The sequence below is a fragment of the Oncorhynchus mykiss genome, chromosome 5, assembly GCF_057628025.1.
Source record: "Oncorhynchus mykiss isolate SJ-2025 chromosome 5, ASM5762802v1, whole genome shotgun sequence".
Lineage (NCBI taxonomy): Eukaryota > Metazoa > Chordata > Actinopteri > Salmoniformes > Salmonidae > Oncorhynchus > Oncorhynchus mykiss.
Genome location: NC_143026.1, coordinates 53,755,852 through 53,858,952, shown reverse-complemented (window position 1 = coordinate 53,858,952; position 103,101 = coordinate 53,755,852). Strand labels below are relative to the sequence as shown.

The following is a 103,101-nucleotide window of genomic DNA, read 5'->3' as shown; positions in this document are numbered from 1 at the left end:
CTGTTTATTTTAGCAATATGAGATGGAACGGCATTGGGGACTGTGAAACACCCCTGGTGGCATGTCTGGTGGGGTACGTGTGTGTGTCAGATCTGTGTGTAAGTTGACTATGCAAACAATTTGGGATTTTCAACGCCTTAACGTTTCTTATAAAATGAAGAAGTGATGCAGTCAGTCTCTCCTCAACTCTTAGCCAAGAGAGACTGGCATGCATAGTATTTATATCAGCCCTCTGATTACAACGAAGAGCAAGATGTGTCGCTCTGTTCTGGGCCAGCTGCAGCTTAACTAGGTCTTTCCTTGCAGCACTGGACCACACAACTGGACAATAATCAAGATTAAACCAAACTAGAGCAGAACTTGCTTTTTGGAGTGTGGTGTCAAAAACCAGAGCATCTCTTTATTACAGACAGACCTTTGTCCATCTTTACAGCTATTGAATCTATATGTTTTGACCAATGAAGTTTACAATCTAAGGTAACGCCAACGCCATTCATTACCAGATCCAGCTGAGGACTAGAACTTAGGGAATGATTTGTACCAAATAGAATGCTCTTAGTTTTAGAGATGTTAAGGACCAGTTTATTACTGGCCACCCTTTCCAAAACAGACTACAATCCTTTGTTAAAGGTTTCAGTGCCTTCATTAGCTGTGGTTGCTGATGTGTATATGGTTGAGTCATCAGCATACATGGACACACATGCTTTGTTTAATGCCAGTGGCAGGTCATTGGTAAAATAGAAAAGAGGGCCTAGAGAGCTGCCCTGCGGTACACCACACTTTACATGTTTGACATTAGAGAAGCTTCCATTAAAGAAAACCCGTTGAGTTCTATTAGTTAGTTAACTCAGAATCCACAATATGGCAGAGGTTAAAAAGCCATAACACACACAGTACATTTTTTCAACAAATGGTTATGGTCAATAATATAAAAGGCTGCACTGAAATCTAACAGTCCAGCTCCCACCAATCATCAAACATTTGTGTCAGTGTTGAGTGCCCTTCTCTATAAGCATGCGGAAAGTCTGTTGTTAATTTGTTTACAGAGAAATAGCATTGCATTTGGTCAAACACCATTTTTTCCAATATTTTCCTAAGAGCTGGCAGCAAGCTTGTAGGTCTGCTGTTAGAACCAGTAAAGGCTGCTTTACCACTCTTGGGAAGCGGAATTACTTTGGCTTCCCTAAAGGCCTGAGGACAAAGACTTTCCTCTAGGCTCAGATTAAAGATATGACAGATATGATTAGCGTCAGCTACCATCCTCAGTAGCTTCTATATAAGTTGTCAATGCCAGGAGGTTTGTCATTATTGATCGATAACAATAATTTTCCACCCACACTAACTTTACAGAATTCAAACTTGCAATGCTGTTCTTTCATTATTCGTTTTTTTATGCATGAATACAGATGGCTCACTGTTTGTTGTTGGCATTTTCTACATTTTCTAAGTTTGGCCACTTTGCCAATGAAGTAATCTTATGGTTTTGTGATGAACAAGCCATCTGATTCGATGAAAATTGGAGTTGAATTTGTCTTTCTGCCCATGATTTCATTTGAAGTACTCCAAACTTTTTTCCACCATTCTTTATATCATCGATCTTGGCTTCATAACATAGTTTCTTCTTCTTTTTGTTGAGTTTAGTCACATAATTTCTCAATTTGCAGTACGTCAGTCAGTCAGATGTGCAGCCAGACTTATTAGCCACTCCTTTTGCCCCATCTCTTTCAACCATATAGTTTCTCAGTTCCTCATCAATCCATGGAGCCTGAACAGTACTAACAGTCAGTATCTTAACAGGTGCATGTTTATCAATAATTGGAAGAAGTAAATTCATAAATTAATCAAGTGCAGAGTCTAGATGCTCCTCATTAATCACGTCAGACCAACAGGGTATATGAAGCGGTTTGGGCCGCCTGGCTCGTTGTGAACTGTGTGAAGACCATTTCTTCCTAACAAAGACCATAATTAATTTGCCAGAATTTTACATAATTGTGACATAACATTGAAGGTTGTGCAATGGGTTGCCACCCGTTCAATAACATACGGAACGGTTCCGTATTTAACTGAAAGAATAAATGTTTTGTTTTCGAAATGACAGTTTCCGGATTTGACCATATTAATGACCTAAGGCTCATATTTCTGTGTGTTTATTATATTATAATTAAGTCTATGATTTGATATTTGATAGAGTAGTCTGACTGAGCGGTAGTAGGCAGCAGCAGGCTCGTAAGCATTCATTCAAACAGTAGTTGTCACGGGCGTCTTCCTGGAAAGAATAAGTGGTGAGTGTACATTTTCCCTATATTTATGTACAGTGGGGAAAAAAGTATTTAGTCAGCCACCAATTGTGCAAGTTCTCCCACTTAAAAAGATGAGACAGGCCTGTAATTTCCATCATACTGTATGTACACTTCAACTATGACAGACAAAATGAGAGATAAAAAATCCAGAAAATCACATTGTAGGATTTTTAATTAATTTATTTGCAAATCATGGTGGAAAATAAGTGTCACCTACAAACAAGCAAGATTTCTGGCTCTCACAGACCTCTTTAAGAGGCTCCTCTGTCCTCCACACGTTACCTGTATAAATGGCACCTGTTTGAACTTGTTATCAGTATAAAAGACACCTGTCCACAACCTCAAACAGTCACACTCCAAACTCCACTATGGCCAAGACCAAAGAGCTGTCAAAGGACACCAGAAACAAAATTGTAGACCTGCACCAGGCTGGGAAGACTGAATCTGCAATAGGTAAGCAGCTTGGTTTGAAGAAATCAACTGTGGGAGCAATTGTTAGGAAATGGAAGACATACAAGATCACTGATAATCTCCCTCGATCTGGGGCTCCACGCAAGATCTCACCCCGTGGGGTCAAAATGATCACAAGAACGGTGAGCAAAAATCCCAGAACCAGACGGGGGGACCTAGTGAATGACCTGCAGAGAGCTGGGACCAAAGTAACAAAGCCTACCATCAGTAACACATTACGCCGCCAGGGACTCAAATCCTACAGTGCCAGACGTGTCCCCCTGCTTAAGCCAGTACATGTCCAGGCCCGTCTGAAGTTTGATAGAGAGCATTTGGATGATCCAGAAGAAGATTGGGAGAATGTCATATGGTCAGATGAAACCAAAATTGAACTTTTTGGTAAAAACTCAACTCGTCGTGTTTGGAGGACAAAGAATGCTGAGTTGCATCCAAAGAACACCATACCTACTGTGAAGCATGGGGGTGGAAACATCATGCTTTGGGGCTGTTTTTCTGCAAAGGGACCAGGACGACTGATCCGTGTAAAGGAAAGAATGAATGGGGCCATGTATCGTGAGATTTTGAGTGAAAACCTCCTTCCATCAGCAAGGGCATTGAGGATGAAACGTGACTGGGTCTTTCAGCATGACAATGATCCCAAACACACCGCCCGGGCAACGAAGGAGTGGCTTCGTAAGAAGCATTTCAAGGGCCTGGAGTAGCCTAGCCAGTCTCCAGATCTCAACCCCATAGAAAATCATTGGAGGGAGTTGAAAGTCCATGTTGCCCAGCAACAGCCCCAAAACATCACTGCTCTAAAGGAGATCTGCATGGAGGAATGTGCCAAAATACCAGCAACAGTGTGTGAAAACCTTGTGAAGACTTACAGGAAACATTTGACCTCTGTCATTGCCAACAAAGGGTATATAACAAAGTATTGAGATAAACTTTTGTTATTGACCAAATACTTATTTTCCACCTTAGTTTGCAAATAAATTCATTTAAAATCCTACAATGTGATTTTCTGGATTTTTTTTCTCATTTTGTCTGTCATAGTTGAAGTGTACCTATGTTGAAAATTACAGGCCTCTCATCTTTTTAAGTGGGAGAACTTGCACAATTGGTGGCTGACTAAATACCTTTTTGCCCCACTGTAAATGTCACCAAGACCCAAAGCACCACCGTGACGCTTACTAGGGCTATAGTGCCATTAACAAAGTCAACTACCCACAACAAAGGTGGAAAAACAGGCTGCCTAAGTATGATCCCCAATCAGAGACAACGATAGACAGCTGTCCCTGATTGAGAACCATACCCGGCCAAAACATAGAAATAAATAAACCAGAATGCCCACCCTAGTCACACCCTGGCCTACCCAAATTAGAGAATAAAAGCCTCTCTATGGCCAGGGCGTGACAGTACTTTCCTGCATTTGTCAGCAGCTCATAGCAATGCTTGAAGCACAGCGCTGTTTATGACTTCAAGCCTATCAACTCCCGAGATTAGGCTGGAAATACTATAGTGCCTATAAGAACATTCAATAGTCAAAGGACTATGAAATACAAATGGTATAAAGATAAATATTCCTATAATTGCTATAATAACTACATCCTAACACTTCTTAACTGGGAATATTGAAGACTCATGTTAAAATGAACCATCAGCTTTCATATGTTCTCATGTTCTGAGCAAGGAACTTAAACGTTAGCTTTTTTACATGGCACATATTGCACTTTTACTTTCTTTTCCAACACTGTGTTTTTTGTTATTTAAACCAAATTGAACATGTTTCATTATTTATTTGAGACTAAATTGATGTTATTTATGTATTATTTTAAGTTAAAATAAAAGTGTTAATTCAGTATTGTTGTAATTGTCATTATTACAAATATATATATAAAAATTGACCAATTAATCGGTATCAGCTTTTTTTTGGTCCTCCAATAATCGGTATTGGTATTGGCATTGAAAAATCATAATCGGTCAAACTTTACTTGAAACATGTTGGTATTACAGACTCGGTCAGGGAAAGGTTGAAAATGTCAGTGAAGACACTTGCCGTTTGGTCAGCGCATGCTCGGAGTACACGTCCTGGTAATCCATCTGGCCCTGCGGCCTTGTGAATGTTGACCTGTTTAAAGGTCTTACTCACATCGGCTACCTAGAGCGTGATCACACAGTCATCCGGAACAGCTGGTACTCTCATGCATGCTTCAGTGTTGCTTGCCTCGAAGCGAGCATAGAAGTCATTTAGCTCGTCAGATAGGAATTTGTCACTGGCAGCTCGCGTCTGTGTTTCTCTTTGTAGTCCGTAATAGTTTGCAACCCCTGCCACATCCAACGAGCGTCAGAGCTGGTGTAGTATGATTCAATCTTAGTCCTGTATTGACACTTTGTCTGTTTGATTGTTCATCGGCGGGCATAGTGGGATTTCTTATAAGCGTCCGGGTTAGAGTCCCGCTCCATGGCTTCTGGTTGGGGTATGTACGTATGGTCACTGTGGGGACGATGTCATCAATGCACTTTTTGATGAAGCCAGTGACTGATGTGGTGTACTCCTCAATGCCATCTGAAGAATCCCGGAACATATTCCAGACTGTGCTAGCAAAACAGTCCTGTAGCTTAGCATCTGCGTCATCTGACCACTTCCATATTGAGCGAGTCACTGGTGCTTCCTGCTTTAGTTTTTATTTGTAAGCAGGAATCATGAGGATAGAGTTATTGTCAGATTTTCCAAATGGAGGGCAAGGGGAGCTTTGTTTTTTTCCTCTGGTTGCACGTGTAAGAAATGAGGCCACTAGGAGCGCCGCCTCTAGATGAGCATTTTATATATATATCAGACCACATACCACGGTGATGGGTTCTGACTCCTAAACTTGGAATGTTGATAATTATGAGGTATCCTATTGAAATATTGAGTGCTATAGTCTAGGGTCAACACCAGAAGTTAATGGTTATCTGTAGGAGGAATGTATGTGGTATATGAGGCAATTAAGCTTGGAATGTATTGAGTAATGGATGGGCAATCAAATGTGGCAGGCACTGATAAGAGTGGAGAGAAGTGGTTTAGTGAGGAAGGGGGTTGAGGTCAGGTCACATTAAGTAAGAAGGAACAGTTTATTGCCTGTATCACTTCACTTCCTGCCTAGCAATAGCGATATCATGTTTAGAGAGGAGTTTCCACCGAAATTGGGGTATATATACTACCACTGGGGGAAATATGTCTTTGTCTGTTCAGCTGTCGATCCTTTGAATGAATAAACTTGGTTGGAGCTTTTACAGTGTCTGTCAAGTTCTTACTCTGTTATGTAGACCCTAACAAGGGCATGACCAAAAAATAAGTTTTACTGTTCTAATTATGTTGGTAACCAGTTTATTTAAGTGATAATGCACGGGAAGCTGGTGTTTGGAGGATATATTGGCACAGGTGTTGTTATTGTCTCAGACCTGCAAACCGTGACAATATAGCCTCCAAACACCGGCAGGAAGTTTCTAGGCAGGGTTACCAACATATTCCAATAATGATTGCCATATTTTCCTTAAAAACGTTATATTGACTCATTTATTCAAACTATTTCATCCTTCCACAATATATAGCCCTGAAACATATCTACGGTTGCTACCCAAGCCGGCTGGTCGTTCGTTATATTGGTTCCGTAGCCAGAGATGCGACACAGTCGTTCAGTCTTTTTGCTGTCTGCCTCTCTTTCTCGTCCCGACACCTACACGTTCATTACTATGGGACAGTTGGAGAACGAATTTGAATATTGAAAAAATGTTGCAAATGTCGGAGAGGCAGACAGTGAGGTTTATGCAAATCTCCGCTGTTGAAAACTTAATGTTAGCCTAAAAGAAATGTGAGCTAATGTCTAGATCATGGGTGTCAAACTCTGGCCCGTGGGCCAAATTTGGCCCGCGGGGTAATTATATTTGGCCCGCGAGACAATACCAAATTACTACTAGAGCTGGCCCGCCGGTATTATACAGCGCATTCACCACTAATACTACGAATCCCATAATGCTCTGCTGTTTTCGCGCGCCAATCAGGACAGGACCCAGAAACGCTCTCTCCTCTGTGACAGTAGTCATAGCAACATAGACGCTACAACTGTCAGCGAGCTAACCCTTCCCAAAAATGGCGAAAAGAAAGGCAGAAAACAGGAGCTTTCTGGACAAGTGGGAGGCAGAATATCTGTTTACATATGTAAAAGACAAACCTGTTTGTCTTGTTTGTGGAGTCAACGTGGCTGTAAGTAAGGAGTACAACATTAGACGACACTATGAAACGAAACACCATGACAAATACAAGGACCTGGACATGACTCAAAGGAGTCAGAAAGTAGAGGAGATGAAAATAAGTTTGGTTTCACAACAGAATATGTTTAAAAAAGCCACATCACAAAGCGAGGCTGCTGTAAAGGCTAGTTATATAGTGGCAGCAGAGATCGCAAAATCAGCCCGGCCCTTTAATGAGGGAGAGTTCATGAAAAACTGCATGATGAAGGTTTGTGACCTCGTATGCCCAGAGAAAAAACAAGCATTTTCAAACGTGAGCCTGAGCAGGAACACAGTAGCTGATCGCACATGTGATCTTGCCACCAATCTGTATGACCAGCTGATGGAAAAGGGAAAAGATTTTGTTGCGTTCTCCCTCGCTGTGGATGAGAGCTGCGACGCATCTGATACTGCTCAGCTGTCAGTCTTCATCCGTGGAGTGGACTCAAATCTGTGTGTTACTGAGGAGCTATTAGGATTCAAATCAATGCATGGCACAACCACAGGAAAGGAAATCTTTGAGGAGGTTTCCAAATGTGTAACTGAAATAAAGCTGCCGTGGGATAAACTCGTTGGATTAACGACAGATGGTGCGCCAGCGATGTGCGGTAAAAAGAGTGGACTGGTGGGCATGGTTCGGGAGAAGATGCGGGAAGAGAACTGTGCAGGTGAGCTAACTGTTTACCACTGCATCATACATCAGGAAGCACTGTGTGCCAAAGCCCTAAATATGGAACATGTTATGACCACAGTAACACAGGTAGTTAACTTTATAAGAGCCAAAGGTCTAAATCACCGCCAGTTTAAATCTTTTCTGGAGGAGTGTGGTTCGGAATACGCAGACGTGCCGTATCACACAGAGGTGAGATGGCTAAGCAGAGGAAAAGTACTGAACAGATGTTTCGAGCTGCGTGAGGAAATATGTCAATTCCTGGAAACCAAAGGGAAGGATACAGCAGAGCTCCGGGAGCAAAAGTTCCTGTGTGAGCTGGCCTTTCTCTGTGACATCTCGAGCCATCTCGATGCGCTGAACCTGCAGCTTCAGGGGCGGGGGCGCATCATCACAGACATGTACGCTGCAGTGAGGGCCTTCAAAACTAAACTGTGCCTGTGGGAGAATCAGATGCTGCAAGGAAACCCTTGCCATTTTCCCTGCTGCCAATCCATAAAAGCACAGATCTCTACCGCCGTGTTCCCATGCGCACAGTTTGTTGAAAAACTCAGTGTTCTCGCCGCTGAGTTTAGCCGGCGATTTGCCGACTTCGATGCCCAGAAATGCAAGTTTGAACTGCTTAGTAATCCCTTCGCAGTTGATGTGGAAAATGCACCAACCAACATCCAAATGGAGCTGATTGAACTCCAGTGCAACGACACGCTGAAGTCAAAGTATGATGCTGTGGTCGCCACACAGTTTCCACGGTTCATCCCTGACACAATGCCTCAGCTCCGCACCCAAGCTGCTCAGATGCTCTCCATGTTCGGCAGCACTTATCTATGCGAGCAACTTTTCTCCTCGATGAAAATGACCAAAACAACTCACAGGAGACGTCTGACTGATGAACATCTTCGCTCGATACTGAGGATTTCTTCAGCTCAGAGCTTGAGCCCAGACATTGATGAACTAGCATCCAAGAAGAGATGCCAGGTATCTGGCTTGGGCACATCAGATTAGACCAGTGTGCAATAATTAACGTTTTCTTTATGCACTTTTTCTTGCTACAAGGCATGGGCTTGAATGGTTGATTGATTTATTATCATTTTATTTGTAAAATTATTAGCCAGTGGAAAAAGTTTATTTTGGTATTTAAATCAGAAGGCTGCAAATAGAAAAGAGGCATACAATTTTTATTTCAATTTTATTTATTTAATAAATGAATGCCATTGATGTGTTTTTTCATTTGAAATTCGATTTTGCATGTCTCCACTATTAAATTATATATTGTATGGTAATAAGCGATGCTTGTTCCATATTCAATGTTAAAGCAAAACTTGTTCGGGTCCATATTAAAAGGTTAATTTGTTCAATGTTGGCCCGTGACTTTGTTCAGGTTTTACATTTTGGCCCACTGGGTATTTGAGTTTGACATGGTCTAGATGATTTTTATAGTGGAGATCAAGTTTATAACTTCCCTGCCTGGGCTGATGAGACACAGCCAGATGGAACAAAGTAAATAGGCATTTTAAAGTCATAGATTTAGCCGGTGGTAACTTGTGGAATAGACACTGGCCGGTTGTATAAAATAGCAAACCCCAGGGGTTTGACGTTTTTGGCTAATATACCACGGATAACGACTGTATCCAGTCACGGTGTCGTGATGCTTAAGCAGTGATATATTGGCCATATACCATACCCCCTTGTGTCTTAGTGCCTAATTTTATTTATTTATTTATTTATTTTACCTTTATTTAACCAGGTAGGCAAGTTGAGAACAAGTTCTCATTTACAATTGCGACCTGGCCAAGATAAAGCAAAGCAGTTCGACAGATACAACAACACAGAGTTACACATGGAGTAAAACAAACATACAGTCAATAATAAAGTATAAACAAGTCTATATACAATGTGAGCAAATGAGGTGAGAAGGGAGGTAAAGGCAAAAAAAGGCCTTGGTGGCAAGGTAAATACAATATAGCAAGTAAAACACTGGAATGGTAGTTTTGCAATGGAAGAATGTGCAAAGTAGAAATAAAAATAATGGGGTGCAAAGGAGCAAAATAAATAAATAAATTAAATACAGTTGGGAAAGAGGTAGTTGATAGGGCTAAAATTATATGTGGGCTATGTACAGGTGCAGTAATCTGTGAGCTGCTCTGACAGTTGGTGCTTAAAGCTAGTGAGGGAGATAAGTGTTTCCAGTTTCAGAGATTTTTGTAGTTCGTTCCAGTCATTGGCAGCAGAGAACTGGAAAGAGAGGCGGCCAAAGAAAGAATTGGTTTTGGGGGTGACTAGAGAGATATACCTGCTGGAGCGTGTGCTACAGGTGGGAGATGCTATGGTGACCAGCGAGCTGAGATAAGGGGGGACTTTACCTAGCAGGGTCTTGTAGATGACATGGAGCCAGTGGGTTTGGCGACGAGTATGAAGCGAGGGCCAGCCAACGAGAGCGTACAGGTCGCAATGGTGGGTAGTGTATGGGGCTTTGGTGACAAAACGGATTGCACTGTGATAGACTGCATCCAGTTTGTTGAGTAGGGTATTGGAGGCTATTTTGTAAATTACATCGCCAAAGTCGAGGATTGGTAGGATGGTCAGTTTTACAAGGGTATGTTTGGCAGCATGAGTGAAGGATGCTTTGTTGCGAAATAGGAAGCCAATTCTAGATTTAACTTTGGATTGGAGATGTTTGATATGGGTCTGGAAGGAGAGTTTACAGTCTAACCAGACACCTAAGTATTTGTAGTTGTCCACGTATTCTAAGTCAGAGCCGTCCAGAGTAGTGATGTTGGACAGGCGGGTAGGTGCAGGTAGTGATCGGTTGAAGAGCATGCATTTAGTTTTACTTGTATTTAAGAGCAGTTGGAGGCCACGGAAGGAGAGTTGTATGGCATTGAAGCTTGCCTGGAGGGTTGTTAACACAGTGTCCAAAGAAGGGCCGGAAGTATACAGAATGGTGTCGTCTGCGTAGAGGTGGATCAGAGACTCACCAGCAGCAAGAGCGACCTCATTGATGTATACAGAGAAGAGAGTCGGTCCAAGAATTGAACCCTGTGGCACCCCCATAGAGACTGCCAGAGGTCCGGACAACAGACCCTCAGATTTGACACACTGAACTCTATCAGAGAAGTAGTTGGTGAACCAGGCGAGGCAATCATTTGAGAAACCAAGGCTGTTGAGTCTGCCGATGAGGATGTGGTGATTGACAGAGTCGAAAGCCTTGGCCAGATCAATGAATACGGCTGCACAGCAATGTTTCTTATCGATGGCGGTTAAGATATCGTTTAGGACCTTGAGCGTGGCTGAGGTGCACCCATGACCAGCTCTGAAACCAGATTGCATAGCAGAGAAGGTATGGTGAGATTCAAAATGGTCGGTAATCTGTTTGTTGACTTGGCTTTCGAAGACCTTAGAAAGGCATGGTAGGATAGATATAGGTCTGTAGCAGTTTGGGTCAAGAGTGTCCCCCCCTTTGAAGAGGGGGATGACCGCAGCTGCTTTCCAATCTTTGGGAATCTCAGACGACACGAAAGAGAGGTTGAACAGGCTAGTAATAGGGGTGGCAACAATTTCGGCAGATAATTTTAGAAAGAAAGGGTCCAGATTGTCTAGCCCGGCTGATTTGTAGGGGTCCAGATTTTGCAGCTCTTTCAGAACATCAGCTGAATGGATTTGGGAGAAGGAGAAATGGGGAAGGCTTGGGCGAGTTGCTGTTGGGGGTGCAGTGCTGTTGACAGGGGTAGGAGTAGCCAGGTGGAAAGCATGGCCAGCAGTAGAAAAATGCTTATTGAAATTTTCAATTATGGTGGATTTATCAGTGGTGACAGTGTTTCCTATCTTCAGTGCAGTGGGCAGCTGGGAGGAGGTGTTCTTATTCTCCATGGACTTTACAGTGTCCCAGAACTTTTTTGAGTTAGTGTTGCAAGAAGCAAATTTCTGCTTGAAAAAGCTAGCCTTGGCTTTTCTAACTGCCTGTGTATAATGGTTTCTAGCTTCCCTGAACAGCTGCATATCACGGGGGCTGTTCGATGCTAATGCAGAACGCCATAGGACGTTTTTGTGTTGATTAAGGGCAGTCAGGTCTGGGGAGAACCAAGGGCTATATCTGTTCCTGGTTCTAAATTTCTTGAATGGGGCATGTTTATTTAAGATGGTTAGGAAGGCATTTTTAAAAAATATCCAGGCATCCTCTACTGACGGGATGAGGTCAATATCCTTCCAGGATACCCCGGCCAGGTCGATTAGAAAGGCCTGCTCGCTGAAGTGTTTCAGGGAGCGTTTTACAGTGATGAGAGGAGGTCGTTTGACCGCTGACCCATTACGGATGCAGGCAATGAGGCAGTGATCGCTGAGATCTTGGTTGAAGACAGCAGAGGTGTATTTAGAGGGGAAGTTGGTTAGGATGATATCTATGAGGGTGCCCGTGTTTAAGGCTTTGGGGAGGTACCTGGTAGGTTCATTGATAATTTGTGTGAGATTGAGGGCATCAAGTTTAGATTGTAGGATGGCTGGGGTGTTAAGCATGTTCCAGTTTAGGTCGCCTAGCAGCACGAGCTCTGAAGATAGATGGGGGGCAATCAGTTCACATATGGTGTCAAGAGCACAGCTGGGGGCAGAGGGTGGTCTATAGCAGGCGGCAACGGTGAGAGACTTGTTTTTAGAAAGGTGGATTTTTAAAAGTAGAAGTTCAAATTGTTTGGGTACAGACCTGGATAGTAGGACAGAACTCTGCAGGCTATCTTTGCAGTAAATTGCAACACCGCCCCCTTTGGCAGTTCTATCTTGTCTGAAAATGTTGTAGTTTGGAATTAAAATGTCTGAATTTTTGGTGGTCTTCCTAAGCCAGGATTCAGACACAGCTAGAACATCCGGGTTGGCAGAGTGTGCTAAAGCAGTGAATAGAACAAACTTAGGGAGGAGGCTTCTAATGTTAACATGCATGAAACCAAGGCTATTACGGTTACAGAAGTCGTCAAAAGAGAGCGCCTGGGGAATAGGAGTGGAGCTAGGCACTGCAGGGCCTGGATTCACCTCTACATCGCCAGAGGAACATAGGAGGAGTAGAATAAGGGTGCGACTAAAAGCAATAAGAATTGGTCGTCTAGAACGTCTGGAACAGAGAGTAAAAGGAGGTTTCTGGGGGCGATAAAATAGCATCAAGGTATAATGTACAGACAAAGGTAAGGTAGGATGTGAATACAGTGGAGGTAAACCTAGGTATTGAGTGATGAAGAGAGAGATATTGTCTCTAGAAACATCATTGAAACCAGGAGATGTCATTGCATGTGTGGGTGGTGGAACTAATAGGTTGGATAAGGTATAGTGAGCAGGACTAGAGGCTCTACAGTGAAATAAGCCAATAAACACTAACCAGAACAGCAATGGACAAGACATATTGACATTAAGGAGAGGCATGCTTAGTCGAGTGATCAAAAGGGTCCAGTGAGTGGAGAGGTTGGTTTAGGGTCACGGCGATTTAGACAGCTAGCCAAGCCAACCGGTAGCAAGCTAGCATAGGATGGAGTCTGTTGTTAGCCACCTCTTGCGTTCGGTCAGTAGATTAGTGGGGTTCCGTGTGGTAGAGGGGATTAATCCAAATCACACAACAACAAAAATAAGAACAATAGATATAGTTATAGAGGCCCGAGAAGAAAACATAATAATTCAAATAAATAAATTGTCCGATTGTCTATTCAGATAGCAGCCGGAAAGACAGCTAACGGTTAGCGGGCCGCAGATGGGCGTTCCGGTAACGTCGCGACAGAGGAGCCAGCCGGATCTCCTTCAGGTAGATAACGTCGGCAGTCCGGTTGTGAAGGCCCGGTGGGGCTCCGCGTAGGCAGTGAAACGGGTCCGGATAGGTGACTGCAGCCCAGGAGTGAATGATGGAACTCAGGCGTGATTGACGGAGCTGGCTAGCACCGGAACAATCGATGTTTGCTCCGGAATCGACGAAAGCCGACTGTCACACGGATAGCAGCTAGCTAGCTGTGAGATCCGGGTATGAATGTCCAGAGAGCAGTTGAAATCCAGGGACATGGAGAGAAAAATTGGTCCGGTATGTTCCGTTCCGAGCCGCGCTGCGCCGTACAAAACTGGCGATAGATTTTCGAACTAAAGGACAGCCGATGACCACAAACCGTGGTTAGCTTCTGATTAGCTGATTAGCTTCTGGGCTAGCTCCTGGCTAGCTTCTGGCTAGTTTCTGGCCAGCCTCCTGGAGTTTATAGCAGACATCCATGGATGGAAAATTATTTGAGGAGTTTAATAAGGGCGAATTATCTTTTGTCTTTCTACATATTCAAATTCCTTTATTATGTCATGTCATAGCTTGCAATAATTATTACTTTGAGGAAAACCGAATTTAGCTTTTAACGTCGTTACAAGTTACAACGATATTCCTTAATCGGCTCAAATGAAAATGTTTTATTGTACCACTATGGGAACTCCCCAGTTTCTGTAAAAAAACATTTTGGGGGGCTCGTTGTCAGTCCTCTTGGACAGGTTTTTTTTGGTCATTGGGCTAGAAATGTTATTCTGACCTGGCAACCCTGGAAGAGGGTACACTAAGGGGTTGTCAACATTTTATTTGCCATTGATTGGTCACACATCAACGCGTTGATCTATAGCCCCGCCCCTTTGCCCTGGCTGCGAGGAGCTACTGCTGACTGAGACACGAATAACAGATGAAAGGTTAGCTGGCGACCTTAGTAACTTTACCAAATATTGACCATTCATTTTCGGCAAAAGGATTTACCCCTGTCTGTGGTATGAAAAGGTAACTTTGGTCATCTCGCCTGAAGTTGTGGTAAGGGAAAATGGACTAACATCATTAAACATGAAAGTTGCTAACTATAGCTACGTTACAGTAGATACCTGACAGGAGAGCATGCCACGACACGCGTTACAAAACCGATGCATTTCAATAATACACGAAGTTGCTAGTTAGCTAGTAATGTGATATAACAAATAACAGTTTATGTAAAGAAATGTCACTCTTGTGTAGTTTGTTTCCGCTAATTACTTGCTAGCTAGTTAGCTAACGGTGCAACTAGCTAGTATACAGTAGCTAACTAACGTTAGCTAGCCAGTTTCAGCTAAATATGTTTGTTGACATGTGTCATACAATATCTGTCTTGCCGGTGTACGATTAACTTACTCGTGCTTTAACTAGCTGGTAATGTTGTCTACTGATGAGATGTTTTGTAGCCAACCGCAGTGTTTAAAATATATATATATATATATTTGCTAGCCAGACAAGTACAGTAGCTAGCCAACAGTTTCATACTTCGGTCTATTAGCTTTCATAACACAACACTAGTTGCACATTTTTTGGGGGACGCAAGCAAGTTTTCTCCACGTACATGCAATGAATAGTCACATGTATACGACTCATGAAGGTTGACATTTTAATTATTGTAGCTATTTTGAAGTTGTTGTCGTGGTCTTACATTTCACTTAGCAAGCTGTGTGTTCCTGTATGAAAGTAATGACAATATGCTCTTTCTAGCATTTGTCCTGGTTAAGGCACACACTAGGGCTATTGAATATGTCAAGTAACAGACATGTCCGTATTGTATAGCTCGATATGTGGTGCCACTTGATAGTGCACAAAGTATGACACACATTCCACCTTTTGTAATTTGCATGCTTTCTCCAAGGTCAGAAAGCTGAAGCATGGATTCAGCTCAGGGGAATTTCTCTCCACTAAAACGCTTTGTAGTGGCCAAAAAGAAGATCGGTGATGTGTTTGAGCAACTGCTGGAGTATGTGAAGGAAGGCTCAGCATTTGTAGAAGGTGAGTGAGTGTGTATAGTAAATCAGGTATGTTGGCAACATTTTGAATTCCAAAGTAGGCTAATTAATACACTGTTCTCTTCTCACTTTTCCTTGTGTGATTGTCAGAAACGTGTCAGAATGAAGCCTTGGAGAACATTGCAAGTCGTGACCAACAGGAGGAGATTCAGGCGTATGCTGGCAAACTGCAAACTATCAAAGATGTGCTTGCACGCAGACACATGAAGGTGGCCTTCTTTGGCAGGTAAATAAGTGTAGTCGGATGCATTTTGATTTCTCCACTGTTTTGCATGTGCTTAGTTTGAGTTTAGTGTACACAGTAGGGGTGTGAACATTTTAAGCGAAGTTGGGATCCTTAACTTTAAGTAAAAAACCATAACCAAGTTTTTGTTTTATTCCCCAGATAATTAAAATCACAATTCAGTTATCACAAAACATATTATTTTTTTGTGTTATAGCCGATAGGATATAAAGGCCTGGGGAAGTTGTGTAATTCAAGTAAAACCAGAGAGGAAGAGGCGAACTTTAGGCTACTTGGTGAATTTGCAAGGCGTGCAAGACGAGCCATTGTGAGATGCAGATGACCAAAATATGAGTACGTTTCTGCCTTCTTCTGCCTCTCTCTCTCTCTTGCTGGCCTGCCTGCTAAGGATGCAAGTGTGTGTTCAATCTTTTGGTCTGTTGTGTGTAGAATATCCTAGCCTATTCATGGCACCGATGTCTTCGGGCCAGTCTTGTGAGCACAGGGTAGCCTACTTCGTTTTTGCCTCATAAAATAGAGTAGGCTACTGGTAGCCTGTATCAATTACGCTTTTCAGACATAATGGAATGTGGCCGCTTGAAAGGGCCTCGGAAACGGTGTGTTTGTCTGTCTGTTAAGGTAGGCTACACTACAGTTTGTTAAATGTGGACACGAAACCTCTGGTGATATTAACAGACATTTTACTTATCTGTAAAGGAATGCCGCTTCTGAAGCAGGACTAAAGTCCATCAATAGGCAACCAGAACTGTCAATCAAATAATTGTAAGCTGCTGCTCGCAGACCTCTACCTCCCAAAAAAGTTAAATACTGTGATTTACCAAAACATTTAGTAGAAATAAAACACATCTAGCTACCATGCCATTAAAAAAACTGCATAAAAAAACAACACAGCAGCACATCAGTCAGCAACGTTTATTCTTGTCATGAAAAAGATTACTTTACGCTGGAGCAGAATTCTACTGTCTAAAAATGTACAGACCTGATGCAGCACTTTTTTAAAAATTGTCTGAAAAGTTATCAATTGTCGCAATCAACATTTTACTGTAGCTGCGTTCTATGTCTGTAAAGAGTTGTGGTAGATATAACTTAATTGCCCTGCCTTAGTGGTCATACATATGTAATCGGACCATTATTCCGCATTGTAATTTGACACAGATTTTTTTCTGGACAATTTAAACTTGAAGCAAAATGATCCATTTGTCAAATCCATAGTACACAGCTTAGAGACTAAAAAATATGGGTAGATAACAGACAGCCGCAGTTAAGAGATCAATGCATCATGATATTGAGTTTTGCTTTTATTAATCAGTTTAGATTATTCTCATTACACCATGGATACAAAGCACTGTATTGTACTGTAGTAGATGCTTATTTCCCACGCTTTCAGCATTGCTAATTGAGGATAATGAAGAAAATGTGACGTGCGACTCAGTGTCCTTTTTATTGCTGGTTTATTGAAGCATACTTTGGGCACGGCCGGTCCGCTCATTAGGCAGGATTTGGAGGCAGATTGACGAGGGCGGCATTTTCTGAGCTAAACTGACTAAGACGTACCTCCAACAACACATAAAACCTCACAATTCTGAACAAAAACCATGACAATTTCTTTCATCTAGTGGCATAAGGGCTTTTTAGGTGAGCGCTCTGATAAGCAGTGCCCACTCTGTCAAAGGCAGGGGCACAAAATATTTTGCTTGTCCATTCCCAGCATGCCTCTCCAGGGTGCTGTTGGAGAGACTCATCTCTACAGCACTCCACCAACGTTCAGTCAAAAATGACATAAATCATGTAGCAGATATAGGAAATGGTAGAAAGAGTATGTGGCCTTTTCTGTAGCATACAGGCTAGAGATAAAATGTATGACAATGTAATGACACGGACACTTTTTACATCATGCTGGTTTCTCCGATCAAGTAGTCTAACCTAAATGGCGCTCAATCCCCCCCAAAAGATGAGCTGTCATGTTAACAAAGCAACATATCCTAAAAACAGGACAGGTCAAAGTAAAATGGACAATATGGAATGGACAATCACAACTGTTGTCCAGGAGTTTCACCTCATTGTCATGATCAGGTGTTTCAAATTTGTAAAAAATGAAATACTTGTGCATTTCCTGCTGTTTAAATAGGCTTGCGATAACTCCTGATAAAGTTGGGTAGCTGATATTCAGTGCTTAAATAGCCAACTTGATTAGTCACAAGAATCAGGACTAATAAAGCCAATGCAATGGCCTGTTTTACAAATTATGGGTTTACCACAAAATTCTATTGCATGTCGACATGGTAGGCTACACCTCAGTAAGCACGGACAGATGCCTTTTGGACGTCTTTTTTTTTGGTGCAGTTCCGCACCGGCCTTGATTCCGCATCCATGGACATTGTTTTTTGGTCGGGTCTGGGCCAAATCTGAACCGACCATAGGTCTATGTTTAGTTCAGATTTGGTGCAGTGTAGACCAGCCTTGATTTCAATGTCCACGGACATAGATTTGTGGTCCGGTCCATCATAGATGTCTATGTTTGGTTCCGATTTTTTTCCGGTCTGGACCAGCCTTAATTTGGCCCAAACATAGACGTCTATAAATTACTTATTTTCAACTTTCTTTCAGTACTGAAAGTGACCCTGAATTCAACTTCTGGAAAATATGTATTTTTCAACTTCTTGAAAATAAGTAATTTTCAAATTCAGGAAAATATGCCTTTTCAACATTCTAGAAAATATGTATTTTTTAACACATGGAAAATACCTTTTCACCTTTCATTCAGAGCCTAAATTGAACCTCTTCAACGTCTGGAAAATAAGTATTTTAGACGACTTTTCAACGTCATTTTGCTTACTGGGACTATTCTAATTTTGCGAGGGGTTTCATTTTTTGGTCTTGCCTATGGAGGCAGAATGGCAAGAACCGGCACTGACTTTAAGGATGGGCGGTATCCAGATTTTCATACCGGGGTATACGGTATTACCGGAAGTGCACGCAAGGTGCGCTATTTTTTTTGCGGGATGCACAAAATGTTTTATTCGGGGCTCTTGATCCAGGAGGGTATTGAATGTCTCTGCTCTAACCAAGAAGCTTTCTCTTGACATCTAACCACTTAGCTATTTGACACGTCTTAGAGTTCTTATAGATATACTTAACTTATTGTTATAAGCAGTGGCATAGTACGCACCTCCACAGCCCAAGCATGGCGGGGGTGCCCCCAACTCCCCAAAAAGTACTTTCTTTTTCACGGTATTGAAAATCATACGGTCTGTATTTTGTGATTACTTTGTGGTAATCTATCACTCTGTATACATACAAACTAGCTATTTGACAAGATTCATCATGACATGATTGCCTATTCATAATCCAGTAAATCACATCTGGCCAACATTTCTGTAATAATGATTTCAAATCAAATCTTATTTGTCACATGCGCCGAATACAACAGGTGTGGTAATCTTAACCTTACAGTGAAATGCTTACTTACAAGCCCTTAACCAACAAAGCAGTTTTAAGAAAAATACCTAATAAAATAATAATAAAAGTAACCAATCATTTGATTTAAAAATTCTTTGAGATTGTATGTATGAGGTAAAAGCAAGGTAGTTAGACTTCCTCTTACATGATCGTCTGTGCCTAGGACGAGTAATGGGAAGAGTACAGTGGTCAATGCCATGCTGAGGGACCGGGTGCTGCCCAGTGGCATGGGTCACACCACCAACTGCTTCCTGAGTGTGGAGGGCACGGACGCGGACCACGCCTACCTCAAGACCGAGGGCTCCGAGGAGGAGAAGAGCATCAAGGTAAGTTCACCGGAGATGTGGATATATTGGCTTAGGCCTAGATGCATGGAAGATTAGGCTAGCTCTTATTACCACTCATATACTAGGCAATACATCCTCAGTGAGGTTGGAATTGGGCTACCTGATTGAGTTACTTGAAGGTGATTAACTCGTTTTACCACTCATAAAGTGTACCCTCACTGTCACGTTTTGATTTCTGACTAAGCAATTAATCATTAAACAACTTTAGTCTAGATAAGGTTATTGCAATCAGGACAATCACAGGTAAACATTAAATAAAGGATATTTTTTTTAAATATCGAGTGGTAGTGCACACTTGAAGTCGTAACTTTCTACTCCACTGGAAAAATATAAAAAACTATGGATTTCAACACCCTAACAAAAGCCTGTGTTTACACAGGACAAATATAGGTAGAAGGAATGCATTAAAGAATGGACATGCTTGAACCCTGTATGGAAGATATCCATAATACAGAGATCTAAGCTAGAGCTACCCTCAGCCTCAACCTATTATCCATGATATAACACACTGTCTATTGGAAAATGCTGTAGAGACCATTAGAACCTTTGTAAGAAGAAAAAAATAAAAAAATCAGCAGATACTTTTCCTCCAGTTGATTGTAACACTCAAACACATTAATTGTTTTCACATCTGCATCCGGGGGACCAGAGCATTAGCGTTATCAAACAGTATTTTTTTTTTTAGGGAAAGAGATGCCTCACCTTCACGTGCAGTATGTTTCATTTTTTTTTTTTTTTTTTAAATATGTAATAGCACCTCTACTCTGGTTGTTTTGAGGAATAAAAAAATCTATATTTGATTCTGCCATTATACATTACATACAAATTGTAAGGCAAGCAAAGTTTGAGATTGATTGAAATCCAGTAAATGATACTGTGACGACTTCTCTCGTTCTAGACTGTGAACCAGCTGGGTCACGCTCTGCACATGGACGAGAGTCTGGACGCAGGCTGCCTGGTCCGAGTATTTTGGCCCAAGACCAAGTGTGCCCTGCTCAGAGACGATCTGGTTCTCGTAGACAGGTACGGCAACGGAATGCTGCCAATGACCTCACTTGACCTCCATTTACACCGCTGGTCCTAAGAGTAGGGCCCTATAAAATCCGCGATGTGGAGAACACGGACGGAATCACAGAAACCAGACATTAAAATGGAATTCAACAATGTTTAAAAATGTATTGAACTTAGTAGGGAATAAACTAAATGTATTGGAAATTCATTAATTTTCCCAAGTTTATGTTAAGACATGAACAGAATGCATAAGTGATTGGCATTTCCTGCAACTTTATGAAGAGGTAACAAGAATTCCCCCTGTCTGTGTATGTGCGGTGCGCGTATCTACCACATTAGTGATGATGCTAATGAAAAATCTTCTGATGGATGGCAAGGCTTTCCCAAAAACCTTCTCAATGAAATGTTAACTACAAAGTAGGCTGTGCTTACCTGGCAAAAGGATATCATGATTATTTGCATCTATCCAGTAGTTATTTGTTTTGCAAACTACCATCACCGTTGCTACAAAAACACAGCTAAATGTAATTTGTATTGGTGCCACTTGTTAAAGCCACTTCAATCAGTGTAGACCGGTTAAAGGAGGACTTTTAAGCCTTGAGACAATTGTGACGGATTGTCTAAGTGTGCCTTTTAGAGGGTGAGTGGGCAAGACAAAATATTTAAGTGTCTTTGAACAGGGTATGATAGTGGGTTTGTGTCAACTGCAGTGCTTCTGGGTTCTTCACGCTCAACAGTTTCCTGTTGGTCCACCACCAAAATGACATCCAGCCTACTTGACACAACTGTGGGAAGCATTGGAGTCAACATGGGCCAGTATTCCTGTGGAACGCTTTCGACACCTTGTAGTGTCCATACCCCGATGAATTGAGGTTGTTTTGAGGGCAAAAATGGGGCTGTGCAACTCAATATTAAGGTGTTCCTAATTTTTGGTATATTCAGTGTATACAGGGTCAGTGCCAATGGCACTGGATGGCAGGGAGCTCGGCCCCAGTGATGTACTAGGCAGTCTGCATCCCCCACTGTAGTGCCATATGATTGAGGGCTGTTGCCATACCAAGCAGTGATGCAGTCAGTCAAAATGCTTTCAATGGTGCAACTGAAGATTTTTTTGGGAGGATTTGAGGGCCCATGCCAAATCTTTTAAACCTGAGGGGGAATGGCTGCTGTCGTGGCTTCTTCACGACTGTTTCCGTATGTGTGGACCATTTTAAGTAATTAGTAATTTGGAAACCAAAGAACTTGAATCTCAAGACCCATTCCACTGTAGCCCCCATCGATGTGGATGGGGGCGTGCTCACCCCCCCATTTCCTGTAGTCCACGATCAGAGCAAATCAAAGTTTATTTGTCACGTGCGCCGAATACAACAGGTGTAGACATTACCGTGAAATGCTTACTTACAGGAAATGCTTTCAGTGCAAAAGGGGTATTAGGTGAACAATATGTAAGTAAAGAAATAAAACTACAGTAAAAAGACAGACTATAAAAGTAGCGAGGCTACGTACAGACACCGGTTAGTCAGGCTGATTGAGGTAGTATGTACATGTAGATATGGTTAAAGTGACTGTGCATATATGATGAACGGAGAGTAGCAGTGGCGTAAAAGGGGGGTTGGCGGGTGGCGGGACACGATGCAGATAGCCCGGTTAGACAATGTGCGGGAGCACTGGTTGGTCGGCACAATTGAGGTAGTATGTACATGAATGTATAGTTAAAGTGACTGATCCTTGGTCTTACTGACGTTGAGAGGCTATATAGCTAGATATGGCTTTATAGCTACATATACACTATTGTATATATTTTTTTATTCAAATAAACACTGTGTATGGGGATCACCTATCAACTGAACAGCGATAAAAGCCTGAAGAAGTGAACCTGCGTGAATCTGTTTTGCTTTCCTGTGTCCCTGTATATGACTATTGCAATTGTAGCTATGCCATAAGTATTGTTAAATAGCCTAACTAGACTAGCCGTCATCCACCGGTGTCCCAAGTCCCATGGGAAGGATTGACCATCAATAAGCAGAGGTTGACTAAAATTACTAGGAGACGTTATGACCTTGACCTTCTAACCCTATCCGCCATCTTCTTTAGCCCTGGGACAGATGTCACGACACAGCTGGACAGCTGGATCGACAATTTCTGCCTGGACGCCGATGTCTTCGTGCTGGTGGCAAACTCAGAATCAACCCTCATGAACACGGTAAGAGTGCTCGCAAGCTGATCCTCCAGGTGGTACCTAGACAGATCTGACCAATCCCGATGGGATCTTGACAGAGCTGTATTTGTTTCTTGTGCCGAATACAACAGGTGTAGAATTTACAGTGAAATGCTTACTTACAAGCCCTTAACCAACAATGCAGTTATAAGAGTGTTAAAAGTATTTACTAAATAAACTGAAGTAAACAATAAATACAATTATAAATAAGGAAATAGAGAATAACAAATAATGATAGAGCAACAATAAAATAACAATAGCGAGACTATATACAGGGGGTACAGTGTTGATGTGCGGGGGCACAGGTTAGTCGAGGTAATTGAGGTAATAAGTACATGTAGGTAGAGGTAAAGTGATTATGCTTGGCTTTGTGCTTAGGGTCTTTGTCCTGTTGGAAGGTGAACCTATGCCCCAGTCTGAGGTCCTGAGCGTTCTGGAGCAGGTTTTCATCAAGGATCTCTCTACTTTGCTCCGTTCATCTTTCTCTCGATCCTGACTAGTCTCCCAGGCCCTGCCCCTGAAAAACATCCCCACAACATGATGCTGCCACCACCATGCTTCACCATCAGTGGTGGAAAAAGTACCCAATTGTCATATTTGAGGAAAAGTAAAGATACCTTATGACTCAAATAAAAGTGAGTCGCCCAGTAAAATACTACTTGAGAAAAAGTCTAAAAGTATTTAAGTATATATACTTAAGTATCAAAAGTAATTGTAATTTCAAAAATATACTTAAGTATCAAAGTAAAAGTATATAAATAATTTCACATTTCTTATATTAAGCAAACCAGACAGCAGAATTTTCTTCTTTTTGTAATATACTGATATCCATGGGCACACTCCAACACTCGGACATAATTTACAAACAAAGTATTTGTGTTTAATGAGTCCACCAGATCAGAGGCACTAGGGATGACCAGGGATGTTCTCTTGATAAATGTGTGAATTTGAAACATTTCCTGTTCTGCTAAGCATTCAAAATGTAATGAGTACTTCTGGGTGTAAGGGATGTGTATGGAATAAAAAGTATATTATTTATTTTAGGAATGTAGTGGAGTAAAAGTAAATTGTCAAAAATATAAATAGTAAACCCCAACAAACTACTTATGTGGTACTTTAAAGTATTTTTACTTAAGTACTTTACACATTTGTTCACTGTAGAGATGGTGCCAGGTTTCCTCCAGATGTGAAGCTTGTCATTCAGGCCAAAGTGTTCAATCTTGGTTTCATCAGACCAGAGAATCTTGTTTCTCATGGTCTGAGTCCTTAAGGTGCCTTTTGCCAAACTCCAAGCGGGCTGTCATGTGCCTTTTTACTGAGGAGTGACTTCTGTTTGGACACTCTACCATAAAGGCCTGATTGGTGAAGTGCTGCAAAGACGGTTGTCCTTCTGGAAGGTTCTCCCATCTCCACAGAGGAACTCTGGAGCTCTGTCAGAGTAATTATCGGTTTTTGGTCACCTCCCTGACCAAGGCCCTTCTCCCCCGATTGCTCAGTTTTGCCGGGCGGCCAGCTCGAGGAAGGATCTAGGTGTTTACAAACTTCTTCTATTTAAGAATGATGGAGGCCACTGTGTTCTTGGGGACATTCAATGCTGCAAAACTGTTTTGATGTTCTTTCCCAGATCTGTGCCTCGACATAATCCTGTCTCGAAGCTCTTCAGACTATTCCTTCGACCTCATGACTTGGTTTTCTGCTCTGACATGTACTGTCAACTGTGGGACCTTATATTGACAGATGTGTTCCTTCCCAAATCATGACCAATCAATTGAATTTACCACAAATGCACTCCAATCAAGTTGTAGAAACATCTCAAAGATGTTCAATGGAAACAGGAAGCACCTGGGCTTAATTTCGAGTCTCATTGCAAAAGGTCTGAATACTTATGTAAATATGGTATTTAAAAAATAATAATAATAATTTAATACATTTGCAAGAATTTCTAAAACCCTGTTTTCTCTTTGCCATTATGGGGTATTGTGTGTAGATTAATGAGTAAAACATTTAATTTAAAACATTTTAGAATAAGGCTGTAACGTAACAATGTGGAAAAAATCGAGGGGTCTTAATACTTTCCTAATGCACTCTGTTCTATGAAGCAACAAATTAGCAAAATTGTTCTTCGAACAACTAGAAGGAATTGTCAACATATTTCAACAATGTTTTCAAGAAAATCTGTGCATATTAAGCAGCTTGTACCCAATTGTCATATTGGAATGATGCCTCTTTAATCTAAGGGTATTTCATTTGAACTAAGTGTGAGAATTGGTATGTGAACTGACACACTAAAGGAAGTGTTTTCTTGTGAGGAAGGAGAGGTTGTTTTCTTTCCAAGGCTTGTTATAGTCTAGGATAGGGCCGTCTCCATTTTGTCCAGCACTCAGGACCAGCTCTGTTTGTCTGCCGAGGCATTCACAGAATGTCAGGGCACATAGTCAATCACCGAGCTCGCTCGTTATCTGTGCCAAATCACTCTTTGACTAAGCACCCTAGGATACCCAGCCTCTGTTTAATTAAATCATAGAACCCTATATATTTGAAGTACTCTATATAGTAGAAAAGCATTATTTGACTGATAATACCTTGCTCTTGGACAAACACAATGTCTTATTCAAGTGAATGTTGTTCTAGCTAAGTTTAGTTTTTGAATGAAACTGTTTGATAAACAACAGACAATAACAGTCTTTCAATGAATGGAGCCCTTCTCTATCGAATTAGCCAATGACCTATCTTTGTGACACTTGACAAAAGCCCTTGGCACATCTCCTTCCCGTATAGTCTGACTGAGTCAGTGTGTGTGTGTGTATACTACACGTTCCCTATTGTATTGGAGTGTTTATGTATGTGGGTCACCTACACACACAGACTGTATGTACACAGTACATTGGGACACCTTATCTCTGAATTGTGGCTAAAGGTTAAACACGTGCCACAGTCTGGTGTAGTCGGTAAAGTTTTAGACTCCGGACCACTCATACGTCCTTGGCAACCGGGTTTTCGAGCCCCACCTCGACCAACTGTCTGTGCCCTTCCTGTCTGTGCCTCCTCCTCCAATATCTATCCACCGATTTCTTTTCCAACTGTCCTGTCAAATGAAATCAATAAAATTCTCCTTATGATATATATATATTTTTTAAGTAAAGGTTAACACAGCACTTTGATATTAGTAACGGTGTTTCTTTGTTGGTGCGCTAACTATTTCTGACCATGTATTTTTTTGTGTGTCCTCCAGGAGAAGCATTTCTTCCACAAGGTGAACGAGAAACTCTCCAAACCTAACATCTTCATCCTCAACAACCGCTGGGATGCCTCGGCCAGCGAGCCAGAGTACATGGAGGATGTGAGTGTCTTACAAACAATAACGGTGCAGTAATACATTTTTTGAAAGTTCAGAATAGAAGAATTAGCCACTGGTGCTGAAATAGGGTTGAGCAGTGTCAAGATTTTCATACCTTTTTATTCTGTTCCTGTACCGTACCTGGGCATATGGTATTACCGGCAGTACAGACAAGGGGATGCTATTAAAAAAAATATGTGCAGTTGAAAGTCAGAAGTTTACATACACTTAGGTTGGAGTCATTAAAACATATTTTTTCAACCACTCCACAAATGTATTGTTAATAACAAACTATAGTTCTGACAAGTCGGTTAGGACATCTACTTTGTGCATGACACATGTAATTTTTCCAACAATTGTTTACAGACGGATTATTTCACTTATAATTCACTGTATCACAATTCCAGTGGGTTAGAAGTTTACATACACTAAGTTGACTGTGCCTTTAAACAGCTTTGAAAACTCCTGGCTTTATAAATTTCTGATGGGCTTATTGACGTCATTTGAGTCAATTGGAGGTGTACCTGTGGATGAATTTCAAGGCCTACCTTCAAACTCAGTGCCTTTTTGCTTGACATCATGGTAAAATGAAAAGAAATCATCAGACCTCAGAAAAACAATTGTAGACCTCCACAAGTCTGGTTCATCCTTGGGAGCAATTTCCAAATGCCTGAAGGTCCACGTTCATCTATACAAACAATAGTACACAAGTATAAACACCATGGGCCCACACAGTCATCATACCGCTCAAGAAGGAGACGTGTTCTGTCTCCTAGAGATGAACGCACTTTGGTGCAAAAAGTGCAAATCAATCCCAGAACAACAGCAAAGGACCTTGTGAAGATACTGGAGGAAACGGGTAAAAAAGTATCTATATCCACAGTAAAATGAGTCCTATATCGACATAACCTGAAAGGCCGCTCAGCAAGGAAGAAGCCACTGCTCCATAACCGCCATATCAAAGCCAGACTATGGTTTGCAACTGCACATGGGGACAAAGATCTTACTTTTTGGTGAAATGTCCTCTGGTCTGATGAAACAAAAATAGAACTGTTTGGCTCTAATGACCATCGTTATGTTTGGAGGAAAAAGCGGGAGGCTTGCAAGCCGAAGAACACCATCCCAACCGTGAAGCACGGGGGTGGCAGCATCATGTTGTTGGGGTGCTTTGCTGCAGGGGGGACTGGTGCACTTCACAAATGATGGTGGTCCTAACTGACCTAAGACAGGGAATTTTTACTATGATTAAATGTCAGGAATTGTGAAAAGCTGAGTTGAAGTGTATTTAGCTAAGGTGTATGTAAACTTCCGACTTCAACTGTATATTTAGTATTGTTTTATTTATAAAGGATAACTTTTTTTAATGTTTATTTATTTTTATGAAATTCACTGAGGAGAAGGTCCTCCCCTTCCTCCTCTGAGGAGCCTCCACTGCCATATATGGCATATACAGTATACCACTCAAGCCTCGAGCTGAAGTGCAAATTACGTTTATGACTCCATGAGAGTTTTTGTTAGTGCTATGTGGTAATGTTGTAGTAATGATGCAGTAACGTTTCCCCCTACAGGTGCGTAAGCAGCACACGGACCGCTGTGTCAACTTCCTGGTGGATGAGCTGAAGGTAATGGACCGGGAGCAGGCGCCCAACCGCATCTTTTTTGTGTCGGCCAAAGAGGTGCTCAACTCCCGCATGCAGCGAGCTCAGGGTATGCCAGAGTCCGGTAAGCCCCGCGGTGGTCAAACCAGGAGGCTGTGGGCGTGTCGATGGGTGGGTAGGCAAGCGGGTGTGGATGTGTGTGTGTGTGTGTGTGTGTGTTGATGGGTGGGTAGGCAGGTGTGTGTTTTGGTGTCCGCAGTGGTCAAACCAGGTGTGTATTGTTGTTGGTAGGTAGTAAGGATGTCACATAGTTTTCTTAATGTTTAAACGGCCATTTTTTGTGTTTTCTGGTAAAACAATCCGAAACAATCTTAAAATTCCATGTGAATTCACAACGCAGCTGTGCTGCTGCCAGCACCGGTCTCACGCTGCATCCCTTTTCGATGGTTAAGCATTGCACCTGTACTACCATTACTGTCCCTCAACTCCACCGCGCAAAGTTCGCATTTCCTTCTCATTTAACTTCTCAAAGTATTGCCATACAGGATTTTACTGCTGTCGCTCGCCTTTCTCTGCCATTTTTCCAACTGTTAACGACGATGACGTAGTGAGAGTCGACTCCAAAGTAATTGATTCCTCGATTCCTTACATGTCGATACCCATTTCTGAGTGTCAAGATACCGGAATCGACTCCTAAGATGATGTATTTTTATAACGGAGGAGACTGATTAGTAGCCATACTTCCGAAAACACAAACACTTGCATCTTTCAGTGTGCCAGTGAGGGATGGAGAGAGAGGGGAGGGGCACAGTATAGGCAGGTCGGCCACCAGGCAGAACTGTGCACTAGGCCTATCTATCGGCAATCAAAATCTTGCAGTGCTGTATCTCACAATTTGTTGGCTTGCGATGTCTCACAACTTCAGTAAAACAGGGCCTATCATCAACAAATAGGCAAGATGCAGCACTTCACGGTCACACAGTATCTGCTCATGTGTACGGGTTTGATTCACGCTGTTCACAGCGTGGTAGCCAGGTCTTAATTGTTGCGGAAATTGACCCACTCTGCCTTTTACAGTTAGTTAGGCTATAACACAGAAAATACGTTTTGTGATAACTGCGCTGTGATTCAAATTTTGTGGGGGAAAACACTTAAAAATTATTAATGTTAAGGATCCCAATTTCATTTAAATGTTTAAGCGTTCACACCTCTAGTAAGTAGTTCAGTGGGTAGTGTCGTGGAAATTCAGTACTGAGAAAGATTTGGTCATTTCTTCAAACAAGCATCTTTATTTAATATCGATTAATTATTGCAGTAATGAGTCTGGTCGCCCCCCCCCCCCCCTTGAGTGTTGGACCGAGTAACCTAACCTTTACACAAGTGCAGAGTACTATATGTAGCTGGCACTAACAATGCTCAGTCATGGTTGGTTTAACCCCCCTCATGCAGACCAAGGAGCATCATAAGCCACTCTGGGTTCATCCTGTTGTTATCTGCACGTGGGTTGTTGTCTTAACCCCACCTTTGCTTAGTTTCCCAGATGCAAGGATGATTTTGAGACAGCCAGGAGGAGTTAGAACAATTCCTCACTATCTCGGATAAACCCACCACATCTTGTCTATGTAATGCAGTCTTTAACTCATTTGTCAGCTCAAGCCATCTCCAGTGACCATACAGCCCATAAAATGCCTGACCCCACAACAAGGTTTTGGTGCAACCAAATCATAGGCTTGTGGCACCAACTGAAAATGTAGGAGAAAGTTAGTATGGCAGATGTGTGTGCTCTTATGTAAATTAGAGTATGCTTCCACACTAGTCCCCAAATTGGAAATAGTCATGTTACTAAATTAAATAATTAGTTGTTTCACATTTGTATGCCTGGCTGTTAGAAGTTAAAGTAATCCAAAAGTATGTTACTTATTTTTCAGAAATCCAAAGGATTATGTTACTGATTACTTTATTTTCATGTAACTGTTACTAGTAGCAGATTACATTTTTCAAGTAATCCATCCAACCCTGCTAATGGCGTATACTTTTTTGAGTGTAGCAATGCTTGTGGAAATGGATTGCATCAGTTAGTGATGTGTTCAAAAGCATGGGGAGAGTGCCACTCATCAGAGCTCTTTCCTCATACCTTTTGAATTAGGCTGATCACATGTCCCAGATTGTGCGACAATCCAGCGTTTTGGCCCTTTGTCATGCAATCAAACAATTGTTTCTTGCATTTTATCAACAAATTAAAACACCACTAATTTACAGAAAAGGTCGATTAGTCCCATATTTCAGTCAGTCTTCCCATTAATTTGATAAGAAAGGACATTCCAATCTCTCTTTTGCAGTAAAGTTGTGTTTATGACAAGATATAAGGATGTGGCGGTACTAAACACTCCTCCAATCGGTGTTGAAATCGGATATTCTGCGCAGCGCAAGACGAAATGTAGACCAATGTCATTGTCAACCAATCACATTTTTCAAATGCTTTCGGGCTAAATTCCAGCTAAACTTGGAGAGGACAGTTACCTACTTACAAAAAGTGGGCTTTAACGAAGAGCTATGAAAGTAAGTAAATAGACTGAAAGATATAAGGTATTTTAAATGTGGTCACCCTACTTTGAATTCAACGCTATCTGATACAACGAAAGTGAACTGTCCTTTTTAAATGGTTTCTTTTTGTAGGAGTTTGTAGCCAAAATGGCAGTGTGCTACACTCCGTTATGGAGAGATAATGCTCCTGTGATGTGGTGGTCTTTGTTTGACAGTGTGCCGCTTTCTTAGGTGGAGCTTTAGCAGAAGGCTTCCATGAGAGGCTCAAGGAGTTCCAGAGTTTCGAGAGGATATTTGAGGCAAGTTCTAGTGTGTGCGTGTCTGTTTGTGTGTGTGTGTGTGTGACGTCTAACACCACTCGTTCTCAGCCTCAAACATGGAGATTGTTTAATGATTAAATGCAACGTCTCCAACTCCTCTGAAATGTATATGAAAACCCCCGCAGTATGAAGTAATTCATTTAAAATTAAATGGCAGAACTACTTAGGATTTTGTTTTCTCTCGAAATGAAGTGAAATTGGTGTGTAGTCCAGTCAACCATGGCTCCTCAGTCAAACTCTCTCTCTCTGAATTCGCCTTCCTGACTTTTGCCAGTGTGACACTGGACTTAGTTTTGGAGCGATCTGGGAGGATGGCCAGAACTGGCACTTATCACATTTATCTTCTAGTGACTAGGGGAAATAAATTGATAGTTGCATGTCACAATAATATTAAATTGATACAGTGCCTTGCGAAAGTATTCGGCCCCCTTGAACTTTGCGACCTTTTGCCATATTTCAGGCTTCAAACATAAAGATATAAAACTGTATTTTTTGTGTAGAATCAACAACAAGTGGGACACAATCATGAAGTGGAACGACATTTATTGGATATTTCAAACTTTTTTAACAAATCAAAAACTGAAAAATTGGGCGTGCAAAATGATTCAGCCCCCTTAAGTTAATACTTTGTAGCGCCACCTTTTGCTGCGATTACAGCTGTAAGTCGCTTGGGGTATGTCTCTATCAGTTTTGCACTGTCCCTGTCCCTGCTGAAGAAAAGCAGGCCCAAACCATGATGCTGCCACCACCATGTTTGACAGTGAGGATGGTGCGTTCAGCTGTGTTGCTTTTACGCCAAACATAACGTTTTGCATTGTTGCCAAAAAGTTCCATTTTGGTTTCATCTGACCAGAGCACCTTCTTCCACATGTTTGGTGTGTCTCCCAGGTGGCTTGTGGCAAACTTTAAACAACACTTTTTATGGATATCTTTAAGAAATGGCTTTCTTCTTGCCACTCTTCCATAAAGGCCAGATTTGTGCAATATACGACTGATTGTTGTCCTATGGGCAGAGTCTCCCACCTCAGCTGTAGATCTCTGCAGTTCATCCAGAGTGATCATGGGCCTCTTGGCTGCATCTCTGATCAGTCTTCTCCTTGTATGAGCTGAAAGTTTAGAGGGACGGCCAGGTCTTGGTAGATTTGCAGTGGTCTGATACTCCTTCCATTTCAATATTATCGCTTGCACAGTGCTCCTTGGGATGTTTAAAGCTTGGGAAATCTTTTTGTATCCAAATCCGGCTTTAAACTTCTTCACAACAGTATCTCGGACCTGCCTGGTGTGTTCCTTGTTCTTCATGATGCTCTCTGCGCTTTTGACGGACCTCTGACACTATCACAGTGCAGGTGCATTTATACGGAGACTTGATTACACACAGGTGGATTGTATTTATCATCATTAGTCATTTAGGTCAACATTGGATCATTCAGAGATCCTCACTGAACTTCTGGAGAGAGTTTGCTGCACTGAAAGTAAAGGGGCTGAATAATTTTGCACGCCCAATTTTTCAGTTTTTGATTTGTTAAAAAAGTTTGAAATATCCAATAAATGTCGTTCCACTTCATGATTGTGTCCCACTTGTTGTTGATTCTTCACAAAAAAATACAGTTTTATATCTTTATGTTTGAAGCCTGAAATGTGACAAAAGGTCGCAAAGTTCAAGGGGGCCGAATACTTTCGCAAGGCACTGTATTTGACTCCACTTTTGCCTCTATTGGTAGTGCCAAAACGATTTTATTTTTCATCCAATAGTTTGTTCTCCATCTTCTATTTAAATAGTGAGCCAACATGTTTTCAGCACTTTTATTTCCCTGACTGATCAAAACTCATTTTCTCATGCTCTCCCGTCTCTCTGCAGCAGACCTATAGTGAGCAATGTTTGGACCATCAAATTGCAATAAAATCACAGTATCGAATGGAAATGCATATAGAATCGCAATACATATCATATCGGCACCTACGTATCGTAAGGTCCCTGGCTATTCCCAGCCCTGTTATCTTCCACCTAAAGTGACAGAGATTTTCCAGGGGCACCTGCTCAAGCACAATGGTAGCTGCTGCTGTTTGGGGATGTGTGCGTGTGTGTGGAGAAATGGTATAGAAAAGATTTGCAAGAGAGAATATTCTGTAGTTATGCTGCCTCATACCGTTTACCTCTTTATTGGGTCGGACACCTAAAGGAAAAACTGTTGAATAGGATGTTAACTAGATTCTGTCCCGTGCCACTTTTTATTTTTTTATTTTACCTTTATTTAACTAGGCAAGTCAGTTAAGAACAAATTCTTATTTTCAATGACGGCCTAGGAACAGTGGGTTAACTGCCTGTTTAGGGGCAGAACGACCGATTTGTACTTTGTACTCACTACAGATGTGAGCGGTGAACCATTCTAATCACTCTATCTCTATCATCCTGTGCTGCGAGAGAAACCTCTAGTCTCGACCTCCAGCTCATCTCCGAACTACTAGTCTCTCTCCACCAATCGCGAGTCGCCAAGCCGGCGCCTCAGAACCCCTGCTTAGGTCAATCAATGTGCACATTGCCATCAATCTGCGTCTTCATTGCTGAAGTCTAGATTTGCTTAGGCGAGGATCATCTGTTTCTTTCAGTTACATTTTCATTCTGTTCACCCTGTCTCATGTTTGATTCTGTTGCCTGCATTTAGTATTTTCTGAGTTTTATGTTTTAAATAGTAATCCTCTTTTCTTAGGATTGTTGTTTCTTGTGTTGACTTTTGTTCCTATGATTTTGCTATTGCTTCATTAACACGTTACTGTGAACCTAGAACCAACGGGGCTGTGGGACTCTTGATACAGAGCTGCTGACGGCAAATGACATTTTTATTTTTTTTCACATTCTTAAATTGCTTCAGCAGTTGTCTATCTTGTCCCCTTTCGTCCCACCACCACTGTGTGTGTCGCCACCCTGTGTGTGTGTTTCGCAGACCCCATTCACAGTGACGTGTGTGTGCTATTATATGGCCTCGCAGGAGTGTATCTCGCAGTCAGCAGTGAAAACAAAGTTTGAGCAGCACACTATAAGGGCCAAGCAGATCACTGAAACGGTCAAAGCCATCATGGATGCCATCAACATCGAGGCGGCAGAGAAGAGGTGTGTGTCCCCCGTTCCATCCCTGCTCACATCACTCTGTTCTTTCGGGTGGTCTTCTGTTTAATCGTTGCCAAATGTTCCTGTTGCACTTTTGCATTTTATTACAATTCAATATTTTTATCCAATGAATATTACGATACTTTGGTATCTGTTGTAATAGCAGTTTAGTCGTATGCTATGGACATTGGATCGCAATCCGTGTACTTCCTGGTGGAAGCACTGACTTCCTGTGTCTCACCTTACCTCTTCCTGTCTGCCGTATAGAGTGGCCTCATTGGAGGACCGTGAATACCAGATGGATCGTCTGGAGTTTGTGAAGAACCAGCTCAGCCTGCTCATAGAGGACATCAAGATGAAGATCAAGGCCATTACAGAAGAGGTGGAGAGCAAGGTAAATCATGCTATTCTGATAACATGAATTTTTTTCAATATTTTTGTGAAATATGCCCATCCTAAGCCTCTTAACAGTGCAGGGAAGCACAACTCTGTCCCTCCAGGGTCATACTGCCAACTACAATATCTGGATTTATTACAGCCGGAACTCTCAATCCATTCCAAGGGTTACCACAAGTGGTGCACATTTTTTTTATTTTTTTTATTTTTTTACATTTTCCCAGGCACTAATACAACCGTTTTCTCTAGGTGTCTAGCGCCATGGGCGAAGAGATCTGTCGTCTCAACGTGCTAATTGAGGAGTTCCACTCGGACTTCCAACCTTCGCCCCACGTCCTCAAGCTCTACAAATCAGTGAGTTTGATTTTTCGTTACACCATAGACTGCCACGGCGGACACAGGTCTGCTTTCTATGGCAGCTTCACCTTGAAATTGAAGCTTTGTCGCTAATGTAACAGACTGAGCATTTAGGTTAGGACCATCATGACTCTAACACGTAGTAGTGACCTATTTTTCTGTGACCGTTCCATGACCATTCCTTGACTGTTCCATCTCTGACCATGTGCTGCGGTTGCCCACCCTCACCCTGTGTACAGGATCTACTGAGCCATATTGAAGAGGGCATGGGCAAAAACCTGGCCTTCCGCTGCTCCAATGCCGTCAACGCCTCCCTGCAGTCCTCCCAGAAAGACATGATCGGTAGGTAGTTGGTGCAGCACGTAACACCACCCCATAAAACAGGCTGTGTTTAGGCTAGCCCTGGTCATGATTAGCCTGGTCCCACATCTGTTAATGCTGTCTTGCCAACTCTTATGGTCAAGAGTTGGCATGACAACACAAGCAGATCTGGGTTCAGGTTTGGTCATGACACAGGCTCATAGGGTCACGATCCCGTGTGTGTGACCAGGCAACCAGTCATAAAGCAGATTGACAAAGATCTAATGGATCTCTATGAAATTACTTTGAGGGAGTAAACCAATTGGTTGAGGAAAAGTACACCCAGCGCACTTCTCACCCATTTATTCCTCTCAGATCATTGTGTGTTTAGAGACGGTCATGGAAAGGAAGGCCCTGTTTTAAATCCTACCTTCTTTTATATAATCTAACACAATTGGGTAGGGGGCCTATTCAGAAGGTTCTACTACATTGCTTCCACTGATCCAGTTCTGTCAGATCTCTGAGGACTGCAAGGAACAAGGGAAGCAGGAAGTATTTGGATCAAAAGTCATCTAGACGATTTCAGTGACGTCACCTGACTTGTCTGTTTCCTTCCTTGTTTCTCCCCACCACCAGAGAGTCTGCAGCCTCTGCTGCCCCCTGCTGTTCAGAGCCAGATACAAACTCTTGTGCCAAGCCGCAAATTTGACCTGAGCTACAACCTGAACTGCGCCACGCTCTGCTCAGACTTCCAGGAGAACATTGAGTTCCAGTTCTCAATGGGCTGGACGGCACTGGTCAACCGCTTCCTGGGGCCTACCAATGCAAAGCGGGCCCTCATGCTGGTCGACAGGAACTTTCAAGTAACGCAGGTAAGACTGCTACAGGGTGAAGTTTCCCCAACTTACAGATCTAGGATCTGCTTTCCCTCCCACAGTCCTAACCTTAACCATTAGTGGGTGAAATGTAAAAATGTCCCAGGATCAGGGTCTTGGGGCAACTTCTCGTTATTCCAGTAAGATACAAAGGTGAGAAATTATGGGGATAGGTACTTTGGTTAAAGGTATGTATGTGGGCACCCCATGACGTTAGTGGATTTGGCTATTTCAGCCACACCCGTTTCTGACCGTTGTATAAAATCGAGCACACACCATACAATCTCCACAGACAAATATTGGCAGTAGAATGGCCTTACTGAAGAGCTCAGTAACTTTCAACGTATCACCGTCATAGGATGCCACCTTTCCAACAAGTTAGTTTATCAAATATCTATCCTGCTAGAGCTGCCCCGGTCAATTGTAAGTGCTGTTATTGTGAAATGGAAACATCTAGGAGCAACAATGGCTCAGCCACGAAGTGGTAGGCCATACAAGCTCACAGAACAAGACAGTCAAGTGCTGAAGTGGGTAGCAAATAAAAATACTCTGTCCTTGGTTGCAACACTTACTACCGAGTTCCAAACTGCCTCTGGAAGCAACGTCAGCACAAGAACTGTTTGTTGGGAGCTTCGTGAAATGGGTTTCCATGGCCGAGCATAACCCTAAGATAACCATGCGCAATGCCAAGCGTCAGCTGGTGTGGTGTAAAGCTTGTGGCCATTGGACTCTGGAGTAGTGGAAACGGGAGTGATGAATCACGCTTCACTATCTGGCAGTCGACAGACTAATCTGGGTTTGGCGGATCCCAGGAGAACTTTACTTGCCCCAATGCATAGTGCCAACTATAAAGTTTGGTGGAGGTGGAATAATGGTCTTGGGCTGTTTTTCATGGTTCGGGCTAGGCCCCTTAGTTCCAGCGAAGGGAAATCTTAATGATACAGCATCCAATGACATTCTAGATGATTCTGTGCCTCCAACTTTGTTGCAACAGTTTGGGGAAGGCCTTTCCTGTTTAAGCATGACAATGCTCCTGTGCACAAAGCAAAGTGCATACAGAAATGGTTTGTTGATCGATGTGGAAGAACTTGACTGGCCTGCACAGAGCCCTGACCTCAACCCCATCGAAAACCTTTGGGATGAATTGGAACGCCAGACTGCGAGCAAGGCCTAATCGCCCAACATGAGTGCTTGACCTCACTAGTGCTCTTGTGGCTGAATGGAAGCAAGTCCTCGCAGCAATGTTCCAACATTTAGTGGAAAGCCTTCCCAGAAGAGTGGAGGCTGTTAGCAGCAAACGGATGACCAACTCCATATTAATGGCCATGATTTTGGAATGAGATGTTCGACGAGCAGATGTCCACATACCTTTGGTCATGTCTATGTTGTAGCTGTAGTGTGATATGATATACGACTAATAGATCGTTAATAGTCTTGATGCTGGTCAACAAGAACTTTCAGGTAACCACAGTTGAAACACATGGGTTAGATATAATACACACTAATCAATATGTTTTAGTGTGTAATGGATAATGTAGAGTAGACAGGATGTCGATACCACTTTTAAAATACAGTTTCAACCAAACCTGTCATTCTCCAATATTAGGCCTGTGAACTTATTCTTCCCCTTCATATTCTGGCCTAACTGATATGCTGATATTTGTATATTTTGAATTCAAACATACATACATACACATGCGCGCACACACTGATAGTTCACCAGTGAAACAATGGAGAAATTCAAATGAGCTGGTAGCTCCTTTCCTACAGTACATTGTCCCAATAACATCCCTGGTATAGGATAAGGTGCATTCAGAAAGTATTCAGACCCCTTGACTTTTTCCACATTTTGTTACATTACAGCCTTATTCTAAAATTGATAAAATTATATTTTTCCCTCAACAATCTACACACAATACCCCATAAAGGAAAACAGTTAAACATTTTTTATTTGCAAATAGTTAAAAATGTAAAACAGAAATACCTTTATTTAAGTATTCAGACCCTTTGCTATGCGATTCGAAATAAATTGAGCTCAGGTGAATCCGGTTTCCATTGATCATCTTTGAGATGTTTCTACAACTTGATTGGAGGGCACCTGTGGTAAATTCAGTTGATTGGACATGATTTGGAAAGGCACACAACTGTCTATATAAGGTCCCACAGTTGACAGTGCATGTCAGAGCAAAAACCAAGCTATGAGGTCGAAGGAATTGTCCGTAGAGCCCAGAGACAGGATTGTGTCGAGGCACAGATCTGGGAAGGGTCCCAAAACATTTCTGCAGCGTTGATGGTCCCCAAGAACTTAGTGGCCCCCATAATTCTTAAATGGAATAAGTCTGGAACCACCATGAGTCTTCCTAGAGCTGGCCGCCCAGCCAAACTGAGCAATCGGTGGAGAAGGGCCTTGGTCAGGGAGGTGACTAATCAGGATCGAGAGATAAATGAATGGAGCAAAGTACAGAGATCCTTGATGAAAACCTGCTCGCTCAGGACCTCAGACTGGGGTGAAGGTTCACCTTCCAACAGAACAACGACCCTAAGCACACAGCCTAGACAATGCAGGAGTGGCTTCAGGACAAGTCTCTAAATGTCCTTGAGTGGCCCAACTAAAGCCTGGACTTGAACCTGATCGAACATCTCTGGAGAGACTTGAAATAGCTGCGCAGCGACGCTCCCCATCCAACCTGGCAGAGTTTGAGAGGATCTGCAGAGAAGAATGGGAGAAAGTCCCCAAATACAAGTGTGCCAAACTTGTAGTGTCATACCCAAGAAGACTCGGCTGTAATCGCTGCCAAAGGTGCTTAAACAAAGTACTGAGTAAAGGGTCTGAATACTTATGTAAATATGATATTCCCGTTTTTTAAATTTTTTTATTATTCATGCATTTTCAAAAATGTCTACTTTGTCATTACTCTGTCCCTCCTTCTTGTTCTGTTAAAGATGACACACTCCCTGTCCACCACGCCCTCCAGTGGCCCCTCCTGTGTGGCGGTAGCACATCCCCAGGACGCCGCGCTCTCCCATGAGGAGCTGATGATGTCCATGGCCACCAACCTGGCCTCCCTCACCTCCCGCACCTCCATGACTGTGGTCATCGTTGGAGGAGTGGTGCGTAATAGTACTCCCACCTAATCTGGCAACCCGTTTGTCATTATAATGGGCTATACAGTACGGACCAGGCTCTATACATGCATCCATACATCTCAATCCATCTTAAATGAAGTGGCAAAAATAAATCCCTTATCTAGACTATTTGATTTATAGTATATAAATATATAAGTATATTTAGCACACACTAAAATAAAATATTTTTCCACGAGAATCCTGGTATATTGTATATGTACGGCTCTATACAGATGTGTAACCAACACAACAGATATAGCTGATTTAATATGGGTGCTGCTTCCCATACAGAGTTCCACTACCAAAAAAGATGAAAACCACCTCTCTCTTACCCGTGTGTGTGCTAGGTGTGCCGGACAGTGGGCTGGCGGCTCATAGCCCTGTCGGCCTCCATGTACGGCCTGCTCTACCTGTGGGAGAAGCTCACATGGACTACCAAGGCCAAGGAGCATGCGCTCAAGCGCCAGTTTGTGGACTACGCCACAGAGAAACTACAACTCATTGTCCGCTTCACCAGTGCCAACTGCAGCCACCAGGTCCAGCAGTAAGTCCAGGCTGTATTCTGTATAAATGCCATTTCTGGGAATAAGGATCAGCTTAAAGGGGGAAGTTCACTCTAAAATCTAGGTTTGTTCCTATTTTAAACCAGTTTTGAGTTATCGAAAGTGGCTGACAATCAGTATTTCCATGTTATCAGATCCTTTTGTGTGCAATAGGACACAAGTTTTAAAACTGGGATCAGTTACTGCAGGTGTTCCATCAATTTATATTGTAAACAAAAACAATATACAGTACCAGTCCAAAGTTCGGACACACCTACTCATTCCAGGGTTTTTCTTTATTTTTTACTATTTTCTACATTGTAGAATAATAGTGAGACATCGTCACTATGAAATAACACATATGGAATCATGTAGTCACCAAAAAAAAGTGTTAAAATAAATCCAAATATATTTTATATTTGAGATTCTTCAAAGTAGCCACCCTTTGCCTTGATGACATTTTTGCACACTATTGGCATTTTATGTGATTTTTTTTTTTCATGACTTGCGTAACTGCAACAGAATACCATTGTGAATACTATTTTTATGTCTCTGCGTCCAGTATGAAGGAAGTTAGAAGTAGTTTCACTAGCCAATGCTAACTGGCGTTAGCACAATGACTGTTCATCCGACTCTGGGGAAGTAGACAAATGGCTTCATTGCCAAAATCTCAAACTCCATTTTAATATGGAAGAAATAAGTCATTGGAGATAATTACAGCTAAACTGTGTAGAATTGCTGTAAATTTGCTTCAAAGCTGCAAAATATTATCTCAGTTGAATGAAACAATTTGTAGAATTGCTGAAAAATGTGTTTACAACAGCAGCATTTTATCTATGGTGCCAAGATACATTTCTAAGTTTACACTTCCTCTTCCAATGAACTTTTGGGAGGTCAAAATAATGACAATTGTCTACCAAATCGATTCATTTTAAAATGTTGATTAGCCTCCTTAGACATGACGTTTTTGTTTATTTTGCTAACGTTTGATGGGTCGCCGGTTTGCCTGGGCCCCTGCTCCCTGCATTAGGACACATCTACAGGCCTCAATCCCAGTACAGTAACTAATGTTTGAGCCTCGTATGTAGATGTTTCTAAACACTCTGGCTTTATGAACCGATTCACTACTGATGTGTATTAAGTGCAAAAATCTGCTGAAAGCCAAATCTATGCATCTCTTGCTACCTTACTTCCCTCCCGCTCCCCTCTTTTCTGTGAAGTGGTGAATAAATAAGTGATAGGGTGCTTTGACCTTTGTTGCCCAGGGAGATGGCCACGACCTTTGCGAGGTTGTGTCAGCAGGTGGACCTGACACAGAGGGAGCTGGAGGGAGAGATCAGCCGACTGACCGCTAAGGTCCAGACTCTGGAGACCGTCCAGAGCCACTCCAAGACCCTCCGGTCAGTCTAGCTACCTCCAATGTCCAGTGTTAACCCATACCTTTTCCCCTTGCATAGCTCTATTGCCCCCCCCCCCCCCCCCCCCTAAAACATTTACATCCCCAATGCATTTGATTTAACATTTTGATGCTTATGGTGCTTTGGTAGTCTGTCTTGCTTTCCTAGAAAAATATATTGTCACATTTTGGCATTTATTCACCATTGGCATATTTTCAACCTAACTTCCATTTCCCCTGAAAAAGAGAAGTGGGAACTCTGCTTGGGTGTCTTTATAAGCCTGCTCCGATAGGTTACTTCACTGTTGGTTGTATTGAGGGTTCAAGGTCAGAGATATGCCATTTGAACTGAATGTGTGTAGTTTTTTTTTTTTTTTCACTTGAGGTGAACAGCATTCATTTGTCAGTAAACCTCAACACGGTTCATTTGGATAGGCATTTTCACCTCATTATAATTGGTTGTACATCATTAGTGTGCCAATAGATGTTGGTCTATGTGTAAACATCTTTTTCTATATATTTTCAGGCACAAAGCCACAGAGTTTGAGAGGCAATTGGAGGCTTTTACAGACCAGTATCTGAATCCCCATAAATGATGGACTGGGTTTCTCTCTCTGGCTCTACTGGCTCCCCTAGCGACTCAGTCTTAGCAAATGGAATTGACTCTCCCCCCCTGACCTCCCCTCTCCACTCAGAGAAAATAGGTCCACCCTCGACAATATTGCTCCTGGGATTCCCCCACCTCCGAACAGATGTTTCTCTAAGATATTTGTCGAAGTGTGTCCAGTCTTCCACACACTTTAGAAAAGCACTTTGCAGAGAACAAACTGCCCATTAGTTCAACAAACCAAACTGCCTGTAACACAAATACAAACTCTGTGTAAGTGTGTGAATCAGTCGTGTGAATACAGTTCCGAAGGTCAGGACATAAACTCGGTTGGCATGAGATTGAAGGTTGGGTGCTGTAGCCTGTACATTGATACTACTGTTCTTATAACTGTGAATATGCCTTTCACTAACTCCTGAAGTAATTATCTGTGTGTGTGTGTGTGTGTGTGTGTGTGTGGTAGAAAAATGTAGGCATGTGATTTTCATTCAGATCTGAATTTGTTCTGGTTTACACAAAAAAAATAGAATTGTGTGTGTTTTTTTGTGAAGGACCTACATAAATTCAGAGGAAATCCATTTGAATTCAGAAAAAAACAATCAAAATTACTAACGTCCGGCTGATAGTGTTTTGATAAATAGAAGTATTGTATAACTTCCTCTGCCGTTTCAACTAATTTGACATGTCATGAGAATACATTTGAACAATCTCCACTTTGTAAAAAAGTGTTTTCCTTTCATGATGAATTTGAATTGAAATGCATCCTGATTTACCTGAATCTATTAAAATAATATTCTATGTCATTGATTCTGTTTGTTATTTCACATGGGGTAGCTTTGCTGTAGAATCTCTAATGGAAACAACATTAAACTTCACAACAATCTTCAGACTGCACTTTTACTGAATGGTAGATGGTCAGCATTCAAGCAACTATGTTTGAAAAGTAATTTGTTAACCTCAAGTTTCTTTTTCTTTACATAACAGGCTTCAACACAATCCTTGGTTAAAGCTTTTTTTATTGGTTACAATATCAACTCATGGCAACATATCAGTATCACCAAGCCACTGTACAAATACACAAAAAGAATTGGTGTGAAAAAGACTATAAAAAATTATTCCATAACAAGTGATTATAATTTCACACAATAGCACTGTAAGAGAAATCATGGCACCATGTCCCTGGTTTTCACTAGCTTTAAAACACAAAAAATAAATAAGACTGTCAGAATAGATCAGAGCCAAAAGGCAGTGCATTCATTTGTGTTTGTGGTGATCGCAAAATGTAACGCTAATTATCAAAAGGACAGCTGGGGTACAACTTCAATGTTTGATTCTCGTGTGTTTGTTTCTCTCGATATGCGCTACTCCGTTTTACGATTTTTAAAAGAACCCCTCTAAAACACTGCTTCGATGCATGGATAATATTCCACCTCAGTCCACGAGTAAACAGTTCACATGTAAACGCAACACATGCTGATTTACTTACTTACTTTTCCCTTAGACCTGTAAATCCAGGCAAGTACAAGCTCAGGCTTTTCAATTACTTTGGCTATGTATGTCAAGGAGATTTGAAAACCAACACACGCTGCGTTCGTTGCAGACTGGGTCTCGGCATCCCATCCGGTAGAGCACATGCAGTCACGACTGCTCTTATGACATAGTTGTTTCATATGATGAATACAACTAAAGGAGACAAAGGAAATACAATGACATGGTCAAATACAGGGAGATTGAGCACCTTTGACTATTGATGCCTAGAAACCATTGGTCCCAGCAAACTAACCTGGTCATTGGGACTGCACAGGCACATGTTAATGCGGTCACTATTTTAGTAATAATACTGTTGCATCTTATTGAGCACTGTGGTCAAGCCTCTGGGGTGTTCTTTGTGTTACAGAATATACTTTTTTTTGGCTAGTAAGGGCTGTGGTGCTGTATTGTCACAGATGATGTCTGAGCTGAAGAATCAACACAACCAACTTCAAAGTTGCTTTCGGGAGTTTGGGTAAGGTTCCCTGGCAGCCATGTTGATGTAAAATGACCAAACTTCATCCTGCCTTTTTATCTGCCATCTGTATTTCCTGTCTTAAAAGGGCTACGTTCTCTCATTGGATCCTCATCATTCACAATGGGTAGATTAATTTCATATGGGGAAATGAAAGCAAAACAGAAAGTGATTCAATAACATTGAAGGAATATCCATAAGTTCTGGACACTTCTCTTTTATTGGGCACCTTATGAAGTCAACAGAGGACCTTGTTACAGGCCAAGTGTAAAGAAAATGACACAGATTAGATTTTGATTCAGGGGGAAAAAGCTGGCACTTTCTGTAAGCAAGCGAAGAAACACAATGAGTTGTCAATTATGACATGTTTTCAGTTCACAGCTCAGGGTCAGTGGGTAACATTGGCACAAATGCGAAAAGTAACACTTATTACCGGCATGTATGTTACCCACACAGATCAGTGAGAATTTCAACACTGATATGGAATACATTTTACATCCAAGTCAGCTCAAGGATGTGTTTTGTGTTTTTGGGGCTTAATAAACCGCCAGCCATTTCTTTTACATTTATTCTCAAATTAATTAATGCAAAGCCAGGTAAAACAGCTAAAAACGTACAACCAAATAAACGGCTACTATAAATCACTAAATGATCAAAGGGTTTTCTTTGTAATCAATAAATACAACAAATTGTACGACAGAAAGCAGAATTGTATAAAATAATGTACAGCACTTTCGAGAAGCTATTGGAAGATGCATGCTGTTTGCAGGTCTTCGGTTGTGGTCATCTGTAAGCTTGGCTTTTAGTGTTTACTCTAGTACTGACAAGTCTCTGTGCTTCACAATTGCTTGATTTCAGCAAATCATTTGACTTTGTTATAGCAGGTTATTGCTGCCTGCCTCATTCTTTACCCAGTGCCAATATTTGAAAAGGAGACAATTATCTTTTAAAGTAACTGTCCAGTGTTTCCAGATTTCTATGAAATATGACCTATAATCACTTATTTTATTGTATGTTAAAAAGCAGCTTTTCTGTGTTGGAATGGTGTGGGCATACCCCAACAACAGAACTGTGTGGGCATTGACCGATCATTAAAAAGATTAGCCCGCTGATTGGCCAGCTCATCCTCTATGAGGAAATTATTATTATTATTATTTTTAAAGTGTTTTGTCCCCAAGTTAAGCTTTGGCCACAAATACGAGTATAGGATGAGTCGACAGAAGTTGACAGAATATTAACTTTTAAAAATAAGATTTTCACTGGACAATTACTTTCACATTCTCTTGGGCCCACTTGAAATAGTGGAGCCTCATTAGGCGACTAAGGGATAAAGGTCAAGTGAACTGCCTACAGGTGGAGATAAAAAGCCAAAGTCTTGAACAAGCAGGCCCAACATTTGAGTTCCTGACCAGTTCCGGTCAATGTTGGCAATGGGATTGGCTTCGTAGCATGTACAGTAAGGCAGAATGGAGATTTAACTGATCTCAAGCCACAGACCATTCTGATCCATTCCACATGGATCCAATCCATGTACTGTTATCTAGATATTTTAGGATGTTATGGTGTATAACTCAAAAATAGGCACCCTTATTGAAGCGTTGCCTCCCAACCAAAGTTATCTTGCGAGGAAAACGGAAAATGACTGATGCACAAACTAACAAAGTATTGTGAGAGATACTCCCTTTCCTCTATTGATGAGTATGTTGCATGTGCTCTTTGCTTACATTTGGACTACAGTTTGTTGTGTATTATCTAGCTCTCTACCAAGTGTACTTTCTTTGCTAGCAGTTTTAAGTATTTAAAACTGTTCATAACATTTGTTTTGGTGAGAAGAAACGTTACGTGTTAAATACAGACAATTTTTTTTTCAAGCATTTCTTTTTTTACAGGCTCGTGGTGGCACTAGTGTGATTTTGAGTGGCTGACGAGATTTCTGAACCAAGAGCGTTACATTCCACACTCAACTAAACCACCCTATTGATGGTCATCAAGAAATTTTTTTAAATCCCTAGAATTGAAGAGGACATAGCAAAAAGCTATTACAGGCATCTTCCCTCATGTCCACTCATAGGGAAGGAATTACGAGAGTCACTCACTGCTCATATAGTGAGCAGTCTTTCCTTTTCACATCTTTTCACAATGCTTCTACTGACCAGCCTATGGTAGAGATTGTATAGACTGCCAGCATTTCTGGTTCTCAGTACTTATTTAGTCTTACGATACAGGCTTGAGCTAGCTCCAGGATCACATTCCTAGTAACCCCCCCCCCCCCCCCCCCCCCCCCCCCCCCCTGTCAGTTTGGGGCCCTACGTTTCAGACCTTTTGGTCCTAGGTTTCAGACCGGCCCCCGTCTCCATCCGCAGTGGAGACGTAAAGGCTTTGGGGTATATGCAGTAAAGTCTCTATTAGTGAATGATCGCAACATATTTATTCCATATCACACTGTTGTTGATTTGCAAGGCGTGGGAGTGATGTTATACTATTCGCCATACAACAGCGGTTTTGAACACAGCCCGAGACCCCTGCGAGTCTCTCTAGGCTGTCGTTTCACGCTGTTTGAGTTTGTTAGAGGGGCTTAGCGAGACTGCGCCTCCAAACAACTACGGGAGCTGTGTATCAATACCTAGTTAAACCAGTTTCTAGAAAAGGGATTGGGCTAAAACGCCGCCAAGACTAAAACCTAACCTTTGTAGTCTAGAAGCTGTCTCTACAAACGACCACAACGGCTCTGTTTAGAAAAGAAAGCCATGTTTGTTTAGAGGAATGCCAACAGATCACAACTCCTATCGTTACCGCAATCATCAACATATGAATATACAGTATTATAGTTATAGAACGTGTGTATACCTTTGCCGGTAGACCATCACACGCACATACACACACTCACACACACATGCATACTGACATGTACATTATGTTGTACATGGGGCAAGTGACAAAATCGGAATTGTGTTATCGTGTAGTACTGTGAATATTATATACATTAAACAAGTAAAACATAAGGCAAAAAAAACTAAACAAAACAAAAAAAACTCAAGGGTGGGAAATAAACTACAAAAGTATATACATACACATTATATGTGGATATATGATGCATATATACACACATAATGCTATACATATATACTGTATTTATATATACATTTACATACACAGACTGTCCTCTAATTTGGCGGTAACCATGGTAACATGCGCTCTATTCCCCCTGTCTGAAAAGAAGAGGGGATGCCAGGTTTTTTTTTTTTTTTTTTTTTGCAAATGTTTTAAAATCTCGTCTCATCATTTATTTTTTATTGGACTAACTGTACGTACTTGAAAACCTCTGTGTAATAGGTGGGTAAAAAAACGTCACTTGGAAAGGTAGAAAGAGTTGTTACTTTCCCACAGCGGCGCTGGCTGTGGCTTGGAGGGTGGTTGGGTGAGGGGATGAGTTGGACAGGGGGGACTTTGCCTGTGTTGTGGAGTTGGTGGTGGGTTGGTGGGGAGGGGAGAAGACACAGTGTTCACCCTCAAGTCCAGCCCTGTGGTGTGGGTGGGTGGGTTGGTGGAGGGGGGGATAGAGGAGGAGGTGGAGGTGATGTGGAGGGTTTAGTTCCAGATTCGGAGGAAACTGTCCCATGAGCCCGTAGCTACGGCCATGCCATCGTCTGTCACGCCTAAACAGCTCACCCTGTTGTCGTGACCGGCCAGGACACCTAGAAAGAGAGAGGGAAAGAAACAATTTAAGGGTGATTAGGAGGCATTGTGAGTCATAGTACAGACAGTGTTTCACCAACTACTGTATGTACTGACTGTAAGTTGCTGTCCGTAAGTGTGACTGCCAAAAGAGTGCCTAGCACAAAAATCTGCATTATGTCCCTTCCTCTAACCTCAAGGGAGGTAACAAGAAAAGGTTGCATTTATTTTATTTTTTAAAGGGATTGGAATCCGTGCACTAGCTCCCTCAGCTCCCCCCACTGTACCTGCACGCTCGGCCTTGAGGGTGTCCCACACATTGCAGTTGAAGTCGTCGTAGCCAGCCAGCAGCAGGCGGCCACTCTTGGAGAAGGCCACCGAGGTGATGCCGCAGATGATGTTGTCGTGCGAGTACATCATTAGCTCTTGGTCAGCACGCAGGTCGAACAGTCGACAGGTGGCGTCGTCCGAGCCCGTGGTAAAGGCGTTGCCGTTGGGGAAGAACTGCACCACAGAGACAGAGAGAATGGGTTAGGTATATTGAATTAAGTTATTTTTGTTATAGTGTATTGTGTCATACTCACTGTTTAATCTAATGTCTATGACATGATGTTTTGTAATAATTTGTGTTACTGTATCAGTCATATTCTATGGTGTTCCTTTTTAAAGGCGTCAGTCAGCATGCTCTAGCTCAGCTGGCGCCAAGCGAACTCGGCTAGCCGAAACAAACAAGCGTGCTGGCATACTCCCTTAAAAGACCTTTGCTTGAAAAATGACAAAAAAGCGGCAATAGCACTGTTTGTCCACACCGTAGTCAGTATACACTTCCTCAAAATAGTCAGAATTAATTTAAGATAACTCAAGAAATCTGTCATTAATTTTGACGTTTTTGCCGAAGAGGTGTTAGTCACGCAATTTTACATCTAACTAAGATTGTTGGTGCAGTATTTTACAATGAAAAAATGTACATTAAAACGAGTCGTCTCTCGTTGAATGACAACAAAGACTTTATTGAAGAATCCCTACTGTTGACCAATCACCGCCGAAGACGTCGGCTCCAAACATCGGCTTGCATCCAGAATAAATGCTGTGTGCCCGAAAAGTCGAAACGAAAACGTCACAAAATGTCATCATAATATATGCACGAACTCTACCGAACTGTTTCGGCTGGGAAGCATGCCGTAACACGACAGGGTCGAGCGAGTAGAGATACCCCAAACAGTAAATATACACTGAGTGTACAAAACATTAAGAACACATGCTCTTTCCATGACATAAGACTGACCAGGTGAAAGCTATAATCCCTTATTGATGTCACTTGTTAATTCCACTTCAATCAGTGTAGATGAAAGGGAAGAGACAGGTTAAAGAAGGATTTTTAAACCAATTGAGAAATGGATTGTACAGTGCCTTCGGAATTATTCAGACCCCTTGACTTTTTCCACATTTTGTTACGTGGATTTTAAAATAGATTTTATTTTTTTAAGAAAAAGGAAATACTCAGCAATCTACACACAATACCCCATAATGACAAAGCAAAAACAGGTTTAGAAAAAAACTGAAATACCTTAATAACATAAGTATTCAGCCCCTTTGCTATCAGACTCGAAATTGAGTTCAGGTGCATCCTATTTCCATTGAGTCCACCTGTGGTAAATTAAATTGACTGGATATGATTTGGAAAGGCACACACCAGTCTATATAAGGTCCCACAGTTGACAGTGTATGTCAGAGCAAAAACCAAGCCATGAGGTCAAAGGAATTGTCCGTAGAGCTCCGAGACAGGATTGTGTCGAGGCACAGATCTGGGGAAGGATACCAAAACATTTCTGCACCTTTGAAGGCCCCCAAGAACATTGTGGCCTCCATCATTCTTAAATGGAAGAAGTTTGGAACCACCAAGACTCTCCCTAGAGCTGGCCGCCCGGCCAAACTGAGCAATCTGGGGAGAAGGGCCTTGGTCAGGGAGGTGAACAAGAACCTGATGGTCACTCTGACAGAAATCTAAAGTTCCTCTGTGGAGATGGAAGAACCTTCCAGAAGGACAACCATCTCTGCAGCACTCCACCAATCCGACCTTTATGGACAGACGAAACCCACTCCTCAATAAAAGGCACATGACAACCCGCTTGGAGTTTGCCAAAAGGCATCTTAAGGACTCTCAGACCATGAGAAACAAGATTCTCTGGTCTGATGAAACCAAGATTAAACTCTTTGACCTGAATACCAATCGTCATGTCTAGAGGAAACCTGGCACCATCTACGGTGAAGCATGGTGGTGCCAGCATCATGTTGTGGGGATGTTTTTCCGCGGCATGGACACGGAGACTAGTCAGGATCGAGACAAAGATGAATGGAGCAAAGTACAGCGAGATCCTTAATGAAAACCTGCTCCAGAGTGCTCAAGACCTCAGACTGTGGCGAAGGTTCACCTTCCAACAGGACAACGAGCCTAAGCACACAGCCAAGACAACACAGGAGTGGCTTCGGGACAAGTCTCTAAATGTCCTTCAGTAGCCCAGCCAGAGCCCGGACTTGAACCCAATCAAACATCTCTAGAGTGACCTAGAAATAGCTGTGTAGCAAAGCTCCCCATCCAACCTGACAGAGTTTGAGAGGATCTGCAGAAAAGAATGGGAGAAACTCCCCAAATTCAGGTGTGCCAAACTTGTAGCTTCATACCCAAGAAGACTCGACGCTGTAATGGCTGCCAAAGGTGCTTCAACAAAGGGTCTGAATACTTATGTAAATGTCATTTCATTTTTTTTTAATGTTTATTAGCAAAATATTAGAAAAACCTGTTTTTGCTTTGTCATTATGGGGTATTGTGTGTAGATTGATGAGGGAAAAAATTGTTTTAATCAATTTTAAAATAAGGCTGTAACGTAAAAACAAATTGTGGAAATAGTGTCTGAACACTTTCTGAAGGCACTGTAGCGGTATGGTAGTAGGTCTCAGGCACACCGGTTTGTGTCAAGCTGCAACATTGCTAGATTTTTCACCCTGAACAGTTTCCCGTGTGTATCAAGAATGGTCCACTACCCAAAGAACATCCAGCCAACTGTGGGAAGCATTGGAGTCAACATGGGCCAGCATCCCTGTGGAATGCTTTCGACACCTTGTAGAGTCCATACCACCAACGAATTGAGGCTCAGTTTCTCTTTTCAGGATTAACATGACATAGTCAGACAAATCTGTGTCAAATTCTTGCAGTATTAGCAAAGAAACTGAATATCTAGTTTGGTAACCGGTCTGGTAACAGATGTTTGTCTGCTTTACAGTACCGTCCTACAATGTAAGGTTCTTCATAACAAAACGATACATATATTTCCTGTGCCTCCTACTCACGCAGACGGCGTTGATGTCGGACACGTGACCAGTGAAGGACTGCCTGCACATGCCGTCCCGGACATCCCACAGCTTGGAGGACGCGTCACAGGCCCCCGACACAAAGGTCTTGAAGTCAGGGCTGAGGGACAGGCTCATCACGTCCCCCGTGTGGCCCGTGAAACTGGTGGCCATCTGGCCAGTCTCGATGTCCCACAAAGCGCTGAGAGCAAGAGTGGGGGGGATGGGAGGAGGTATGAGTGTACAATGGAAATGTTAAGACTTGAAATGAATTGATGATGAATGGGGAGGTGCACTGGGTTCTCCTCTCTCTCTGTGTGTGTGTGTCAGTGTAGTCTGTAGGGTGGAGCGATGTCAACCTTTGTCCTATCGTGATTATGTAACCCATAAATCATTGTGATATACGATGCTATCGCCCCATATTGGCCAACCCAATTTGATTGAGGTTTTTTTATTGAAAATAAGTTGGGCTATAGAGTGAAATCGAATGTGACTGGACGGGTCACAACAATATCCTGGGCAGAGGCTAAGTGCAGGCAAATCTTGTCCTAATATTCCTTTCTGGTGGAGGAGCTTCAGCATGGAGCAGGTTTGTGTGTGTCTGTTTGGAGCTCTGGGATGGAGCCGTGATTCTCTGAGGAATGGGCTGTCTTAACGCAGTGACGTCATTGGCTGGATAGAAACAGTCTACAGTCCTCAAAACTGGATAATAATTGCTTTATTTTGCCTCGTAAAATAATAGAAAAATAAATAATATTGTTTGTTCTATCTATCATACAATCTATCATAAATGCCTAGGCTTAGGCTATAGACTTTCATTCTTGAAAGCCACAACTTTAGGACAACATCTTCGTAGGCTAGAATATTTGGGAATTAAACCGCTGCTCATAACTTGAATTGGCCTTAAAGCTTTTATGATAGGCCAGTAAGAGGAATGAGGATAAGTTATTGGCCATTTGGTTTTTTAATCTCGTTTGGAGGGATTTTCCCGGCCCATATGGATAATTTCTTTCTTAATAAACTCAAACTTGATTAAACTTGTCCTTAAATTTTTCTATAGGCTATTGATATTGTTTGTTCTCTCTCATTATTAGTCCCCTGGCTACCTTGTGTTTTTAGGCTCAAATTACGTTTTGAGACGGAATGCCGTTACATTCATTGTTTTATCGGGAGAAAGCCATGCATAAAATGATGAAGCGTAGCCTATCGAATGGAGAGAGAAGGGAATATAGGCTACGTTCTTTTAAAACAGCTAAACACAAGATAGTTAATAAGGATTGTCTTATTTAAAAAAAATGTTTTTTAAATGAATAGGTTCAGGCTATAGACTAAAAGCCAATGCATCCGACAGAGAGAGAGAGCGAGAGAATATTGGACCTTTTGTACTGTTTTGGTGGAATTCTCTGCTCTGTTTACCCTACATTCCTCCCTTGCATTCTGTATACAACATATTTATTGAAATAGGTTATAGCAAATAGGAATAAGCAAATTACTTGGAATGTCACTTGTGTGCTGCCCTGCTGTGTGCTGGAGACTCCCGTTCTTTACTGCGGGGCAACCAGTCAAGTTCAAATAGGCTAAAGCATTGTCGGTCACATCACGATGCCGTTACCATTGACGATGGATGTCAATCATCGTCAATAGAAGATGCTATCGTATTATCATAACCCTAATAGTCTGTGTGAGTAGTATTCACGGGAGCTGGCGTAGAGAGGGCTTTTGTAGCACCAGAAACCAGAACAAAACCAAGACAAAGCCTTATAAGAGCGGTGGATGCAAAGCTATTGGACAAAGGATATCATCTAGACACAAGTTGTGTTCCCCAAATAAGTGTTCCTCCCACACTAGATCAACAAACTCACCAGGTGGTGTCCCCGGAACTAGTCACAATCTGGTTGTCGTCCAGGAAACGACAGCAAGACAAATAGCCTGAAAAATAAAGGATGAAAATAACCATGCAGGCTTAATCCACACGATTCACATCAATACCATAACAAGCCATCACTGTGGTCTTCAGTGCATCCACTGCCCTTGTTCACCCCACATATTTGACAGTAGTGGACAGGTGTAAACAATATGGAGAAGAACTAGTCTCACCCGTATTCATAAACTATCTCAGAGTAGGACTGCTGATCTAATATTGTTTTTTCCTTTTAGATCATAATGAATAAGATTATATTAATTATGGGTGTAACTGATCCTAGACCAGCACTCCTACTCCGAGATGCTTTATGAAACGGGCCAAGATCTGCAGGGGATATTGAATAAGGGCAGAGGTGAGAAATGCTTTTGGAATTAAAAAAGGTTATCTGGGTTTAAACCACTCCAAAAAGTTGATGAGGTGAAATTGTGCTATTTCCTTTCTAAAATTGAGGGATTCCGCCTCTTAAAAAGAGCCTTCTCCAGTGTGTACCTGTGTGTCCGGGCAGCTCGCGGGTGACACGCACGTTGCCCTCACGGGTCTTCAGGCTGTAGATGGAGCAGATGTTGTCCAGGCCTCCGCACGCCACATAGTTCCCAGAGGGCGCGTATGCACAGGTCATCACCCAGGAGGAGCGCAGCGGGATGGCATGCATCTACGGAATACACACACACGATCAACGTCTGTTACCTCCAGGGTTGCAATCAAAAATTCATAAGCGTTAAGACTTGAAAGGAAGGACCAAATCCTAACTTGAGATCTGAACGCATAACCTGTAACCTGATCTGCAAGTTACGCGTGCAGATCTTATGTTAGGAACCTTTCTGAAGTGAATTGACATTCAATTTGGGAATAGAAATATCCTGGTAGAAAATAGGAGGAAATTATTTTCAGGCGAATTCACTTCCTAATATAACCTAAATGGTAATTGAATTGACCCCAAACGTGCCTTAGCTCAATCACCCAGGGGAGTGGAATGTGATGCAGTATACAGAGGAGAATCAAGGACAACGAGGATGGTACTGTTTGCTACAGTGTGAGGGGAGATATAGAGGATACTTTACAGGTGATTGTTTGTCTTTGATGTTATTTGAGAAAGGTTACACAGGTGCAGTTTAATGTAGGTCTCACCTTGTTTGTTGTGTAGCTGTCCCAAATGATCAATTTGCCATCCTGGGAGGCACTTACAAGTAACCTAGACGCCATTTAAAAAAAGAGAATGGTTTCAATATATTGAAGAGATTGACCTGTCAGCACAGCACACTGGCATATATTCACAGGAACAAAAAAGCAATGAAACTAGTTAGAGCATACCTAATGCATGCATAACTAATGTAGCCAGAAAAGCTGCTGCTTCCAAAGCAGTTTAAATGTGGTGTGAACTCCAGAGCCCTCTCCCTCTTTCTCTCCCTCCCTCCCTCCTTCCCTCCGGTGGGACACCCCACATGCCAGGATCGCAGTGTGAACCGTCCAGGATAGCGACCACTTTGGATGAGCCATTTCATGTAATATTCATGGGCTCAGTCATCTGAAAGGCTCTACAGTCGAGAGGGGGGCAGGGAGAGACAGAGGGAGATAGAACGAGAGAAGGATAGAGGAGGGGATGGAGAGCAAGAGAAAAGTGGAGAGAGAGGGGGGGAAACAATAGAGAGAAAGAGGGAGGAAGAATAGAGAGGGGAGGTGATAGAGAGAATGAAGGAAAGAAAGAGAGAGGGAGAAAGATAAACAGAGAGCCTGCCCCACCCCCCATCCCCCTGCCACCAACTGCTTGTGTTTCCGTCTCTCCAGTGATAGGAAGCGGGTTGGCACCCATCTGTAGCGAGCCAAGCACACAATAAAGGGAGAGCTGTGCCGCTGAAATGTCAACTGCTGTATATAAAATAAACACAGGCTGTTTGTCCTCCAGGTGGTTCACCCAGAGTGCAGACGCACACTCAGAAGTATTTGGGAGCAGTAAGAATGAGCTGGTAAGCATACATACTTGTAGTCCCATGGCTCACATATAAATCGAGCCTCAATTGGAAATCAGTCGGTCCAACTGTACTAGTGTGACTGGCAACAGTACACTGACTGGTAAAAATGTGCCACTGCTCTATGTGCCGTAGTATTGAACTAGCAGTCTATGGACTTTTTTTTGTAATTGAAATGTTAATGGCTTTGGTTTGGAACAAAGTTTCTGTCCAAAACCCACAGGACACAAGCAGCCAGTGCTTAAGACTATGGAGGTTTAGTAGTAGTAGTAGTAGTAGTAGTAGTTGTGTAGTTTTGAAGCAGTAGTGGTAGTAGTAGTAGTATATTAGTAGGATAGTAGCAGTAGTAGTACTAGTAGTAGTGGTACTAACTAGTAGTAGTACTAATAATAATAATACATTTCATTTGTATAGTACTTTTCATTAGAGTTACCTCATAGGACTTATGCAACAATAAAAAGACAATAAAATATAATTTAGAATCAAGGGGGTAAAGTAACAACAGCAAAAGTAGAAGTATATTAGCAGTAGAAGCATAGTAGCAGTAGAAGTATTGCAGTAGTAGTAGTAGTAGCAGTAGTATTGTCAGACCTGGAGTCGGTGCCCCAGTGCATTGCATAGATCTTGGCGAGGTGGCCCCTGAGAGTGCGTCGCGTTCTCATCTGTATCCGGCCCACTGAGTCCAGACCAGCTGTGATCTACCAATACGCCAGGTCCAAAGGAAACAACATCATTCATAAACTTCACACTAGTCCAAATATGTACATGTGAGTTTCATAGACTAATTGCTAGGCTATTTGCTTTATACCTACAGTGCATTCGGAAACTATTCAGACCCCTCAACTTTGTTCACATTTTGTTACGTTACAGCCTTATTCTAAAATGAATTACATTGTTTTTTCCCCTAATCAATCTACACACAATGCCCCATAATGACAAAGCAAAAAAATTAAATTTATCAGCCTTGAGATGTTTCTACAATTTGATTGGACATACATGGTACGCCCTGATACATGGTACATGGTAAGACTACAAAGACCTTGGGATTTCAGGTGGTCAAAAGAGGATCAAATTCAAGTGTAACAAAAAAAAAAACCTGCTCACTGGTTGTGATTGGAAAGAGCCTAAGGGGGGTCCTGTTTATTTAGACAAAGGTAAATGTTTGGCTGTATTTTATATCAAGCACACATGATAGCTTGATCCAAGCTATAACCGGCATTTAAATGTATTGTAAGTAAATGTGTAATCTTAATTTGTTGAATCCCTTACCTGCGAAAGAGTGGAGTCACTACAGGCTTTCCTAGCATCCTGTAACACAACAGCAACATGGCAATGTTCAGAGTTTGCGAGAGACAGAAAGAGTATATTGCAGAAAGTGGTCTAGTGTTAATATTATAATATGATTTAAATGGCTGATTGAAAATGCCAAGCAATACTATCAAATGATCACCTGAAACTTTACTGTTCAGATTTCTTGAGTCAAGGATTCAATACACACACACACACACACACACACACACACACACACACACACACACACACACACACACACACACACACACACACACACACACACACACACACACACACACTCAAACACACACACGCCCCATACCCGGATTTGATTGCGTAGTTGCTCCGCTTCCTGCCGTAACTGTTCCAGCTCGCTCATTGTCCCTCTGTGATGTGTTCAGGCCACGCTCCACTTGGAAAACTGGGTTTGTAAAAATCACACAGACCAGCTGACACCTGAAAAACACAGACAGATAGATAGACAGTCAGTCAGACGGACAGACACACTTTCAGAGGAGCACTTCCCTAGGCTGTAACAAACACGGACATCCTGCGGATGGGGCTGCTTTAGCCTGAATTGTGGGGCGCCGGCCTGTGCCCAGACACAGGCACCAATCACCTCCAGTCTGGTTCAAAAGGCCATTTAAATGCACAAGGCTCTGAGTCGCTGACCTTTTCAATTCAATCAACCGGGTGTTTTGCATTGTGCTGTTTTAGCTCCCTGTCCTGCAATTGATTCTGTTTGAATATAATTTGACGTGCAAAGGAGGGGTGTAACTGTACTGTAGCTCTATTGAGTGGATTGCGTTTATACACACACCCACGCTCGCACGCACACATACTGTACATACACACACTGGGCTGTGTGTGTGTCGCCACATCCTTTACCTAGGGGATTCTGAATGTGGGTCACGAGGCACTTACACACTCTCCAGAAATTTTTGGAGCGCTGGGCCCCCCTCATTTTCCAGGACATTTTGCAGCCTGCTGTCCAGAATTACAGCCCTGGGTTAATGTTTTAGTTCCATTTCTATAATTAGCAGCTAGGGCAGCATGCCTGTAAGATGTATTTTTTTTGTTCCACATTGGAAAACAAATAACGTTCATGATGTAGTAAAAAAAAAAGATTTGCTACACATTTAATAGTGCTCGTCAAAGCATTCATAGCAGGTGGTATTTCTGTTTATTGAATGCCCATGGGTGTATGATGCTTTATGAAATAAGGTTAACAAATAAGTGTTAAATAAGCATTAATAACCAAGCGTCAATGGCCTTTTCGCTAATAACCATGTTAAACCATGTTCTGCACTATGCAGAAATCGCTCCACTATTTCCTGGTAGCTAAAATTTGAATAGTTTGCCTAATTCCAGTTTATGTGACACAACAAGCAAGTATAGTGTAGAGAATCATTGTTTCATCTAAACCACTGTGAAATATATTTTTCATAACCAAAAATATTGTATTTTCAGCTGTTTGAAGCTGGTGTACAAAACCGAAATGAACAGACGGAAAAACTAAACTTAAAAACTAAACTTAAGAACGGGAAGCACAGAAATTGCGCACATAGAACAGATTTACCACTTCTTAAGACTTCTTAGAATGACAGATCTAACACACATTTCTATGTGAATTTGGTCAGGTTGCCCAGTTTTAAATAATCTTAATTTACATAACAGCATACTCCTTCCATATAGCCTACATAATGCACATGCACTTGAATGCTATTTTACAACTTCATTCAAAATCGACATTATTTAGGGCTTAGGTCAAGACTGTTTGCCATTTTTTCTGACTGCAGAATTACAAAAAATGTACGTCTGCATGCTTTTGGCGTCAGGTAGGAAGCGCACTGACAAAAATAAGACAGTGGAGAAAGAAAGACTTTTGCCTGGGAATTACGTTTCCTTCATGACACCTGCTGACGCAAGCCACCTGCAGAGCCCCTGACGTCAGTTTACCAGTGAAATGCTGCTGCTGGTGCCTTAATGCAATCTGATCCTTGAATAAATAATCCACTAGCTCATTTCCCCCCAACATCTGACACGCCCTAATTTCGGACACTCTCTAGCGGCTGGAGGATTAAATCACTTTGAGCTCAACAGTTAAATGGCCGGGAAAATAACGGTACGTTTTGCTACTAAAGACACCCTTCTAGCTAGCTGACCACCAATTTCATTGCAGCGTATGTATAGTTAAGTTAGGTTTTGAGAGTCTTCAAATAAGTCATATATATATATATATATATATATATATATATATATATGCACATTTTGTGGGACACGCTGTATATTGTAAAATTCGACTGCGCGACAGACTACACAATTTAATAACCAATTTTTTACCTACATTATTCATACTCATTTATATGTTAGTATTAAACTGTCAATCTACTTTCTCAAAACATAAGATTAATCTGTAAAATAAATAATGAGACATTATTTGGTTACAACACTGAAGAAGTCTACAGGAGGGCGCACCAGGCTACGCACTGAAAAGTTGACAGGCAAGTCTTTTTTTGTTTTTTTTACTGGAAGGCTAGGCAGCTAACTTTAGTCAACTATCAAGTAAACACTTCGGATACGAGGTTGGTGTCTCTTTTAAGAACAAAATTAAACAGATATATCTTGTAATTGAACAAAATAGTAAGGTAGCCAAATAACTGCTGATAATACGGGAAGTATTTTTGTTGCTAAACCGCTTATCAAAAAGCTGATAGTAGTAGTATTTCCACTGAAATGTCAAACATGCTAATTGGTAACCCGTTAGCTAACATTTTTACGACACCAGTAATCACAAAACATGGCTTGATCACAAGATTACACTGTTAGGGGCAGCAGGTAGCCTAGTGGTTAGAGCATTGGGTTAGTAACCGGAAGGTTGCGAGGTCGAATCCCCGAGCTGACGAGGTAAAACTCGTTCTGCCCCTGAACAACAAACACTGCCATCGTTGAAAATAAGAATAAATCAAATAAATAAACTGTTGAAGGTAATATATTTCTTAAACACTGTTGAATATAACAATAATCCGTGGGTCCTATGCTATACACTAGTGTACATGTCTCACTGGCCAACATAAAAGCTCATTTAATTTAAACTATTAGGCAGAAGACTATGCACAAAAGCTTAATTAAACCTGTTTGCGCATATGACATGCAAATGGAAAACAACAATCCTCAATAGGTAAGTACTACATTTCTACAACAACAGACTTTAAAAGTCGGCCCTAATGGTTCAATTTGAATTGTTCTCGCATTTTGTAAACTACTCTAAAACTTCAGTTTGTGGTCAAATTATGCCCCGTTCCAGAATCGAATTGCCCATATTTAGTGGTGTGTGGGATACAGACTGGCCGAGCAGCTTTCCTCCAGTGGTGGGAGATTGGGAGGCCCAGAGAATGGCACAGAGACAGGGATGACAAAGGGGAGCTCTGCGCTGGCTCCCTATTGTTTAGTGTGTGGCAGTGCTGCTTGGCACCACCTCAGCAGGCAGGCCCTAAGACTGGCCATGGGTGGGAAGCTCTCCACTCTACCCAGTGAAGACAGCCACCGCCCGCCCGCCCTGTTCAGCACAAATGTAACCAATGCCGAGACACACACCCGCGTGCGTGCGCATAAATGCATTCACAAATCAACATGAAATACATAAATACGTGCATATGACTCTCTCTCAAACACAGACACAGACACACACTGACGCTATGTCTGCTGGGGTAAAGCAGAATTCACCTAGATGACCTCAAAGCACATAGTACTACCAGGCTGCATCTTCCCTGACATCCGCTCCATTTAAACAACGTCGCCCGAGCAGTAATAGATTTTTTATTTGTACCGTTACACTTGCACCTGAAATTAGCACACCCACTTTTAGTTACAATTTTGAAGTGTAATACTATTGGGAATATTGTGTCTGATCACAAGGCCATTAACATGACCTCTCCTGGGAAGGTCACCATGTCAGACTTGTCTGTAACCTAATCCTAGGGATTACCATGGTTTCATATTTGTGTAATGTATCCAGCTTCATATTGAATTGATTTGATATTGATATTGATTGATCAATTGATCAATCAATTGATATTGATTGATTTTCCAATTAACATTGTCTCTGGTGAATAGGTATTGCTGGCTGAATAGGAATCATTAACGTGTAATGCATGGGTTTGGTCTGATATGTGTGTGATTTCATGTTAAAACCCCTGCAATAGGCTAAAGCCATGTTTGTTATTGTTAATGTTTGGAGTGGTAGATGTTGGTCATATCATGCAATGAAAGTGTGATATGAGTAGGAAATGTCTTGAGAGAATTAAACAACATTGTGTGCATACACGTGTGTGTGTGTTGTGTTTGAGCGGGTGTAGGTGCACATGTTCTTGGGATGAAATCGTATGTCCATGTGTATGTTCTTCTAGCTCCAATGAGGTGACACATCTCTGCAGAGAGGTGGAGGTGGCCTAAACATTGGGTGAAAGCAAAAGGAGGCAGGGCAGCCCCACCAGGTGACGACTTGTTCAGTTCACAGAACATTCAAAACATCTGGAGAATGGCGGAAATATCAGGTGACTTGACTTCCCAAATGATTTGCTGGACAAGCTGAGTATTTACATTGGTCAAGTGCAGCCATTGGGAAATACATTAAATACATTCAGTATATGACAGACGCATATGGATATCAATCATGATCTTCATATCTTCTCTAATAAATCATTTGCCACTTAGGCCTACCACAAATCCACTGTAATTGTGACCATGAAAATATTTGCCCAGTATGTTTTTTCTACAGCCTACCTGTGCACAAAGAGCTACAGTATTACTGGTCAAAGTTTGCATACTATGATAACAGCAGTTGTAATGCTGTTTACCCTTTACAACACTTCACTACAGATGTAGGATCTTAATTTGAGCCAGTTTGCTACAGCAGAAAAAGTATAAGGAAATGTGAATTATTATGTGAATTATAATTAATGGACATTTTTGGAAGGGTTGATCAATTTTCGTAAGGGAAAATAAAGTCTGAAATGTCAAAGTTAAAATTACAAACTTCAGAAGCCTTTTAAAACCTCCAATACACTACACGTTTTAAATGTCCTGCATTGCAGGCAAGTTCTCCTGCAACAGGGCGATCAAATTAAGGTCCTACATCTGTACCTCACTGATCTTGTTGGAGGACTCATTAAAGCCGTCTTGTCAGGATATTGCTTAAAACTCTATAATACTGCAGAAGTATAACAATAACTGATAGGCATACAGCTAAAACAAACACTGGGCTAGTTATAGGCTTAGACTATAACGATTAAAAAGATGGCTGTAATTTCAATGCGGATTGTGGATAATTTTAGACAGATAACGTTAGCAGATACATGAAAGTTCCAACTTTGTTACAATACTGTTACAATGTTGTTACAATATTGTTACATTGTAACAGCACCACAACACACACACACACACACACACACACACACACACAGAGAGAGAGAGAACTGGAAGGTTATCTGTTCTCAGTGTTCTGACAGAATCTTGAACACGTGTTGCTTTGACAAGATTAAATATTGAGATATATTAGATTTGATATAATCTCCAAACAATATCAATGATGGTGGCATGCATTTTCAAGACTATGAAACTAAGCAATATGCGCGCCGTTACATTGGCAGCCTTGCTACAAATTGCCGCTCGAATGAAGGCAGAATGTCATCTATAATTGATTAATGTAAATAATGTAAATATATATAATACTCCCGGTATCTTGCTCTACATATCTGAATAAGGCTTCGTTATATTCGTGAATATATATTTTTATCCTATAGCCTACAGTAGGCTAGTTAATTTCCGTCCGACGGTGATTTGACAGTAAAAGGCCGCGTTTCGATAACACCGAATTTTCACCAATAAAAGCTTCACCGAGAAAAACAGCAAGCCTTGAAATAGATATAATTAGCTATTAAGATGACCACTACTCAACACGTCGCTTTTTAACGTATCAATTTCCCCCCTAATGTTTTGCAACCTCAATGCAAAACAAAGGCCGACATCACGCAGTATTGTAGGCTATAGCCTAGGGTTTACCCAAAGCAGGAAATAAAAGGCAAGAAAATGCTAAGAGATACAGCTCTCCAGAGCACACGTTATTACCTGAAACTTGATTTTTTTTTTGGGGGGGGGGGGGGATTTCCACGTCGTTCCAATCTGTGCCACAGTAGTCCGTTTTCAAATGGCATACATGGTCCCAGCTGTGAAAGAAATGTCAAGATAGCGCTATTAGTTTTCAGACAATTTAACAGATTTAAAGGGCCAGCCAGTCGCGCAACTCTGGCAGGATTAGACTGAACGTTCACCAAGCAATCTAATCACCACACCCATGAAGAAACTGGGAACATGGCAACAGCCTACACCGAGGGGTGCACTCGCAGAGATGTCGTACATGTTCATTTTACTCATTCCTAAAACACGTTTAAACGTATTCTTAAGACAATATCTTGATTTATATCAGTGATTTTTCTCCACTTAGAGAAGTGTCCCGTTTTCTTGTACAATAAGGACCAAATCAATCGTGTCGCAATATCTTTGTTTCACCCACAGGAAAATGGTATTGACTGTCAGCTCCCTCAACAAAAATAAATAACTGAGTACAGGAAACAAATTGTTACAGTGTAGGTGAACACCTATCGCGGAGGTCTGAACGATACGATATTGTTTTAAAATGTTATTCTTGGTTTAAGGAGCTTGTAACGCCGACTACATGTTTTATTCCTTTCTTCATCATGTTGTATGGTTACAGTTGTGGCTTCTGAGCCATACAGTGGATTGAGCATTGGGAAGTAGGCTAAAGTGTGCAGGAAGGGGATGACATAGTGCTTTACTATCAGGCAATTACAATGTAATTCAGTGTTTTCTAAATGTTCATAAGTGATTATCAATGCAAGTTGTTTTGAAGACTTTGTCAGTTCTGTGTGATTAGGCCTTCACTATTTTTCTCTTGATATGCAAAACATAACCAAAACATGAATTGCCATATTGAATACTATGTTCTTACAATACAAAACACTTAGTTCTTACTGTAATAGGCTAAATGTTTTGGCTTATGTAGGCAAGTACCAATTAATTATCTAGATATATTGTAGTAGTGAAATAAAATGATTATTGGGATAACCATTATACACACCTAGGGCATACTTATACAGACTACCTATAGGCCTGCACATTCATCCAATCCTGGAGATCTCTCACATTGTGCACACACTAAAAGTGCCAGTTAAAATTAGCTATATGTTTCTGGTGTTCTGAACCTGTATCATATGATTCATCATGTACGTGTTTAGTCATTTCTGATCATTCTTGATAGCACCAGGGAAAGGTGTGTCTGGTCTGGCTCCAGTGTAAAGGGGGTAAATAGTAGAATAGGATTTCTCTCCATTAGGACATGCTGAATTTTTTATGGGGCCAATGAAAGAGAACAGTGGGATAGGCTTTTCCTCATCTCTGCGAGAGCTATAATCAATGAAGGGGAGATGAAAGTTGCACAGCCCTTGGTTTCCTTTTGGAATAGCATGGGGTCAGATTAAGTCTAATTGAATTCACACAGCAGTAGATTACCTCAGTCGATCCCTTTTCCTAAATGCATTATAGGGATTAGGATTAAAATAATAGCTAGTAGAGAGTCACATGTTGTTAATTCGAGGATGTAGGCCTATGTTGCAGGGTTTGATATGCTGTGGAGGCCATTAACATAAATCAAAAAGACTGATGAAAATCACAGGATGTCATAATTTTAAATGCAACTGAATGATTTTGCCAATTCATGTCTGAAATGATGTAACATTTAACTATTCTGAGGTGTGAACATCACCACAACAAGACAGAACATAATCTATTCCTGTCAAATTTTGGCAGTGCTCTCGCAGTTTTATATCAACGTCATATATTCCAATATTAGCTGATATCTCTCGTTTCTCCGAAAAAAAGAGGTGTTAGTCACGTCCCCTGTAACACAACACAGGGCAAATTACATTTAGTTTTGTTTTGTAACCTTTTCACCTAGGTGTGGCTAAATGCAATATTCTGGCCTGGGCAGCCCTAATATTGCCGTATATAAATGTTGTTGAGACCAAACCTGGCTCACCTTGACAACTACACAATAATGTTAGTAGCTTTGTAGCCAATAATCAAATTCAGATGAATCTATGAAAAATCATAACAGATTTCTATTTCCAATAAAAGCAAGGCCATAACAATCAAGTCAGTAAACTATCAAGTAAATTAACTGAAATGCATCCCAGTGGCTTTCTTTCTTTCTTTCGGGCTTGGTGATTAGATGTGAAGGGTAAAATAGCAATGTCATTTATTATCTTAAATCACATTGGGGTTTTTTGTAATCGTTTTTGTAATCAACCCTCCAACCATCTCATAGGTGTCATCCATCCCATATTGAAAGAGTTCATTAACCAACTGAAAATCAGAGTCAGGGTGTCCAGCAAGCGGCACATCATTCTTCAATCTGATCCCTTGGTCAATTGCTTGGCAACCAAAAGGAGAGGGAGGGAGCGAATTGCACTGTAAAAATAGAACATCAATAGCTTGATGTCTGGAAAAAAAGAGATGTTGCAGAAGCTATAAATAGCCTCAGAGCTCTGGACCAGGTACCCTGTGTGTACAATATCTCTATTGTCTTCCAGCCATGACAGATAACCATTTTCACACATCCTAACCTACCGTTGCAATGGGAACTGTCTAAAACTGAGACACAGTAACACTTCGTAAAACACTTAGGAGAAAATTGAGAGATTGGGGAATTTTGCTTGCTTAAATATTGTATCTGATGAAGATGATGCATTGATATCCTTAATTAACAAATGTCCCCTTGATTGCTGAAATTATTTACATTATGGTAAAAAATGTGACTGTAATAATACAAGTGTAGGTAAAATAATTTGGCAATGCCTACTTTAATAACATACACTATAATAGCACACATAGGGTGTTACAAATTAATAGCCTGCAACAAGCAATCATACCAGATCACATAATCTCACTTTGAACTTCATTGCTACCATTTTAGGGTACATACTGTAATGCCCTTGGAGGACTGCTCCGAAACAGCCATTAACACAATATGTAGGTGCCCAAGTTGAGAGGAGATGAGAAGCACTAATGGGATATCATGCCAGAATAGCTTTTGATATGCTATTTTTATATGCGTTCCCATTTTTTTTTTCACGCCTGATGTACTCCAATGACCTACATGTAGTACTGCCAGTGTATCAAAGGCAATTAAAACGTGTGCAAACAGTAAACCCTTAAAAGGCTATATCAGGCCATCAGACATATCTCCAGGGGAGGTTGGCCGTTGCCTGGGCAACCCTCACAAATGGCAACTGACGTCAAGAAGGTAGGAGAAATACCAGGGAGAGCCAGAGTTGTATGCATAATGGATCATTGAAAAAGGCCCTCTTGAAGAGTGCTAAAGTGACTTAAAATATGCGCACCTCTCTGGTTCAGCGCCTCCCTCTCTGCCACTCTACATCTGTGGAGGAGAATAGACATTGACACATCTAGAGTTGCACATGCTTTCACTGCCTGGCATGGCCCGACCCATTGAAATGAGCCATTCGGAACAACTATTCATCAACCATCTCGCCATCTGATGAACAGACTGTAAAATAAATCCTTTAACATTTATATAATTTGTCATCCATTGTTTTGCGATGGCTGGTCTCGCCTTGTGTGCGGGCGTTGCTGATATATACACTGGTGCTCTTTTGCATATGATAGAAAATATGGGCCCTGCTCTGTATTTCTACATGTGTATGCATAAGATGATTGTATACTCACTGAAACAAAGTCTGAAAAGACAATAAGATGAACAGTAAACCTCGCTCCCTATCCTAAACGTGATAAACCCTATAACCTATTCCAACGGGACCCACTGATGCTGTAGTTTTCCAAAACAATTAATCAATCCGAATATCTTGGTGAACATAAAGCATAACTACAGGCAATACCTCTGCTCCATTGGAAGGTTAATGTCTTATCTCAGAGCTATTGTTGGCCCATAAGAGGCTGTCACAGTGGCAGCTTGCTGAAGTGTCCTCATCATTTCTGTGATAATGCCTCTCGTGCGGTGTCTGAGTCACACACTAGAGAAGCGTGACACTTATCGAAATAGTGCACCTCAGTACTATGCAGATTGAGTTGGCCAAGTATACACCAGATGTACACTGCCAGGGGATAAACACAAGCACATACACTGGAAAGTTGCTATGATGCCTTACTTGAAATGGTTCTGACATTGTGGGAGAACCTACCAGCAGTGTTTCCATATTCAAAGACCACAACCAAATTGAGGCGATGTAGCCTCTTAAACTGCATGAGTGTTTGTTTTTGTTTTTAGGGAGGAAGCTCAAGAGGAAATGGACTATGAGAAGAAGTGAGAAAAGGACAGTGTGGCAGTCCAGGGGAATCCCAATAAGACTTGCTCAAATCAGAGGTGTAATTAACAATACAAGACTTGAGCTGACCTGCAGTATATTTCCCATGAAATGACTCAGGACAAAGTCATGTCTCTGTTGAATCTCTGAAATGTTCAACAGAGACATGCTCTCCATATCTTTTTGAGAAATTAGGAAAAGGTCATTCCAGATCTGAATTGACAGTAACTGTTCTGATTCTATTAACTGTCAAGATATTTAAAAAATGAATTCCACTTGGCCCCTCTCTCTTCATCAAAAAATGATACACAAAAAAAGACTGCACCTCCCTTCACAGTCGAAACCCTGTGATACCCGATTACTAATTCATTAGTAAGTATAAGCCCGCAATTAATTTGATTTGACATTTTGGTGCACCCCAGGCTCAAGACATAAGAAAAGACCAAGCCATTACCTCAGACTTGTGTGGCAATGATGCACACACAAATGCACACACACACATACTCACACATACTCACACATACTCACACATACTCACACATACTCACACATACTCACACATACTCACACATACTCACACACACACACACACACACACACACACACACACACACACACACACACACACACACACACACACACGCACACACACACACACACGCACGCACACACACACACACACACACACACACACACACACACACACACACACACACACACACACACACACACACACACAAACACAAACACACCTTGCTTGGAGCCACACTCACAGCTGATGTGAGTCTGTCTTGCCTACTACAAAATCTTCTCATGCCATACACACATAAGACAATATGTACAAAAACAGCATTGACAGTAAAACACATTCAGCTTTTACCTTTTTTTCAGTGCAGATAAGTGGGAGAGGAAGTAGGCGTTTTCCACATACGTCCTTAAGTACATGGACTGTAAGCAGACAGACGGTGTGTGGTTTCAGTTCTTCCTCTATGCTCAGTGACTGTGGATGTTGCAAGGAAGAGCAGTAATGTAAGAGAGAGCTGATGCATGAGGCTGAGGGCTGGATGTGTGTGTGTGTGTGTGTGTTGGCAGGCGGTGGGTGGGTGGGTGGGGGTGAGTGGTGGTGAGTGGTGGAGGGGGGCATGAGCAAAAGAGACCGTGGGTAGTATTTCTTTTTTTAAAGGGATATAACTTTATTTCTGAGGGCAGCTTGATAATGGCAATCATTAAAATACCATGCAAGTTGCACACTGCAACCGTCAGAGCTGACAGCAACCTGATTCAATTAATCACCTGGCCAAAATATGCAAATACATGATAATGGCTGCTAATAGTAGCCAAGTTACTGTTACTCATTGTGTATTTATTCCATGTGTTATTATTTTTCTATTTCTCTTTTTTTGTTTCTGCATTGTTGAGAAGGGCCGTAAGTAAGCATTTCACTGTTCGTCTACACCTGTTGTTTACAAAGTTTATGACAAATACAATGTTATTTTGATTTATAAATTAATGTCTTTGACATGCATGCGCGCACACACACAAACACAGTTAGTTGCCCTACCAATTGACAGTCAAATAATAAGGCCCATTACACTAAAACAAATGAACAAATATGGACAATTTGACTGGTCATATTTACCATACTATTCTTCAAGTCTCTAACCATTGATATATAGGGACTGAATTGTGCTCAAATTTTACACAATGCCAAACACAGTTAGGTTCACTCTATCAAATTGTATTCCCTGTCATCTGAAACAGCCCCTCTTCCTCTCATAGTAACTTAACTTTGACGTCACGTACAGAGGCGGATTTAGTGGTGCCGTTTAAACGTTTGATTGGATTGCCTGGCAACAGCTATGTGGCGCCGGTTAGGTTGATTCACGTTTATGAATTTCTTTTGTTGTGACAAAACGTTTAGCTAGCTGACGGGAAATTTTCGTAAATCGTATTATCCGCAAAGTTATATTTGTCTGTTTTTATAATTTGAGAGGATGAGTGGCGGAGTGTATGGAGGCGGTGAGTGTGATTTTGTGGTCAAAATTAAATGAATGAACTCGCCACGTTGTGCCGTAGTTAGCTACCAGTAACTAGCTAACAGTAGTAGGAGACAACTACATACAACTAGCTTGCTAGCTAGCTAACCTGTTAGTAGGTGATCTGCAGACTGGTGTTATCTTTAGCAAATAGCTAGCTTAATAGCTAGTTATCAATGACGGGCATAATCATTTATTTTCTCTCATGCACTTCTTACTTTGTGATTTACCGAACATAACTGCCAGCGTGCCTGCCAACAATGACTGAAAGATGCTACTAGCTAACTCGCTAGCTGCATGGCTAACAGCCCTTTGCAGATGAATTACACGTTAACGTTAGCTTGCTTTCTATTTTAGCTAGCTAGTTAGGCTATCTGCAAGTTCTACCAAAACAAGTTTAGATTGCATGCAGTGACTTTTTAAAACGTTCTCTAGCTGTCTTAGTAGAAATGTAACTAACGTTAGTTGCCAAGTGTGGTCAATTAAGCTAGCCTCTAGTCTTGACGTAGTAAACACATTGCTTACTGTTTTGTCATTTATTCACTTGTGCTTACTCTCTCTGCAGATGAGGTTGGAGCCCTGGTGTTTGACATAGGATCATACACAGTGAGAGCTGGCTATGCTGGAGAGGATTGTCCCAAGGTAAGTGTCCTAGTCTAGTGACCTGATTTAACTATGCATCTTCCTCTACATTTTAATTTAGAGAGTATATCAATGTCAGGAAATGAGGACTGTAACCCATGACAGTGAGCATGAATTAGGTTTAGGTAGTCAGTTTCTGTCGTACTTGCTTTTGGGCAATTCCATGGTAACAAAGTGCTGAGACTTGAAGAACAGTCCATACAAAGTTTGATAACAGAATGGTGTTACCAAACTTTGAAATGGTGTGTTACCAAAAACTTTTATGTTTTTGTAACATTTGATGTGGAAATTGTTAAAAGCAGTCCTTGTGCATTGTTTTAGGATTTAATATTGCAATAATTGTTTTTTTGTTTGCAAAATCTGAGTCTCAGAATCACTGTTCTGGAATTGCCCATTTGCCCAACTCCATTAATAGAAATAACACCTCTGTCATCAGTAGACATGAAGGTGCCACTATCTAGGGGTCTATTCATTAGTGCACACAGTAGCGAAACAGTTGGCAACGGTAAACCATAATCAACAAAAAGTTGTTTCTTATTGGGCAAGTTTAGGTTAGTCCCTCCTTGTTTTGGCCGTTTGCTTCCGTTTGGTTCCCAGTGAATACACTATATTGAACTATAGGATAGCCTAACATTACTTCTTAGTCCAAGGACCTTACATGTTCTATTAAGAAGTCTGTTGACCAATCCAAGTAACATAATTTTAAAAAAGTCCCCATCAAAATTAGTTTACGCTAGAGATATGTTTTTTTTTAATAGGCTGCGTCTCAATCCATCTGCCTGTGTCAGTCTTCTACATCTGCGGTGGAAGGCGGCCAGGCTACAGCAGTGTTTGTCAGAACATGAAACGTCCCGAAAATTGGTCTTCTCACGAAAATGTCTGTAGCGTCCAAGCGGTCTACAGCCTAATATATGACCACTATATGGAAAGATGAGAATCTCACGAACGCGTTGGTGTTCTCCGTGTTGCCTTATGACCCCCACATGTGTAATGTAATAGAACTGAGAGTCATGATCAAGGGCTAGGGCGAAGCTATAGTTGTTTCATTGTTGCTGATGCTGTTTGCCATAACAAATTACATTGTTCTGCAAACTAGCAAAAAGGTGTTCCACCTTTAGTTGGAGAAAATACAGTCATGTTTCACTGACAGTATTCTGGACAGTAGTGATAGAAACAATGGATTAAAATGCCATTCTCTCAGACCTGCCCCAAGTATTAGCCTACTTAGACAACCGAGTGCTCCTGCTCCATTCCTCTGAGTTGGCCCATGTTATATACATTTCTTTCTGCACATAGGCTGACTTCCCCACAGTGATCGGCGTGACCCTGGACAGAGAGGATGGCAGCACCCCAATGGAGACAGACGGTGGGGACAAGGGCAAGCAGGGCACCAACTACTTCATCGACACCAACCAGCTGAGGGTGGCCCGCGAGAACATGGAGGTCATGTCACCGCTCAAAAACGGCATGAGTGAGTCTCTCTTCCCCGACTTGATCGTAGGCAATGTGTAAGTTGTATAGACAGCATTCTGCTGTGATGAAATTAAAATCCTCAAAGTTGGTGGAGCAAATGCTGCTGGTCCTGTGAAGTGGCCCCTAGATAGTATGGTAGGGGGAATGCCAGGCTCAGTGATAACGTTCATCATGTATGACACTGCACAATGTTTTGGGAGAGGATCCTTATCTGGACTGCTCAGTTTGTCTGTGGTCAGTGTTTCCAGAGGCTTCCCCTGTGTATATGCTTTGCCACTATGTTGAAATGATCAGCATTCAACAGTGATTCGAGGTTTATGAAGATGATGGTCTTTGTTAGAAAAGAGAAATGATGGTTGTTCATTGGTCAGACTGAGAGCCATCATGGCGTAGGTGTTGGGTTTCTTTCTCACGAACTCTCCATGGTGCTGATTTGATGCCAGTAAATATAACAGGCTAGCCATCTCAAATGGGAAATAGGAAGTAAATGAAAACGAGGTGTTGTTTTTGTCCACCCCATTTGAAATATTTTTATGAGATTGCCATTTAGGACATTGCTTACATGGTCCTTCAAGCTGTCGATATGGAGGTAATGATGACCTGACTGACGTTAATCTGAATTCAGTACAGGGGAGTTGGACTATTTAGAGAAGTGTGACAGCAATCTTAATTGGCGCAGAGGAGCACTATGGCACCAGAGACCTCCTTAGAGTGCTGACCTGGATCATTATTCGCACACTTCGCTAAAATTAGCAAAGTTCATCAGTCTTCTTTTTTTTTCTCCAGTATCCGACCCAGCAACAGAGATGAGAGGTAGGCTAATAAAATTCAGTTGTGTGACGAGACGTATGCACTATGCATGCACACCTTAATTATTCAAAAGTACTGGGCCTTATTTGTAGCAGCAAATGACCTGTATGACTTGCCCAAAGAGATACAGTGCCTTCAGAAAGTATTCACATCCCTTGACTTATTTAACACTTTGTTGTGTTATAGCCTGAATTTAAAATTCCCCATATTGTCAAAGTGGAATTATGTTATGATAAATTTTTTTTATTAATGAAAAGCAGGAACATCTTGAGTCAATAAGTATTCAACCCCTTTGTTATGGCAAGCCTAAATAAGTTCAGGATTAGAAATGTACATTTTATATTTTAAAAAAGTCATAATAAGTTGCATGGCCTCACTCGGTGTGCAGTAATAGTATTTAACATGATTTTTGAATGACTACCACATAATTATCTGTAAGGTCCCTCAGTCAAACAGTGAATTTCAAACACCGATTCAACCACAAAGACCAGGGAGATTTTCCAATGCGTCACAAAGAAGGGCAGCTATTGTTAGAAGGGTATTTAAAAAAAAAATATATATATATATATATATATAAATACAAATTAAAGGCAGACATTGAATACCCATTTGAGCATGGTGAAGTCATTAATTACACTTTGGATGGTGTATCAATACACCCAGTCACTACAAAGATACAGATGTCCTTCCTAACTCAGTTGCCGGAGAAAAAGGAAGCCGCATTTAGGGATTTCTCCGTGAGGCTAATGGTGACTTTAAAACAGTTATCAGTTTAATGGCTGGGATAGGAGAAAACTGAGGATGAATCAACAACATTGTAGTTACTCCACAATACTAACCTAATTGACAGTTAAAGAAGGAAGCCTGTATAGAATAAAACATATTCCAAAACATTCATCTTCTTTGCAATAAGTCACTAAAGTAATACTGCAAAAAATGTGGCAAAGCTTTTTGTCCTGAATACAAAGTGTTATGTTTGGGGCAAATCCAATACAACACATTACTAAGTACCACTCTCCATATTTTCAAGCACAATGGTGGCTGCATCATGTTATGGGTATGCTTGTAAACGTTAAGGACTGAGGAGTTTTTCAGGATAAAAAAATGAATGTAATCCTAGAGGAAAATCTGATTGTCTGCTTTCCACCAGACACTGGGAGATGAATTCAGCAGTACAATAACCTAAAACACAAGACCAAATATACACTGGAGTTGCTTACCGATGAAGAAAGTGAATGTTCCTCAGTGGCCGAGTTACCGTTTTGATTTAAATCTACTTTAAATTCTTTGGCAAAGACCTGAAAATGGTTGTTTAGCAATGATCAACAACCAAGTTGACCGAGCTTGAAGAATTTTGAAAATAATAATGGGCAAATGTTGCACAATCCAGGTGTGGAAAGCTCTTCGAGTCTTACCCAGAAAAACTCCCAAGGTGTTTCTACAAATTATTTAGTGTAAATTAAATATTTCTATATTTCTATTTTCAATAAATTAGCTAATATTTGCTAAAAACATGTTAACTTTGTCATTATTGGGTATTGAGTGTAGATGGGTGAACAAAGTGACCGATGGTGGGGTTATGGTATGGGCAGGCATAAGCTACCGACAACGAACACATTTTATCAATGGTAATTTGAATGCACAGAGATACGGTGATGAGATCCTGAGTACCATGGCCATGCTATTCATCCGCTGCCATCACCTCATGTTTCAGAATGCTTATGCACTCCCCCATGTCGCAAGGATCTGTACACAATTCCTGGATGCTGAAATTGTCCCAGTTCTTCCATGGCCTGCATACTCACCAGACATGTCACTCATTGAGCATATTTGGGATGCTCTGGATCGACGTGTACGACTGCGTGTTCCAGTTCCTGACAATATCAAGCAAACTTTGCAATATCAACTATATGCAAAGGAGATGTGTCGCACTGCATGAAAATGGTGGTCACACCAGAAACAGACTTGTTTTCTGATCCACACCCCTAACTCTTTTTTGTTTTTTGTTTTAAGGTATCTGTGACCAAAACATGCAAATCTGTATTCCCAGTTGTGGAATACATAGATTAGAGTTGAATAGATTTCTTTCAGTTGACTGTGTTCCTTATGAACTGTAACTCAGTAAAATCTTAAATTGTTGCATGTTGCGTTTTATATATTTGTACTGTGTTCGTGATAGTAAACCCAGGAATTGAAACAAATTATTTCCCCATCGTTTCGTTCTGAACATAACTATTTTTTGTGTTGTTGTTCTGACCAGAAAAATAAAGTTCTGAACCGGTTCGTATCAAAAAAAGTATTGGTTTATAGTCATTCCTTTTTTTTCATACAATTATTATAATTTGTATAATTTTTGTTGTACTTTTAACCCCTTTTCTCCCAAATTCTGAGATATCCAAAATCACAAAAGTGATAAACTAATTGTGCACCGCCTCATGGGTCTCACAGTCACGGCCGGCTGTGACACAGCCTGGGATCAAACCCGGGTCTGTAGTAACGCCTCAAGCACTACGATGCAGTGCCTTAGACCGCTGCGCCTCTCGGGAGGCCCATATCGCTCCTCTGTTAGTTTTTAAAACTCAATCTTTTTTTTTGTTCATTTAGCTCGACATTAAATTACTTCACCAATCAGTGCAGATAGAGCAGCTTGTTATAGAGCAGGTAAACTATTTAATCTTTATAGGAAAGCCGTGAAGGGCAAATTGTCTTCTGCCATAAAAGCATGGTTTAATCATAATGAAAAACAAACGTACACACTGTGCACTGTGCTGCCAGTCACCATGGACAGACAAGTCTTTGAACTTCAGAGACTTGTCTTAACGTTGGACCAGAGCAAACTTTAGCTAGTTAGCTTGTGTGTGCAGAGCAGCACTAGAATTAAAAACACTTCTTACCTTTTTGTGGTTAATTAATCCAATGTGAAACGTGATAGCCCAACTAAAGTTATCATTAAAAGTTTATCCATTCTTCTACATCATCAGTAGGCTACTGCAACCTAGGCTTTGGAGGAAGAGGGGCAGGTACCCTACACCCACCGGCAAAGATTTCCAGCTGGCAGGCAGACACTGGAATATGTTTCTAAGTGACCGAGTAAGGACTTTTTCACAACGTTTTGTTGTGATTTTTGTGGGACTGGAATAAAATGCCCGGAACAAAAAAAAAGTTCACTTTCGTTCTGATTCTGTTGCTTGAATAATTTAGTTGTTTTCAGTTCTGTTCCCTGAACCAGTTCCAACGCCTGACTAAACCTGGCATCGTAGTCAAAATTCTGCTATCGTGACAACTCTTAACTGTGCAAGTAACGCACTAATTAGCAAGGAATATCAACAAATGTGCACACATGCTTTGATCTCAAAAGCGCACAACTGGGGATGATTGAAAGCCCTCTCCTGCCTGTCAATGCAATACAATCCTACTTGATGTGCTCTGCAGAAATTGGGAAAACAGCAATACATTGCATCCATAGAACAATGATCAAATTCTGATTGGAGTAATTGTTTGATATTGCGATTTGTGTGTTGTTTTTTTCATGTCCATTCAGACAACTCAAATATATATTCTTATTGTCCGACTATTTTTTTGTGTTAATGTCGAGCCCGGTCTATTATTATTTTTTATACAAGGAAAACTATCTTGGCCCACCCTGTTGTCTATAGATTTTCTTGTGCCAATTTTTCACTGGTTACCAGTGACATCCTCTTACTCATTCATTTGCATTTTTGTTTTCTTATCTGTGAAGTCGAGGACTGGGACAGCTTCCAGGCCATCCTAGACCACACCTACAAGATGCACTTCAAGTCGGAACCCAGCATGCATCCTGTACTCATGTCAGAAGCCTCGGTGAGTATGCCTTACCTTCAGTTTGGAATGAGCCTCATGTCATTTTTTTCACACCCCCCCGTAATAGTGCTTTGGTTTTGTGATAACCTCATTCAGTATGGAATGAGCCCCATGTAAGTTGAAATGACAGTGAACACCAACTGCCACTCGTGCCATCAATGTCCAAAGGGGCTCACCTGATTTTGAATCACAACAAACCACTATGGAATTACTATACTGTGATATAGTACTGTGATATATGGTATTAAGTATATATGGTGTCCTGCTGGTTTAGGCACCAAATTAAGAAAACACTCTGAAACAGAAGGTACTATCTATATTTGTTCAGTAAGAAACCCTAGTTCACGTTTTCAGTTGAAAAACGTTTTGCTATGGTGCCCTAATGAACACAGCACTGTTTTCCCTTCTTTCTCTCATCTCTGTGCAGTGGAACACACGAGCCAAGCGGGAGAAGCTAACCGAGCTAATGTTTGAGCATTACAACATTCCCGCCTTCTTCCTGTGTAAAACGGCAGTGCTGTCTTCGTATCCTTAAGCCATCCAGGCTTGCAGAGTAGATTGACATGAAATGGGGGTGTTGTTGGAAGGTTGAAGTGGTGGATTGGTGGTGTTACTGTAATAAAACACTAGTCAAATTCGATTAATCTGCTGTGTAATAATGACCCCCAACATCTCCTTAACAGTTTTGTTTTTCTATTCCTTTTATTTAACCTTTATTTATCCAGGTTTGTCTCATTGAGAACTTCTCTCATCCAAAGTAGATTTGTATTTTGCCATTAGCTATTGCTCATGTGACTTTGACACAAGGGTTTGGGCTAAAATACATTTTGATCTCTGTGGAAATGTGCCTTTTCCTTAACTCTGAGTGCCTGAGCTTTGCCAATGGACGATCCACAGGGTTGGTGTTAGACAGCGGAGCCACACACACAACAGCCATTCCAGTGCATGACGGTTACGTGCTTCAGCAAGGTAAATTGTCACTTCTTCGACCACCCTCTCTTCCTATTTTGGTTTGTGGTTTTTACTTTTCATGGGCCATGTCCACACATTTGTCTAATAAAGGAATGATAAACTCTTACCCTTATGAGTTAGTTGCAATAACAATCTTTTTGGACACACTTGACCAGAAATGTCATCCATCCACATTGAAGCCATTGTGTCTCATGATGTGGGTATAAATGAATTAATATAGATACAGATTTGGTTTTGAATACCAAGCTTGTGGAAACCCCAAAAATCTATTAACTGGGTAACACTTCTGTCCCTCCCTACAACAAATTGAACCCCCATAGAAAGTATGGTAGCAGTAAGATTAAGTAAAGAGACGCAGGAAAGAGGTTTGACATTGTATCCACCTCCAAATCATCCCCTTACAGTAAAGATATATATATATTTTTTTTTTATTAGGTTATAGCAACCATCTTGGCAAAGAATCAAGGGCTAGGCTTTCTGCAGTGAGGCCATTTGAGTCAGAGCTGCATTGAAATTCAAGACTGAGGAGAATGGCACAAGGAGTCCAGGCTGGCATATTAATTAGGGGATTGTGTTACCCAGAAATCAATGAAGCCTTTTTAGTTGATATAATATGAGGGAATGTTCATTCGGAAAAGGAGTATTAGGTTAGGGTCGTTAGAGGACAAACATGAGGACACGATGCCTCCGTTCACAATGGTGCTAAGTCATTCAGTTTTCTTGGCCTGTGTATATGTCATAGATGTTATAAGCCATCCTAGCTGGTGTATACACTGAGTGTACAATGACTCCAATGCTTCCCACAGTTGTAAAGTTCTCTGGGTGTCCTTTGGGTGGTGGACCGTTCTTGATACACACACACAGGATAATGTTGAGCGTGAAAACCCCAGCAAAAAGCATACATTCACTTAAATCAGTGTAGATTAAGAGGTGACCGCCAATATAGGATCATAGTTTTCACTTGGCCAGTCTGTCATGGATAGAGCAGGTGTTCATAATGTTTTGTGCACTGAGTGTATGTTCCAATGATAGGAAAATAAAATGATAGATGATACAGCATTTATTTTGTCTAAATATGTGTTTTGGACATGACGACAAACGAAAATGATGCTGTCTTCAATATCCTTTCCCCAAAACAATCAGTGACACCTTTTTGATATTTTGTTTCAGGCATTGTCAAGTCTCCCCTTGCTGGGGATTTTATGAGCATGCAATGTAGAGAGCTATTTCAAGAGTTAAATGTTGAAATAGTCCCTCCTTACATGATTGCCTCAAAGGTGAGACCTGCTAAAGTAAGTCAAAACTACTCATTTCAGAGATTCCACATCTCACTTTTTTTTGGTGCTATTCCTCAAGTTACGGTGGTGGGGTGGTGTAAGTACTTAGATATTTAAAAAATATCTTTACATATTCATGTTGTCTCATGGATTTCCCTTCATCCGCTCGACGTTTCATTAGTCACTTGGGTCTGTTTGGGTATCTGCATGATTAGGAACCCGACTTCACAGGAATCCCATTCATCCTTCATATTTTGATTTCTCATACCACAAAATGTGACAGTCTTCATTCTCCTGTGATTGTCTTCACCCGTCACACTCTGAGATGCGATTTCTCTGAATCTATCAGGAATTCCTGATATTCCTGACATCAAGACTTGGTAGCCTTTTATCCCTGGCTCTGTATTATTACACTCTCTTACGCCTGGTCCCAGATCTGTTTGTGCTGTCTCGCCAATTCCTATGGTCATTTCCATAAACAGCACAAACAGATCTGGGACCAGGGTACTTCTCTTTCATTGAGATGGCACACTGCTAATCTTAGCGTTTCTCATTGTAGGATGCAGTACGTGAAGGAGCCCCAGCAAGCTGGAAGAAGAAGGAGAAACTACCCCAAGTCACCCGTTCCTGGCACAACTACATGTGTAATGTAAGTAGTTATGTGTGCTATCATAAACAGAAAGTCATAAACAGTCCTAGGTGTCACCGAATCATATGGATCATAGACGTGATATAAACCTGTCTTCATCATTTACATTTTCTTTAGTGAATTTTCATTACTGCTACAGGGCTCGTGAGTTAACACTTGTCCTCTTGTTGGAGAAGAATATAGATTTACTTTGTCTGTATGGACAAGAAGGGGTGGGGGAAATCACAGTAGGCCTATCAAACAATTACTCCAATCAGAACTGGATCAGAGGCCAACATTGGAATAATATTCAAATCACATTTTCATGTACATAAACAATAAAACCTAGCTACATGTCAAAGTGTAGGGGATTTATTATTACAGTGCCTTTGGAAAATATTCTCAACCCTTTGACTTTTTCCAAAATGTTTTGTTACAATGTAGGATTAAAATGGATTTAAAAGGCAAAAAAATAAAATACCAATGAAAAAACGCTTACATAAGTATTCAACCCCCTGAGTCAACGTGTTAAAATCACCTTTGGCAGCGATTACAGCTGTGAGTCTTTCTGGGTAAGTCTCAAAGAACTTTGAACACCTGGATTGTACAATATTTACACATTATTCTTAAAAAAAAAATGTTTCAAGCTCTGTCATGTTGGTTGTTGATCATTGCTAGACAGCCATTTTCAATTCTTGTCATAGATTTTCACGCTGATTTAGGTCAAAACTGTAACTAGGCCACTCAGGAACACTCAATGTCGTCTTTGGTAAGCAACCCCAGTGTATATTTGGCTCTGTGATTAAGTTTATTTTGTTAGCTAATCCAAGTGTATCATTTTAAAAGGCTAATTGATCATTAGAAAACCCTTTTGCAGTTATATTAGCACAGCTGAAAACTGTTGTTCTGATTAAAGAAGCAAAAAAATGGCCTTTAGAGTAGTTGAGTATCTGGAGCATAAGCGTTTGTTGGTTCGATCACAGGCTCAAAATGGCCAGAAACAAAGAACTTTCTTCTGAAACTCGTCAGTCTTATTCTTGTTCTGAGACATGAAGGCTATTCCATGTGAGAAATTGCCAAGAAACTGAAAATCTCGTACAGGCCACTCCAGGATGCTGGCCTTCTAGGCAGAGTTGCAAAGAAAAATGCATATCTCAGACTGGCCAATAAAAGAAAAGATGGGCAAAAGAACAGACACTGGACAGAGGGACTCTGCCTAGAAGGCCAGCATCCCGGAGGCGACTCTTCACTATTGACGTTGAGACTGGTATTTTGCGGGTACTATTTAATGAAGCTACCAGTTGAGGACTCGTGAGGCGTCTGTTTCTCAAACTAGACACTAATGTACAGGTGGACCTCTTGCTCAGTGCACCGGGGCCTCCCACCCCCTTTCTATTCTGGTTAGAGCCAGATTGCGCTGTTCTGTAATGGGAGTAGTACACAGTGTTGTACGAGATCTTCAGTTTCTTGGCAATTTCTGGCATGGAATAGCCTTCATTTCTCAAAACAAGAATAGACTGACGAGTTTCAGAAGAAAGTTATTAGTTTCTGGCCATTTTGACCCAGCTACAATAGTCATTTACAACATCAATTTGATGTTATTTTAATGGGCAAAAAATGTGCTTTCCTTTCAAAAACAAGGATATTTCTATGTGACCCCAAACTTTTGAACGGTAGTGTATATATTTTTCTATTACCCATCTACCAACCAATAGGTGCCCTTTGCAAGGCATTACAAAACCTCCCTGGTTTTTGTGGTTGAATCTGTGTTTGAAATGCACTGCTCTACTGGGGGACCCTACAGATAATTGTATGTGTGGGTTACAAAGATGAGGTAGTCATTCAAAAATCATGTTTAACACTATTGTACAGAGTACATCCTTGCCACTTATTATCTTACTTCTTAAGCAAAAAAAATGTACTACTGAACTTATTTAGGCTTGCCATAAGAGGTTGAATAGTTATTGACTCAAGACATTTCAGCTTTTCAATTTTGTATTAATTTTCTAAAGTAAATAATCTAAAACATAATGTCAAAGTGGAATTATGTTATTGTGTTTAGGTCAGTGACATAAAATCTCAATTGAATCCTTTTTAAATTCATGCTGTAACACAACAAAATGTGGAATAAGTCACAGGGGTGTGAATACTTTCTGAAGGCCCTGTAAGTGCGTATGGCCTACAGGCTCATGTCTAAACTGATGCCGACACGAGCGAGGCGCCAGAAAATGTAGCCAAACTTTAATGAGACTTTCTAATTACATAAATATACGCTCAATGCCAGTCATTTTTTGACAAACATAATGAAGGATAATTAACATTAACATCTAAAGGCTTGTTTCTGTCGATGTACTCGAGGCACGGTTCATTTAGATAAAATAGTGCCTGTTTGCACATCACCCACCTTGAGTCTGTGCGTAGGTGGTCAGCATTTGGAAACTATTTAACCATAAATGTTATTGTTTAAAACCTGAACGTTTTATGTCATTTTATAAATCGTGTCTCACCTTGTTTTAAAGTAACCTAGCCTAACCAAAAATACGACCATGAAAATTATTTAAAACACTTTGTCATTGAAACCATCATTTCTCTTATGTTCTATTCATTTGCAAATCAACTCTATTCATTTTCAAATCAACAATCAGTCAAAGGCCATAATCCGAGTCATATTGCCCATGCTCTTTGATGCATCTTTAGATCGCCCCTCTTAATTTATAACGGATCTTTTTTGGGGGGGTGGGATAAGTGAATTGAGCTTTTGGACAAGTAAAAAAATCTGTCCTACAAGTGGCTAAAAAAGTTAATGTCAAGCCCTGCTGCTTGAGTATTTGATGTTTTTTGCCCTGTCTCCAGACTGTGATCCAGGACTTCCAGGCCTCCGTGCTGCAGGTCTCAGACTCGCCGTACGATGAACAGTGAGTCCACCATAATCTACTTCATTCAAACATTTCACAATAACCACCGCAGAATAGTTCCGTCCCTTAAAGGGTTATTTCTCATTGTTTTGAAATGTATTCCTCTCTCCCACAGAGTTGCAGCCCAGATGCCCACAGTTCACTACGAGCTGCCCAATGGATACAACTGTGACTTTGGGGCAGAGAGGCTGAAGATTCCAGAGGGCCTTTTCGACCCTTCCAATGCTAAGGTAAGAATCGCTGATTGTCAAAAAGCCTTAATCATCCTATGTGACCGGACCTGTCTGAAATGTGGTGTTCAGAATGTTCAGTGTTCTAACCGTCTGTTCCGGTTCTCCTCCACAGGGTCTGTCTGGCAACACCATGTTGGGAGTCGGCCACGTGGTGACCACCAGTGTGGGAATGTGTGACATTGATATTCGGCCGGTAGGTGCCTACATTCAAGACCTATGTATTTTGAGAGTGACACTTGGTATGTTTATGTTATTCAGAATGACATGTTGAGGCCAGTTGACCTTTTTCCCCCACTTGAATGAAGAGGTTCTACAGAACTTACTTTTGATCTTTGTCCCAGGGTCTTTATGGTAGTGTGGTGGTCACCGGCGGCAACACACTCATCTCTGGCTTCACGGACCGTCTCACCAGAGAACTCTCTCAGAAGACCCCCCCTGTGAGTGCTACACTAAACTATTTCTCAATTACTTACTTCATCCATTTGTGGTACTCTTAAGGTTAGTAATCATGGTGCCCGTCTTCTCTCCTCTGTTCAGAGCATGAGGCTGAAGTTGATAGCCAACAACACAACGGTGGAGCGCAGGTTCAGTGCCTGGATAGGAGGCTCAATCCTGGCATCACTAGTGAGTTCACTTCCATATACTTTTACTGTATTGCAACGCTTCTGGTCACTAGCTCACTATGATTTGTGTGTTTGCCTGATTTAAAAAAATATATATATATATATTATAACATTATATTACTTTGACCTAATAAGTGTCATGTTTTCTTTTACCCTAGGGAACTTTCCAGCAAATGTGGATCTCGAAACAAGAGTACGAGGAGGGCGGTAAGCAGTGTGTGGACAGAAAGTGCCCTTGATTGACCGCCAACGATGTTCTGCTGCCTCCAGAACTCCCAACAACGTGTCTAGTTTAACATTTTAATGTGGACTCCGGAACACCCAAGGACGGTTGCTGTTTTTGACGATAAAAAAAAAAAAAAAAAAACGGATAAGTCTTGTCTTTTTTATAATTTTATGTAGAAAACATTGACTATAACAAACCGTGTCACATTGCTAGGCAGGGGGAGGCTAAGTTCCTTTTTGATTCCACATAATTTTCAGTATATTTAATAAGAGGACTGATATTTTGATATCAATCCTCTTGACAGGTATGAAACACTTGGGCAGTGTTAGTGGATATGCATTATCTAATGTGGTGTCAGGTGAATGTCATTTGTCTTTAAACCTTTCCATTTTGGGGTAGTGAATTAGCTTCTCTAATGATGCCATGATGCTGGACAAGACAATTATTCCCTGCAAATGAAATGTGTATTTAATTTCACTCATGTTTATATTTGATTGGCTATTTGCTGTCTTGAAAATAAAAGGAATATTTGTTAAGTGATTTTCTTGAATTCTGTTTTGACACTTGCAACTAATTTGACGCACTTGTGTACATTCACTTTATTTACATTTTTCAGCAGAACAGATGCATAATTTTACAACTTCTCATCTGCTTAAATTATTTCACAGGTTGTGGTTAGTCACCACACAATCCCCAACTAAAATGCAAATGAATGGCAACAAAAAATAATGCGATGTCATTTAATGAGGAAAATAATTTGATTTGAAGCCGCTTTGGAGCCAAGGAGCTGAGAATGTTTCATTGACTCTGCAAAGAAAGAGATTCTAGTATGGGTGAGTACAGTATGTCATATGCAGTAGTTCAGAGCAGAGTACAAAGTTTTTCTGAATGAACTAATTAAATGGTTGAAGGATAATATCTTAGTCTTGACTGAGCAGCAGCCTAAGCAACAGTAGGACTAACCTGTAAAGTACACATTCATGTAAGTTCAGAGGCTCTCTATGGACAAAGACTTGAGGTCTTTGTCAACTTTCTTGAAACCCTGGTTGGTAGGAAAAGGCACATAACCTGGCAGTGTGATGCCAGGAAAACAATCCCTCAATGTTAGAGCGTGAACTACAGGGAACGGGGAGTGAGCACACCCTCATCCACGTCGACTGGGCTGTCACTAAGAACTTAACATGGTCCGCACATACCCGACAGTCGTGAAGAGGGCACGACAGTACCTCTTCCCCCTCAGGAGGCTGAAAATATTTGCCATGGGCCCTCAGATCCTCAAAGTTATACAGCTGCACCATTGAGATCATCTTGAATGGCTGCAACACTGCTTGGTATGGCAACTGCACTGCCCTCGACCGCAAAGCCCTACAGAGGGGGGTGCGGACGGTCCAGTACATCCCAAATAATGGCCTGCCTAGCCGGATGTGGAGGTCCTGGGCTGCCGTGGTTACATGTTGTCTGCGGTTGTGAGGCCGGTTGGGTATACTGCCAAATTGTCTAAAACTACTTTAGAGGCGGCTTAAAGTAGCACTCCCTCAACTTGAGACATATGTTGTGGCATTGTGTTGTGAGACAACTGCATATCATAGAATGGCCTTTTATTGTCCACAGCACAAGGTGCACCTGTGTAATATGTCACACCTGTCATGTGGATAGGGATATAAACACATTTGTGCACAAAATTTGAGCGAAATTAGCTTTTTGGTCGTATTACATTGTTTATTTCAGCTCATGAACATTAGGTCAAGAAACACTACATGCAGCTAGACCATGTTGACTAGCTGCATCACCGCCTGGTATGGCAACTGCACCGCCCTCGACCACAAAGTGCTTCAGAGGGTGGTGCGGACAGCCCAGTACATCAGGCGGTGTCAGAGGAAGGCCTGAACATTTTCTTTAAAGACTTCCAACCCAAGAGCATTGGGTCTCGGACCAACAGGGTCGGAGACAGTTTCTATCCCCAAGCCATAAGATTGCTAAATAGTTAATCAAATGGTTACCCAGACTATCTGTATTGACACTATTTTGCACTGACTATGCACACTCAAAAGACTCACACGCTGACACTCACACAAACCCACACACACGTACAGTGCCTTGCGAAAGTATTCGGCCCCCTTGAACTTTGCGACCTTTTGCCACATTTCAGGCTTCAAACATAAAGATATAAAACTGTATTTTTTTGTGAAGAATCAACAACAAGTGGGACACAATCATGAAGTGGAATGACATTTATTGGATATTTCAAACTTTTTTAACAAATCAAAAACTGAAAAATTGGGCGTGCAAAATTATTCAGCCCCTTTACTTTCAGTGCAGCAAACTCTCTCCAGAAGTTCAGTGAGGATCTCTGAATGATCCAATGTTGACCAAAATGACTAATGATGATAAATACAATCCACCTGTGTGTAATCAAGTCTCCATATAAATGCACCTGCACTGTGATAGTCTCAGAGGTCCGTTAAAAGCGCAGAGAGCATCATGAAGAACAAGGAACACACCAGGCAGGTCCGAGATACTGTTGTGAAGAAGTTTAAAGCCGGATTTGGATACAAAAAGATTTCCCAAGCTTTAAACATCCCAAGGAGCACTGTGCAAGCGATAATATTGAAATGGAAGGAGTATCAGACCACTGCAAATCTACCAAGACCTGGCCGTCCCTCTAAACTTTCAGCTCATACAAGGAGAAGACTGATCAGAGATGCAGCCAAGAGGCCCATGATCACTCTGGATGAACTGCAGAGATCTACAGCTGAGGTGGGAGACTCTGTCCATAGGACAACAATCAGTCGTATATTGCACAAATCTGGCCTTTATGGAAGAGTGGCAAGAAGAAAGCCATTTCTTAAAGATATCCATAAAAAGTGTTGTTAAAGTTTGCCACAAGCCACCTGGGAGACACACCAAACATGTGGAAGAAGGTGCTCTGGTCAGATGAAACCAAAATTGATCTTTTTGGCAACAATGCAAAATGTTATGTTTGGCGAAAAAGCAACACAGCTGAACACATCATCCCCACTGTCAAACATGGTGGTGGCAGCATCATGGTTTGGGCCTGCTTTTCTTCAGCAGGGACAGGGAAGATGGTTAAAATTGATGGGAAGATGGATGGAGCCAAATACAGGACCATTCTGGAAGAAAACCTGATGGAGTCTGCAAAAGACCTGAGACTGGGACGGAGATTTGTCTTCCAACAAGACAATGATCCAAAACATAAAGCAAAATCTACAATGGAATGGTTCAAAAATAAACATATCCAGGTGTTAGAATGGCCAAGTCAAAGTCCAGACCTGAATCCAATCGAGAATCTGTGGAAAGAACTGAAAACTGCTGTTCACAAATGCTCTCCATCCAACCTCACTGAGCTCGAGCTGTTTTGCAAGGAGGAATGGGAAAAAATGTCAGTCTCTCGATGTGCAAAACTGATAGAGACATACCCCAAGCGACTTACAGCTGTAATCGCAGCAAAAGGTGGCGCTACAAAGTATTAACTTAAGGGGGCTGAATAATTTTGCACGCCCAATTTTTCAGTTTTTGATTTGTTAAAAAAGTTTGAAATATCCAATAAATGTCGTTCCACTTCATGATTGTGTCCCACTTGTTGTTGATTCTTCACAAAAAAATACAGTTTTATATCTTTATGTTTGAAGCCTGAAATGTGGCAAAAGGTCGCAAAGTTCAAGGGGGCCGAATACTTTCGCAAGGCACTGTACATACACTACAGTACATGCACACACACACGTATACTGATGCCACACACACACACACACACACACACACACGTTCACACTCGTCATATATACGTTGCTGCTGTGTTCCTTTCCCCATTTCAGCCTTGAAAGTATGGAGTCAGAAGCACTTTTGGCTGCTGCCAATGTTAGGACCTGTGGCTATCTTATCCTATCTGAAAATGTGAATGGTCCTAGTGGAAATTCTTCTTCTCAATTTTCTAACTGTGGATTGGAGGTCCCACCCCAGCAGCTTGACTTTGTTCGAAAAAGGTGCAGGAAGTAAGTCCTCTGTGTGAAGCAAGTCCTCAAATGATCGTGTTTCTTACAATTGGGCAGTCACTCTGAGCAGGTAACTCAGTGGGGATGGGAGTACCAGGTAAAGCAAAGTCCCATTCTGACTGTCTTGATTTTGAAAGTAAGTGTTGGAGAGATGGAGGAGCCTGAAGCAGAGGGCATTAGTTAATTTTAGCTGTCAGTACTCCGACATCGGACCATGCTAATATTAGTGGTTGTTCAGATCTTTTCGGAGGACTTGATCTTAAGTAATAATTAATGCGGAATGTCCACACAGTTATCTTTTGCGTAAGGTATAATAACACTGCTTCGGTTGACCCCAAGATGGCCGAGACTAGCTCTTTGTGATGCAGAACTGCTTTAAAAAGATTTTGATTTGCAGATATTTTCTGAGGAACTCCTTAATCTTAAATTGCGGACTGTGATGGATGTTACAAGCAACAGACCATATCCTTTTCTCAGAAATCTGTCCAGTGGTGAGCTGGAAGGTGCCAGACACCATATCAGATGATTGGATGGTCTGGGTGAGCTCCTGCAGGTTTTTCACCATGGTTTGTATAATATCAGTAGAGGTGGTGGATGTACAGTAGATAAACAAGTATTTGTATTTTTTTTTTACCTTAATATATACAGGTTTTTTCTCATTGAGATATCTTTTTTCAAGAGAGACCTGGTCCAATAGCAGCAGGGGGAACACAGTTTCAGACCAAACAACTTACATACACTAGCACAACATTAAACAAAACTATAGACACACATACAGTACAACAATTACATATTACGTTTAACAAAATGTCATGACAAAAAAAACTGCTGTCCTAAAGACTATTACACTCTTCCATGACATTTACATCGATCAAGTGTTTAAACTTCACCAACGTGACTAGATCATCACATTTCTTAATGTTCAGGAGAGAATTCCAGGACAACGGAGCAGAGTAACTAAAACCACGTGTTTGTTGGGGATCTTGACAAGGAGATGTTCATCAGCTGAGACCGAACCCCACCTACAAACACGTTGACCTCAAGGAACACATCAGATTGTAATTCATTTGATATCTCGTCCTCACATGAGGTCAAGATTGTTGAAATGGCTTTTGGCGCTATTGGTCAGAAGAGCCTCGTCTGTTTCTGTTTCAGAAGTTTTGAACTCTTGCTGACACCTGTGTAGCGCCACTTCATGGTTCAAACTGGGCAGGACAGGCACACTCTTACTAGCTTGTCTCAAGTCCTGGCTTGTCAAACAAAGGTACTCCTCAGTCCCAAGAAATTTGAGTCCTCTGGCTGGACATTCTGCTCTGCATGTTTGACCTCTTCCGGTGAATGGTGAAGTCCTTTGTCTTTTTTGATGCTGTTATATAAACCAGTGGAACAGACCAGATCCCGCTCTCTAACTTTTGTGCATTTTCCAAGAGGTCAGGGTCTCTCGACTCTACTTCAATATGATGATTATTACTGTATATCAATATTTGCGAATAAAGGCTTTTCCACCGTCAGTTCATGCATAATACATTTTACAGACACAAAAAGATCCCACCTGGTCTAGCATATTTTGTTTTGACAACCTTTCGAACGTTTATCAACAAATGAGCTGTTTCCATCAAGCCTGTCGTGAATTTGTTTTTATCCTACATGTACATTACTTGCATAAAAGGGTTGGATGGAAACCTGGTCAGTAACACACTTGTGGAACACCTGCAGAACATGGTACAACCCTCTGAGGTAAACTTGTGAGTCACGCAATGATGTGTTGTGTGGTCCTCCCACAATCAGGAAAGTATGCAGTTTACTAGGCTACAGATGAAATAAGTTATAATGAACTTCAAAGGGTGGTGAAGGTGCATGGTGATGAGCTTGATGCTCCTTTCCAAAATATATTGATGGTCTTATTCTGGTGACATCTTCAAAGGGGCAGACACTCTAGACCCAAACTGCTACAGACCTATATCTATCCTATCCTGCCTTTCTAAGGTCTTCGAAAGCCAAGTCAACAAAATGATTACTGACCATTTCGAATCCATACCTTCTCTGCGATCTGGTTTCAGAGCTGGTCATGGGTGCACCTCAGCCATGCTCAAGGTCCTAAACGATATCATAACCGCCATCAATAAGAGACAATACTGTGCAGCCGTATTCATCGACCTGGCCAAGGCTTTCGACTCTGTCAATCACCACATTCTTATCGGCAGACTCAACAACCTTGGTTTCTCAAATGATTGCCTCGCCTGGTTCACCAACTACTTCTCTGATAGAGTTCAGTGTGTCAAATCGGAGGGCCTGTTGTCCGGACCTCTGGCAGTCTCTATGGGGGTGCCACAGGGCTCAATTCTCTGGCCGACTCTCTTCTCTGTATACATCAATGATGTCGCTCTTGCTGCTGGGGATTCTCTGATCCACCTCTATGCAGACGACACCATTCTGTATACTTCTGGCCCTTCTTTGGACACTGTGTTAACTAACCTCCAGACGAGCTTCAATGCCATACATCTCTCCTTCCGTGGCCTCCAACTGTTCTTAAATGCAAGTAAAACTAAATGCATGCTATTCAACCGATCGCTGCTCGCACCTGCCCGCCCGTCCAGCATCACTACTCTGGACGGTTCTGACTTAGAATATGTGGACTACAAATACCTAAACTCTCCTTCCAGACTCACATTAAACATCTCCAATCCAAAATGAAATCTAGAATCTGCTTCCTATTTCGCAACAAAACATCCTTCAGTCATGCTGCCAAACATACCCTCGTAAAACTGATCATCCTACTGATTCTCAACTTCGGTGATGTCATTTATAAAATAGCCTCCAACACTCTACTCAACAAATTGGATGCAGTCTATCACAGTGCTATCCGTTTTGTCACCAAAGCCCCATATACTACCCACCACTGCGACCTGTACGCTCTTGTTGGTTGGCCCTCGCTTCATACTCGTCGCCAAACCCACTGGCTCCAGGTCATCTACAAGTCTTTGCTCGGTAAAGCCCCGACTTATCTCAGCTCACTGGTCACCAAAGCAGCACCCACCCGTAGCACGCGCTCCAGCAGGTATATCTCACTGGTCACCCCCAAAGCCAATTCCTCCTTTGGCCGCCTTTCCTTCCAGTTCTCTGCTGCCAATGACTGGAACGAACTGCAAAAATCACTGAAGCTGGAGACACATATCTCCCTCACCTAGCATTAAGCACCAGCTGTCAGAGCAGCTCACAGATCACTGCACCTGTACATAGCCCATCTGTAAATAACCCATCCATCTACCTCATCTCCATACTGTATTTATTTATTTATCTTGCTCCTTTGCACCCCAGTATCTCTACTTGCACATTCATCTTCTGCACATATACCATTCCAGTGTTTCATTGCTATAGTGTAGTTACTTCGCCACCATGGCCTTACCTCCCTTATCTTACCTCATTTGCACACCATGTCTATAGATGTTTTTTCCTACTGTATTATTGACTGTATGTTTGTTTATTCCATGTGTAACTCTGTGTATGTATTGATCTGCTTTGCTTTATCTTGGCCAGGTCGCAGTTGTAAATGAGAACTAGTTCTCAACTAGCCTACCTGATAAAATAAAAAAAATCGAACCGCTTAGCTGCGGTTTGACAAATAAAAATGATTTTGTCCATAATAATCTCATAATGTAGTAGGTTATTCCTGCGAGCTGTTTTTGTGACAAAACCAGTAGAGTTGAAAATGCGATGGAAACCCATAAAATGTTATTTTTTTTCAGTACATTTTAACCGCAGAAGTTCTTTATATGTGCACTACGTCATCACGGATAGCCATTAATTCTCAACAATTCAATCGGATGGAAACATCTCTGGTGGGAAAATGCGGAATTTAGAATATTCCATGAAAATCTATCGCCAATTGGATGGAAACCTAGCTGGTCAGCAAAAATATCATTTAAAAAATCAAATCAAATCAAATGTTATTTTATTGGTCACATACACATGGTTAACAGTTGTTATTGCGAGTGAAGCGAAATGCTTGTCCTTCTACTTTACGACAGTGCAGCAATATCTAACAAGTAATCTAACAATTCCACAACAACTACCTAATACACACAAATCTAAGTAAAGGAATGGAATAAGAAAATAAACATACAAATATATGGATGAGCAATGATTGAGTGGCATAGGCAAGATGCAAAAAATTGTATAAAATACAGTATATACATATGAGATGAGTATTGCAAGACATGTAAACATTATTAAAGTGGCATTATTAAAGTGACTAGTGATCCATTTGTTAAAGTGGCCAATGATTTCAAGTCTGTATGTAGGCAGCAGCCTCACTGTTTTAGTGATGGCTGTTTTACTGTCTGATGACCTTGAGATAGAAGCTGTTTTTCAGTCTCTTGGTCCCAGCTTTGATGTACCTGTACTGACCTCACCTTCTGGATGATTTCCACCTTCTCCACTACTTTCCCGTCGATGTGGACAGGGTGGGGGTGCTCCCTCTGCTGTTTCCTGAAGTCCACGATCATCTCCTTTGTTTTGTTGACAGCGGGGTGGAGATGTTTCCTACCTTCAGCACCTGGTGGCGGCCCGTCAGAAAGTCCATGACTCAGTTGCACAGGGCTGGGTCGAGACCCAGGGTCTCGCGCTTAATGACGGATTTGGAGGGTACTATGGTGTTGAATGCTGAGCTGTAGTAAATGAACAGCCTTCTTACATACATATTCATTCCTCTTGTCCAGATGGGATAGGGCAGTGTGCAGTGTGATGGCGATTGCATCGTCAGTGGACCTATTGGGGCGGTAAGCAAATTGGAGTGGGTCTAGTGTATCAGGTAGGGTGGAGGTGATATGATCCTTGACTAGTCTCTCAAAGCACTTCATGATGACAGAGGTGAGTGCTACGGGGCAATAGTCATTTAGGTCAGTTACCTTGGCTTTCTTGGGAACAGGAACAATGGTGGCCATCTTGAAGAATGTGGGGACAGTAGACTGGGATAGGGATTGGTTGAATATGTCCGTAAACACACCAGCCAGCTGGTCTGCGCATGCTCTGAGGACGCGGCTAGGGATGCCGTCTGGTCCGGCGGCCTTGCGAGGGTTAACACGTTTAAATATTTTACTCATGTTGGCCACAGAGAAGGAGAGCCCACAGTCTTTGGTAGTGGGCTGTGTCAGAGGCACTGTATTGTTCTCAAAGCGAGCAAAGAAGTTGTTTAATTCTGTCTGGGAGCAAGACGTCGGGGCTGTTTATCTTTTTGTAATCCGTGATTGACTGTAGACCTTGCCACATATAGTGCCTTGCGAAAGTATTCGGCCCCCTTGAACTTTGCGACCTTTTGCCACATTTCAGGCTTCAAACATAAAGATATAAAACTGTATTTTTTTGTGAAGAATCAACAACAAGTGGGACACAATCATGAAGTGGAACGACATTTATTGTATATTTCAAACTTTTTTAACAAATCAAAAACTGAAAAATTGGGCGTGCAAAATTATTCAGCCCCTTTACTTTCAGTGCAGCAAACTCTCTCCAGAAGTTCAGTGAGGATCTCTGAATGATCCAATGTTGACCTAAATGACTAATGATGATAAATACAATCCACCTGTGTGTAATCAAGTCTCCGTATAAATGCACCTGCACTGTGATAGTCTCAGAGGTCCGTTAAAAGCGCAGAGAGCATCATGAAGAACAAGGAACACACCAGGCAGGTCCGAGATACTGTTGTGAAGAAGTTTAAAGCCGGATTTGGATACAAAAATATTTCCCAAGCTTTAAACATCCCAAGGAGCACTGTGCAAGCGATAATATTGAAATGGAAGGAGTATCAGACCACTGCAAATCTACCAAGACCTGGCCGTCCCTCTAAACTTTCAGCTCATACAAGGAGAAGACTGATCAGAGATGCAGCCAAGAGGCCCATGATCACTCTGGATGAACTGCAGAGATCTACAGCTGAGGTGGGAGACTCTGTCCATAGGACAACAATCAGTCGTTTATTGCACAAATCTGGCCTTTATGGAAGAGTGGCAAGAAGAAAGCCATTTCTTAAAGATATCCATAAAAAGTGTCGTTTAAAGTTTGCCACAAGCCACCTGGGAGACACACCAAACATGTGGAAGAAGGTGCTCTGGTCAGATGAAACCAAAATTGAACTTTTTGGCAACAATGCAAAACGTTATGTTTGGCGTAAAAGCAACACAGCTGAACACACCATCCCCACTGTCAAACATGGTGGTGGCAGCATCATGGTTTGGGCCTGCTTTTCTTCAGCAGGGACAGGGAAGATGGTTAAAATTGATGGGAAGATGGATGGAGCCAAATACAGGACCATTGTGGAAGAAAACCTGATGGAGTCTGCAAAAGACCTGAGACTGGGACGGAGATTTGTCTTCCAACAAGAGAATGATCCAAAACATAAAGCAAAATCTACAATGGAATGGTTCAAAAATAAACATATCCAGGTGTTAGAATGGCCAAGTCAAAGTCCAGACCTGAATCCAATCGAGAATCTGTGGAAAGAACTGAAAACTGCTGTTCACAAATGCTCTCCATCCAACCTCACTGAGCTCGAGCTGTTTTGCAAGGAGGAATGGGAAAAGATTTCAGTCTCTCGATGTGCAAAACTGATAGAGACATACCTCAAGCGACTTACAGCTGTAATCGCAGCAAAAGGTGGCGCTACAAAGTATTAACTTAACGGGGCTGAATAATTTTGCACGCCCAATTTTTCAGTTTTTGATTTGTTAAAAAAGTTTGAAATATCCAATACATGTTGTTCCACTTCATGATTGTGTCCCACTTGTTGTTGATTCTTCACAAAAAAATACAGTTTTATATCTTTATGTTTGAAGCCTGAAATGTGGCAAAAGGTCGCAAAGTTCAAGGGGGCCGAATACTTTCGCAAGGCACTGTACGTCTCGTGTTTGAGCCATTTAATTGCGACTCTATACTGACGCTTTGCTTGTTTGATTGCCTTGCGGAGAGAATAGCTACACTGTTTGTATTCTGTCATGTAAATAAACTGGAGTCATGATCAGATTTTCCCAATGGAGGACAGAGGAGGGCTTTGTTTGCATCGTGGAAGTTTGAGTAGCAGTGATCCAGAGTGCTACCAAATCGTGTCACGCATTCAATATGCTGATAGAATTTTGGAAGAATTGTTCTCAGATTAGCTTTGTTAAAATCCCCAGCTACAATCAATGCAGCCTCAGGATATATGGTTTCCAGTTTACATAGAGTCCAGTGAAGTTCTTTCAGGGCCATCACAGTATCTGCTTGGGTGGGGGGATGTACACGGCTGTGGCTATAATTGAAGAGAATTCTCTAGGAAGATAATGCGGTCGGCATTTGATTGTAAGGAATTCTAGGTACGGTGAACAAAAGGACTTGAGTTCTTGTATGTTGTTATGATTACACCACGAGTCGTTAATCATAAGGCATACACTTACCAGAGAGAAGTTTGTTTCTGTCTGCGCGAAGCATGAAGAAACCAGGTGGCTCTACCGACTCTGACAACATATCCAGAGTGAGCCATGTTTCCTCGAAACAAAGAATGTGACAATCTCTGATGTCTCTCTGGAAGGCAACTCGTGCCCTAATTTCGGACATTGGCAAGTGATATGCTCGACTCTGCTATTCAACCTGATGGCTTCACCATATTCCAAATTGATCTAACAGCGGCTTCAGGTAAGAGTCGGGGGGAGGGGTAATGTTTCCTCATAAACAATTAAAAATGCTAAAATGCTGACCCCACTATATGCTGAGGGAATTCACTTACGTTATTATCATCACAGCTGGGTACATACCACCACTAGCAAACACCAAGGCGGCACTCAGCAAAGTGTACAAGATTAGCCAGCAAGAATTCGCTTCTTCTTCTTTGGTATCATGGCGGTCGCACATTTTGTTTGTGCATGCCCCACCTACTGCGTGGTAGCGTGTTCAATCACGTTACATTTGTAATACAAAAAAAATATTATTGCCTCACCAACCAAACCTACACCTATTAATCACTTTAATAAAAATAGAAAAAAATCATAACTATTCTGCAATAAAATCTCCCAGGTACCCAGGTACTTCTCTGCAGCTGCCACCTACACTCAATAAAAACCCACTACCCGATTCCACTACTTTGACCCTATCTGCTCCTGCACCATGCCAATGGCCTGGGAGGATGAGAAACCACTGTTAACTCGAAATGACACAACGACAAGGTTCCAGTTTAACAATGTTTACCGTATTAGCACACTACATGGTTGCCATTGCACTCAGGCCAGGTTCATCAACAACAAGACTGCTGCGCAGGCGCACTATAAACAGAGTGATAGCCCCGTAACAACAGAAATATAGGGATACTTAAGACATGAACTTAACAGTCTCCCGCTTTTCTTCAAAGACAAATAAAACAGCCACCACTCAACACATCCTGTAACTCTGAAGTCAAATCTCATATACCCAAATAGTTCTCTGCAGCAGCCACCACAACATCTATTTTCTGTGATTTCCATTCCATTTCTGCAGTACAGTTGATAACCATTGCTATGAACGCCAAGCCAACCTTATTGAAGCATAAATCACTCGTTGGCTTATCCCCCTGGGCTGGCACAAATCTACTACTCACTGGAATCCTCTTGGGATCCCTCACTCTTGATCCATCCTCCTCAACTTTCTTCACAGCCTCAGCATATGATACCTTCTGCACTGCCTTACTCTGACTATGGCCACTTTAACCTGCCTCACTCGCACTGGACACTTCCGATCCCCAGCAACATGGGCACCCCTACAGCTGACACACAACGTTATCCACCAAAACTACACACGCCTCTGTCTCATGTCATTCTGCACTCTTCCCACATCTTGGAATCTCCCTCCTACACACTGTTGCGACATGACCATCAACGTTGCACATAAAACAATGCAGTGGATTCGGCACAAAAGGTCTAACAGGATAACTGATATATCCTAACATGACTTTGCCGGGTAGAGGCTGACGCACAACCTAAAAGCACTGACAGTGACTCCTCTGTTTCACCATGCTCCCCACCAGGTCTGCGACACACCAAACGGCGGGCGTCACAAACACCTGGAATCTTCAACCAATTGCTCCTGCTCCACACTTAACACTACCCCAGAAATCACTCCTTTTTCAATGGAGCCCTATTCCAAATCCAAATCAAATTTTATTTGTCACATACCCATGGTTAGCAGATGTTAATGCGAGTGTAGCGAAATGCTTGTGCTTCTAGTTCCGACAATGCAGTAATAACCAACAAGTAATCTAGCTAACAATTCCAAAACTACTACCTTATACACACAAGTGTAAAGGGATAAAGAATATGTACATAAAGATATATGAATGAGTGATGGTACAGAGCGGCATAGGCAAGATACAGTAGATGGTATTGAGTGCAGTATATACATATGAGATGAGTATGTAAGCAAAGTGGCATAGTTAAAGTGGCTAGTGATACATGTATTACATAAAGATGCAGTAGATGATATAGAGTACAGTATATACGTATACATATGAGATGAATAATGTAGGGTATATGTAAACATTATATTAAGTAGCATTGTTAAAAGTGGCTAGTGATATATTTTACATCATTTCCCATCAATTCCCATTATTAAAGTGGCTGGAGTTGAGTCAGTGTGTTGGCAGCAGCCACTCAATGTTAGTGGTGGCTGTTTAACAGTCTGATGGCCTTGAGATAGAAGCTGTTTTTCAGTCTCTCGGTCCCAGCTTTGATGCACCTGTACTGACCTTGCCTTCTGGATGATAGTGGGGTGAACAGGCAGTGGCTCGGGTGGTTGTTGTCCTTGATGATCTTTATGGCCTTCCTGTGACATCGGGTGGTGTAGGTGTCCTGGAGGGCAGGTAGTTTGCCCCCGGTGATGCGTTGTGCAGACCTCACTACCCTCTGGAGAGCCTTACGGTTGTGGGCGGAGCAGTTGCCGTACCAGGCGGTGATACAGCCCGACAGGATGCTCTCGATTGTTCATCTGTAGAAGTTTGTGAGTGCTTTTGGTGACAAGCTGAATTTCTTCAGCCTCCTGAGGTTGAAGAGGCGCTGCTGCGCCTTCTTCACGATGCTGTCTGTGTGGGTGGACCAATTCAGTTTGTCTGTGATGTGTACGCCGAGGAACTTAAAACTTACTACCCTCTCCACTACTGTTCCATCGATGTGGATAGGGGGGGGTTCCCTCTGATGTTTCCTGAATTCCACAATCATCTCCTTAGTTTTGTTGACGTTGAGTGTGAGGTTATTTTCCTGACACCACACTCCTACCACTGTTGTGTCGTCCGCAAACTTGATGATAGAGTTGGAGGCGTGCGTGGCCACGCAGTCGTGGGTGAACAGGGAGTACAGGAGAGGGCTCAGAACGCACCCTTGTGGGGCCCCAGTATTGAGGATCAACGGGGTGGAGATGTTGTTGCCTACCCTCACCACCTGGGGGCGGCCCGTCAGGAAGTCCAGTACCCAGTTGCACAGGGCGGGGTCGAGACCCAGCATCTCGAGCTTGATGACGAGCTTGGAGGGCACTATGGAGTTAAATGCCGAGCTGTAGTCGATGAACAGCATTCTCACATTGGTATTCCTCTTGTCCAGATGGGTTAGGGCAGTGTGCAGTGTGGTTGAGATTGCATCGTCTGTGGACCTATTTGGGCGGTAAGCAAATTGGAGTGGGTCTAGGGTGTCAGGTAGGGTGGAGGTGATATGGTCCTTGACTAGTCTCTCAAAGCACTTCATGATGATGGAGCTGAGTGCTACGGGGCGGTAGTCGTTTAGCTCAGTTACCTTAGCTTTCTTGGGAACAGGAACAATGGTGGCCCTCTTGAAGCATGTGGGAACAACAGACTGGGATAGGGATTGATTGAATATGTCTGTAAACACACCAGCCAGCTGGTCTGCGCATGCTCTGAGGGCGCGGCTGGGGATGCCGTCTGGGCATGCAGCCTTGCGAGGGTTGGCAATGTTTTCCTCACGTCGGCTGCAGTGAAGGAGAGTCCTCATGTTTTGGTTGCGGGCCGTGTCAGTTCCTAAGAGCAAAGCAAGAAACAGATCTTGACTCAAGTTGCGTGACACGGAGTTCCTGTTCCCTCTGATCAGAAAAAACACAAAGAAATATCACAAGTCCACTACAGGTGGTCCACTACGTCACTGATTCAACTGCACCCAACTCTTTTCTCGCCCACTCTGAAACCACAAATGGATCTGCCAAAAGGCACTTTCTCCAAAAATGTCACTCCTTCTGGACCAGATGTCCAACGATTCAAAGCTTGGCTTCCACCTCACTTAACTCGGCCCTCATTCACTTCCGTACCCCCCCCAGAACTCGGTCTGGCTCACAGCTCATTCAGTTTGCACTTCACATCAATCTTCTTCAACACCCCAGCTCCATTTTTATCACCATCTTCCTCAGATTCAAATCCAACCTCTGCTTTCCTCATTCTCTTCAACCTCTTCTACCTTTTTTCCCCACCTCCATTCCTCCTCAGATTTCCCCACATTTCTGTGTCCCAATACTTCTGTTCTTGTTCCATGATTCCTACTACAACAGCTCTGCCCCCTCTCACCCGGAATAAATCTTTATTGTCAAGGGTGACTTTAACAAAGCCTGTCTAAAAAAATATATCAGATAATATCACCAACATGTATCCTGCTCCACAAGATGATCTAGAGTGCTTGACCATGTATAGACAAACATCGTGACATGTATAAAGCCTTCCCCCACCTCCCATTTTGGCCAATCAGGTCAGGTCTCTACCTCCTCCTACTCTACCTACTGTACCTACTCCCTGCCTACAACCAGCAACTCAAGAGGGAGCCACCAACACAGAGAATAGGGAGGAGCTGGACAGAGGAGGCAGACTCAATGCTGTACGATTGTTTCGAGAATACTGATTGAAATGTGTTAAAAGATTCATCCACCCATCACTTGGCAAAGCCCACCACTATGTATGCACGTTTTCTTAACCGCTACTGGATGGATCAATAAATAATTACTGTGGGAATTAATATCACTGAATGACCATAATATTGGAATAAAGTAAGCTAATACCATTGAAGTCATGTATCAAATTGTTGCTTACTGAAACTCCCAGTCATCCAACCATTTTAAATAATTTAACGCTATAGCCGTGTGTTATCAACTATCATTTCAGCACCATTTTGATTGGATTTGAGACTAGGGTGGGGACTCCTCTAGATAAATCATTCAATGTCAGATTTTTGTTTTCACTGAATCTCTGTTTGGATATTTGGTTACAATTAGGCTGGTGGTAGATAATCTATGAATCAATCAAATGTATTTATAATACCCTTTTTAAATCAGCAGATGTCACAAAGTGCTATCCAGAAACCCAGCCTAAAACGCCAAACAGCAAGCAATGCAGATGTAGAAGCACACTGGCTAGGAAAAACTCCCTAGAAAGGCAGGAACCTAGGAAGAAACCTAGGCTCTGAGGGGTGGCCAGTCCACTTCTGGCTGTGCCGGGTGGAGATTATAGGAGTACATTGACAATTAGGCCAGATTGGTCTTCAAGATGTTCAAACGTTCATAGATGACCAGCAGGGTGAAATAATAATCACAGTGGTTGTAGAGGGTGCAACAGGTCAGTACCTCAGGAGTAAATGTCAGTTGGCTTTTCATAGCAGAGCATTCAGAGTTCGAGATAGCAGGTGTGTTAGAGAAAGAGAGAGACGAAAACAGCAGGTCTGGGACAAGGTAGCACATTCAGTGAACAGGGCAGGGTTCCATAGCCGCAGGCAGAAAAGTTTAAACTGGAGCAGCAGCACGACCAGGTGGACTGGGGACAGCCAGGAGTCATCAGGCCCAGATCCTAGGGCTCAGGTCCTCCGGGAAGGGAGGGAGAGAATTAGAGGGAGCATACTTAAATACACACAGGACACCAGATAAGACAAGAGAATTACACCAGGTATAACGGACTGACCCAAGCCCCCTGGCACATAGACTATTGCAGCATAGATACTGGAGGCTCAGACAGGAGTGGGTCGGGGGACACTAGTAAGCCAGTGACTCAGCCTCCGTAATATGGTCAGAGGCAGAGAATCCCAATTGAGAAAGGGGAGCCGGCCAGGCAGAGACAGCAAGGGCGGTTCGTCACTCCAGTGCCTTGCCGTTCACCTTCGCACCCCTGGGCCAGACTACACTCAATCATAGTACCTACTGAAGAGATGAGTCTTCAGTAAAGACTTAAAGGTCGAGACTGAGTCTGCGTCTCTCACGAGGCAGACCATTCCATAAAAATTTTGCTCTTTAGGAGAAAGCCCTGCCTCAAGCTGTTTGCTTAGAAATTCTAGGGACAAGGAGGCCTGTGTATTGTGACCGTAGCGTATGTGTGTACGGCAGGACCAAATCGAAGAGATAGGTATGAGCAAGCCCATGTAATGCTTTGTTAGGTTAGCAGTAAAACCTTGAAATCAGCTCTAACCTTAACAGGAATCCAGTGTAGAGAGGCTAGCACTGGAGTAATATGATCAAATTATTTGGATCTAGTCAAGATTCTAGCAGCCGATTTTAGCACTAACTGAAGTTTATTTAGTGCATTATCCAGGTAGCCGGAGATCTATAATCTAATCTATCACTCACTGATCAGACACATTTAGCATGCCATAATGTATTATTTTGCTATTGACTCGTGCATAGGCAACTCAAAAGCCTGCGGAGGTTGTGAAATATGAACACCAGACTCCTATCCTTTAAAAGAAAACAGATTGTTATTATTTTCTGTGTGTATCATGATGAAGATAGTTCCAATTTAAAACTCTACGCCTGCTCTCTACTAGGTGTAGAATGTACGCCCAGGCGTAGGTCATAGACGGGCTTACGCCCAGGTGGTGCAGGCATCATTTTTATTAGAGTTATGACCCACTTACGACCAACTGGTGCAACCGGACCCAGGTGTTTTCACTCTCCGAGGCTGACGTGAAGAAAACTCTCAAAGGTGCCGGCTCAGATGGCATCCCTGGCCCCGTCCTCAGAGTGTGTGCTGACCAGCTGGTGGGCATCTTCTCGGACATCTTCAACCTGTCCCTGTCCCAGGCATTAGTCCCCACCTGCTTTAAAGGAGACCACCATCGTCCTAGTGCCCAAGAAAAAGAAGGTGACATGCCCAAATGACTGTCGCCCCATCATGCTCACCTCGGTCATCATGAAGTGCTTCGAAAGGCTGGTCATGACCCACATCAAGGCCAGCATGCCAGTCAGACTTGACCCACTCCAATTTGCCTACCGCTTCAACAGATCCACGGAAGATGCCATTTCCATTGCTATTCACACAGCTGTAACACATCTGGACAAGAGGAACATCTATATGAGAATGTTACTGACTACAGTTCAGCATTCAACACTATTGTACCCTCCAAGCTCAGAACCCTAGGTCTGGACACCACCCTCTGCAAGTGGGTCCTGACGGGCAGACCACAGGCTGTGAGGTTTGGCAAGAACATCTCCTCCACACTGACTCTTAACACAGGGCCCCCCCAGGGGTGTGTCCTCAGTCCTCTGCTGTACTTCCTGTTCACCCACGACTGCGTGGCTTTGCACAACACCAACTCCATCATCAAGTTTTCTGACGACATGCGGTTGTTGGCCTGATAACCAACAACGAGGAGTCAGCCTATAGGGGATAAGTAAGTGAACTGGCATTGTGGTGTCATGACAACAACCTCTCCCTCAATGTCAGCAAAACAAAGGAGTTGATTGTTGACTTCAGAAATCAGAGGAGGGAACATGCCCCCATTCACATCAACAGGACTGAAGCAGAGAAATGTTTAAGTTCCTTGGTGTCCACATCACCGAGGACTTGTCATGGACCAACAACACCAGCAATCGCCAAGAGGGCGCAACAGCATCTCTACTTCCTAAGGTGGGTGAGGAAATTTGGCCTTCCGTCCCCCGGGTCTCTCCAATACTACCAGTGCACCATCGAGAGTGTCCTGACCGGTTGCATCATGGCCTGGTACAGGAATTGCTCCGTCCACGATCGCAAGACCCTTCAGCGGGTGGTGAAGACGGCCCAGTACATCACTGGGACTGTGCTTGAGGATGGCACACAGCATTAGGAAGTCCTCACACACCCCAGCCACGAGCTGTTCTCTCCCAGACGGTATCAGAGCATGAGGTCTGATACCAACAGGCTCAGAGACAGTTTCTATCTACAAGCCATCAGACTGATGAACACTTGACCTGGGCTGACCACCTAATCTGATTCTCTGCACCTTTTTAGCACGCTCACTCACTCATGCACACATCCATATGCAGTGCATTCAGAAAGTATTCAGACACCTTGACTTTTTCCACATATTTTGTTACATTACAGCCTTATTCTAAAATGGATTAAATAAAACATTTCCCTCATCAATCTCCACACAAAACCCCATAAAGACAAAGCGAAAACAGGTTTTTAGAAATGTTTGTACATTTATTACAAATAAAAAACAGATACTATATTTACATAAGTATTCAGACCCTTTGCTATGAGACTCGAAATGGCATCCTGTTTCCATTGATCATCCTTGAGATGTTTCTTCAACTTGACTGGAGTCCACCTGTGGTAAATTCAAATGATTGGACATGATTTGGAAAGGCACACACCTGTCTATATAAGGTCTCACAGTTGACAGCGCAGGTCTCACAACTCCTCATGTAACTGTCTGAACTCTTGCCCATTAGCCATCCAACTTCTGGCATTCCATTGAAGGATTAATACCATTATGAAAATGAACCAATACATGATTCCTGGCTGGACTGATTCTCAATCTTATTGAGGTCATCCTGTACAATTTCCCATGTCAGTCCTGTGATCCCAAGGTACCTCATTGCCTCCTCCACTATGATCTGTATCTTCTTCTTCTTGATTGCTGCTGTCACTACGTCACGCCAAACCTGCATCCCGATCTGCCCTGGATTACCTGCTCTTCTAGGTGCCCTTGACTGCTTCTGCATACGCCATTTTTCACTCATTCCTCACCTGCTACACTTCCAACTGTCTTTTAATCACTGAACAACCCAGAATAGGCCGCACTATGGCACCCCTGCAGTTACAGCACTTTAACTGGACCGTCTCCAAATTCCCCATATGCACGTTTTCCCCCACACTTCTCCTATTGCCTTTACACACTGCCGCCACATGCCCAAACATCTGAGTTATAGCGATGCAATGGTCATCTGGAGGCGCTTAGCCGCCCTTCAAGTGGTCCTTTATTTCTTTCATGTTAATCATTTCTGGAACTCCTGTAATAACTTCCATCACCCACTGCCATCCAGTTTGATCCGGCATGGTACTATCAACCACAAGTTTATATACCTGCTTGGGTTTGAGTTCCTTCTCATGCTGTTTAGCATTGGAACACACCATCACCAAACTTCCATCACAAAGAACAGGCTCTGAATAGTACCGTATTTTGCTTTCGTTTGAAATTCATGGTATTTGCATGAATTTGGTTAGTGTTTTTGTTTTTGGTAATTAGTATTAATTTGTTAATCCAAAACATATTTTGTTTTTGGGGTATTTTTTACTATGCCGTACAGTAGATGGCGGCAATACACCTTATAAGTGTAGACATAGTTTGGGAAACCCTGAAATAGAGCCTTTTGTATTCTCTGCTTTCACCAGGATCTAACATTTTTTTTTGGCCCAAATATGCCAGTCTAGAACCCAGGTACTGTATGTCTGCAAAGCACATGCACGTCTCCTATGGCACATGGGCAGGGTTGGGGAATAACGGATTACAAAAAAACGTTAACTGTAATCGGTTACGTTACCAGAAAAAAATATTGTAATCAGACTACAGATACTTTTGAAAAGCAAGATGAGTACTTTGAGGATTACTTTTACATTCAGAAAGGATGTTAGTGAAAAAAATCTTTGACACTTCTCTGTTTTCTCAATGACATTCAAATCAAAATGTGTTTGATGGATTGTGGGAAAAGAACAGGAATAGGGTTTTGTAGGCTACAATCCAAGCTATGTCTTACACTGGTGTGACTGCTGTCGGCATCCAAAGATTACCTAGCTTAAATAAACACTTGGAGGTAAGGATGACAGCAGTGGTGGAACATTCTTCCCCCTAAAGTCAGAACAGAGTAGTACCTGCCAATCTTCCAAAAACGTCTGAAACACTAACTCTTTGAATAGTAAATAACTCTCAAGGCCCCAGGTGGTGAGGGTATTTAGCAACACATCCGCCACGCTGATCCTCAACACTGGAGCACCTCAGGGGTGCGTGCTCAGTCCCCTCCTGTACTCCCTGTTCACCACGACTGCATTGTCAGGCACAACTCCAATACCATCATTAAGTTTGCAGACGACACAGTGGTAGGCCTGATACCGACAACGACGAGACTGCCTATAGGGAGATGGTCAGAGACCTGGCCGGGTGGTGCCAGAATAACAATCTATCCCTCAACGTAACCAAGACTAAGGAGATAATTGTGGACTACAGGAAAAGGAGGACCGAGGATGCCCCCATTCTCATTGACGGGGCTGTAGTGGAGCCG

At 41.9% G+C, this 103,101-nt stretch overlaps 3 protein-coding genes across 17 annotated transcripts; 2 read left to right on the top strand and 1 right to left on the bottom strand.

Annotated features, from left to right (window-relative positions):
• The first annotated feature begins 14,274 nt into the window (after positions 1–14,274).
• LOC110524016 (mitofusin-1) lies at positions 14,275–42,081 on the top strand. 12 transcript variants are annotated; one of them, XM_090235152.1, is made up of 18 exons: positions 14,275–14,373; positions 15,342–15,478; positions 15,586–15,721; positions 19,362–19,524; positions 20,444–20,568; positions 22,651–22,759; positions 26,007–26,114; positions 27,680–27,818; positions 30,485–30,552; positions 33,561–33,682; positions 33,947–34,073; positions 34,325–34,429; positions 34,672–34,774; positions 35,369–35,604; positions 38,551–38,718; positions 39,081–39,277; positions 40,541–40,675; positions 41,198–42,081. In XM_090235152.1, exons 2-18 carry the CDS (start codon positions 15,358–15,360, stop codon positions 41,265–41,267), a joined length of 2,232 nt encoding a protein of 743 aa, XP_090091278.1. In that variant the 5' UTR covers positions 14,275–14,373; positions 15,342–15,357; the 3' UTR covers positions 41,268–42,081. The 12 variants fall into 12 exon arrangements, with proteins under 12 accessions (XP_090091278.1, XP_021458970.2, XP_021458971.2 ...); XM_021603295.3 differs by having other exon boundaries at positions 14,286–14,458; positions 27,680–27,833; XM_021603296.3 differs by having other exon boundaries at positions 14,290–14,373; positions 27,680–27,833.
• Positions 42,082–42,277: 196 nt separating this feature from the next.
• Positions 42,278–67,012, bottom strand: LOC110524014 (guanine nucleotide-binding protein subunit beta-4). Of its 3 annotated transcripts, XM_036977773.2 has the most exons (11): positions 66,792–67,012; positions 61,620–61,717; positions 55,813–55,946; positions 55,467–55,505; positions 54,789–54,895; positions 53,359–53,422; positions 52,720–52,882; positions 52,169–52,235; positions 50,307–50,508; positions 47,246–47,462; positions 42,278–46,978 (listed from the first exon to the last, which is right to left on the bottom strand). In XM_036977773.2, the coding sequence occupies exons 3-11, from the start codon at positions 55,867–55,869 to the stop codon at positions 46,872–46,874; spliced, it is 1,023 nt and encodes a 340-aa protein (XP_036833668.1). In that variant the 5' UTR covers positions 55,870–55,946; positions 61,620–61,717; positions 66,792–67,012; the 3' UTR covers positions 42,278–46,871. The 3 variants fall into 3 exon arrangements, with proteins under 3 accessions (XP_036833668.1, XP_036833669.1, XP_036833667.1); XM_036977774.2 differs by lacking the exon at positions 61,620–61,717; XM_036977772.2 differs by lacking the exon at positions 66,792–67,012 and having other exon boundaries at positions 61,620–62,297.
• Positions 67,013–67,686: 674 nt separating this feature from the next.
• actl6a (actin-like 6A) lies at positions 67,687–82,122 on the top strand. 2 transcript variants are annotated; one of them, XM_021603290.3, is made up of 14 exons: positions 67,687–67,930; positions 68,513–68,589; positions 69,886–70,060; positions 74,612–74,712; positions 75,140–75,237; positions 75,587–75,681; positions 76,855–76,976; positions 77,521–77,610; positions 80,443–80,504; positions 80,620–80,734; positions 80,850–80,930; positions 81,079–81,174; positions 81,275–81,361; positions 81,519–82,122. In XM_021603290.3, exons 1-14 carry the CDS (start codon positions 67,906–67,908, stop codon positions 81,597–81,599), a joined length of 1,305 nt encoding a protein of 434 aa, XP_021458965.1. In that variant the 5' UTR covers positions 67,687–67,905; the 3' UTR covers positions 81,600–82,122. The 2 variants fall into 2 exon arrangements, with proteins under 2 accessions (XP_021458965.1, XP_021458966.1); XM_021603291.3 differs by having other exon boundaries at positions 67,709–67,930; positions 76,855–76,961.
• The last annotated feature ends 20,979 nt before the right edge of the window (positions 82,123–103,101 follow it).

Bases quoted from the DNA above. Each gene is read 5' to 3' on its own strand.
- LOC110524016 (XM_021603295.3), top strand. From the start codon at position 15,358: ATGGATTCAGCTCAGGGGAATTTCTCTCCACTAAAACGCTTTGTAGTG. The intron at 22,760-26,006 runs GTAAGAGTGCTC...TGTGTCCTCCAG, and splicing joins AATCAACCCTCATGAACACG to GAGAAGCATTTCTTCCACAA. The intron at 34,775-35,368 runs GTAGGTAGTTGG...CCCCACCACCAG, and splicing joins CTCCCAGAAAGACATGATCG to AGAGTCTGCAGCCTCTGCTG.
- LOC110524014 (XM_036977773.2), bottom strand. From the start codon at position 55,869: ATGAGCGAGCTGGAACAGTTACGGCAGGAAGCGGAGCAACTACGCAAT. The intron at 47,463-50,306 runs GTGAGTAGGAGG...TCTGTGGTGCAG, and splicing joins CCGACATCAACGCCGTCTGC to TTCTTCCCCAACGGCAACGC. The intron at 46,979-47,245 runs GTACAGTGGGGG...CTCTCTTTCTAG, and splicing joins CCTCAAGGCCGAGCGTGCAG to GTGTCCTGGCCGGTCACGAC.
- actl6a (XM_021603290.3), top strand. From the start codon at position 67,906: ATGAGTGGCGGAGTGTATGGAGGCG. The intron at 75,682-76,854 runs GTAAATTGTCAC...ATTTTGTTTCAG, and splicing joins CGGTTACGTGCTTCAGCAAG to GCATTGTCAAGTCTCCCCTT. The intron at 81,362-81,518 runs GTGAGTTCACTT...CTTTTACCCTAG, and splicing joins GCTCAATCCTGGCATCACTA to GGAACTTTCCAGCAAATGTG.